The following is a 144,179-nucleotide window of genomic DNA, read 5'->3' on the forward strand; positions in this document are numbered from 1 at the left end:
TTCCAGTTTGAGGCCTTCACCATGGAAGAATGAAAGTATACTAGGGTAATGTCTTATGACAACATCTGTCTGTCTGTCTGTCTGTCTGTCTGTCTCTCTTTCTGTCTGTCCTTTACTCTGTCTATCCATCTATGTATATACTCATCCATCTCTCACTCACTCTATCTATCTATCTATCTATCTATCTATCTATCTATCTATCTATCTCTCTATCAATCATCTATCTATGTATCTTATGAGGCCACAGTCATCCTGATATCCAGACCACACAAAAATCTCTCAACAAATGCATGAGAGAGAATTTCAGACCAGTTTTCCATATATGAATATTTATATAAAATACTAAATAAAATACTGGGAATCAAAATTTATGAAGACATCAATAACATCATTTATCATCATCCAGTAGGTTTCACACAAAGGATGCAGGGATAGTACAACATAAGAAAATACAGTAGTATTATTCCCCATAGAAACAAACTGAAAGAAAAAGATAACATGGCCATGTCATCAGATGTTAAAAAAGTCATTTACACAATCTAGCACCTATTCATAAAAATAGTGCTGTAGAGACCAAGAAAGAAAAGCATATACTTAAACACAATAAAAGCAATATACAGTACGCTGATTACAAACATCAAATTAAATGGAGAGAAAAGTAAAGCAATTACACTAAAATCAGGGACAAGACAAGGCAGTCCACCAGGGCTGGAGATGGTTTAGTGGTTAAGAGCACTGACTGCTCTTCCAGAGGGCCTGAGTTCAAATCTCAGCAACCACATGGTGGCTCACAACCATCTGTATTAAGATCTGATGCCCTCTTCTGGTATGTCTGAAGAGAGCTACAGTGTACATACATATAATAAATAAATAAATCTTTAAAAAAAATCTCAAAAAAAAAAAAAAAAGCTGGGCAGTGGTGGCACACACCTTTAATCCTAGCACTTGGGAGTTAGAGGCAGGTGGATTTCTGACTTTGGGGCCAGCCTGGTCTATAGAGTGAGTTCCAGGACAGCCAGGGCTACATGAGAAACCCTGACTTGGAAAAGCAAAACAAACAAACAAACAAACAAAAAAATTGCCGAGTAGTATTCCATTGTGTAAATATACAACATTATCTGTATCCAGTCCTCCATTGAGGGATATCTGGGTTCTTTCCAGCTTCTGTGTATTATAAGTAAGTCTGCTCTGAACATAGTGGAGCATGTGTCCTGATTGCATGCTGGGGAATCCTCTGGGTATATGCCAACACCTGCTATCTCCTGAGTTTTTAACCTTAACCATTTTGTCTGGTGTGAGGTGAAATCTCAGAGTTGTTTTGATTTGCATTTCCCTAATGACTAATGATGTTGAACATTTCTTAAGGTTCTTCTCGGCCATCCGAATTTCTTCAGGTAAAATTTTCTTGTTTAGCTCTGTACCCGTTTTAAATAGGGTTATTTGGTTCCCTGGGGTCTAACTTCTTGAGTTCTTTGTATATATTGGATATTAGCCCTCTGTCTGATGGAGGGTTGGTGAATATCTTTTCTTAATTTTAAATTGTTGAGTCATAAATGTAACCCTAATGGTGAGCATGAATTTGTTGCTGTGCAGGAATAAAAGAATCAAGATAGAAATCTCATTCTTGCCATAATGGCCTCTAGTCCAGGATCAAACTGTATATTTAGACTTTACAGGTCACAGTTGTAGACTTCAAGTCTGAAGGAACACCATTTGCTTTTCACAGTGATGCATAGATCTGCTTCTTCACACAGGTTCAAAACAGTGCCTAGTTTTCTGGCCCAAGGCAGAGACTGACAAAGAGGAATGTGAACAGTACTGTCATCAGGGATAGAGATCAACAAGAGGGATGTGCAAAGGACTTCCATGAGGGATGTTCTTGCAAAGTAATGTCAGCAGGGTGGTCCTTCACTTCTCTTATCACCCATCCACACCTCCCCCCCTCAGTGCGTGTCTAGAAGCTATCGCTCCAGTTCAGGTTTCATGTGCTCATATTAGTCATCATCCCAATACCATCTTAATGTGAGCCGATATAATATGACCTACAAACAGAGAAGGAATTTCCATAGAAAGCATGAGGAAGGAATTTCCACAAGAGTCTAAGCTATTGTATCCCTAGGCTTAAAGAGCCTGTTGGGTAAATTCAGTGACTCCTTTGAATAAGTGAACATTTCTTGAAACACGATTCAAAGTGAGGCAGAGTCTCAATGGATAAAATGGGAGAGCATAGGGCTTCTGTCCTTACTACATAGTCCCTGCAAAATGAGGCCTCTCTATAAGGGATGTAGTATCATATAGATACCATGTAAATACAGACATGGCATCTTATTTGAAGCATCATATCTTAGTCAGGTTCCTGTTCTGGGACAATACATTCTGATCCAATCACCTTGAGGAGAAAGGACTTCTTTCCTCTTACAGCTCTCAGGTCCCAGTCCTTTACTGTGGGACATCAGTGAAGAAACTCAAGCAGGACCCTGGTGGGATGCACTGTAGAAAGTACCAGGGGTGAAGGCTATGGCGGCTTGTTCCTCGGAGCTTGCTATGACTATGATCTCATACAACCCAGGGCCTTTGCATATCGGTGTCCCTGCAGACAGGAATCTTGTACCACCCACAAATGTCATTAATCAAGAAAACGCTCTCCACAAACTTGCCTGCATATAATAGAAATTGACATTTTCTCAACAGAGTCTCTGATTCCCAGATAACTTTAGCCACATCTGTGTCAAGTTGATTAAACAATAACAAAATCAGCAGCAGCAGCAGTAACAACAACAACAGCAGCAGGAACAACAACAACAATAAAAATGTGGTCACATTCAACATATTTCAAGTGTTACTACTCCTGTTTTCTGAAGTCTGCTTCAGAACAGCTCCTTCTGTTGGAGGTCCCACATGGAAGCCAAGGTGCACATCTGTTCCAAATGTATAGGTGACCTAGGTCTGTCTGATGCATGTTCTCTGGTTGGTGGTTCAATATCCTTGAGCCCTTGTGTGACTAGGTTGGTTGATTCTGTAGGTTTTCTTCTTGTGTCCTTGAACTCTCTGACTCCTTCAATATTCCCTCTATTCTTCCACAAGATTCCCTGAACTTTGTCTAATATTTGTCTGTGGGTCTCTGCATCTGTTTTTGTCAGTGGCTGGGTGAAACCTCTCAAAGGATAGTTATTCTAGGATTCTATTTAGAGAATATCATTCATAATGTCAGGGCTCTTGAACTCATTGTAAATGGTGACACTTCCTGAACAGAACACCCATAGATCAGGCATTAAGACCAACACATTTGAAGTGTGACCTCAAGAAAGTAGAAATCCTCAGTAAGGCAAATACAGCATCAGTAGGTCAAAACAGTACCCTAAATAATGGCAAAAATATCTTCACCAACAGTACATTCAACAGAGGGTTGATATCAAAACAATGTAAATACCTCAAGAAATTAGACATCAAAAACCCAATACCCCATTTAAAATAAAAATGGAGCACAGAGTTCAACAAAGAATTTTCAACAGGAAAGCTCTAATTGCCAGGAAGTACTTAAGGAAATATCCTAGGAAAATGCAAATTGTAAGGAGTCTGAGATTCCTTCCTATACACATGAGCATGGCTAAGATAAAAACTGAAATGACAGCACATGCTGGTGAGGATTTGAGACAGAGACACAATCTTGAATTTCTAGTGAGTGTGTAAATTTGCACACCATATTTGGAAATCAAGCTGGGGGATTATCACAAATAATTCTACTTCAAGGCCCAGTTATACAATTCCTGGCCATAAACTCAAAACATGTTCTGCCATAGCACAAGGACACTTGCTCAATTTCATTCATAGCACCTTTATTCATAATAACCAGAAACAGTTAGCACACCACCTGTCTCTCACTGAAGAGTTGATTAGGAAAATCACGTACATTTATACCATGGAATACTAATCATATATTAAAATAAAGATTATAATGCAATTTTCAGGCAAAGAGATAGAACCCGAAAATATCCATTCTTAGTGAGGTCATTGTGACCCAGAAGAATATGCATCCTATGTACTCACTAATACATGGATATTACCCATAGACTACAGGAAAAGCATGCTACAATCCAAGCACTCAAAGAAACTAAGTAAGAATAGGGCCCTAGGTAAGATGATTGAATCTCACTAGGTAATGTAAATAGAATCTATATTACTAGTGGTGGATCAGAGGGAACGGTATGGGTGCTGGTATGGGACACAGGAACAGTTATGGAAATCAAGTGTGGTGGGAGGAGCTGTCTCCACAGGGCTGGGAGAGAGAAATACAGTCAATTTGGGGGCATCTCAGGTACATGCCAGACAGGATGGGGCAGGCTCCTGGGAGTATATGGGAGTGACCTTGGCTGGAAACTCAGGAGTTGGGGATAAGGAGACTGAAAGTAGCCACTTCCTGTAGTCAGGCAGGATTTCCAGTGGGGGGAAGGTAACTAACATGAACCCACCAACAAAACCTTCCATCTAAAATTTTTCCTGCCTACAATATGTGCAGGTATAAACCTGGAGCTGAGTTTGAAAGAATAGCCAAGTATAGACTGGAGAAACATGAGGATTAACCCATGTCAGAAAGCCAAACTCTGACACTCTTGATGATACTTGGTTGTGCTTAAGAACAGAATCCTAGCATAACTGACAGACAAGAATCTTCATCAAGCATCTGGTGGCACCAGAAGGATATGCACAGCAAAACATTAGGCAGAATTCAGAGAGAGTTGGGGAAAAGTCAAAAGGAGGATTGAGGGAGTCAGATGGTGTCACTTTACCACAAGGAGATCAAGAGAACCAAGTTTCCTGGACTCATTGGGGTTTATCAGAGACTGAACCACCCACCATCAAAGAGCATGCAAGGTCTAGACCCAGGCTCCCTGGAAGTATGGAGCAGATTCGAATCTTGGGCTTATTGCATGTCTCATAAAAACCAGACAGCAGGGTTTCTCTTATTCAACTTCATGGCCTTCCATGGGAAACTTTTCCCCTAGCTGGGCTTCCTTGTCTGGCCTCAGTGGGCACGGATGTATTTAGAGCTGATGTAAATTGGTGTGCCAGGGCATTGTGGAAACTGCTGGGGGTAGGGCATGTGTGCCGCTTCTTCTCTGGGGAGAATGGGAGCAGGAAATGATGGGGAAAGGGTCACAGGGTAGGTATGAGAAGAAAGCAACTTCAGGATGTGATCAGGTGGTAAAGCGAATACACAAATGATTTAATGAAAACCCAAAGAAATGATAGATAGGGAGCTAGCTATGTTTCACAGTTAAATGTTGCCTACTGCAAACTAAATAGAAACACATTCTATTTGAAATATGGTAGCAACATGTTTTCTTAAGCCTCATATTTACACTAAAAATCATTAAATATGCTAATTTTGATATACAGTAAAGTAATGAGGATTGTGAAGCTTTGTGGCTACTGTTAGTATATACTTATACCTGATAATTAACATATGTAAATTATTCAAACAATGTTGTTTCAGTCATCATGCTACATATAAAAATAGGTAAGTTTATATTTATTTTATTTTACTCTCTGCCCACTGCACATTTTTTTCTTTTTCCTCTCTTTTCTTTTCTTTTTTTAAAATTAGATGTATTCTTTATTTACATTTCTTTTTGGGGGAGGGCTTTGGATTTGTTTTTTTCAAGACAGGGTTTCTTTGTAGAGCCATGGCTGTCCTGGAATGCACTCTGAAGACCAGGCTGGCCAAGAACTCAGAAATCTGCCTGCCTCTGCCTCCCAGGTCCTGGGATTAAAGGTGTGCTCCATCATTGTCTGGCCTTTATTTACATTTCAAATGTTTTCTCCTTGCCTGGATCACCCCCTCCCAAAAGTCCCATTAGACCTCTTGCCTCCCCCTGTTCCCCAATCGAACCCCTCCTTTATCCTTGTCCTGATATTCCCCTACACTGCTGTATTGAGCCTTTCCAGGACCAGGGCCTTCTCCTTCATTCTCCTGGGGTTACAACACATTTTATGAAAAAATTATTTTCAGTAAAGGAAAAGCAATGTAAAGGGGATGGAGATATAACTGAGCATTTTAGAGTACTGGATTCTCTAACGAATACATCCGGTTCATTTGCCTGCTTATATGTTGCAGCTTCTGTGTCCTGTATCCCCAGTGCTCTTAACTGCTGAACCATACATTCAGTAAATATGAGGTAAACATGATCAAGGATCAGCTTGGCACATAGTCTACAGATAAGCCAACAAGACAGGAGCTAGACAGGTAAAAGGCTCTTACCACACAAGGATGCAGAGCTATGGACTCTTTACTTTGCATGTAGCCTAGGTTATAGATGGAAACTCTTTCATCTAGGCAGCCATAAAATTAGTGCTGGGGTTCAATACAGGAAAGGATCTCAGTATCCAAATGTGAGAATTAAAATAGTACAGTCCTAGACACTTGAAGGTTGTGAGCTGTATCACTCTTGATTATGAGAGTGCCTGCAACATGGAGAAGGCCAGTGACTCGTTAAGGTGAGCCCCAGTCTTAAGGACAGTTTCTTCACAACCTTAGAACTGGCAAGCCTGCCCCTGAGATTACTCACTAGGCACTTCTGGAAGAAAGTTACCAGATATTCACAGGTTGAGGATCAAGCCTAATTGTTGCCAGTGTCCTGTGATAGCCAAATTTCTGAAGAAAATGTTGGGAGAAGCCGTTCGCAGAAGTTCCACTGGATTCCAAGCCTATAGTCTGTGGCTTCTGCCTGTTAAATCCAATTGACAATCAAGGAAGTTAATGGTAGCTCACAGCTTTGGGCAGCAAACAGGTATTCTGAGTCACACAAGGTTCCTTCCAAGTTCCTACAGGTGTAGCTCAGGGGTGACAACAGAAAGTAATTGTGTGTGCAAGGAAGATGTGAGTGGCTAAATTCTAAGGTCACAACTGTGAAGCAGCTGCTACATATTCATTGGTGGTAGAGGGCAGAAAGCTACCAGAATAATATCTCAGAGCACCAGATCAGCAAAGGGGCTGGAGTATGTTGGCCAGAGAAAGAACAGGGCTTAGCAGCAGGATCGCATCCTCAGTCAAGTCCAGAGGAAACCCTCAAGGGCAGAAGTCACATAAACAAACAAACAAGAAACAAACCAAAACAAGAAAACCTGCCAGGCTCCCCAACCTCCTACTCTGACAATCATGCAACAGAAGGCCAAAGTCACCAGGACAGGGCTCCTAGCATTTTGGAGAAACCATGCAGACCAAACATAAGAATCTACTGTGCACCACCCTTCGTATGAACTTCTTCAAGGACACCCAGGACATGCTCCGCAGAGGGACACAGGTCAATCACAGAAAATCTCTCCAAATAAGCTTGCAGGAATATAATAGGATCTGGAATCTATTCCCTCCCACTGAGTACAAAACCTGGACCTGAACAAAGCCCCTTTCCCACCCTTGGGTGTTTTGGCAAAAGCCTACATTGTGTCTAAGGCTGGAAATTTATCAGGCTCAGTAAAAATGAGTCATTATCTTTATCTTTGACCAGAGGTACTTTTAACTCTTCCATTAAGAACTATAGTGCTGAGTAACTTATCAAGGTCAGTGGTAGCCCCTAGGCTCCATAATTCCCTGTGCATCAGTGCCATCCAGCTCAATGTCTCTTTTACCTTGGACCCAATTTACACTGAAATTCTTTCTTTCCAGGATGGATTTCTCCTTGCTTTTCCCAAGAGACATCCTTAGCTCTTTGGAGAAACCTGTTTTCTCTTGACCAACAGGATTAAAACCTTCACTGGATTTCATTCATGAAAACTAGGACAAGAGATTGAGCTGCCTATTTTCCACTGAGCTAAAATTATTGGTATTTGGTTGGGTGAGACAGAATCACATTATGTCGGCTAGGTTAGAGTCAGTTTGGAGCCATCCTTCTTCAGTCTCCTGAAGCTTTCACCACCCTCCTGGATCAGCTCTCAGGCTGTTCTGTACTTGAGAACTGTCTTGCTTCATTTGCATATTGGTGTACCAGCAGCAGAGCATGCGTGTAGATGGGGGAGGACTCAAAACTGCAGTGGTTTCTCTCCTTCCACCTGAGGGCCCCATTACTGAACTCAGCACTTACTTGGGCGGCAAGTGCTATTGCTCTTTGGGCCATCTCACTGGACCTTAAGCTCTCTGGAGTTTTTTCTTTTAGAATTGTGTTTTGGGTAATTTTTGCTTTGCTTGATTGCTTGTCTGGTTTTGGGTTGTTTGGTTGTTTGGTTATTTGGTTGGTTTTTGAAAGGGATGGTCTGTGTAACATGTCTCCTTCTTCCTGAACTCAGTCTGAACAACATGCTGACCTTGACCTTAGTCGTTCACCTGCTACTACCTCCCTAATGCTAGTTTTAACGATTGTACCTGTGCCATCTAGTAAACTACACTTTGTTTATGTGTTTCTTTGTTTTTTTGTTTTGGGGCAGGGTTTCATTGTTTAAGAGCCCTAGATGTCCCATAAGCTACTCTGTGGTCCAGTTTGGCCTCAACATCAAAGGTGCCCCTGCCTCTCTTGAGATTTAGGTCTGTGCTACCCTGCTCAGCTCTGGTTTAATTATAAGACAGATCCTCACTCCATAGGCTTTACTGGTTTTTGAATTATGTATTTAGATGAGGGTAGCCTTGAACTCACTGACCCAGTCAACCTTGGACTCCTGAGGGGATAGATTAAAGGTGTGTGCCACAAAGCCCAAGATAGAGCTGCTGTTTTAAGATGATTGATTTTATGGGTAGTTGTGCTTGTGTACAAATAGGAATGGATAACCCTCACGAGCCTGCTACCCTAGCAGGTCAGAATGGGGTTTCAGATTGGCTGGAACTGTAATCACAGATCATTTCAAGCCACCACATAGATGATAGGAATAGAAGATTGACAGGTGCTCACACTTTCTAAAGCAACCCTTCAGCCCACATCCCACTCTAGATTACATCTCCTTGAGGAAGGCTTTTTGGCTGATCCTAGTTGACTTACTCTCTGCTTCCTTGGGAGCCAAGGGCAACATCTCCCTCACACCCTCCTTTTTCTGTTTGCTTTCGTCCATTTAGGAAGCAGGCTTTGTAGAGATCACACAATACTACGGCTTACAATTTAGATGAACATGACCATGAACTGAGCATCCTATCTCAGGGATGTCCCAGCATCCTTGCTGCATGCCCGATCTTGTCTGCTGCAAAGAGAGTTGTAGGGAGAATTCCTGTATGTGGGGTAGCTCCAGACCATCTGAGTACTTGCAGAACCCTGGCTAGTTTAGTAATGGGGTCAAGCTATGCTCCGGCACCACCTCTAGAGTGGTTGATGCTGAAATGTATTGACGGAGCATCCACTTCATTCCTTGAGCTTCAATGTATATTCCTGTCTCTGACATAGCAATCTGTTCCAAATCCAGTGAAAAAGAATATCTTCCAATTATGTCGTGTCTCTCATCAAAAACCGATTAAACCCTTCCCTGATGCAAACTCTGGTCACATGAATAAAATCAAACAAGAAATAGTTATTCATAACAATAATCCTAGCCATAAGAAGGTTTCTGAGGCTGAAGGATTCCTAGAATTGGACCTCTAAAACAACCTTGGATTCAGAGCATGACATGGTCACTGGTACAACTTGAAAACTGAATAGATCTTATGCAAATGAAGGAATAAATGTACCCACATGGTGTTGTATGGTGTATTAACAAATGGAATGTTTTTTATTTATCCAAGAAACTTTTGGGTGTGTTTGTGTGTGTGAATGACGATGAGTGGGAAATTTGTTATCACAAGTCCTTCTGATTCAATGAGTGAAATGATTACAACTTTGATGTATAATTTAAAGGGTGGAGATTAGACCAGGAAATCCAATTCCGGTTTGGGTTTGAAGGGTGTGGCTACCATAGGTAGGGACAAGCAGAGATGTATATAAAGGCTTCCATGGAGCCACATATCACAGTCAGAAGCTTGCATCTTGGAAAACTCCCTGATTCGGCTGGGATTTGGCAACATATCTGCATTGCTCAACTGGTATGTAAACCATTTTTTTCCTTGGGTCATGCAGTTTGCTATAGAGAAATTTAGACTCCTTAAGAGGAACATGTTGAGGATCTTGGGTTTCATTGCAAATGAAATTTTAGCCTCATCACCAATAATATCCAATGATAGCTTGTGTATATATTCCTTTACTTTGCCTGATATAACTGTTTGAGACAAGGATTCTGTCTGTTGTTCCAACTCTCTTAGAGCTGGCCATGTGCCTCCAGGTAAGCTCCAAATCAGACAATCTGATGAAAATGCTCCCTCATGTTTCCCCTTCACCGTAATGGTCTTTTATTTTTATTTTTTTTTTTTTTTGTGAGATCCTGGATTACACTGTAGACCTGTAAGCCAGGTATCTTTGATATCCTTCCACATCATATAGCCGAAATGACACATGTGATTTACTCATGTGTATTTCCTTAGCTTTTCCATTGCCTCTTTTACACACAAGTTTGCTCTGTGGACATATTCTACTTCCCAGACACAGGTAAGATTCAATATTGTAGAAATGCACTGAAGTCATTCTGTTTTCTGGGAATTAATCTTGAACCATAACTCATGGATTTACATTGGTATGCTTGTTTCCTCGGTTTCTTTTTGTTTGCATAGGTTTGAGATATTTTATTTTGTTTTTGAGAAAGGGTCCTACATAAATTATTTTGATCTGACAATTATGTGAATATTTGCTTGATATAAAGACTTCCACATTATCATTGTGGGAGCCTATCTTTCCACTACCAGTTTAGGTTAAACAGGCAAATTGATTTCTCTGTTACTGTTAGAGCATTAGCTCAGAAGCTTAGTGGTTGATATAATGTTGAGGCAGTTGTATTAAGTTTGTCTTGAACATGTATTCCTTTCTGACTTCTTGGCAGGAGTCTTTTGTCTCGAGACTTTAGAAGATGAGTGTTTAGACCGCAGCCACACTCAAGAAGCTGGCAATTTAGTCTCTGGTGTGAGATGAGGCTTTGGCCATATACTATCTAAAGGATCTCCCCTCTGTACTCTTCCCAGCATTGTTCAAGGAGGCCTTCAGTGGCAGACAAACCAAGGTCATAAAGGCAATGTTGGCAGCCTGGCCTTTCCCCTGTCTCCCTGTGAGAGCATTGATGAAGACGCCTAAACTGGAAATGTTGCAAGCTGTGCTAGATGGAATAGACATGCGACTGACTAAAGGGTTTCACCCCAGGTGAGCAAAGGTCAAGTATTATCTAAGGGACCATGTGGGGTACACAGTAGAGATTGTGGGGTCATTGCGAATGGCTTCTGATGGGATCACCAGACAGTGATTCAGGAACCTTATAGCTATTGTGTGCTTGGACTAAGGATAGTTATCAGTGGATTAGGGCTTTGATCCAAGCAGCCTCACAGTAGAATGTGCCTATCTATCCGTGCCATTCCTAAAACCATTAATAATGGGACTAGTGAGAATTAATGAGTAACTTAAAGGAAGGAAAGTGGTCAGGGCCACACATACCGCTCAGAGAAAATTGTGCAGCATGCATGTGTGCACATTGCATTGTTGTTTAAAAAATATACAGCTTGGCAGGCTGAGGGGTATTTCACTATAGAGTCGCTTAGTGAAACCTTACTGACGGTTATTGCGGCTGCTGATACTTGACATGTGTTCACCCTCAGCAGGGGAAAACTTCAGGTTCTGGTCCGGAGAATGTACACCATGCCTTTTGGAACATATGGGCCAGTACAGAGGATGATAGCTGTTCTTCAGAGCCCTTGGATGAGAAGCCGGTAGTGAAGGTCCTTCCCAGATATGCAGGGAGGAGGCAGCTGAAGGTGGTAGCTGAGTTGTGCCACAGGCCACGCCTTGATGAAGCACACGCAGCCTTCTTGAAGTGGGCCCAGCAGAGAAAGGACTCCCTACATTTGTGTTGTGCAAAGATGAAGATCTGGGCTATGCCCATGGACTTTATCAGCAAGATCTTGAATATATTTCATCCAGAGCATATTGAGGAATTGGAACTGAACACTCAGTGGAATTTGTACAAGCTGGCCGAATTTGCTTCCTGCTTTGGGCAGATGAGAAATCTTTGCAAACTCTTCCTGGCACCCCTCTACAAGAACGTCTTCAAGATTGCCAATAAGACAGGAGACAGACAAGAGCAGTATATCCAGGAGTTCATATCTGTCTTCTCCAAATTCAATTGTCTCCAGCATCTCTCCATGAGTGGTGTCCATTTCCTCAAAGACCACATGAATTAGGTCCTCAGGTGAGCAAGGATGGAGGACTGGGTCAGCTAGCAGAGCAAATTTTCCTCTTCCATTTTAAAGATTAGTGGTCCAGGATGCCTGTCTATCAGTCACTGGAAACAAACATTTAGGGGCTCCTTAGAATATGTAAGTAATGTGTAGTGATTCCAAGTCTTAAAAGAGCATGCCTGAAGCAGAAGACAAAAGGGAGATAAGGAGTAAATCAGATATGGTCAGGAGGGCTTGAAATTCTTCTTAGAATCATAGGCAAACAATCCATCAAAAAGGGGACAAGAAGAGGTGAATTTACTTAGATCTTGAGGGACTCAGCAGCAATGTGAGAAGGTGAGCTGTCTGCTTAGATCTGTGGGCACAGCCTTCCCTCTCCCCCTACTTCTCCGTGAGTGAAATGCTTGACCCTCAGTAGGGCTGAGTGCATGAGACAAGAGGGAGTGTGGGCATCTGCATGATAGCATGAGTGACTGTGGAGAGGTCAGGGTGCAATGCAGCATTGACTGAGGCCACAGGTCATGTCCTTAGATCCTGTCAGGACTCTCCTGGCATGAAACTTCCTCCTTGTTATCCTGGGTTTTATAGGGTATAATGGTTTTCTGCTTGAGACTATGGCCAGCAGATCAAGTGTGGGTTTGACTTCACTAAGCTGATTCCAAAAGGAAGCATCTCAGATAATATCTGTGATCATTTGCTCACACTCAGCTTGGGGTCCCTGTTCCCTTCTAAGACATTGAAAAGCCCACCCCATGCTCTCCATCACCATTTGCCAGAATTAACCCTGTGGTCCCCTTCATCTCTCGGCACCTGATGATGCCACTGAGCTCCCTTTCTGTCACTCACTACCAACTTTCACAGTCAGACTTGGATTCTTTCTCCCACTGCCAGAGTGTCTTTCATCTAAAACACCTGGAAATGAGAGGTGTGGTTCTAACAGATTTGGATCTGATGCCTATGAAATGTCTCCTCCAAAAAGTGGCAGATACTCTAGAAACTCTGGATTTTCAGGGATGTAGGGTGAAGGACTCCCAGCTCATTGCCCTCCTACCTGCCCTCACACATTGCTCTCAGCTCACCAATTTGAACTTCTACAACAATTGCTTCTCCATGCCCATCCTGAAGGACCTTTTGGAGCACACAGCCAACTGGAACAAGATGAATGTGGAACAATAACCTGCCCCTCTGGAGTGCTATGATAGGTTGGCTCATGTCTCCAGAGCAAGAATTGCCCAACTTTGTCTGCAGCTCCTGGAAACTCTCAGGGCAATAAGGCAGCCCAAGAACATCTCCTTTGCTACAGATAATTGTCCTAAATGTGGTGAGCGCTGTGTCTATGGCCAAGGTTCGAGATTTTGTTTTTGCTGGCACTGAGCATGGATACAGGACTTCCTGATGTGAATAACGGACAGGACTGGGACAAATCTCTCATGAATGTTGGTCAGAGACTGTGACTTCAGACACTTTATACATGCTGGGAAACAAAAGACTGTACAAGAACTGAGATCCTGGAAGCTGAGCTTGGCATGGGAAACAATCTGTTGGACTGTGTGAACAGAGGACTTGTGGAGTCAGGATGACAACTTGGCTGTTTTGAGTGACTTCTGCCAGGACAGATTAAGAGAGGCTTTGTAATGGACTTGCCAACTTTTGTTCTGAACTGTAATGTCAAGTCAATAAACAGAACCAGGGTTCTTTTTTAGATGTCATTCCTGGTGTGTAACTAGCATAAAGTATCTACCTTTAATCATTCTGCAATAAATACCCTCTGGAGAGAGTCAAAATGAACACATGGATGCCAGACATGTAATGATTCAAAATCCTGGGTACATGGATAATGTTATAAGCTAAGGTGATTCACATATGGATCTCTAGGTTAGCATGTGCTAAAGAAGAATTCATAAGAACAACCTACATGTCTCTCACACTTCTTTTTTATTCCTTCCCATCCCTCCTCTCCCTGCCTGCTATTCAACTTCACAGGCCTTGTTGCTTTGAACCTTTGAACTTGCTCCATGCTTGCCCACAGCAAACTCCTTTCATGCTCTACAGACAGACAACCAATCAAAGAAGCCAAACCCCACGTATTAAAGGAGGTGACTCCTGTGTTAATAGTACATTTTGCTCGAAAAGAGGGCCAAAGTTTCGTTTCAGCACTTTTATCATCAGATGCCTCCAGCTGGAACTCAAGCTTCAGGTGGTAGGTCCATCTCTTCAGATATCTGTGGATCCTGGCTTTTACACATTATGCACAATACATATGCATATACACCAAAATGAAAAAGTCTTAAAAAGCCCTCCATTTCACAAATATTTCACAAAATGAACTAATTTATTAAACTGAAGTTGCTTGAGTTGTGTGTGTCTCCAATGATTTTCCCCTACAGCACACTGTGAAGAGAATATGTGAAGTTTCAGGTGTATTAATTGAGCTTAGTTGTTGAGCAGCAGCCTAGCTAGCATTGGGCTCCAGTGGTTCAATCTCCTTGAGCCCTTATGAGACTAGGTTGGTTGATTCTGTAGGTTTTCTTCTGGTGTCCGTGAACTCTCTGACTCCTTCAATATTCCCTCTAGTCTTCCACAAGATTCCCTGAACTTTGTCTAATATTTGTCTGTGGGCCTCTGCATCTGTTTTTGTCAGTGGCTGGGTGAAACGTCTCAAAAGATAGTTATTCTAGGATTCTATTTAGAGAATATCATTAATAATGTCAGGGCTCTTGAACTCATTGTAAAAGGTGACACTTCCTGAACAGAACACCCATAGATCAGGCACTAAGACCAACACTTTTCAAGTGTGACCTCAAGAAAGTAGAAATCCTCAGTAAGGCAAATACAGCATCAGTAGGTCAAAACAGTACCCTAAATAATGGCAAAAATATCTTCACCAGCTGTACATTCGACAGAGGGTTGATATCAAACAATGTAAATACCTCAAGAAATTAGACATCAAAAACTCAATACTCCATTTAAAATAAAAATGGAGTACAGAATTCAACAAAGAATTTTCAACAGGAAAGCTCTAATTGCCAGGATATACTTAAGGAAATATCCAACATTCCTAGGAAAATGCAAATTGTAAGGAGTCTGAGATTCCTTCCTATACACATGAGCATGGCTAGGATAAAAACTGAAATGAGCACACATGCAGGTGAGGATTTGGAGCAAGGGAGACTATCTTGCATTTCTGGTGAGTGTGTAAATTTGCACACCATATTTGGAAATCAAGCTGGGTGATTATCACAAATAATTCTACTTCAAGGCCCAGTTATACAATTCCTGGCCATAAACTCAAAACTTGTTCTGCCATAGCACAAGGACACTTGCTCAACTTCATTCATAGCACCTTTATTCATAATAACCAGAAACTGTTAGCAGACCACCTGTCTCTCACTGAAGAGTGGATAAGGAAAATCATGTACACTTCTGTCATGGAATACTAATCATATATTAAAAATAAGGATTATAATGCAATTTTCAGGCAAATAGATAGAACTCGAAAATATCCATTCTTAGTGAGGTCATTGTGACCCAGAAGAATGTGCATGCTATGTACTCACTAATACATGGATATTACCCATAGACTACAGGAAAAGCATGCTACAATCCAAACACTCAAAGAAACTAAGTAAGATTAGGGCCCTAGGTAAGATGATTGAATCTCACTAGGTAAGGTAAATAGAATCTATATTACTAGTGGTTGATCAGAGGGAACTGTATGGGTGCTGGTATGGGACAAAAAGAGAGGTATGGAAATCAAGTGTGTTGGGAGGAGCCGCCTCCACTGTGCTGGGAGAGAGAAATACAATCCATTTGGGGGCATCTCAGGTACAAGACAGACACACAGGATGGGGCAGGCTCCTGGGAGTATATGGGAGTGACCTTGGCTGGAAACTCAGGAGCTGGGGATAGGGAGACTGAAAGTGGCCACTTCCTGTAGTCAGGCAGGATTTCCAGTGGGGGGAAGGTAACACCAACCCACCAACAAAACCTTCCATCTAAAATTTTCCCTGCCTACAATATGTGCAGGTATAAACCTGGAGCTGAGTTTGAAAGAATAGCCAACTATAGACTGGAGAAACATGAGGATTAACCCATGTCAGAAAGCCAAACTCTGACACTCTTGATGATACTTGGTTGTGCTTAAGAACAGAATCCTAGCATAACTGTCATACAAGAATCTTCATCCAGCATCTGGTGGCACCAGAAGCATATGCACAGCAAAACATTAGGCAGAATTCAGAGAGAGTTGGGGAAAAGTCAAAAGGAGGATTGAGGGAGTCAGATGGTGTCAATTTACCACAAGGAGATCAAGAGAACCAAGTTTCCCGGACTCATTGGGGTTTATCAGAGACTGAACCACCCACCATCAAAGAGCATGCAAGGTCTAGACCTAGGCTCCCTGGACATATGGAGCAGATGCGAATCTTGGGCTTATTGCATGTCTCATAAAAACCAGACAGCAGGGTTTCTCTTATTCAACTTCATGGCCTTCCATGGGAAACTTTTCCCCTAGCTGGGCTTCCTTGTCTGGCCCCAGTGGGCACAGATGTATTTAGAGCTGATGTAAATTGGTGTGCCAGGGCATTGTGGAAACTGCAGGGGGTAGGGCCTGTGTGCCTCTTCTTCTCTGGGGAGAATGGGAGCAGGAAATGAGGGGGAAAGGGTCACAGGGTAGGTATGGGAAGAAAGCAACTTCAGGATGTGATCAGATGGTAAAGCGAATACACAAATGAATTAATGAAAACCCAAAGAAATGATAGATAGGGAGCTAGATATGTTTCACAGTTAAATGTTGCCTACTGCAAACTAAATAGAAACACATTCTATCTGATATATGGTAGCACCATGTTTTCTTAAGCCTCATATTTACACTAAAAATCATTAAATATGCTAATTTTGATATACAGTAAAGTAATGAGGATTGTGAAGCTTTGTGGCTACTGTTAGTATATACTTATACCTGATAATTAACATATGTAAATTATTCAAACAATGTTGTTTCAGTCAGACATCATGCTACATATATAAATAGCTAAGTTTATATTTATTTTATTTTACTCTCTGCCCACTGCACATTTTTTTTCTTTTTCCTCTCTTTTCGTTTCTTTTTTTTAAAATTAGATGCATTCTTTATTTACATTTCTTTTTGGGGGAGGGCTTTTGATTTGTTTTTTTCAAGACAGGGTTTCTTTGTAGAGCCATGGCTGTCCTGGAATGCACTCTGAAGACCAGGCTGGCCAAGAACTTAGAAATCTGCCTGCCTCTGCCTCCCAGGTCCTGGGATTAAAGGTGTGCTCCATCATTGTCTGGCCTTTATTGACATTTCAAATGTTTTCTCCTTGCCTGGATCACCCCCTCCCAAAAGTCCCATTAGACCTCTTCCCTCCCCCTGTTCCCCAATCGAAACCCTCCTTTATCCTTGTCCTGATATTCCCCTACACTGCTGTATTGAGCCTTTCCAGGACCAGGGCCTTCTCCTTCATTCTCCTTGGGTTACAAGACATTTTATGAAAAAATTATTTTCAGTAAAGGAAAAGCAATGTAAAGGGGATGGAGATATAACTGAGCATTTTAGAGTACTGGATTCTCTAACGAATACATCCGGTTCATTTGCCTGCTTATATGTTGCAGCTTCTGTGTCCTGTATCCCCAGTGCTCTTAACTGCTGAACCATACATTCAGTAAATATGAGGTAAACATGATCAAGGATCAGCTTGGCACATAGTCTACAGATAAGCCAACAAGACAGGAGCTAGACAGGTAAAAGGCTCTTACCACACAAGGATGCAGAGCTATGGACTCTTTACTTTGCATGTAGCCTAGGTTATAGATGGAAACTCTTTCATCTAGGCAGCCATAAAATTAGTGCTGGGGTTCAATACAGGAAAGGATCTCAGTATCCAAATGTGAGAAGTAATATAGTACAGTCCTAGACACTTGAAGGTTGTGAGCTGTATCACTCTTGATTATGAGAGCACCTGCAACATGGAGAAGGCCAGTGACTCCTTACGGTGAGCCCCAGTCTTAAGGACAGTTTCTTCACAACCTTAGAACTGGCAAGCCTGCCCCTGAGATTACTCACTAGGCACTTCTGGAAGAAAGTTACCAGATATTCACAGGTTGAGGATCAAGCCTAATTGTTGCCAGTGTCCTGTGGTAGCCAAATTTCTGAAGAAAATGTTGGGAGAAGCCGTTCTCAGAAGTTCCACTGGATTCCAAGCCTGTAGTCTGTGGCTTCTGCCTCTTAAATCCAATTGACAATCAAGGAAGTTAATGGTAGCTCACAGCTTTGGGCAGCAAACAGGTGTTCTGAGTCACACAAGGTTCCTTCCAAGTTCCTACAGGTGTAGCTCAGGGGTGACAACAGAAAGGAATTGTGTGTGCAAGGAAGATGTGAGTGGCTAAATTCTAAGGTCACAACTGTGAAGCAGCTGCTACATATTCATTGGTGGTAGAGGGCAGCAAGCTACCAGAATAATATCTCAGAGCACCAGATCAGCAAAGGGGCTGGAGTATGTTGGACAGAGAAAGAACAGGGCTTAGCAGCAGGATCGCATCCTCAGTCAAGTCCAGAGGAAACCCTCAAGGGCAGAAGTCACATAAACAAACAAACAAGAAACAAACCAAAACAAGAAAACCTGCCAGGCTCCCCAACCTCCTACTCTGACAATCATGCAACAGAAGGCCAAAGTCACCAGGACAGGGCTCCTAGCACTTTGGAGAAACTATGCAGACCAAACATAAGAATCTACTGTGCCCCACGCTTCGCATGAACTTCTTCAAGGACACCCAGGACATGCTCCGCAGAGGGACACAGGTCAATCACAGAAAATCTCTCCAAATAAGCTTGCAGGAATATAATAGGATCTGGAATATATTCCCTCCCACTGAGTACAAAGCCTGGACCTGAACAAAACCCCTTTCCCACCCTTGGGTGTTTTGGCAAAAGCCTACATTGTGTCTAAGGCTGGAAATTTATCAGGCTCAGTAAAAATGAGTCATTATCTTTATCTTTGACCAGAGGTACTTTTAACTCTTCCATTAAGAATATAGTGCTGAGTAACTTATCAAGGTCAGTGGTAGCCCCTAGGCTCCATAATTCCCTGTGCATCAGTGCCATCCAGCTCAATGTCTCTTTTACCTTGGACCCAATTTACACTGAAATTCTTTCTTTCCGGTATGGATTTCTCCATGCTTTTCCCAAGAGACATCCTTAGCTCTTTGGAGAAACCTGTTTTCTCTTGACCAATGGGATTAGAACCTTCACTGGGATTCATTCATGAAAACTAGGACAAGAGACTGAGCTGCCTATTTACCACTGAGCTACAATTATTGGTATTTGGTTGGGTGAGACAGAATCACATTATGTCGGCTAGGTTAGAGTCAGTTTGGAGCCATCCTTCTTCATTCTCCTGAAGCTTTCTCCACCTTCCTGGATCAGCTCTCATGCTGTTCTGTACTTGAGAACTGTCTTGCTTCATTTGTGTATTGGTGTACCAGGAGCAGAGCATGCGTGTAGATGGGGGAGGACTCAAAAGTGCAGTGGTTTCTCTCCTTCCACCTGAGGGCCCCATTACTGAACTCAGCACTTACTTGGGCGGCAAGTGCTATTGCTCTTTGGGCCATCTCACTGGACCTTAAGCTCTCTGGAGGATTTTCTTTTAGAATTGTGTTTTGGGTAATTTTTGCTTTGCTTGATTGCTTGTGTGGTTTTGAGTTGTTTGGTTGTTTGGTTATTTGGTTGGTTTTTGAGAGGGATGGTCTGTTTAGCATGTCTCCTTCTTCCTGAACTCAGTCTGAACAACATGCTGACCTTGACCTTAGTCGTTCACCTGCTACTACCTCCCTAATGCTAGTTTTAAGGATTGTACCTGCGCCATCTAGTAAACTACACTTTGTTTATGTGTTTCTTTGTTTTGTTGTTTGGGGGCAGGGTTTCATTGTTTAAGAGCCCTAGATGTCCCATAAGCTACTCTGTGGTCCAGTTTGGCCTCAACATCAAAGGTGCCCCTGCCTCTCTTGAGATTTAGGTCTGTGCTACCCTGCTCAGCTCTGGTTTAATTATAAGACAGATCCTCACTCCATAGGCTTTACTGGTTTTTGAATTATTTATTTAGATGAGGGTAGCCTTGAACTCACTGACCCAGTCAACCTTGGACTCCTGAGGAGATGGATTAAAGGTGTGTGCCACAAAACCCAAGATAGAGCTGCTGTTTTAAGATGATTGATTTTATGGGTAGTGGTGCTTGTGTACAAATAGGAATGGATAACCCTCACAGGCCTGCTGCCCTAGCAGGTCAGAATGGGGTTTCAGATTGGCTGGAACTGTAATCGCAGATCATTTCAAGCCACCACATAGATGATAGGAATAGAAGATTGACAGGTGCTCACAATTTCTAAAGCAACCCTTCAGCCCACGTCCCACTCTAGATTACATCTCCTTGAGGAAGGCTTTTTGGCTGATCCTAGTTGACTTACTCTCTGCTTCCTTGGGAGCCAAGGGCACCATCTCCCTCACACCCTCCTTTTTCTGTTTGCTTTCGTCCATTTAGGAAGCAGGCTTTGTAGAGATCACACAATACTACGGCTTACAATTTCGATGAACATGACCATGAACTGAGCATCCTATCTCAGGGATGTCCCAGCATCCTTGCTGCATGCCCCATCTTGTCTGCTGCAAAGAGAGTTGTAGGGAGAATTCCTGTATATGGGGTAGCTCCCGACCATCTGAGTACATGCAGAACCCTGGCTAGTATAGTAATGGGGTCAAGCTATGCTCCAGCACCACCTCTGGAGTGGTTGATGCTGAAATTTATTGACGGAGCATCCACTTCCTTCCTTGAGCTTCAATGTATATTCCTGTCTCTGACATAGCAATCTGTTCCAAATCCAGTGAAAAAGAATATCTTCCAATTATGTCGTGTCTCTCATCAAAAACCGATTAAACCCTTACCTGATGCAAACTCTGGTCACATGAATAAAATCAAACAAGAAATAGTTATTCATAACAATAATCCTAGCCATAAGAAGGTTTCTGAGGCTGAAGGATTCCTAGAATTGGACCTCTAAAACAACCTTGGATTCAGAGCATGACATGGTCACTGGTACAACTTGAAAACTGAATAGATCTTATGCAAATGAAGGAATAAATGTACCCACATGGTGTTGTATGGTGTATTAACAAATGGAATGTTTTTTATTTATCCAAGAAACTTTTGGGTGTGTTTGTGTGTGTGAATGACGATGAGTGGGAAATTTGTTATCACAAGTCCTTCTTATTCAATGAGTGAAATGATTACAACTTTGATGTATAATTTAAAGGGTGGAGATTAGACCAGGAAATCCAATTCCGGTTTGGCTTTGAAGGGTGTGGCTACAATAGGGAGGGGCAAGCAGAGATGTATATAAAGGCTTCCATGGAGCCGCATATCACAGTCAGAGGCTTGCATCTTGGAAAACTCCCTGATTCGGCTGGGATTTGGCAACATATCTGCATTGCTCAACTGGTATGTAAACCATTTTTTTTTCCTTGGGTCATGCAGTTTGATATAGAGAAATTCAGACTCCTTAAGAGGAACATGTTGAGGAGCTTGGGTTTCATTGCAAATGAGATTTTAGCCTCATCACCAATAATATCCCATGACAACTTGTGTATATATTCCATTACTTTGCCTGATATAACTGTTTGAGACAAGGATTCTGTATGTTGTTCCAACTCTCTTAGAGCTGGCCATGTGCCTCCAGGTAAGCTCCAAATCAGACAATCTGATGAAAATGCTCCCTCATGTTTCCCCTTCACTGTAATGGTCTTTATTTTTTTGTGAGGCCCTGGATTACACTGTAGACCTGTAAGCCAGGTATCTTTGATATCCTTCCACATCATATAGCTGAAATGACACATGTGATTTACTCATGTGTATTGCCTTAGCTTTTCCATTGCCTCTTTTACACACAAGTTTGCCCTGTGGACATATTCTACTTCACAGACACAGGTAAGATTCAATATTGTAGAAATGCACTGAAGTCATTCTGTTTTCTGGGAATTAATCTTGATCCATAACTCATGGATTTACATTGGTATGTTGGTTTCCTCGGTTTCTTTTTGTTTGCATAGGTTTGAGATATTTTATTTTGTTTTTGAGAAAGGGTCCTACATAAAATATTTTGATCTGACAATTATGTGAATATTTGCTTGATATAAAGACTTCCACATTACCATTGTGGGAGCCTCTCTTTCCACTACCAGTTTAGGTTAAACAGGCAAATTGATTTCTCTGTTACTGTTAGAGCATTATCTCAGAAGCTTAGTGGTTGATATAATGTTGAGGAAGTTGTATTAAGTTTGTCTTGAACGTGTATTCCTTTCTGACTTCTTGGCAGGAATCTTTTGACTCGAGACTTTAGAAGATGAGTATTCAGACCGCAGCCACACTCAAGAAGCTGGCAATTCAGTCTCTGGTGAGAGATGAGGCTTTGGCCATATCCGCTCTGGAGGATCTCCCCTCTGTACTCTTCCCAGCACTGTTCAAGGAGGCTTTCAGTGGCAGACAAACCAAGCTCATAAAGGCAATGTTGGCAGCCTGGCCTTTCCCCTGTCTCCCTGTGGGGGCATTGATGAAGTCGCCTACACTGGAAATGTTGCAAGCTGTGCTAGATGGAATAGACATGCGACTGACTAAAGGGTTTCACCCCAGTTGAGCAAAGGTCAAGTATTATATAAGAGACCATGTGGGGTACACAGTAGAGCTTGTGGGGTCATTGCGAATGGCTTCTGATGGGATCACCAGACAGTGATTCAGGAACCTTATAGCTATTGTGTGCTTGGACTAAGGACAGTTATCAGTGGATTAGGGCTTTGATCCAAGCAGCCTCACAGTAGAATGTGCCTATCTATCCGTGCCATTCCTAAAACCATTAATAATGGGACTAGGGAGAAATAATGAGTAACTTAGAGGAAGGAAAGTGGTCAGGGCCACACATGCCGCTCAGAGAAAATTGTGCAGCATGCATGTGTGCACATTGCACTGTTGTTTAAAAAATATACAGCTTGGCAGGCTGAGGGGTATTTCACTATAGAGTCACTTAGTGAAACCTTACTGAGGGTCATCGCGGCTGCTGATACTTGACATGTGCTCACCCTCAGCAGGGGAAAACTTCAGGTTCTGGACCTGAGGAATGTGCACCATGCCTTTTGGAACATATGGGCCGGTACAGAGGACGATAGCTGTTCTTCGGAGCCCTTGGATGAGAAGCCGGTAGTGAAGGTCCTTCCCAGATATGCAGTGAGGAGGCAGCTGAAGGTGGTAGCCGAGTTGTGCCTCAGGCCACGCCTTGATGAAGCACAAGCAGCCTTCTTGAAGTGGGCCCAGCAGAGAAAGGACTCCCTACATTTGTGTTGTGCAAAGATGAAGATCTGGGCTATGCCCATGGACTTTATCAGCAAGATCTTGAATATATTTCATCCAGAGCATATTGAGGAATTGGAACTGAACACTCAGTGGAATTTGTACAAGCTGGCCGAATTTGCTTCCTGCTTTGGGCAGATGAGAAATCTTTGCAAACTCTTCCTGGCACCCCTCTACTAGAACGTCTTCAAGATTGCCAATAGGACAGGAGACAGAGAAGAGCAGTATATCCAGGAGTTCATATCTGTCTTCTCCAAATTCAATTGTCTCCAGCATCTCTCCATGAGTGGTGTCCATTTCCTCAAAGACCACATGAATCAGGTCCTCAGGTGAGCAAGGATGGAGGACTGGGTCAGCTAGCAGAGCAAATTTTCCTCTTCCATTTTAAAGATTAGTGGTCCAGGATGCCTGTCTGTCAGTCACTGGGAACAAACATTTAGGGGCTCCTTAGAATATGTAAGTAATGTGTAGTGATTCCAAGTCTTAAATGAGCATGCCTGAAGCAGAGGATCAAAGGGAGATAAGGAGTAGGTCAGATATGGTCAGGAGGGCTTGAAATTCTTCTTGGAATCATAGGCAAACAATCCATCAAAAAGGGGACAGGAAGAGTTGAATGTACTTAGATCTTGAGGGACTCAGCAGCAATGTGAGAAGGTGAGCTGTCTGCTTAGATCTGTGGGCACAGCCTTCCCTCTCCCCCTACTTCTCCGTGAGTGAAATGCTTGACCCTCAGTAGGGCTGAGTGCATGAGACAAGAGGGAGTGTGGGCATCTGCATGATAGCATGAGTGACTGTGGAGAGGTCAGGGTGCAATGCAGCATTGACTGAGGCCACAGGTCATGTCCTTAGATCCTGTCAGGACTCTCCTGGCATGAAACTTCCTCCTTGTTATTCTGGGTTTTATAGGGTATAATGGTTTTCTGCTTGAGACTATGGCCAGCAGATCAAGTGTGGGTTTGACTTCACTAAGCTGATTCCAAAAGGAAGCATCTCAGATAATATCTGTGATCATTTGCTCACACTCAGCTTGGGGTCCCTGTTCCCTTCTAAGACATTGAAAAGCCCACCCCATGCTCTCCATCACCATTTGCCAGAACTAACCCTCTGGTCCCCTTCATCTCTAGGCACCTGATGACGCCACTGAGCTCCCTTTCTGTCACTCACTACCAACTTTCACAGTCAGACATGGATTCCTTCTCCCACTGCCAGAGTGTCTTTCAGCTAAAACATCTGGAAATGAGAGGTGTGGTTCTAACAGATTTGGATCTGATGCCTATGAAATGTCTCCTCCAAAAAGTGGCAGATACTCTAGAAACTCTGGATTTTCAGGGATGTAGGGTGAAGGACTCCCAGCTCATTGCCCTCCTACTTGCCCTCACACATTGCTCTCAGCTCACCAAGATCAACTTCTACAACAATTGCTTCTCCATGCCCATCCTGAAGGACCTTTTGGAGCACACAGTCAACTGGAGCAAGATGAATGTGGAACAATACTCTGCCCCTCTGGAGTGCTATGATAGGTTGGCTCATGTCTACAGAGTAAGATTTTCCCAACTGTGTCTGCAGCTACTGGAAACTCTCAGGGCAATAAGGCAGCCCAAGAACATCTCCTTTGCTACAGATAATTGTCCTAAATGTGGTGAGCGCTGTGTCTATGGCCAAGGTGCGAGATTTTGTTTTTGATGGCACTGAGCATGGATACAGGACTTCCTGATGTGAATAACGGACAGGACTGGGACACATCTCTCATGCCTGGTGGTCAGAGACTGTGACTTCAGACACTTTATACATGCTTGGAAACAAAAGACTGTACAAGAACTGAGATCCTGGAAGCTGAGCTTGGCATGGGAAACAATCTGTTGGACTGTGTGAACAGAGGACTTGTGGAGTCAGGATGACAACTTGGCTGTTTTGAGTGACTTCTGCCAGGAGAGATTAAGAGAGGCTTTGTAATGGACTTGCCAACTTTTGTTCTGAACTGTAATGTCAAGTCAATAAACAGAACCAGGGTTCTTTTTTTAGATGTCATTCCTGGTGTGTAACTAGCATAAAGTATCTACCTTTAATCATTCTGCAACAAATACCCTCTGGAGAGAGTCAAAATGAACACATGGATGCCAGACATGTAATGATTCAAAATCCTGGGTACATGGATAATGTTATAAGCTAAGGTGATTCACATATGGATCTCTAGGTTAGCATGTGCTAAAGAAGAATTCATAAGAACAACCTACATGTCTCTCACACTTCTTTTTTATTCCTTCCCATCCCTCCTCTCCCTGCCTGCTATTCAACTTCACAGGCCTTGTTGCTTTGAACCTTTGAACTTGCTCCATGCTTGCCCACAGCAAACTCCTTTCATGCTCTACAGACAGACAACCAATCAAAGAAGCCAAACCCCACGTATTAAAGGAGGTGACTCCTGTTTTAATAGTCCATTTTGCTCGAAAAGAGGGCCAAAGTTTCGTTTCAGCACTTTTATCATCAGATGCCTCCAGCTGGAACTCAAGCTTCAGGTGGTAGGTCCATCTCTTCAGATATCTGTGGATCCTGGCTTTTACACATTATGCACAATACATATGCATATACACCAAAATGAAAAAGTCTTAAAAAGCCCTCCATTTCACAAATATTTCACAAAATGAACTAATTTATTAAACTGAAGTTGCTTGAGTTGTGTGTGTCTCCAATGATTTTCCCCTACAGCACACTGTGAAGAGAATATGTGAAGTTTCAGGTGTATTAATTGAGCTTAGTTGTTGAGCAGCAGCCTAGCTAGCATTGGGCTCCAGTGGTTCAATCTCCTTGAGCCCTTATGAGACTAGGTTGGTTGATTCTGTAGGTTTTCTTCTGGTGTCCGTGAACTCTCTGACTCCTTCAATATTCCCTCTAGTCTTCCACAAGATTCCCTGAACTTTGTCTAATATTTGTCTGTGGGCCTCTGCATCTGTTTTTGTCAGTGGCTGGGTGAAACGTCTCAAAAGATAGTTATTCTAGGATTCTATTTAGAGAATATCATTAATAATGTCAGGGCTCTTGAACTCATTGTAAAAGGTGACACTTCCTGAACAGAACACCCATAGATCAGGCACTAAGACCAACACTTTTCAAGTGTGACCTCAAGAAAGTAGAAATCCTCAGTAAGGCAAATACAGCATCAGTAGGTCAAAACAGTACCCTAAATAATGGCAAAAATATCTTCACCAGCTGTACATTCGACAGAGGGTTGATATCAAACAATGTAAATACCTCAAGAAATTAGACATCAAAAACCCAATACTCCATTTAAAATAAAAATGGAGTACAGAATTCAACAAAGAATTTTCAACAGGAAAGCTCTAATTGCCAGGATATACTTAAGGAAATATCCAACATTCCTAGGAAAATGCAAATTGTAAGGAGTCTGAGATTCCTTCCTATACACATGAGCATGGCTAGGATAAAAACTGAAATGAGCGCACATGCAGGTGAGGATTTGGAGCAAGGGAGACTATCTTGCATTTCTGGTGAGTGTGTAAATTTGCACACCATATTTGGAAATCAAGCTGGGTGATTATCACAAATAATTCTACTTCAAGGCCCAGTTATACAATTCCTGGCCATAAACTCAAAACTTGTTCTGCCGTAGCACAAGGACACTTGCTCAACTTCATTCATAGCACCTTTATTCATAATAACCAGAAACTGTTAGCAGACCACCTGTCTCTCACTGAAGAGTGGATAAGGAAAATCATGTACACTTCTGTCATGGAATACTAATCATATATTAAAAATAGGGATTATAATGCAATTTTCAGGCAAATAGATAGAACTCGAAAATATCCATTCTTAGTGAGGTCATTGTGACCCAGAAGAATGTGCATGCTATGTACTCACTAATACATGGATATTACCCATAGACTACAGGAAAAACATGCTACAATCCAAACACTCAAAGAAACTAAGTAAGATTAGGGCCCTAGGGAAGATGATTGAATCTCACTAGGTAAGGTAAATAGAATGTATATTACTAGTGGTTGATCAGAGAGACCTGTATGGGTGCTGGTATTGGACACAAAGAGAGGTATGGAAATCAAGTGTGTTGGGAGGAGCCGCCTCCACTGTGCTGGGAGAGAGAAATACAATCCATTTGGGGGCATCTCAGGTACAAGACAGACACACAGGATGGGGCAGGCTCCTGGGAGTATATGGGAGTGACCTTGGCTGGAAACTCAGGAGCTGGCAATAGGGAGACTGAAAGTGGCCACTTCCTGTAGTCAGGCAGGATTTCCAGTGGGGGGAAGGTAACAGCAACCCACCAACAAAACCTTCCATCTAAAATTTTCCCTGCCTACAATATGTGCAGGTATAAACCTGGAGCTGAGTTTGAAAGAATAGCCAACTATAGACTGGAGAAACATGAGGATTAACCCATGTCAGAAAGCCAAACTCTGACACTCTTGATACTTGGTTGTGCTTAAGAACAGAATCCTAGCATAACTGTCATACAAGAATCTTCATCCAGCACCTGGTGGCATCAGAAGGATTTGCGCAGCAAAACATTAGGCAGAATTCAGAGAGAGTTGGGGAAAAGTCAAAAGGAGGATTGAGGGAGTCAGATGGTGTCAATTTACCACAAGGAGATCAAGAGAACCAAGTTTCCCGGACTGATTGGGGTTTATCAGAGACTGAACCACCCACCATCAAAGAGCATGCAAGGTCTAGACCTAGGCTCCCTGGACATATGGAGCAGATGCGAATCTTGGGCTTATTGCATGTCTCATAAAAACCAGACAGCAGGGTTTCTCTTATTCAACTTCATGGCCTTCCATGGGAAACTTTTCCCCTAGCTGGGCTTCCTTGTCTGGCCCCAGTGGGCACAGATGTATTTAGAGCTGATGTAAATTGGTGTGCCAGGGCATTGTGGAAACTGCTGGGGGTAGGGCCTGTGTGCCTCTTCTTCTCTGGGGAGAATGGGAGCAGGAAATGAGGGGGAAAGGGTCACAGGGTAGGTATGGGAAGAAAGCAACTTCAGGATGTGATCAGATGGTAAAGCGAATACACAAATGAATTAATGAAAACCAAAAGAAATGATAGATAGGGAGCTAGATATGTTTCACAGTTAAATGCTGCCTACTGCAAACTAAATAGAAACACATTCTATCTGATATATGGTAGCACCATGTTTTCTTAAGCCTCATATTTACACTAAAAATCATTAAATATGCTAATTTTGATATACAGTAAAGTAATGAGGATTGTGAAGCTTTGTGGCTACTGTTAGTATATACTTATACCTGATAATTAACATATGTAAATTATTCAAACAATGTTGTTTCAGTCAGACATCATGCTACATATATAAATAGCTAAGTTTATATTTATTTTATTTTACTCTCTGCCCACTGCACATTTTTTTTCTTTTTCCTCTCTTTTCGTTTCTTTTTTTTAAAATTAGATGCATTCTTTATTTACATTTCTTTTTGGGGGAGGGCTTTGGATTTGTTTTTTTCAAGACAGGGTTTCTTTGTAGAGCCATGGTTGTCCTGGAATGCACTCTGAAGACCAGGCTGGCCAAGAACTCAGAAATCTGCCTGCCTCTGCCTCCCAGGTCCTGGGATTAAAGGTGTGCTCCATCATTGTCTGGCCTTTATTGACATTTCAAATGTTTTCTCCTTGCCTGGATCACCCCCTCCCAAAAGTCCCATTAGACCTCTTCCCTCCCCCTGTTCCCCAATCGAACCCCTCCTTTATCCTTGTCCTGATATTCCCCTACACTGCTGTATTGAGCCTTTCCAGGACCAGGGCCTTCTCCTTCATTCTCCTTGGGTTACAAGACATTTTATGAAAAAATTATTTTCAGTAAAGGAAAAGCAATGTAAAGGGGATGGAGATATAACTGAGCATTTTAGAGTACTGGATTCTCTAACAAATACATCCGGTTCATTTGCCTGCTTATATGTTGCAGCTTCTGTGTCCTGTATCCCCAGTGCTCTTAACTGCTGAACCATACATTCAGTAAATATGAGGTAAACATGATCAAGGATCAGCTTGGCACATAGTCTACAGATAAGCCAACAAGACAGGAGCTAGACAGGTAAAAGGCTCTTACCACACAAGGATGCAGAGCTATGGACTCTTTACTTTGCATGTAGCCTAGGTTATAGATGGAAACTCTTTCATCTAGGCAGCCATAAAATTAGTGCTGGGGTTCAATACAGGAAAGGATCTCAGTATCCAAATGTGAGAAGTAATATAGTACAGTCCTAGACACTTGAAGGTTGTGAGCTGTATCACTCTTGATTATGAGAGCACCTGCAACATGGAGAAGGCCAGTGACTCCTTACGGTGAGCCCCAGTCTTAAGGACAGTTTCTTCACAACCTTAGAACTGGCAAGCCTGCCCCTGAGATTACTCACTAGGCACTTCTGGAAGAAAGTTACCAGATATTCACAGGTTGAGGATCAAGCCTAATTGTTGCCAGTGTCCTGTGGTAGCCAAATTTCTGAAGAAAATGTTGGGAGAAGCCGTTCTCAGAAGTTCCACTGGATTCCAAGCCTGTAGTCTGTGGCTTCTGCCTGTTAAATCCAATTGACAATCAAGGAAGTTAATGGTAGCTCACAGCTTTGGGCAGCAAACAGGTGTTCTGAGTCACACAAGGTTCCTTCCAAGTTCCTACAGGTGTAGCTCAGGGGTGACAACAGAAAGGAATTGTGTGTGCAAGGAAGATGTGAGTGGCTAAATTCTAAGGTCACAACTGTGAAGCAGCTGCTACACATTCATTGGTGGTAGAGGGCAGCAAGCTACCAGAATAATATCTCAGAGCACCAGATCAGCAAAGGGGCTGGAGTATGTTGGACAGAGAAAGAACAGGGCTTAGCAGCAGGATCGCATCCTCAGTCAAGTCCAGAGGAAACCCTCAAGGGCAGAAGTCACATAAACAAACAAACAAGAAACAAACCAAAACAAGAAAACCTGCCAGGCTCCCCAACCTCCTACTCTGACAATCATGCAACAGAAGGCCAAAGTCACCAGGACAGGGCTCCTAGCACTTTGGAGAAACTATGCAGACCAAACATAAGAATCTACTGTGCCCCACCCTTCGCATGAACTTCTTCAAGGACACCCAGGACATGCTCCGCAGAGGGACACAGGTCAATCACAGAAAATCTCTCCAAATAAGCTTGCAGGAATATAATAGGATCTGGAATATATTCCCTCCCACTGAGTACAAAGCCTGGACCTGAACAAAGCCCCTTTCCCACCCTTGGGTGTTTTGGCAAAAGCCTACATTGTGTCTAAGGCTGGAAATTTATCAGGCGCAGTAAAAATGAGTCATTATCTTTATCTTTGACCAGAGGTACTTTTAACTCTTTCATTAAGAACTATAGTGCTGAGTAACTTATCAAGCTCAGTGGTAGCCCCTAGGCTCCATAATTCCCTGTGCATCAGTGCCATCCAGCTCAATGTCTCTTTTACCTTGGACCCAATTTACACTGAAATTCTTTCTTTCCAGTATGGATTTCTCCTTGCTTTTCCCAAGAGACATCCTTAGCTCTTTGGAGAAACCTGTTTTCTCTTGACCAACGGGATAAGAACCTTCACTGGGTTTCATTCATGAAAACTAGGACAAGAGACTGAGCTGCCTATTTACCACTGAGCTACAATTATTGGTATTTGGTTGGGTGAGACAGAATCCCATTATGTCGGCTAGGTTAGAGTCAGTTTGGAGCCATCCTTCTTCAGTCTCCTGAAGCTTTCACCACCTTCCTGGATCAGCTCTCATGCTGTTCTGTACTTGAGAACTGTCTTGCTTCATTTGTGTATTGGTGTACCAGGAGCAGAGCATGCGTGTAGATGGGGGAGGACTCAAAAGTGCAGTGGTTTCTCTCCTTCCACCTGAGGGCCCCATTACTGAACTCAGCACTTACTTGGGCGGCAAGTGCTATTGCTCTTTGGGCCATCTCACTGGACCTTAAGCTCTCTGGAGGATTTTCTTTTAGAATTGTGTTTTGGGTAATTTTTGCTTTGCTTGATTGCTAGTCTGGTTTTGAGTTGTTTGGTTGTTTGGTTATTTGGTTGGTTTTTGAAAGGGATGGTCTGTTTAGCATGTCTCCTTCTTCCTGAACTCAGTCTGAACAACATGCTGACCTTGACCTTAGTCGTTCACCTGCTACTACCTCCCTAATGCTAGTTTTAAGGATTGTACCTGCGCCATCTAATAAACTACACTTTCTTTATGTGTTTCTTTGTTTTGTTGTTTTGGGGCAGGGTTTCATTGTTTAAGAGCCCTAGATGTCCCATAAGCTACTCTGTGGTCCAGTTTGGCCTCAACATCAAAGGTGCCCCTGCCTCTCTTGAGATTTAGGTCTGTGCTACCCTGCTCAGCTCTGGTTTAATTATAAGACAGATCCTCACTCCATAGGCTTTACTGGTTTTTGAATTATTTATTTAGATGAGGGTAGCCTTGAACTCACTGACCCAGTCAACCTTGGACTCCTGAGGGGATGGATTAAAGGTGTGTGCCACAAAACCCAAGATAGAGCTGCTGTTTTAAGATGATTGATTTTATGGGGAGTGGTGCTTGTGTACAAATAGGAATGGATAACCCTCACAGGCCTGCTGCCCTAGCAGGTCAGAATGGGGTTTCAGATTGGCTGGAACTGTAATCGCAGATCATTTCAAGCCACCACATAGATGATAGGAATAGAAGATTGACAGGTGCTCACAATTTCTAAAGCAACCCTTCAGCCCACGTCCCACTCTAGATTACATCTCCTTGAGGAAGGCTTTTTGGCTGATCCTAGTTGACTTACTCTCTGCTTCCTTGGGAGCCAAGGGCACCATCTCCCTCACACCCTCCTTTTTCTGTTTGCTTTCGTCCATTGAGGAAGCAGGCTTTGTAGAGATCACACAATACTATGGCTTACAATTTAGATGAACATGACCATGAACTGAGCATCCTATCTAACGGATGTCCCAGCATCCTTGCTGCATGCCCCATCTTGTCTGCTGCAAAGAGAGTTGTAGGGAGAATTCCTGTATGTGGGGTAGCTCCCGACCATCTGAGTACATGCAGAACCCTGGCTAGTATAGTAATGGGGTTAAGCTATGCTCCGGCACCACCTCTGGAGTGGTTGATGCTGAAATTTATTGACGGAGCATCCACTTCATTCCTTGAGCTTCAATGTATATTCCTGTCTCTGACATAGCAATCTGTTCCAAATCCAGTGAAAAAGAATATCTTCCAATTATGTCGTGTCTCTCATCAAAAACCAATTAAACCCTTACCTGATGCAAACTATGGTCACATGAATAAAATCAAACAAGAAATAGTTATTCATAACAATAATCCTAGCCATAAGAAGGTTTCTGAGGCTGAAGGATTCCTAGAATTGGACCTCTAAAACAACCTTGGATTCAGAGCATGACATGGTCAATGGTACAACTTGAAAACTGAATAGATCTTATGCAAATGAAGGAATAAATGTACCCACATGGTGTTGTATGGTGTATTAACAAATGGAATGTTTTTTATTTATCCAAGAAACTTTTGGGTGTGTTTGTGTGTGTGAATGACGATGAGTGGGAAATTTGTTATCACAAGTCCTTCTTATTCAATGAGTGAAATGATTACAACTTTGATGTATAATTTAAAGGGTGGAGATTAGACCAGGAAATCCAATTCCGGTTTGGCTTTGAAGGGTGTGGCTACAATAGGGAGGGGCAAGCAGAGATGTATATAAAGGCTTCCATGGAGCCACATACCACAGTCAGAGGCTTGCATCTTGGAAAACTCCCTGATTCGGCTGGGATTTGGCAACATACCTGCATTGCTCAACTGGTATGTAAACCATTTTTTTTCCTTGGGTCATGCAGTTTGATATAGAGAAATTCAGACTCCTTAAGAGGAACATGTTGAGGAGCTTGGGTTTCATTGCAAATGAGATTTTAGCCTCATCACCAATAATATCCCATGACAGCTTGTGTATATATTCCATTACTTTGCCTGATATAACTGTTTGAGACAAGGATTCTGTATGTTGTTCCAACTCTCTTAGAGCTGGCCTTGTGCCTCCAGGTAAGCTCCAAATGAGACAATCTGATGAAAATGCTCCCTCATGTTTCCCCTTCACTGTAATGGTCTTTATTTTTTTGTGAGGCCCTGGATTACACTGTAGACCTGTAAGCCAGGTATCTTTGATATCCTTCCACATCATATAGCTGAAATGACACATGTGATTTACTCATGTGTATTGCCTTAGCTTTTCCATTGCCTCTTTTACACACAAGTTTGCCCTGTGGACATATTCTACTTCACAGACACAGGTAAGATTCAATATTGTAGAAATGCACTGAAGTCATTCTGTTTTCTGGGAATTAATCTTGATCCATAACTCATGGATTTACATTGGTATGTTGGTTTCCTCGGTTTCTTTTTGTTTGCATAGGTTTGAGATATTTTATTTTGTTTTTGAGAAAGGGTCCTACATAAAATATTTTGATCTGACAATTATGTGAATATTTGCTTGATATAAAGACTTCCACATTACCATTGTGGGAGCCTCTCTTTCCACTACCAGTTTAGGTTAAACAGGCAAATTGATTTCTCTGTTACTGTTAGAGCATTATCTCAGAAGCTTAGTGGTTGATATAATGTTGAGGAAGTTGTATTAAGTTTGTCTTGAACGTGTATTCCTTTCTGACTTCTTGGCAGGAGTCTTTTGACTCGAGACTTTAGAAGATGAGTATTCAGACCGCAGCCACACTCAAGAAGCTGGCAATTCAGTCTCTGGTGAGAGATGAGGCTTTGGCCATATCCTCTCTGGAGGATCTCCCCTCTGTACTCTTCCCAGCACTGTTCAAGGAGGCTTTCAGTGGCAGACAAACCAAGCTCATAAAGGCAATGTTGGCAGCCTGACCTTTCCCCTGTCTCCCTGTGGGGGCATTGATGAAGTCGCCTACACTGGAAATGTTGCAAGCTGTGCTAGATGGAATAGACATGCGACTGACTAAAGGGTTTCACCCCAGGTGAGCAAAGGTCAAGTATTATATAAGAGACCATGTGGGGTACACAGTAGAGCTTGTGGGGTCATTGCGAATGGCTTCTGATGGGATCACCAGACAGTGATTCAGGAACCTTATAGCTATTGTGTGCTTGGACTAAGGACAGTTATCAGTGGATTAGGGCTTTGATCCAAGCAGCCTCACAGTAGAATGTGCCTATCTATCCCTGCCATTCCTAAAACCATTAATAATGGGACTAGGGAGAAATAATGAGTAACTTAGAGGAAGGAAAGTGGTCAGGGCCATACATGCTGCTCAGAGAAAATTGTGCAGCATGCATGTGTGCACATTGCACTGTTGTTTAAAAAATATACAGCTTGGCAGGCTGAGGGGTATTTCACTATAGAGTCACTTAGTGAAACCTTACTGAGGGTCATCGCGGCTGCTGATACTTGACATGTGCTCACCCTCAGCAGGGGAAAACTTCAGGTTCTGGACCTGAGGAATGTGCACCATGCCTTTTGGAACATATGGGCCGGTACAGAGGACGATAGCTGTTCTTCGGAACCCTTGGATGAGAAGCCGGTAGTGAAGGTCCTTCCCAGATATGCAGTGAGGAGGCAGCTGAATGTGGTAGCCGAGTTGTGCCTCAGGCCACGCCTTGATGAAGCACAAGCAGCCTTCTTGAAGTGGGCCCAGCAGAGAAAGGACTCCCTACATTTGTGTTGTGCAAAGATGAAGATCTGGGCTATGCCCATGGACTTTATCAGCAAGATCTTGAATATATTTCATCCAGAGCATATAGAGGAATTCTAACTGAACACTCAGTCGAATTTGTACAAGCTGGCCGAATTTGCTTCCTGCTTTGGGCAGATGAGAAATCTTTGCAAACTCTTCCTGGCACCCCTCTACAAGAACGTCTTCAAGATTGCCAATAGGACAGGAGACAGAGAAGAGCAGTATATCCAGGAGTTCATATCTGTCTTCTCCAAATTCAATTGTCTCCAGCATCTCTCCATGAGTGGTGTCCATTTCCTCAAAGACCACATGAATCAGGTCCTCAGGTAAGCAAGGATGGAGGACTGGGTCAGCTAGCAGAGCAAATTTTCCTCTTCCATTTTAAAGATTAGTGGTCCAGGATGCCTGTCTGTCAGTCACTGGGAACAAACATTTAGGGTCTCCTTAGAATATGTAAGTAATGTGTAGTGATTCCAAGTCTTAAATGAGCATGCCTGAAGCAGAGGACCAAAGGGAGATAAGGAGTAGGTCAGATATGGTCAGGAGGGCTTGAAATTCTTCTTGGAATCATAGGCAAACAATCCATCAAAAAGGGGACAGGAAGAGTTGAATGTACTTAGATCTTGAGGGACTCAGCAGCAATGTGAGAAGGTGAGCTGTCTGCTTAGATCTGTGGGCACAGCCTTCCCTCTCCCCCTACTTCTCCGTGAGTGAAATGCTTGACCCTCAGTAGGGCTGAGTGCATGAGACAAGAGGGAGTGTGGGCATCTGCATGATAGCATGAGTGACTGTGGAGAGGTCAGGGTGCAATGCAGCATTGACTGAGGCCCCAGGTCATGTCCTTAGATCCTGCAGGACTCTCCTGGCATGAAACTTCCTCCTTGTTATCCTGGGTTTTATAGGGTATAATGGTTTTCTGCTTGAGACTATGGCCAGCAGATCAAGTGTGGGTTTGACTTCACTAAGCTGATTCCAAAAGGAAGCATCTCAGATAATATCTGTGATCATTTGCTCACACTCAGCTTGGGGTCCCTGTTCCCTTCTTAGACATTGAAAAGCCCACCCCATGCTCTCCATCACCATTTGCCAGAACTAACCCTCTGGTCCCCTTCATCTCTAGGCACCTGATGACGCCACTGAGCTCCCTTTCTGTCACTCACTACCAACTTTCACAGTCAGACTTGGATTCCTTCTCCCACTGCCAGAGTGTCTTTCAGCTAAAACATCTGGAAATGAGAGGTGTGGTTCTAACAGATTTGGATCTGATGCCTATGAAATGTCTCCTCCAAAAAGTGGCAGATACTCTAGAAACTCTGGATTTTCAGGGATGTAGGGTGAAGGACTCCCAGCTCATTGCCCTCCTACCTGCCCTCACACATTGCTCTCAGCTCACCAAGATCAACTTCTACAACAATTGCTTCTCCATGCCCATCCTGAAGGACCTTTTGGAGCACACAGTCAACTGGAGCAAGATGAATGTGGAACAATACTCTGCCCCTCTGGAGTGCTATGATAGGTTGGCTCATGTCTCCAGAGTAAGATTTGCCCAACTTTGTCTGCAGCTCCTGGAAACTCTCAGGGTAATAAGGCAGCCCAAGAACATCTCCTTTGCTACAGATAATTGTCCTAAATGTGGTGAGCGCTGTGTCTATGGCCAAGGTGCGAGATTTTGTTTTTGCTGGCACTGAGCATGGATACAGGACTTCCTGATGTGAATAACGGACAGGACTGGGACACATCTCTCATGCCTGGTGGTCAGAGACTGTGACTTCAGACACTTTATACATGCTTGGAAACAAAAGACTGTACAAGAACTGAGATCCTGGAAGCTGAGCTTGGCATGGGAAACAATCTGTTGGACTGTGTGAACAGAGGACTTGTGGAGTCAGGATGACAACTTGGCTGTTTTGAGTGACTTCTGCCAGGAGAGATTAAGAGAGGCTTTGTAATGGACTTGCCAACTTTTGTTCTGAACTGTAATGTCAAGTCAATAAACAGAACCAGGGTTCTTTTTTTAGATGTCATTCCTGGTGTGTAACTAGCATAAAGTATCTACCTTTAATCTTTCTGCAACCAATACCCTCTGGAGAGAGTCAAAATGAACACATGGATGCCAGACATGTAATGATTCAAAATCCTGGGTACATGGATAATGTTATAAGCTAAGGTGATTCACATATGGATCTCTAGGTTAGCATGTGCTAAAGAAGAATTCATAAGAACAACCTACATGTCTCTCACACTTCTTTTTTATTCCTTCCCATCCCTCCTCTCCCTGCCTGCTATTCAACTTCACAGGCCTTGTTGCTTTGAACCTTTGAACTTGCTCCATGCTTGCCCACAGCAAACTCCTTTCATGCTCTACAGACAGACAACCAATCAAAGAAGCCAAACCCCACGTATTAAAGGAGGTGACTCCTGTGTTAATAGTACATTTTGCTCGAAAAGAGGGCCAAAGTTTGGTTTCAGCACTTTTATCATCAGATGCCTCCAGCTGGAACTCAAGCTTCAGGTGGTAGGTCCATCTCTTCAGATATCTGTGGATCCTGGCTTTTACACATTATGCACAATACATATGCATATACACCAAAATGAAAAAGTCTTAAAAAGCCCTCCATTTCACAAATATTTCACAAAATGAACTAATTTATTAAACTGAAGTTGCTTGAGTTGTGTGTGTCTCCAATGATTTTCCCCTGCAGCACACTGTGAAGGGAATATGTGAAGTTTCAGGTGTATTAATTGAGCTTAGTTGTTAAGCAGCAGCCTAGCTAGTGTTGGGCTCCAGTGGTTCAATCTCCTTGAGCCCTTATGAGACTAGGTTGGTTGATTCTGTAGGTTTTCTTCTGGTGTCCGTGAACTCCCTGACTCCTTCAATATTCCCTCTAGTCTTCCACAAGATTCCTTGAACTTTGTCTAATATTTGTCTGTGGGCCTCTGCATCTGTTTTTGTCAGTGGCTGGGTGAAACGTCTCAAAAGATAGTTATTCTAGGATTCTATTTAGAGAATATCATTAATAATGTCAGGGCTCTTGAACTCATTGTAAAAGGTGACACTTCCTGAACAGAACACCCATAGATCAGGCACTAAGACCAACACTTTTCAAGTGTGACCTCAAGAAATTAGAAATCCTCAGCAAGGCAAATACAGCATCAGTAGGTCAAAACAGTACCCTAAATAATGGCAAAAATATCTTCACCAGCTGTACATTCGACAGAGGGTTGATATCAAACAATGTAAATACCTCAAGAAATTAGACATCAAAAACCCAATACTCCATTTAAAATAAAAATGGAGTACAGAATTCAACAAAGAATTTTCAACAGGAAAGCTCTAATTGCCAGGATATACTTAAGGAAATATCCAACGTTCCTAGGAAAATGCAAATTGTAAGGAGTCTGAGATTCCTTCCTATACACATGAGCATGGCTAGGATAAAAACGGAAATGAGCGCACATGCACGTGAGGATTTGGAGCAAGGGAGACAATCTTGCATTTCTGGTGAGTGTGTAAATTTGCACACCATATTTGGAAATCAAGCTGGGTGATTATCACAAATAATTCTACTTCAAGGCCCAGTTATACAATTCCTGGCCATAAACTCAAAACTTGTTCTGCCATAGCACAAGGACACTTGCTCAACTTCATTCATAGCACCTTTATTCATAATAACCAGAAACTGTTAGCACACCACCTGTCTCTCACTGAAGAGTGGATAAGGAAAATCATGTACACTTCTGTCATGGAATACTAATCATATATTAAAAATAAGGATTATAATGCAATTTTCAGGCAAATAGATAGAACTCGAAAATATCCATTCTTAGTGAGGTCATTGTGACCCAGAAGAATGTGCATTCTATGTACTCACTAATACATGGATATTACCCATAGACTACAGGAAAAGCATGCTACAATCCAAACACTCAAAGAAAGTAAGTAAGATTAGGGCCCTAGGTAAGATGATTGAATCTCACTAGGTAAGGTAAATAGAATGTATATTACTAGTGGTTGATCAGAGGGAACTGTATGGGTGCTGGTATGGGACACAAAGAGAGGTATGGAAATCAAGTGTGTTGGGAGGATCCGCCTCCACTGTGCTGGGAGAGAGAAATACAATCCATTTGGGGGCATCTCAGGTACAAGACAGACACACAGGATGGGGCAGGCTCCTGGGAGTATATGGGAGTGACCTTGGCTGGAATCTCAGGAGCTAGGGATAGGGAGACTGAAAGTGGCCACTTCCTGTAGTCAGGCAGGATTTCCAGTGGGGGGAAGGTAACACCAACCCACCAACAAAACCTTCCATCTAAAATTTTCCCTGCCTACAATATGTGCAGGTATAAACCTGGAGCTGAGTTTGAAAGAATAGCCAACTATAGACTGGAGAAACATGAGGATTAACCCATGTCAGAAAGCCAAACTCTGACACTCTTGATGATACTTGGTTGTGCTTAAGAACAGAATCCTAGCATAACTGTCATACAAGAATCTTCGTCCAGCATCTGGTGGCACCAGAAGGATATGCACAGCAAAACATTAGGCAGAATTCAGAGAGAGTTGGGGAAAAGTCAAAAGGAGGATTGAGGGAGTCAGATGGTGTCAATTTACCACAAGGAGATCAAGAGAACCAAGTTTCCTGGACTCACTGGGGTTTATCAGAGACTGAACCACCCACCATCAAAGAGCATGCAAGGTCTAGACCTAGGCTCCCTGGACATATGGAGCAGATGCGAATCTTGGGCTTATTGCATGTCTCATAAAAACCAGACAGCAGGGTTTCTCTTATTCAACTTCATGTACTTCCATGGGAAACTTTTCCCCTAGCTGGTCTTCCTTGTCTGGCCCCAGTGGGCACGGATATATTTAGAGCTGATGTAAATTGGTGTGCCATGGCATTGTGGAAACTGCTGGGGGTAGGGCATGTGTGCCTCTTCTTCTCTGGGGAGAATGGGAGCAGGAAATGAGGGGGAAAGAGTCACAAGGTAGGTATGGGAAGAAAGCAACTTCAGGATGTGATCAGGTGGTAAAGCGAATACACAAATGAATTAATGAAAACCCAAAGAAATGATAGATAGGGAGCTAGATATGTTTCACAGTTAAATGTTGCCTACTGCAAACTAAATAGAAACACATTCTATCTGAAATATGGTAGCAACATGTTTTCTTAAGCCTCATATTTACACTAAAAATCATTAAATTTGCTAATTTAATATACATTAATGTAATGAGGATTGTGAAGCTTTGTGGCTACTGTTAGTATATACTTATACCTGATAATTAACATATGTAAATTATTCAAACAATGTTGTTTCAGTCAGACATCATGCTACATATATAAATAGCTAAGTTTATATTTATTTTATTTTACTCTCTGCCCACTGCACATTTTTTCTTTTTCCTCTCTTTTCTTTTCTTTTTTTAAAATTAGATGTATTCTTTATTTACATTTCTTTTTGGGGGAGGGCTTTGGATTTGTTTTTTTCAAGACAGGGTTTCTTTGTAGAGCCATGGCTGTCCTGGAATGCAATCTGAAGACCAGGCTGGCCAAGAACTCAGAAATCTGCCTGCCTCTGCCTCCCAGGTCCTGGGATTAAAGGTGTGCTCAATCATTGTCTGGCCTTTATTTACATTTCAAATGTTTTCTCCTTGCCTGGATCACCCCCTCCCAAAAGTCCCATTAGACCTCTTCCCTCCCACTGTTCCCCAATCGAACTCCTCCTTTATCCTTGTCCTGATATTCCCCTACACTGCTGTATTGAGCCTTTCCAGGACCAGGGCCTTCTCCTTCATTCTCCCTGTGTTACAAGACATTTTATGAAAAAATTATTTTCAGTAAAGTAAAAGCAATGTAAAGGGGATGGAGATATAACTGAGCATTTTAGAGTACTGGATTCTCTAACGAATACATCCGGTTCATTTGCCTGCTTATATGTTGCAGCTTCTGTGTCCTGTATTCCCACTGCTCTTAACTGCTGAACCATACATTCAGTAAATATGAGGTAAACATGATCAAGGATCAGCTTGGCACATAGTCTACAGATAAGCCAACAAGACAGGAGCTAGACAGGTAAAAGGCTCTTACCACACAAGGATGCAGAGGTATGGACTCTTTACTTTGCATGTAGCCTAGGTTACAGATGGAAACTCTTTTATCTAGGCAGCCATAAAATTAGTGCTGGGGTTCAATACAGGAAAGGATCTCAGTATCCAAATGTGAGAAGTAATATAGTAGAGTCCTAGAAACTTGAAGGTTGTGAGCTGTATCACTCTTGATTATAAGAGCACCTGCAACATGGAGAAGGCCAGTGACTCCTTAAGGTGAGCCCCAGTCTTAAGGACAGTTTCTTCACAACCTTAGACCTGGCAAGCCTGCCCCTGAGATTACTCACTAGGTACTTCTGGAAGAAAGTTACCAGATATTCACAGGTTGAGGATCAAGCCTAATTGTTGCCAGTGTCCCGTGATAGCCAAATTTCTGAAGAAAATGTTGGGAGAAGCCGTTCTCAGAAGTTCCACTGGATTCCAAGCCTGTAGTCTGTGGCTTCTGCCTCTTAAATCCAATTGACAATCAAGGAAGTTAATGGTAGCTCACAGCTTTGGGCAGCAAACAGGTGTTCTGAGTCACACAATGTTCCTTCCAGGTTCCTACAGGTGTAGCTCAGGGGTGACAACAGAAAGGAATTGTGTGTGCAAGGAAGATGTGAGTGGCTATATTCTAAGGTCACAACTGTGAAGCAGCTGCTACACATTCATTGGTGCTAGAGGGCAGCAAGCTACCAGAATAATATCTCAGAGCACCAGATCAGCCAAGGGGCTGGAGTATGTTGGCCAGAGAAAGAACAGGGCTTAGCAGCAGGATCGCATCCTCAGTCAAGTCCAGAGGAAACCCTCAAGGGCAGAAGTCACATAAAGGAACAAACAAGAAACAAACCAAAACAAGAAAACCTGCCTGGCTCCCCAACCTCCTACTCTGACAATCATGCAACAGAAGGCCAAAGTCACCAGGACAGGGCTCCTAGCACTTTGGAGAAACTATGCAGACCAAACATAAGAATCTACTGTGCCCCACCCTTTGCATGAACTTCTTCAAGGACACCCAGGACATGCTCCGCAGAGGGACACAGGTCAATCACAGAAAATCTCTCCAAATAAGCTTGCAGGAATATAATAGGAACTGGAATCTATTCCCTCCCACTGAGTACAAAGCCTGGACCTGAACAAAACCCCTTTCCCAACCCTGGGTGTTTTGGCAAAAGCCTACATTGTGTCTAAGGCTGGAAATTTATCAGGCTCAGTAAAAATGAGTCATTATCTTTATCTTTGACCAGAGGTACTTTTAACTCTTCCATTAAGAACTATAGTGCTGAGTAACTTATCAAGGTCAGTGGTAGCCCCTAGGCTCCATAATTCCCTGTGCATCAGTGCCATCCAGCTCAATGTCTCTTTTACCTTGGACCCAATTTACACTGAAATTCTTTCTTTCCGGTATGGATTTCTCCTTGCTTTTCCCAAGAGACATCCTTAGCTCTTTGGAGAAACCTGTTTTCTCTTGACCAACGGGATTAGAACCTTCACTGGGATTCATTCATGAAAACTAGGACAAGAGACTGAGCTGCCTATTTACCACTGAGCTACAATTATTGGTATTTGGTTGGGTGAGACAGAATCACATTATGTCGGCTAGGTTAGAGTCAGTTTGGAGCCATCCTTCTTCAGTCTCCTGAAGCTTTCACCACCTTCCTGGATCAGCTCTCATGCTGTTCTGTACTTGAGAACTGTCTTGCTTCATTTGTGTATTGGTGTACCAGGAGCAGAGCATGCGTGTAGATGGGGGAGGACTCAAAAGTGCAGTGGTTTCTCTCCTTCCACCTGAGGGCCCCATTACTGAACTCAGCACTTACTTGGGCGGCAAGTGCTATTGCTCTTTGGGCCATCTCACTGGACCTTAAGCTCTCTGGAGGATTTTCTTTTAGAATTGTGTTTTGGGTAATTTTTGCTTTGCTTGATTGCTAGTCTGGTTTTGAGTTGTTTGGTTGTTTGGTTATTTGGTTGGTTTTTGAAAGGGATGGTCTGTTTAGCATGTCTCCTTCTTCCTGAACTCAGTCTGAACAACATGCTGACCTTGACCTTAGTCGTTCACCTGCTACTACCTCCCTAATGCTAGTTTTAAGGATTGTACCTGCGCCATCTAGTAAACTACACTTTCTTTATGTGTTTCTTTGTTTTGTTGTTTTGGGGCAGGGTTTCATTGTTTAAGAGCCCTAGATGTCCCATAAGCTACTCTGTGGTCCAGTTTGGCCTCAACATCAAAGGTGCCCCTGCCTCTCTTGAGATTTAGGTCTGTGCTACCCTGCTCAGCTCTGGTTTAATTATAAGACAGATCCTCACTCCATAGGCTTTACTGGTTTTTGAATTATTTATTTAGATGAGGGTAGCCTTGAACTCACTGACCCAGTCAACCTTGGACTCCTGAGGGGATGGATTAAAGGTGTGTGCCACAAAACCCAAGATAGAGCTGCTGTTTTAAGATGATTGATTTTATGGGTAGTGGTGCTTGTGTACAAATAGGAATGGATAACCCTCACAGGCCTGCTGCCCTAGCAGGTCAGAATGAGGTTTCAGGTTGGCTGGAACTGTAATCACAGATCATTTCAAGCCACCACATAGATGATAGGAATAGAAGATTGACAGGTGCTCACACTTTCTAAAGCAACCCTTCAGCCCACGTCCCACTCTAGATTACATCTCCTTGAGGAAGGTTTTTTGGCTGATCCTAGTTGACTTACTCTCTGCTTCCTTGGGAGTCAAGGGCACCATATCCCTCACACCCTCCTTTTTCTGTTTGCTTTCGTCCATTTAGGAAGCAGGCTTTGTAGAGATCACACAATACTACGGCTTACAATTTAGATGAACATGACCATGAACTGAGCATCCTATCTCAGGGATGTCCCAGCATCCTTGCTGCATGCCCCATCTTGTCTGCTGCAAAGAGAGTTGTAGGGAGAATTCCTGTATGTGGGGTAGCTCCCGACCATCTGAGTACATGCAGAACCCTGGCTAGTATAGTAATGGGGTCAAGCTATGCTCCGGCACCACCTCTAGAGTGGTTGATGCTGAAATTTATTGACCGATCATCCACTTCATTCCTTGAGCTTCAATGTATAATCCTGTCTCTGATATAGCAATCTGTTCCAAATCCAGTGAAAAAGAATATCTTCCAATTATGTTGTGTCTCTCATCAAAAACCGATTAAACCCTTCCCTGATGCAAACTCTGGTCACATGAATAAAATCAAACAAGAAATAGTTATTCATAACAATAATCCTAGCCATAAGAAGGTTTCTGAGGCTGAAGGATTCCTAGAATTGGACCTCTAAAACAACCTTGGATTCAGAGCATGACATGGTCACTGGTACAACTTGAAAACTGAATAGATCTTATGCAAATGAAGGAATAAATGTACCCACATGGTGTTGTATGGTGTATTAACAAATGGAATGTTTTTTATTTATCCAAGAAACTTTTGGGTGTGTTTGTGTGTGTGAATGACGATGAGTGGGAAATTTGTTATCACAAGTCCTTCTTATTCAATGAGTGAAATGATTACAACTTTGATGTATAATTTAAAGGGTGGAGATTAGACCAGGAAATCCAATTCCGGTTTGGCTTTGAAGGGTGTGGCTACAATAGGGAGGGGCAAGCAGAGATGTATATAAAGGCTTCCATGGAGCCACATATCACAGTCAGAGGCTTGCATCTTGGAAAACTCCCTGATTCGGCTGGGATTTGGCAACATATCTGCATTGCTCAACTGGTATGTAAACCATTTTTTTTCCTTGGGTCATGCAGTTTGATATAGAGAAATTCAGACTCCTTAATAGGAACATGTTGAGGAGCTTGGGTTCCATTGCAAATGAGATTTTAGCCTCATCACCAATAATATCCCATGATAGCTTGTGTATATATTCCATTACTTTGCCTGATATAACTGTTTGAGACAAGGATTCTGTATGTTGTTCCAACTCTCTTAGAGCTGGCCATGTGCCTCCAGGTAAGCTCCAAATCAGACAATCTGATGAAAATGCTCCCTCAAGTTTCCCCTTCACTGTAATGGTCTTTATTTTTTTGTGAGGCCCTGGATTACACTGTAGACCTGTAAGCCAGGTATCTTTGATATCCTTCCACATCATATAGCTGAAATGACACATATGATTTACTCATGTGTATTGCCTTAGCTTTTCCATTGCCTCTTTTACACACAAGTTTTCCCTGTGGACATATTCTACTTCCCAGACACAGGTAAGATTCAATATTGTAGAAATGCACTGAAGTCATTCTGTTTTCTGGGAATTAATCTTGATCCATAACTCATGGATTTACATTGGTATGTTGGTTTCCTCGGTTTCTTTTTGTTTGTATAGGTTTCAGATATTTTATTTTGTTTTTGAGAAAGGGTCCTACATAAAATATTTTGATCTGACAATTATGTGAATATTTGCTTGATATAAAGACTTCCACATTACCATTGTGGGAGCCTCTCTTTCCACTACCAGTTTAGGTTAAACAGGCAAATTGATTTCTCTGTTACTGTTAGAGCATTAGCTCAGAAGCTTAGTGGTTGATATAATGTTGAGGAAGTTGTATTAAGTTTGTCTTGAACGTGTATTCCTTTCTGACTTCTTGGCAGGAGTCTTTTGACTCGAGACTTTAGAAGATGAGTATTCAGACCGCAGCCAAACTCAAGAAGCTGGCAATTCAGTCTCTGGTGAGAGATGAGGCTTTGGCCATATCCGCTCTGGAGGATTTCCCCTCTGTACTCTTCCCAGCACTGTTCAAGGAGGCTATCAGTGGCAGACAAACCAAGCTCATAAAGGCAATGTTGGCAGCCTGGTCTTTCCCCTGTCTCCCTGTGGGGGCTTTGATGAAGTCGCCTACACTGGAAATGTTGCAAGCTGTGCTAGATGGAATAGACATGCGACTGACTAAAGGGTTTCACCCCAGGTGAGCAAAGGTAAAGTATTATATAAGAGACCATGTGGGGTACACAGTAGAGCTTGTGGGGTCATTGCGAATGGCTTCTGATGGGATCACCAGACAGTGATTCAGGAACCTTATAGCTATTGTGTGCTTGGACTAAGGACAGTTATCAGTGGATTAGGGCTTTGATCCAAGCAGCCTCACAGTAGAATGTGCCTATCTATCCCTGCCATTCCTAAAACCATTAATAATGGGACTATGGAGAAATAATGAGTAACTTAGAGGCAGGAAAGTGGTCAGGGCCACACATGCCGCTCAGAGAAAATTGTGCAGCATGCATGTGTGCACATTGCACTGTTGTTTAAAAAATATACAGCTTGGCAGGCTGAGGGGTATTTCACTATAGAGTCACTTAGTGAAACCTTACTGAGGGTCATCGCGGCTGCTGATACTTGCCATGTGTTCACCCTCAGCAGGGGAAAACTTCAGGTTCTGGACCTGAGGAATGTGCACCATGCCTTTTGGAACATATGGGCCGGTACAGAGGACGATAGCTGTTCTTCGGAGCCCTTGGATGAGAAGCCGGTAGTGAAGGTCCTTCCCAGATATGTAGTGCGGAGGCAGCTGAAGGTGGTAGCCGAATTGTGCCTCAGGCCACGCCTTGATGAAGCACAAGCAGCCTTCTTGAAGTGGGCCCAGCAGAGAAAGGACTCCCTACATTTGTGTTGTGCAAAGATGAAGATCTGGGCTATGCCCATGGACTTTATCAGCAAGATCTTGAATGTATTTCATCCAGAGCATATAGAGGAATTGGAACTGAACACTCAGTGGAATTTGTACAAGCTGGCCGAATTTGCTTCCTGCTTTGGGCAGATGAGAAATCTTTGCAAACTCTTCCTGGCACCCCTCTACAAGAACGTCTTCAAGATTGCCAATAGGACAGGAGAGAGAGAAGAGCAGTATATCCAGGAGTTCATATCTGTCTTCTCCAAATTCAATTGTCTCCAGCATCTCTCCATGAGTGGTGTCCATTTCCTCAAAGACCACATGAATCAGGTCCTCAGGTGAGCAAGGATGGAGGACTGGGTCAGCTAGCAGAGCAAATTTTCCTCTTCCATTTTAAAGATTAGTGGGCTAGGATGCCTGTCTGTCAGTCACTGGGAACAAACATTTAGGGGCTCCTTAGAATATGTAAGTAATGTGTAGTGATTCCAAGTCTTAAATGAGCATGCCTGAAGCAGAGGACCAAAGGGAGATAAGGAGTAGGTCAGATATGGTCAGGAGGGCTTGAAATTCTTCTTGGAATACTAGGCAAACAATCCATCAAAAAGGGGACAGGAAGAGTTGAATGTACTTAGATCTTGAGGGACTCAGCAGCAATGTGAGAAGGTGAGCTGTCTGCTTAGATCTGTGGGCACAGCCTTCCCTCTCCCCCTACTACTCCGTGAGTGAAATGCTTGACCCTCAGTAGGGCTGAGTGCATAAGACAAGAGGGAGTGTGGACATCTGAATGATAGCATGAGTGACTGTGGAGAGGTCAGGGTGCAATGCAGCATTGACTGAGGCCACAGGTCATGTCCTTAGATCCTGTCAGGACTCTCCTGGCATGAAACTTCCTCCTTGGTATCCTGGGTTTTATAGGATATAGTGGTTTTCTGCTTGAGACTATGGCCAGCAGATCAAGTGTGGGTTTGACTTCACTAAGCTGATTCCAAAAGGAAGCATCTCAGATAATATCTGTGATCATTTGCTCACACTCAGCTTGGGGTCCCTGTTCCCTTCTAAGACATTGAAAAGCCCACCCCATGCTCTCCATCACCATTTGCCAGAACTAACCCTCTGGTCCCCTTCATCTCTAGGCACCTGATGACGCCACTGAGCTCCCTTTCTGTCACTCACTACCAACTTTCACAGTCAAACTTGGATTCCTTCTCCCACTGCCAGAGGGTCTTTCAGCTAAAACATCTGGAAATGAGAGGTGTGGTTCTAACAGATTTGGATCTGATGCCTATGAAATGTCTCCTCCAAAAAGTGGCAGATACTCTAGAAACTATGGATTTTCAGGGATGTAGGGTGAAGGACTCCCAGCTCATTGCCCTCCTACCTGCCCTCACACATTGCTCTCAGCTCACCAAGATCAACTTCTACAACAATTGCTTCTCCATGCCCATCCTGAAGGACCTTTTGGAGCACACAGTCAACTGGAGCAAGATGAATGTGGAACAATACTCTGCCCCTCTGGAGTGCTATGATAGGTTGGCTCATGTCTCCAGAGTAAGATTTGCCCAACTTTGTCTGCAGCTCCTGGAAACTCTCAGGGCAATAAGGCAGCCCAAGAACATCTCCTTTGCTACAGATAATTGTCCTAAATGTGGTGAGCGCTGTGTCTATGGCCAAGGTGCGAGATTTTGTTTTTGCTGGCATTGAGCATGGATACAGGACTTCCTGATGTGAATAACAGACAGGACTGGGACACATCTCTCATGCATGGTGGTCAGAGACTGTGACTTCAGACACTTTATACATGCTTGGAAACAAAAGACTGTACAAGAACTGAGATCCTGGAAGCTGAGCTTGGCATGGGAAACAATCTGTTGGACTGTGTGAACAGAGGACTTGTGGAGTCAGGATGACAACTTGGCTGTTTTGAGTGACTTCTGCCAGGACAGATTAAGAGAGGCTATGTAATGGACTTGCCAACTTTTGTTCTGAACTGTAATGTCAAGTCAATAAACAGAACCAGGGTTCTTTTTTTAGATGTCATTCCTGGTGTGTAACTAGCATAAAGTATCTACCTTTAATCATTCTGCAACAAATACCCTCTGGAGAGAGTCAAAATGAACACATGGATTCCAGACATGTAATGATTCAAAATCCTGGGTACATGGATAATGTTATAAGCTAAGGTGATTCACATATGGATCTCTAGGTTAGCATGTGCTAAAGAAGAATTCATAAGAACAATCTACATGTCTCTCACACTTCTTTTTTATTCCTTCCCATCCCTCCTCTCCCTGCCTGCTATTCAACTTCACAGGCCTTGTTGCTTTGAACATTTGAACTTGCTCCATGCTTGCCCACAGCAAACTCCTTTCATGCTCTACAGACAGACAACCAATCAAAGAAGCCAAACCCCACTTATTAAAGGAGGTGACTCCTGTTTTAATAGTACATTTTGCTCGAAAAGAGGGCCAAAGTTTGGTTTCAGCACTTTTATCATCAGATGCCTCCAGCTGGAACTCAAGCTTCAGGTAGTAGGTCCATCTCTTCAGATATCTGTGGATCCTGGCTTTTACACATTATGCACAATACATATGCATATACACCAAAATGAAAAAGTCTTAAAAAGCCTTCCATTTCACAAATATTTCACAAAATGAACTAATTTATTAAACTGAAGTTGCTTGAGTTGTGTGTGTCTCCAATGATTTTCCCCTACAGCACACTGTGAAGAGAATATGTGAAGTTTCAGGTGTATTAATTGAGCTTAGTTGTTGAGCAGCAACCTAGCTAGTGTTGGGCTCCAGTGGTTCAATCTCCTTGAGCCCTTATGAGACTAGGTTGGTTGATTCTGTAGGTTTTCTTCTGGTGTCTGTGAACTCTCTGACTCCTTCAATATTCCCTCTAGTCTTCCACAAGATTCCCTGAACTTTGTCTAATATTTGTCTGTGGGCCTCTGCATCTGTTTTTGTCAGTGGCTGGGTGAAACGTCTCAAAAGATAGTTATTCTAGGATTCTATTTAGAGAATATCATTAATAATGTCAGGGCTCTTGAACTCATTGTAAAAGGTGACACTTCCTGAACAGAACACCCATAGATCACGCACTAAGACCAACACTTTTCAAGTGTGACCTCAAGAAAGTAGAAATCCTCAGTAAGGCAAATACAGCATCAGTAGGTCAAAACAGTACCCTAAATAATGGCAAAAATATCTTCACCAGCTGTACATTCGACAGAGGGTTGATATCAAACAATGTAAATACCTCAAGAAATTAGACATCAAAAACCCAATACTCCATTTAAAATAAAAATGGAGTACAGAATTCAACAAAGAATTTTCAACAGGAAAACTCTAATTGCCAGGATATACTTAAGGAAATATCCAACGTTACTAGGAAAATGCAAATTGTATGGAGTCTGAGATTCCTTCCTATACACATGAGCATGGCTAGGATAAAAACTGAAATGAGCGCACATGCAGGTGAGGATTTGGAGCAAGGGAGACTATCTTGCATTTCTGGTGAGTGTGTAAATTTGCACACCATATTTGGAAATCAAGCTGGGTGATTATCACAAATAATTCTACTTCAAGGCCCAGTTATACAATTCCTGGCCATAAACTCAAAACTTGTTCTGTCATAGCACAAGGACACTTGCTCAACTTCATTCATAGCACCTTTATTCATAATAACCAGAAACTGTAAGCACACCACCTGTCTCTCACTGAAGAGTGGATAAGGAAAATCATGTACACTTCTGTCATGGAATACTAATCATATATTAAAAATAAGGATTATAATGCAATTTTCAGGCAAATAGATAGAACTCAAAAAATATCCATTCTTAGTGAGGTCATTGTGACCCAGAAGAATGTGCATGCTATGTACTCACTAATACATGGATATTACCCATAGACTAATGGAAAAGCATGCTACAATCCAAACACTCAAAGAAAGTAAGTAAGATTAGGGCCCTAGGTAAGAGGATTGAATCTCACTAGGTAAGGTAAATAGAATCTATATTACTAGTGGTTGATCAGAGGGAACTGTATGGGTGCTGGTATGGGACACAAAGAGAGGTATGGAAATCAAGTGTGTTGGGAGGAGCCGCCTCCACTGTGCTGGGAGAGAGAAATACAATCCATTTGGGGGCATCTCAGGTACAAGACAGACACACAGGATGGGGCAGGCTCCTGGGAGTATATGGGAGTGACCTTGGCTGGAAACTCAGGAGCTGGGGATAGGGAGACTGAAAGTGGCCACTTCCTGTAGTCAGGCAGGATTTCCAGTGGGGGGAAGGTAACAGCAACCCACCAACAAAACCTTCCATCTAAAATTTTCCCTGCCTACAATATGTGCAGGTATAAACCATGGTGCTGAGTTTGAAAGAATAGCCAACTATAGACTGGAGAAACATGAGGATTAACCCATGTCAGAAAGCCAAACTCTGACACTCTTGATGATACTTGGTTGTGCTTAAGAACAGAATCCTAGCATAACTGTCATACAAGAATCTTCATCCAGCACCTGGTGGCATCAGAAGGATATGCGCAGCAAAACATTAGGCAGAATTCAGAGAGAGTTGGGGAAAAGTCAAAAGGAGGATTGAGGGAGTCAGATGGTGTCAATTTACCACAAGGAGATCAAGAGAACCAAGTTTCCCGGACTCATTGGGGTTTATCAGAGACTGAACCACCCACCATCAAAGAGCATGCAAGGTCTAGACCTTGGCTCCCTGGACATATGGAGGAGATGCGAATCTTGGGCTTATTGCATGTCTCATAAAAACCAGACAGCAGGGTTTCTCTTATTCAACTTCATGGCCTTCCATGGGAAACTTTTCCCCTAGCTGGGCTTCCTTGTCTGGCCCCAGTGGGCACAGATGTATTTAGAGCTGATGTAAATTGGTGTGCCAGGGCATTGTGGAAACTGCTGGGGGTAGGGCCTGTGTGCGTCTTCTTCTCTGGGGAGAATGGGAGCAGGAAATGAGGGGGAAAGCGTCACAGGGTAGGTATGGGAAGAAAGCAACTTCAGGATGTGATCAGATGGTAAAGCGAATACACAAATGAATTAATGAAAACCCAAAGAAATGATAGATAGGGAGCTAGATATGTTTCACAGTTAAATGTTGCCTAATGCAAACTAAATAGAAACACATTCTATCTTATATATGGTAGCACCATGTTTTCTTAAGCCTCATATTTACACTAAAAATCATTAAATATGCTAATATTGATATACAGTAAAGTAATGAGGATTGTGAAGCTTTGTGGCTACTGTTAGTATATACTTATACCTGATAATTAACATATGTTAATTATTCAAACAATGTTGTTTCAGTCACACATCATGCTACATATATAAATAGCTAAGTTTATATTTATTTTATTTTACTCTCTGCCCACTGCACATTTTTTTCTTTTTCCTCTCTTTTCTTTTCTTTTTTTAAAATTAGATGTATTCTTTATTTACATTTCTTTTTGGGGGAGGGCTTTGGATTTGTTTTTTTCAAGACAGGGTTTCTTTGTAGAGCCATGGCTGTCCTGGAATGCACTCTGAAGACCAGGCTGGCCAAGAACTCAGAAATCTGCCTGCCTCTGCCTCCCAGGTCCTGGGATTAAAGGTGTGCTCCATCATTGTCTGGCCTTTATTTACATTTCAAATGTTTTCTCCTTGCCTGGATCACCCCCTCCCAAATGTCCCATTAGACCTCTTCCCTCCCCCTGTTCCCCAATCGAACGCCTCCTTTATCCTTGTCCTGATATTCCCCTACACTGCTGTATTGAGCCTTTCCAGGACCAGGGCCTTCTCCTTCATTCTCCTTGTGTTACAAGACATTTTATGAAAAAATTATTTTCCATAAAGTAAAAGCAATGTAAAGGGGATGGATATATAACTGAGCATTTTAGAGTGCTGGATTCTCTAACGAATACATCCGGTTCATTTGCCTGCTTATATGTAGCAGCTTCTGTGTCCTGTATTCCCAGTGCTCTTAACTGCTGAACCATACATTCAGTAAATATGAGGTAAACATGATCAAGGATCAGCTTGGCACATAGTCTACAGATAAGCCAACAAGACAGGAGCTAGACAGGTAAAAGGCTCTTACCACACAAGGATGCAGAGGTATGGACTCTTTACTTTGCATGTAGCCTAGGTTATAGATGGAAACTCTTTTATCTAGGCAGCCATAAAATTAGTGCTGGGGTTCAATACAGGAAAGGATCTCAGTATCCAAATGTGAGAAGTAATATAATACAGTCCTAGAAACTTGAAGGTTGTGAGCTGTATCACTCTTGATTATGAGAGCACCTGCAACACGGAGAAGGCCAGTGACTCATTAAGGTAAGCCCCAGTCTTAAGGACAGTTTCTTCACAACCTTAGAACTGGCAAGCCTGCCCCTGAGATTACTCAGTAGGCACTTCTGGAAGAAAGTTACCAGATATTCACAGGTTGAGGATCAAGCCTAATGGTTGCCAGTGTCCTGTGATAGCCAAATTTCTGAAGAAAATGTTGGGAGAAGCCGTTCTCAGAAGTTCCACTGGATTCCAAGCCTGTAGTCTGTGGCTTCTGCCTGTTAAATCCAATTGACAATCAAGGAAGTTAATGGTAGCTCACAGCTTTGGGCAGCAAACAGGTGTTCTGAGTCACACAATGTTCCTTCCAAGTTCCTACAGGTGTAGCTCAGGGGTGACAACAGAAAGGAATTGTGTGTGCAAGGAAGATGTGAGTGGCTATATTCTAAGGTCACAACTGTGAAGCAGCTGCTACACATTCATTGGTGCTAGAGGGCAGCAAGCTACCAGAATAATATCTCAGAGCACCAGATCAGCAAACGGGCTGGAGTATGTTGGCCAGAGAAAGAACAGGGCTTAGCAGCAGGATCACATCCTCAGGCAAGTCCAGAGGAAACCCTCAAGGGCAGAAGTCACATAAACAAACAAACAAGAAACAAACCAAAACAAGAAAACCTGCCAGGCTCCCCAACCTCCTACTCTGACAATCATGCAACAGAAGGTCAAAGTCACCAGGACAGGGCTCCTAGCACTTTGGAGAAACCATGCAGACTAAACATAAGAATCTACTGTGCCCCACCCTTTGCATGAACTTCTTCAAGGACACCCAGGACATGCTCCGCAGAGGGACACAGGTCAATCACCGAAAATCGCTCCAAATAAGCTTGCAGGAATATAATAGGATCTGGAATCTATTCCCTCCCACTGAGTACAAAGCCTGGACCTGAACAAAGCCCCTTTCCCACCCTTGGGTGTTTTGGCAAAAGCCTACATTGTGTCTAAGCCTGGAAATTTATCAGGCTCAGTAAAAATGAGTCATTATCTTTATCTTTGACAAGAGGTACTTTTAACTCTTCCATTAAGAACTATAGTGCTGAGTAACTTATCAAGGTCAGTGGTAGCCCCTAGGCTCCATAATTCCCTGTGCATCAGTGCCATCCAGCTCAATGTCTCTTTTACCTTGGACCCAATTTACACTGAAATTCTTTCTTTCCGGTATGGATTTCTCCTTGCTTTTCCCAAGAGACATCCTTAGCTCTTTGGAGAAACCTGTTTTCTCTTGACCAACGGGATTAGTACCTTCACTGGGTTTCATTCATGAAAACTAGGACCAGAGACTGAGCTGCCTATTTACCACTGAGCTACAATTATTGGTATTTGGTTGGGAGAGACAGAATCACATTGTGTCGGCTAGGTAGAGTCAGTTTGGAGCCATCCTTCTTCAGTCTCCTGACGCTTTATTTCACCACCTTCCTGGATCAGCTCTCATGCTGTTCTGTACTTGATAACTGTCTTGCTACATTTGTGTATTGGTGTACCAGCAGCAGAGCATGCGTGTAGATGGGGGAGGACTCAAAACTGCAGTGGTTTCTCTCCTTCCACCCGAGGGCCCCATTACTGAACTCAGCACTTATTGGGCGGCAAGTGCTATTGCTCTTTGGGCCATCTCACTGGACCTTAAGCTCTCTGGAGGATTTTCTTTTAGAATTGTGTTTTGGGTAATTTTCGCTTTGCTTGATTGCTTGTCTGGTTTTGGGTTGTTTGGTTGTTTGGTTATTTGGTTGGTTTTTGAAACGGATGGTCTGTTTAACATGTCTCTTTCTTCCTGAACTCAGTCTGAACAACATGCTGACCTTGACCTTAGTCGTTCACCTGCTACTACCTCCCTAATGCTAGTTTTAAGGATTGTACCTGCGCCATCTAGTAAACTACACTTTGTTTATGTGTTTCTTTGTTTGGTTGTTTTGGGGCAGGGTTTCATTGTTTAAGAGCCCTAGATGTCCCATAAGCTACTCTGTGGTCCAGTTTGGCCTCAACATCAAAGGTGCCCCTGCCTCTCTTGAGATTTAGGACTGTGCTACCCTGCTCAACTCTGGTTTAATTATAAGACAGATCCTCACTCCATAGGCTTTACTGGTTTTTGAATTATTTATTTAGATGAGGGTAGCCTTGAACTCACTGACCCAGTCAACCTTGGACTCCTGAGGGGATGGATTAAAGGTGTGTGCCACAAAACCCAAGATAGAGCTGCTTTTTTAAGATGATTGATTTTATGGGGAGTGGTGCTTGTGTACAAATAGGAATGGATAACCCTCACAGGCCTGCTGCCCTAGCAGGTCAGAATGAGGTTTCAGGTTGGCTGGAACTGTAATCACAGATCATTTCAAGCCACCACATAGATGATAGGAATAGAAGATTGACAGGTGCTCACACTTTCTAAAGCAACCCTTCAGCCCACGTCCCACTCTAGATTACATCTCCTTGAGGAAGGTTTTTTGGCTGATCCTAGTTGACTTACTCTCTGCATCCTTGGGAGCCAAGGGCACCATCTCCCTCACACCCTCCTTTTTCCTTTTGCTTTCGTCCATTTAGGAAGCAGGCTTTGTAGAGATCACACAATACTACAGCTTACAATTTAGATGAACATGACCATGAACTGAGCATCTTATCTCAGGGATGTCCCAGCATCCTTGCTGCATGCCCCATCTTGTCTGCTGCAAAGAGAGTTGTAGTTAGAATTCCTGTATGTGGGTTAGCTCCCGACCATCTGAGTACATGCAGAACCCTGGCTAGTATAGTAATGGGGTCAAGCTATGCTCCGGCACCACCTCTAGAGTGGTTGATGCTGAAATTTATTGACCGAGCATCCACTTCATTCCTTGAGCTTCAATGTATAGTCCTGTCTCTGATATAGCAATCTGTTCCAAATCCAGTGAAAAAGAATATCTTCCAATTATGTCGTGTCTCTCATCAAAAACCAATTAAACCCTTACCTGATGCAAACTCTGGTCACATGAATAAAAGCAAACAACAAATAGTTATTCATAACAATAATCCTAGCCATAAGAAGGTTTCTGAGGCTGAAGGATTCCTAGAATTGGACCTCTAAAACAACCTTGGATTCAGAGCATGACATGGTCACTGGTACAACTTGAAAACTGAATAGATCTTATGCAAATGAAGGAATAAATGTACCCACATGGTGTTGTATGGTGTATTAACAAATGGAATGTTTTTTATTTATCCAAGAAACTTTTGGGTGTGTTTGTGTGTGTGAATGACGATGAGTGGGAAATTTGTTATCACAAGTCCTTCTGATTCAATGAGTGAAATGATTACAACTTTGATGTATAATTTAAAGGGTGGAGATTAAACCGGGAAATCCAATTCCGGTTTGGGTTTGAAGGGTGTGGCTACAATAGGGAGGGGCAAGCAGAGATGTATATAAAGGCTTCCATGGAGCCACATATCACAGTCAGAGGCTTGCATCTTAGAAAACTCCCTGATTCGGCTGGGATTTGGCAATATATCTGCATTGCTCAACTGGTATGTAAACCATTTTTTTTCCTTGGGTCATGCAGTTTGATATAGAGAAATTCAGACTCGTTAGGAGGAACCTGTTGAGGATCTTGGGTTTCATTGCAAATGAAATTTTAGCCTCATCACCAATAATATCCCATGATAGCTTGTGTATATATCCCATTACTTTGCCTGATATAACTGTTTGAGACAAGGATTCTGTATGCTGTTCCAACTCTCTTTGAGCTGGCCATGTGCCTCCAGGTAAGCTACAAATCAGACAATCTGATTAAAATGCTCCTTCATGTTTCCCCTTCACTGTAATGGTCTTTATTTTTTTGTGAGACCCTGGATTACACTGTAGACCTGTAAGCCAGGTACCTTTGATATCCTTCCACATCATATAGGTGAAATGACACATGTGATTTACTCATGTGTTTTGCCTTAGCTTTTCCATTGCCTCTTTTACACACAAGTTTGCTCTGTGGACATATTCTACTTCCCAGACACAGGTAAGATTCAATCTTGTAGAAATGCACTGAAGTCATTCTGTTTTCTGGGAATTAATCTTGATCCATAACTCATGGATTTACATTGGTATGTTTGTTTCCTCGGTTTCTTTTTGTTTGCATAGGTTTGAGATATTTTATTTTGTTTTTGAGAAAGGGTCCTACATAAAATATTTTGATCTGACAATTATGTGAATATTTGCTTGATATAAAGACTTCCACATTATCATTGTGGGAGCCTCTCTTTCCACTACCAGTTTAGGTTAAACAGGCAAATTGATTTCTCTGTTACTGTTAGAGCATTAGCTCAGAAGCTTAGTGGTTGATATAATGTTGAGGAAGTTGAATTAAGTTTGTCTTGAACGTGTATTCCGTTCTGACTTCTTGGCAGGAGTCTTTTGACTCGAGACTTTAGAAGATGAGTATTCAGACCGCAGCCACACTCAAGAAGCTGGCAATTCAGTCTCTGGTGAGAGATGAGGCTTTGGCCATATCCTCTCTGGAGGATCTCCCCTCTGTACTCTTCCCAGCACTGTTCAAGGAGGCTTTCAGTGGCAGACAAAACAAGCTCATAAAGGCAATGTTGGCAGCCTGGCCTTTCCCCTGTCTCCCTGTGGGGGCATTGATGAAGACGTCTCAACTGGAAATGTTGCAAGCTGTGCTAGATGGAATAGACATGAGACTGACTAAAGGGTTTCACCCCAGGTGAGCAAAGGTCAAGTATTATATAAGAGACCATGTGGGGTACACAGTAGAGATTGTGGGGTCATTGCGAATGGCTTCTGATGGGATCACCAGACAGTGATTCAGGAACCTCATAGTTATTGTGTGCTTGGACTAAGGACAGTTATCAGTGGATTAGGGCTTTGATCCAAGCAGCCTCACAGTAGAATGTGCCTATCTATCCCTGCCATTCCTAAAACCATTAATAACGGGAATAGGGAGAAATAATGAGTAACTTAGAGGAAGGAAAGTGGTCAGGGCCACACATGCAGCTCAGAGAAAATTGTGCAGCATGCATGTGTGCACATTGCACTGTTGTTTAAAAAATATACAGCTTGGCAGGCTGAGGGGTATTTCACTATAGAGTCACTTAGTGAAACCTTACTGGGGGTCATCGCGGCTGCTGATACTTGACATGTGTTCACCCTCAGCAGGGGAAAACTTCAGGTTCTGGACCTGAGGAATGTGCACCATGCCTTTTGGAACATATGGGCTGGTACAGAGGACGATAGCTGTTCTTCAGAGCCCTTGGATGAGAAGCCAGTAGTGAAGGTCCTTCCCAGATATGCAGTGAGGAGGCAGCTGAAGGTGGTAGCTGAGTTGTGCCTCAGGCCACGCCTTGATGAAGCACAAGCAGCCTTCTTGAAGTGGGCCCAGCAGAGAAAGGACTCCCTACATTTGTGTTGTGCAAAGATGAAGATCTGGGCTATGCCCATGGACTTTATCAGCAAGATCTTGAATATATTTCATCCAGAGCATATTGAGGAATTGGAACTGAACACTCAGTGGAATTTGTACAAGCTGGCCGAATTTACTTCCTGCTTTGGGCAGATGAGAAATCTTTGCAAACTCTTCCTGGCACCCCTCTACAAGAACGTCTTCAAGATTGCCAATAGGACAGGAGACAGAGAAGAGCAGTATATCCAGGAGTTCATATCTGTCTTCTCCAAATTCAATTGTCTCCAGCATCTCTCCATGAGTGGTGTCCATTTCCTCAAAGACCACATGAATCAGGTCCTCAGATGAGCAAGGATGGAGGACTGGGTCAGCTAGCAGAGCAAATTTTCCTCTTCCATTTTAAATATTAGTGGTCCAGGGTGCCTGTCTGTCAGTCACTGGGAACAAACATTTAGGGGCTCCTTAGAATATGTAAGTAATGTGTAGTGAATCCAAGTCTTAAATGAGCATTCTTGAAGCAGAGGACAAAAGGGACATAAGGAGTAGGTCAGATATGGTCAGGAGGACTGGAAATTCTTCTTGGAATCATAGGCAAACAATCCATCAAAAAGGGGACAGGAAGGGTTGAATGTACTTAGATCTTGAGGGACTCAGCAGCAATGTGAGAAGGTGAGCTGTCTGCTTAGATCTTTGGGCACAGCCTTCCCTCTCCCCCTACTTCTCCGTGAGTGAAATGCTTGACCCTCAGTAGGGCTGAGTGCATGAGACAAGAGGGAGTGTGGGCATCTGCATGATAGCATGAGTGACTGTGGAGAGGTCAGGGTGCAATGCAGCATTGACTGAGGCCACAGGTCATGTCCTTAGATCCTGTCAGGACTCTCCTGGCATGAAACTTCCTCCTTGTTATCCTGGGTTTTATAGGGTATAATGGTTTTCTGCTTGAGACTATGGCCAGCAGATCAAGTGTGGGTTTGACTTCACTAAGCTGATTCCAAAAGGAAGCATCTCAGATAATATCTGTGATCATTTGCTCACACTCAGCTTGGGGTCCCTGTTCCCTTCTAAGACATTGAAAAGCCCACCCCATGCTCTCCATCACCATTTGCCAGAACTAACCCTCTGGTCCCCTTCATCTCTAGGCACCTGATGACGCCACTGAGCTCCCTTTCTGTCACTCACTACCAACTTTCACAGTCAGACTTGGATTCCTTCTCCCACTGCCAGAGTGTCTTTCAGCTAAAACATCTGGAAATGAGAGGTGTGGTTCTAACAGATTTGGATCTGATGCCTATGAAATGTCTCCTCCAAAAAGTGGCAGATACTCTAGAAACTATGGATTTTCAGGGATGTAGGATGAAGGACTCCCAGCTCATTGCCCTCTTACCTGCCCTCACACATTGCTCTCAGCTCACCAAGATCAACTTCTACAACAATTGCTTCTCCATGCCCATCCTGAAGGACCTTTTGGAGCACACAGTCAACTGGAGCAAGATGAATGTGGAACAATACCCTGCCCCTCTGGAGTGCTATGATAGGTTGGCTCATGTCTCCAGAGTAAGATTTGCCCAACTTTGTCTGCAGCTCCTGGAAACTCTCAGGGCAATAAGGCAGACCAAGAACATCTCCTTTGCTACAGATAATTGTCCTAAATGTGGTGAGTGCTGTGTCTATGGCCAAGGTGCGAGATTTTGTTTTTGCTGGCACTGAGCATGGATACAGGACTTCCTGATGTAAATAACGGACAGGACTGGGACACATCTCTCATGCATGGTGGTCAGAGACTGTGACTTCAGACACTTTATACATGCTTGGAAACAAAAGACTGTACAAGAACTGAGATCCTGGAAGCTGAGCTTGGCATGGGAAACAATCTGTTGGACTGTGTGAACAGAGGACTTGTGGAGTCAGGATGACAACTTGGCTGTTTTGAGTGACTTCTGCCAGGACAGATTAAGAGATGCTTTGTAATGGACTTGCCAACTTTTGTTCTGAACTGTAATGTCATGTCAATAAACAGAACCACGCTTCTTTTTTTAGATGTCATTCCTGGTGTGTAACTAGCATAAAGTATCTACCTTTAATCATTCTGCAACAAATACCCTCTGGAGAGGGTCAAAATGAACACATGGATGCCAGACATGTAATGATTCAAAATCCTGGGTACATGGATAATGTTATAAGCTAAGGTGATTCACATATGGATCTCTAGGTTAGCATGTGCTGAAGAAGAATTCATAAGAACAGCCTACATGTCTCTCACACTTCTTTTTTATTCCTTCCCATCCCTCCTCTCCCTGCCTGCTATTCAACTTCACAGGCCTTGTTGCTTTGAACCTTTGAACTTGCTCCATGCTTGCCCACAGCAAACTCCTTTCATGCTCTACAGACAGACAACCAATCAAAGAAGCCAAACCCCACGTATTAAAGGAGGTGACTCCTGTTTTAATAGTACATTTTGCTAGAAAAGAGGGCCAAAGTTTGGTTTCAGCACTTTTATCATCAGATGCCTCCAGCTGGAACTCAAGCTTCAGGTGGTAGGTCCATCTCTTCAGATATCTGTGGATCCTGGCTTTTACACATTATGCACAATACACATGCATATACACCAAAATGAAAAGTCTTAAAAAGCCCTCCATTTCACAAATATTTCACAAAATGAACTAATTTATTAAACTGAGGTTGCTTGAGTTGTGTGTGTCTCCAATGATTTTCCCCTACAGCACACTGTGAAGAGAATATGTGAAGTTTCAGGTGTATTAATTGAGCTTAGTTTTTGAGCAGCAGCCAGCTAGTGTTGGGCTCCAATGGTTCAATCTCCTTGAGACCTTATGAGACTAGGTTGGTTGATTCTGTAGGTTTTCTTCTGGTGTCCGTGAACTCTCTGACTCCTTCAATATTCCCTCTAGTCTTCCACAAGATTCCCTGAACTTTGTCTAATATTTGTCTGTGGGTCTCTGCATCTGTTTTGGTCAGTGGCTGGGTGAAACCTCTCAAAAGATAGTTATTCTAGGATTCTATTTAGAGAATATCATTAATAATGTCAGGGCTCTTGAACTCATTGTAAAAGGTGACACTTCCTGAACAGAACACCCATAGATCAGGCACTAAGACCAAAACATTTCAAGTGTGACCTCAAGAAAGTAGAAATCCTAAGTAAGGCAAATACAGCTTCAGTAGGTCAAAACAGTACCCTAAATAATGGCAAAAATATCTTCACCAGCTGTACATTCGACAGAGGGTTGATATCAATCAATGTAAATACCTCAAGAAATTAGACATCAATAACCCAATACTCCATTTAAAAAAAAAATGGAGTACAGAATTCAACAAAGAATTTTCAACAGGAAAGCTCTAATTGCCAGGATATACTTAAGGAAATATCCAACATTCCTAGGAAAATGCAAATTGTAAGGAGTCTGAGATTCCTTTCTATACACATGAGCATGGCTAGGATAAAAACTGAAATGAGCGCACTTGCAGGTGAGGATTTGGAGCAAGGGAGACAATCTTGCATTTCTGGTGAGTGTGTAAATTTGCACACCATATTTGGAAATCATGCTGGGTGATTATCACAAATAATTTTACTTCAAGGCCCAGTTATACAATTCCTGGCCATAAACTCAAAACTTCTTCTGCCATAGCACAAGAACACTTGCTCAACTTCATTCATAGCACCTTTATTCATAATAATCAGAAAATGTTAGCACACCACCTGTCTCTCACTGAAGAGTGGATAAGGAAAATCATGTACATTTCTGTCATGGAATACTAATCATATATTAAAAATAAGGATTATAATGCAATTTTCAGGAAAATAGATAGAACTCGAAAATATCAATTCTTAGTGAGGTCATTGTGACCCAGAAGAATGTGCATGCTATGTACTCACTAATACATGGATATTAGCCATAGAATAATGGAAAAGCATGCTACAATCCAAACACTCAAAGAAACTAAGTAAGATTAGGGCCCTAGGTAAGATGAATGAATCTCACTAGGTAAGGTAAATAGAATGTATATTACTAGTGGTTGATCAGAGGGAACTGTATGGGTGCTGGTATGGGACACAAAGAGAGGTATGGAAATCAAGTGTGTTGGGAGGAGCCGCCTCCACTGTGCTGGGAGAGAGAAATACAATCCATTTGGGGGCATCTCAGGTACAAGACAGACACACAGGATGGGGCAGGCTCCTGGGAGTATATGGGAGTGACCTTGGCTGGAAACTCAGGAGCTGGGGATAGGGAGATTGAAAGTGGCCACTTCCTGTAGTCAGGCATGATTTCCAGTGGGGGGAAGGTAACAGCAACCCACCAACAAAACCTTCCATCTAAAATTTTCCCTGCCTACAATATGTGCAGGTATAAACCTGGAGCTGAGTTTGAAAGAATAGCCAACTATAGACTGGAGAAACATGAGGATTAACCCAAGTCAGAAAGCCAAACTCTGACACTCTTGATGATACTTGGTTGTGCTTAAGAACAGAATCCTAGCATAACTGTCATACAAGAATCTTCATCCAGCATCTGTTGGCACCAGAAGGATATGCACAGCAAAACATTAGGCAGAATTCAGAGAGAGTTGGGGAAAAGTCAAAAGGAGGATTGAGGGAGTCAGATGGTGTCAATTTACCACAAGGAGATCAAGAGAACCAAGTTTCCTGAACTCATTGGGGTTTATCAGAGACTGAACCACCCACCATCAAAGAGCATGCAAGGTCTAGACCTAGGCTCCCTGGACATATGGAGCAGATGCGAATCTTGGGCTTATTGCATGTCTCATAAAAACCAGACAGCAGGGTTTCTCTTATTCAACTTCATGTACTTCCATGGGAAACTTTTCCCCTAGCTGGGCTTCCTTGTCTGGCCCCAGTGGGCACGGATATATTTAGAGCTGATGTAAATTGGTGTGCCAGGGCATTGTGGAAACTGCTGGGGGTAGGGCATGTGTGCCTCTTCTTCTCTGGGGAGAATGGGAGCAGGAAATGAGGGGGGAAGAGTCACAGGGTAGGTATGGGAAGAAAGCAACTTCAGGATGTGATCAGGTGGTAAAGCGAATACACAAATGAATTAATGAAAACCCAAAGAAATGATAGATAGGGAGCTAGATATATTTCACAGTTAAATGTTGCCTACTGCAAACTAAATATAAACACATTCTATCTGAAATATGGTAGCAACATGTTTTCTTAAGCCTCATATTTACACTAAAAATCATTAAATATGGTAATTTTGATATACATTAATGTAATGAGGATTGTGAAGCTTTGTGGCTACTGTTAGTATATACTTATACCTGATAATTAACATATGTAAATTATTCAAACAATGTTGTTTCAGTCAGACATCATGCTACATATATAAATAGTTAAGTTTATATTTATTTTATTTTACTCTGCCCACTGCACATTTTTTTCTTTTTCCTCTCTTTTCTTTTCTTTTTTTAAAATTAGATGTATTCTTTATTTACATTTCTTTTTGGGGGAGGGCTTTGGATTTGTTTTTTTCAAGACAGGGTTTCTTTGTAGAGCCATGGCTGTCCTGGAATGCACTCTGAAGACCAGGCTGGCCAAGAACTCAGAAATCTGCCTGCCTCTGCCTCCCAGGTCCTGGGATTAAAGGTGTGCTCCATCATTGTCTGGCCTTTATTTACATTTCAAATGTTTTCTCCTTGCCTGGATCACCCCCTCCCAAAAGTCCCATTAGACCTCTTCCCTCCCCCTGTTCCCCAATCGAACGCCTCCTTTATCCTTGTCCTGATATTCCCCTACACTGCTGTATTGAGCCTTTCCAGGACCAGGGCCTTCTCCTTCATTCTCCTTGTGTTACAAGACATTTTATGAAAAAATTATTTTCAGTAAAGGAAAAGCAATGTAAAGGGGATGGAGATATAACTGAGCATTTTAGAGTACTGGATTCTCTAACGAATACATCCGGTTCATTTGCCTGCTTATATGTTGCAGCTTCTGTGTCCTGTATTCCCACTGCTCTTAACTGCTGAACCATACATTCAGTAAATATGAGGTAAACATGATCAAGGATCAGCTTGGCACATAGTCTACAGATAAGCCAACAAGACAGGAGCTAGACAGGTAAAAGGCTCTTACCACACAAGGATGCAGAGGTATGGACTCTTTACTTTGCATGTAGCCTAGGTTATAGATGGAAACTCTTTTATCAAGGCAGCCATAAAATTAGTGCTGGGGTTCAATACTGGAAAGGATCTCAGTATCCAAATGTGAGAAGAAATATAGTAGAGTCCTAGAAACTTGAAGGTTGTGAGCTGTATCACTCTTGATTATGAGAGCACCTGCAACATGGAGAAGGCCAGTGACTCGTTAAGGTGAGCCCCAGTCTTAAGGACAGTTTCTTCACAACCTTAGAACTGGCAAGCCTGCCCCTGAGATTACTCAGTAGGCACTTCTGGAAGAAAGTTACCAGATATTCACAGGTTGAGGAGCAAGCCTAATTGTTGCCAGTGTCCTGTGATAGCCAAATTTCTGAAGAAAATGTTGGGAGAAGCCGTTCTCAGAAGTTCCACTGGATTCCAAGCCTGTAGTCTGTGGCTTCTGCCTGTTAAATCCAATTGACAATCAAGGAAGTTAATGGTAGCTCACAGCTTTGGGCAGCAAACAGGTGTTCTGAGTCACACAATGTTCCTTCCAAGTTCCTACAGGTGTAGCTCAGGGGTGACAACAGAAAGGAATTGTGTGTGCAAGGAAGATGTGAGTGGCTATATTCTAAGGTCACAACTGTGAAGCAGCTGCTACACATTCATTGGTGCTAGAGGGCAGCAAGCTACCAGAATAATATCTCAGAGCACCAGATCAACAAAGGGGCTGGAGTATGTTGGCCAGAGAAAGAACAGGGCTTAGCAGCAGGATCACATCCTCAGGCAAGTCCAGAGGAAACCCTCAAGGGCAGAAGTCACATAAACAAACAAACAAGAAACAAACCAAAACAAGAAAACCTGCCAGGCTCCCCAACCTCCTACTCTGACAATCATGCAACAGAAGGCCAAAGTCACCAGGACAGGGCTCCTAGCACTTTGGAGAAACCATGCAGACTAAACATAAGAATCTACTGTGCCCCACCCTTTGCATGAACTTCTTCAAGGACACCCAGGACATGCTCCGCAGAGGGACACAGGTCAATCACCGAAAATCGCTCCAAATAAGCTTGCAGGAATATAATAGGATCTGGAATCTATTCCCTCCCACTGAGTACAAAGCCTGGACCTGAACAAAGCCCCTTTCCCACCCTTGGGTGTTTTGGCAAAAGCCTACATTGTGTCTAAGGCTGGAAATTTATCAGGCTCAGTAAAAATGAGTCATTATCTTTATCTTTGACCAGAGGTACTTTTAACTCTTCCATTAAGAACTATAGTGCTGAGTAACTTATCAAGGTCAGTGGTAGCCCCTAGGCTCCATAATTCCCTGTGCATCAGTGCCATCCAGCTCAATGTCTCTTTTACCTTGGACCCAATTTACACTGAAATTCTTTCTTTCCAGTATGGATTTCTCCTTGCTTTTCCCAAGAGACATCCTCAGCTCTTTGGAGAAACCTGTTTTCTCTTGACCAACGGGATTAGAACCTTCACTGGGTTTCATTCATGAAAACTAGGTCGAGAGACTGAGCTGCCAATTTATCACTGAGCTACAATTATTGGTATTTGGTTGGGAGAGACAGAATCACATTGTGTAGGCTAGGTAGAGTCAGTTTGGAGCCATCCTTCTTCAGTCTCCTGAAGCTTTATTTCACCACCTTCCTGGATCAGCTCTCATGCTGTTCTGTACTTGATAACTGTCTTGCTACATTTGTATATTGGTGTACCAGCAGCAGAGCATGCGTGTAGATGGGGGAGGACTCAAAACTGCAGTGGTTTCTCTCCTTCCTCCCGAGGGCCCCATTACTGAACTCAGCACTTACTTGGGCGTCAAGTGCTATTGCTCTTTGGGCCATCTCACTGGACCTTAAGCTCTCTGGAGGATTTTCTTTTAGAATTGTGTTTTGGGTAATTTTTGCTTTGCTTGATTGCTTGTCTGGTTTTGGGTTGTTTGGTTGTTTGGTTATTTGGTTGGTTTTTGAAACGGATGGTCTGTTTAACATGTCTCTTTCTTCCTGAACTCAGTCTGAACAACATGCTGACCTTGACCTTAGTCGTTCACCTGCTACTACCTCCCTAATGCTAGTTGTAAGGATTGTACCTGCGCCATCTAGTAAACTACACTTTGTTTATGTGTTTCTTTGTTTTGTTGTTTTGGGGCAGGGTTTCATTGTTTAAGAGCCCTAGATGTCCCATAAGCTACTCTGTGGTCCAGTTTGGCCTCAACATCAAAGGTGCCCCTGCCTCTCTTGAGATTTAGGTCTGTGCTACCCTGCTCAGCTCTGGTTTAATTATAAGACAGATCCTCACTCCATAGGCTTTACTGGTTTTTGAATTATTTATTTAGATGAGGGTAGCCTTGAACTCACTGACCCAGTCAACCTTGGACTCCTGAGGGGATGGATTAAAGGTGTGTGCCACAAAACCCAAGATAGAGCTGCTGTTTTAAGATGATTGATTTTATGGGGAGTGGTGCTTGTGTACAAATAGGAATGGATAACCCTCACAGGCCTGCTGCCCTAGCAAGTCAGAATGAGGTTTCATGTTGGCTGGAACTGTAATCACAGATCATTTCAAGCCACCACATAGATGATAGGAATATAAGATTGACAGGTGCTCACACTTTCTAAAGCAACCCTTCAGCCCACGACCCACTCTATATTACATCTCCTTGAGGAAGGTTTTTTGGCTGATCCTAGTTGACTTACTCTCTGCTTCCTTGGGAGCCAAGGGCACCATCTCCCTCACACCCTCCTTTTTCCTTTTGCTTTCGTCCATTTAGGAAGCAGGCTTTGTAGAGATCACACAATACTACGGCTTACAATTTAGATGAACATGACCATGAACTGAGCATCCTATCTCAGGGATGTCCCAGCATCCTTGCTGCATGCCCCATCTTGTCTGCTGCAAAGAGTGTTGTAGGTAGAATTCCTGTATGTGGGGTAGCTCCCGACCATCTGAGTACATGCAGAACCCTGGCTAGTATAGTAATGGGGTCAAGCTATGCTCCGGCACCACCTCTAGAGTGGTTGATGCTGAAATTTATTGACCGAGCATCCACTTCATTCCTTGAGCTTCAATGTATAGTCCTGTCTCTGATATAGCAATCTGTTCCAAATCCAGTGAAAAAGAATATCTTCCAATTATGTCGTGTCTCTCATCAAAAACCGATTAAACCCTTACCTGATGCAAACTCTGGTCACATGAATAAAATCAAACAAGAAATAGTTATTCATAACAATAATCCTAGCCATAAGAAGGTTTCTGAGGCTGAAGGATTCCTAGAATTGGACCTCTAAAACAACCTTGGATTCAGAGCATGACATGGTCACTGGTACAACTTGAAAACTGAATAGATCTTATGCAAATGAAGGAATATATGTACCCACATGGTGTTGTATGGTGTATTAACAAATGGAATGTTTTTTATTTATCCAAGAAACTTTTGGGTGTGTTTGTGTGTGTGAATGACGATGAGTGGGAAATTTGTTATCACAAGTCCTTCTTATTCAATGAGTGAAATGATTACAACTTTGATGTATAATTTAAAGGGTGGAGATTAGACCAGGAAATCCAATTCCGGTTTGGGTTTGAAGGGTGTGGCTACAATAGGGAGGGGCAAGCAGAGATGTATATAAAGGCTTCCATGGAGCCACATATTACAGTCAGAGGCTTGCATCTTAGAAAACTCCCTGATTCGGCTGGGATTTGGCAACATATCTGCATTGCTCAACTGGTATGTAAACCATTTTTTTTTCCTTGGGTCATGCAGTTTGATATAGAGAAATTCAGACTCCTTAGGAGGAACCTGTTGAGGATCTTGGGTTTCATTGCAAATGAAATTTTAGCCTCATCACCAATAATATCCCATGATAGCTTGTGTATATATTCCATTACTTTGCCTGATATAACTGTTTGAGACAAGGATTCTGTATGTTGTTCCAACTCTCTTTGAGCTGGCCATGTGCCTCCAGGTAAGCTCCAAATCAGACAATCTGATTAAAATGCTCCTTCATGTTTCCCCTTCACTGTAATGGTCTTTATTTTTTTGTGAGACCCTGGATTACACTGTAGACCTGTAAGCCAGGTACCTTTGATATCCTTCCACATCATATAGGTGAAATGACACATGTGATTTACACATGTGTTTTGCCTTAGCTTTTCCATTGCCTCTTTTACACACAAGTTTGCTCTGTGGACATATTCTACTTCCCAGACACAGGTAAGATTCAATCTTGTAGAAATGCACTGAAGTCATTCTGTTTTCTGGGAATTAATCTTGATCCATAACTCATGGATTTACATTGGTATGTTTGTTTCCTCGGTTTCTTTTTGTTTGCATAGGTTTGAGATATTTTATTTTGTTTTTGAGAAAGGGTCCTACATAAAATATTTTGATCTGACAATTATGTGAATATTTGCTTGATATAAAGACTTCCACATTATCATTGTGGGAGCCTCTCTTTCCACTACCAGTTTAGGTTAAACAGGCAAATTGATTTCTCTGTTACTGTTAGAGCATTAGCTCAGAAGCTTAGTGGTTGATATAATGTTGAGGAAGTTGAATTAAGTTTGTCTTGAACGTGTATTCCGTTCTGACTTCTTGGCAGGAGTCTTTTGACTCGAGACTTTAGAAGATGAGTATTCAGACCGCAGCCACACTCAAGAAGCTGGCAATTCAGTCTCTGGTGAGAGATGAGGCTTTGGCCATATCCTCTCTGGAGGATCTCCCCTCTGTACTCTTCCCAGCACTGTTCAAGGAGGCTTTCAGTGGCAGACAAAACAAGCTCATAAAGGCAATGTTGGCAGCCTGGCCTTTCCCCTGTCTCCCTGTGGGGGCATTGATGAAGACGTCTCAACTGGAAATGTTGCAAGCTGTGCTAGATGGAATAGACATGAGACTGACTAAAGGGTTTCACCCCAGGTGAGCAAAGGTCAAGTATTATATAAGAGACCATGTGGGGTACACAGTAGAGATTGTGGGGTCATTGCGAATGGCTTCTGATGGGATCACCAGACACTGATTCAGGAACCTCATAGTTATTGTGTGCTTGGACTAAGGACAGTTATCAGTGGATTAGGGCTTTGATCCAAGCAGCCTCACAGTAGAATGTGCCTATCTATCCCTGCCATTCCTAAAACTATTAATAACGGGAATAGGGAGAAATAATGAGTAACTTAGAGGAAGGAAAGTGGTCAGGGCCACACATGCAGCTCAGAGAAAATTGTGCAGCATGCATGTGTGCACATTGCACTGTTGTTTAAAAAATATACAGCTTGGCAGGCTGAGGGGTATTTCACTATAGAGTCACTTAGTGAAACCTTACTGAGGGTCATCGCGGCTGCTGATACTTGACATGTGTTCACCCTCAGCAGGGGAAAACTTCAGGTTCTGGACCTGAGGAATGTGCACCATGCCTTTTGGAACATATGGGCTGGTACAGAGGACGATAGCTGTTCTTCAGAGCCCTTGGATGAGAAGCCAGTAGTGAAGGTCCTTCCCAGATATGCAGTGAGGAGGCAGCTGAAGGTGGTAGCTGAGTTGTGCCTCAGGCCACACCTTGATGAAGCACAAGCAGCCTTCTTAAAGTGGGCCCAGCAGAGAAAGGACTCCCTACATTTGTGTTGTGCAAAGATGAAGATCTGGGCTATGCCCATGGACTTTATCAGCAAGATCTTGAATATATTTCATCCAGAGCATATTGAGGAATTGGAACTGAACACTCAGTGGAATTTGTACAAGCTGGCCGAATTTGCTTCCTGCTTTGGGCAGATGAGAAATCTTTGCAAACTCTTCCTGGCACCCCTCTACAAGAACGTCTTCAAGATTGCGAATAGGACAGGAGACAGAGAAGAGCAGTATATCCAGGAGTTCATATCTGTCTTCTCCAAATTCAATTGTCTCCAGCATCTCTCCATGAGTGGTGTCCATTTCCTCAAAGACCACATGAATCAGGTCCTCAGGTGAGCAAGGATGGAGGACTGGGTCAGCTAGCAAAGCAAATTTTCCTCTTCCATTTTAAATATTAGTGGTCCAGGGTGCCTGTCTGTCAGTCACTGGGAACAAACATTTAGGGGCTCCTTAGAATATGTAAGTAATGTGTAGTGATTCCAAGTCTTAAATGAGCATTCCTGAAGCAGAGGACAAAAGGGACATAAGGAGTAGGTCAGATATGGTCAGGAGTGCTGGAAATTCTTCTTGGAATCATAGGCAAACAATCCATCAAAAAGGGGACAGGAAGAGTTGAATGTACTTAGATCTTGAGGGACTCAGCAGCAATGTGAGAAGGTGAGCTGTCTGCTTAGATCTGTGGGCACAGCCTTCCCTCTCCCCCTACTTCTCCGTGAGTGAAATGCTTGACCCTCAGTAGGGCTGTGTGCATGAGACAAGAGGGAGTGTGGGCATCTGCATGATAGCATGAGTGACTGTGGAGAGGTCAGGGTGCAATGCAGCATTGACTGAGGCCACAGGTCATGTCCTTAGATCCTGTCAGGACTCTCCTGGCATGAAACTTCCTCTTTGTTATCCTGGGTTTTATAGGGTATAATGGTTTTCTGCTTGAGACTATGGCCAGCAGATCAAGTGTGGATTTGACTTCACTAAGCTGATTCCAAAAGGAAGCATCTCAGATAATATCTGTGATCATTTGCTCACACTCAGCTTGGGGTCCCTGTTCCCTTCTAAGACAATGAAAAGCCCACCCCATGCTCTCCATCACCATTTGCCAGACCTAACCCTCTGGTCCTCTTCATCTCTAGGCACCTGATGACGCCACTGAGCTCCCTTTCTCTCACTCACTACCAACTTTCACAGTCAGACTTGGATTCCTTCTCCCACTGCCAGAGTGTCTTTCAGCTAAAACATCTGGAAATGAGAGGTGTGGTTCTAACAGATTTGGATCTGATGCCTATGAAATGTCTCCTCCAAAAAGTGGCAGATACTCTAGAAACTATGGATTTTCAGGGATGTAGGATGAAGGACTCCCAGCTCATTGCCCTCCTACCTGCCCTCACACATTGCTCTCAGCTCACCAAGATCAACTTCTACAACAATTGCTTCTCCATGCCCATCCTGAAGGACCTTTTGGAGCACACAGTCAAGTGGAGCAAGATGAATGTGGAACAATACCCTGCCCCTCTGGAGTGCTATGATAGGTTGGCTCATGTCTCCAGAGTAAGATTTGCCCAACTTTGTCTGCAGCTCCTGGAAACTCTCAGGGCAATAAGGCAGCCCAAGAACATCTCCTTTGCTACAGATAATTGTCCTAAATGTGGTGAGCGCTGTGTCTATGGCCAAGGTGCGAGATTTTGTTTTTGCTGGCACTGAGCATGGATACAGGACTTCCTGATGTGAATAACGGACAGGACTGGGACACATCTCTCATGCATGGTGGTCAGAGACTGTGACTTCAGACACTTTATACATGCTTGGAAACAAAAGACTGTACAAGAACTGAGATCCTGGAAGCTGAGCTTGGCATGGGAAACAATCTGTTGGACTGTGTGAAGAGAGGACTTGTTGAGTCAGGATGACAACTTGGCTGTTTTGAGTGACTTCTGCCAGGACAGATTAAGAGATGCTTTGTAATGGACTTGCCAACTTTTGTTCTGAACTGTAATGTCATGTCAATAAACAGAACCACGCTTCTTTTTTTAGATGTCATTCCTGGTGTGTAACTAGCATAAAGTATCTACCTTTAATCATTCTGCAACAAATACCCTCTGGAGAGGGTCAAAATGAACACATGGATGCCAGACATGTAATGATTCAAAATCCTGGGTACATGGATAATGTTATAAGCTAAGGTGATTCACATATGGATCTCTAGGTTAGCATGTGCTGAAGAAGAATTCATAAGAACAACCTACATGTCTCTCACACTTCTTTTTTATTCCTTCCCATCCCTCCTCTCCCTGCCTGCTATTCAACTTCACAGGCCTTGTTGCTTTGAACCTTTGAACTTGCACCATGCTTGCCCACAGCAAACTCCTTTCATGCTCTACAGACAGACAACCAATCAAAGAAGCCAAACCCCACGTATTAAAGGAGGTGACTCCTGTTTTAATAGTACATTTTGCTAGAAAAGAGGGCCAAAGTTTGGTTTCAGCACTTTTATCATCAGATACCTCCAGCTGGAACTCAAGCTTCAGGTGGTAGGTCCATCTCTTCAGATATCTGTGGATCCTGGCTTTTACATATTATGCACAATACATATGCATATACACCAAAATGGAAAAATCTTAAAAAGCCCTCCATTTCACAAATATTTCACAAAATGAACTAATTTATTAAACTGAAGTTGCTTGAGTTGTGTGTGTCTCCAATGATTTTAGCCTACAGCACACTGTGAAGAGAATATGTGAAGTTTCAGGTGTATTAATTGAGCTTAGTTGTTGAGCAGCATCCAGCTAGTGTTGGGCTCCAGTGGTTCAATCTCCTTGAGCCCTTATGAGACTAGGTTGGTTGATTCTGTAGGTTTTCTTCTGGTGTCCGTGAACTCTCTGACTCCTTCAATATTCCCTCTAGTCTTCCACAAGATTCCCTGAACTTTGTCTAATATTTGTCTGTGGGTCTCTGCATCTGTTTTGGTCAGTGGCTGGGTGAAACCTCTCCAAAGATAGTTATTCTAGGATTCTATTTAGAGAATATCATTAATAATGTCAGGGCTCTTGAACTCATTGTAAAAGGTGACACTTCCTGAACACAACACCCATAGATCAAGCACTAAGACCAAAACTTTTCAAGTGTGACCTCAAGAAAGTAGAAATACTCAGTAAGGCAAATACAGCATCAGTAGGTCAAAACAGTACCCTAAATAATGGCAAAAATATCTTCACCAGCTGTACATTCGACAGAGGGTTGATATCAAACAATGTAAATACCTCAAGAAATTAGACATCAAAAACCCAATACTCCATTTAAAAAAAAAATGGAGTACAGAATTCAACAAAGAATTTTCAACAGGAAAGCTCTAATTGCCAGGATATACTTAAGGAAATATCCAACATTCCTAGGAAAATGCAAATTGTAAGGAGTCTGAGATTCCTTCCTATACACATGAGCATGGCTAGGATAAAAACTGAAATGAGCGCACATGCAGGTAAGGATTTGGAGCAAGGGAGACAATCTTGCATTTCTGGTGAGTGTGTAAATTTGCACACCATATTTGGAAATCATACTGGGTGATTATCACAAATAATTTTACTTCAAGGCCCAGTTATACAATTCCTGGCCATAAACTCAAAACTTCTTCTGCCATAGCACAAGAACACTTGCTCAACTTCATTCATAGCACCTTTATTCATAATAATCAGAAAATGTTAGCACACCACCTGTCTCTCACTGAAGAGTGGATAAGGAAAATCATGTACATTTCTGTCATGGAATACTAATCATATATTAAAAATAATTATTATAATGCAATTTTCAGGCAAATAGATAGAACTCGAAAATATCCATTCTTAGTGAGGTCATTGTGACCCAGAAGAATGTGCATGCTATGTACTCACTAATACATGGATATTAGCCATAGACTAATGGAAAAGCATGCTACAATCCAAACACTCAAAGAAACTAAGTAAGATTAGGGCCCTAGGTAAGATGATTGAATCTCACTAGGTAAGGTAAATAGAATGTATATTACTAGTGGTTGATCAGAGGGAACTGTATGGGTGCTGGTATGGGACACAAAGAGAGGTATGGAAATCAAGTGTGTTGGGAGGAGCCGCCTCCACTGTGCTGGGAGAGAGAAATACAATCCATTTGGGGGCATCTCAGGTACAAGACAGACACACAGGATGGGGCAGGCTCCTGGGAGTATATGGGAGTGACCTTGGCTGGAAACTCAGGAGCTGGGGATAGGGAGACTGAAAGTGGCCACTTCCTGTAGTCAGGCAAGATTTCCAGTGGGGGGAAGGTAACACCAACCCACCAACAAAACCTTCCATCTAAAATTTTCCCTGCCTACAATATGTGCAGGTATAAACCTGGAGTTGAGTTTGAAAGAATAGCCAACTATAGACTGGAGAAACATGAGGATTAACCCATGTCAGAAAGCCAAACTCTGACACTCTTGATGATACTTGGTTGTGCTTAAGAACAGAATCCTAGCATAACTGTCATACAAGAATCTTCGTCCAGCATCTGGTGGCACCAGAAGGATATGCACAGCAAAACATTAGGCAGAATTCAGAGAGAGTTGGGGAAAAGTCAAAAGGAGGATTGAGGGAGTCAGATGGTGTCAATTTACCACAAGGAGATCAAGAGAACCAAGTTTCCTGGACTCACTGGGGTTTATCAGAGACTGAACCACCCACCATCAAAGAGCATGCAAGGTCTAGACCTAGGCTCCCTGGACATATGGAGCAGATGCGAATCTTGGGCTTATTGCATGTCTCATAAAAACCAGACAGCAGGGTTTCTCTTATTCAACTTCATGTACTTCCGTGGGAAACTTTTCCCCTAGCTGGGCTTCCTTGTCTGGCCCCAGTGGGCACGGATATATTTAGAGCTGATGTAAATTGGTGTGCCAGGGCACTGTGGAAACTGCTGGGGGTAGGGCATGTGTGCCTCTTCTTCTCTGGAGAGAATGGGAGCAGGAAATGAGGGTGAAAGGGTCACAGGGTAGGTATGGAAAGAAAGCAACTTCAGGATGTGATCAGGTGGTAAAGCGAATACACAAATGAATTAATGAAAACCCAAAGAAATGATAGATAGGGAGCTAGATATGTTTCACAGTTAAATGTTGCCTACTGCAAACTAAATAGAAACACATTCTATCTGAAATATGGTAGCAACATGTTTTCTTAAGCCTCTTATTTACACTAAAAATCATTAAATATGCTAATTGTGATATACAGTAAAGTAATGAGGATTGTGAAGCTTTGTGGCTACTGTTATTATATACTTATACCTGATAATTAACATATGTAAATTATTCAAACAATGTTGTTTCAGACATCATGCTACATATACAAATAGCTAAGGTTATATTTATTTTATTTTACTCTCTGCCCACTGCACATTTTTTCTTTTTCATCTCTTTTCTTTTCTTTTTTTAAAATTACATGTATTCTTTATTTACATTTCTTTTTGGGGATGGGCTTGGATTTGTTTTTTTCAAGACAGGGTTTCTTTGTAGAGCCATGGCTGTCCTGGAATGCACTCTGAAGACCAGGCTGGCCAAGAAATCAGAAATCTGCCTGCCTCTGCCTCCCAGGTCCTGGGATTAAAGGTGTGCTCCATCATTGTCTGGCCTTTATTTACATTTCAAATATTTTCTCCTTGCCTGGATCACCCCCTCCCAAAAGTCCCATTAGACCTCTTCCCTCCCCCTGTTCCCCAATCGTACCCCTCTTTTTCCTCTTCCTGATATTTCCCTACACTGGTGTATTGAGCCTTTCCAGGACCAGGGCCTTCTCCTTCATTCTCCTTGGGTTACAACTCATTTTATGAAAAAATTATTTTCAGTAAAGGAAAAGAAATGTAAAGGGGATGGAGATATAACTGAGCATTTTAGAGTACTGGATTCTCTAACGAATACATCCGGTTCATTTGCCTGCTTATATGTTGCAGCTTCTGTGTCCTGTATCCCCAGTGCTCTTAACTGCTGAACAATACATTCAGTAAATATGAGGTAAACATGATCAAGGATCAGCTTGGCACATAGTCTACAGATAAGCCAACAAGACAGGAGCTAGACAGGTAAAAGGCTCTTACCACACAAGGATGCAGAGGTATGGACTCTTTACTTTGCATGTAGCCTAGGTTATAGATGGAAACTCTTTTATCTAGGCAGCCATAAAATTAGTGCTGGGGTTCAATACAGGAAAGGATCTCAGTATCCAAATGTGAGAAGTAATATAGTACAGTCCTAGAACTTGAAGGTTGTGAGCGGTATCACTCTTGATTATGAGAGCACCTGCAACATGGAGAAGGCCAGTGACTCTTTAAGGTGAACCCCAGTCTTAAGGACAGTTTCTTCACAACCTTAGAACTGGCAAGCCTGCCCCTGAGATTACTCACTAGGCACATCTGGAAGAAAGATACCAGATATTCACAGGTTGAGGATCAAGCATATTTGTTGCCAGTGTCCTGTGATAGCCAAATTTCTGGAGAAAATGATGGGAGAAGCCTTTCTCAGAAGTTCCACTGGATTCCAAGCCTATAGTCTGTGGCTTCTTCCTGTTAAATCCAATTGACAATCAAGGAAGATAATGGCAGCTCAAAGCTGTGGGCAGCAAACAGGTGTTCTGAGTCACACAATGTTCCTTCCAAGTTCCTACAGGTGTAGCTCAGGGGTGACAACAGAATGGAATTGTGTGTGCAAGGAAGATGTGAGTGGCTAAATTCTAAGGTCACAACTGTGAAGCAGCTGCTACACATTCATTGGTGCTAGAGGGCAGCAAGCTACCAGAATAATATCTCAGAGCACCAGATCAGCAAAGCGGCTGGAGTATGTTGGCCAGAGAAAGAACAGGGCTTAGCAGCAGGATCGCATCCTCAGTCAAGTCCAGAGGAAACCCTCAAGGGCAGAAGTCACATAAACAAACAAACAAGAAACAAACCAAAACAAGAAAACCTGCCAGGCTCCCCAACCTCCTACTCTGAAAATCATGCAACAGAAGGTCGAAGTCACCAGGACAGGGCTCCTAGCACTTTGGAGAAACCATGCAGACCAAACATAAGAATCTACTGTGCCCCAGTCTTTGCATGAACTTCTTCAAGGACACCCAGGACATGCTCCGCAGAGGGACACAGGTCAATCACAGAAAATCTCTCCAAATAGGCTTGCGGGAATATAATAGGATCTGGAATATATTCCCTCCCACTGAGTACAAAGCCTGGACCTGAACAAAGCCCCTTTCCCACCCTTGGGTGTTTTGGCAAAAGCCTACATTGTGTCTAAGGCTGGAAATTTATCAGGCTCAGTAAAAATGAGTCATTATCTTTATCTTTGACCAGAGGTACTTTTAACTCTTCCATTAAGAACTATAGTGCTGAGTAACTTATCAAGCTCAGTGGTAGCCCCTAGGCTCCATAATTCCCTGGGCATCAGTGCCATCCAGCTCAATGTCTCTTTTACCTTGGACCCAATTTACACTGAAATTCTTTCTTTCCAGTATGGATTTCTCCTTGCTTTTCCCAAGAGACATCCTTAGCTCTTTGGAGAAACCTGTTTTCTCTTGACCAACGGGATTAGAACCTTCACTGGGTTTCATTCATGAAAACTAGGACAAGAGACTGAGCTGCCTATTTACCACTGAGCTACAATTATTGGTATTTGGTTGGGTGAGACAGAATCACATTATGTCGGCTAGGTTAGAGTCAGTTTGGAGCCATCCTTCTTCAGTCTCCTGAAGCTTTCTTTCACCACCTTCCTGGATCAGCTCTCATGCTGTTCTGTACTTGATAACTGTCTTGCTTCATTTGCGTATTGGTGTACCAGCAGCAGAGCATGCGTGTAGATGGGGGAGGACTCAAAACTGCAGTGGTTTCTCTCCTTCCACCCGAGGGCCCCATTACTGAACTCAGCACTTACTTGGGCGGCAAGTGCTATTGCTCTTTGGGCCATCTCACTGGACCTTAAGCTCTCTGGAGGATTTTCTTTTAGAATTGTGTTTTGGGTAATTTTTGCTTTGCTTGATTGCTTGTCTGGTTTTGGGTTGTTTGGTGGTTTGGTTATTTGGTTGGTTTTTGAAAGTGATGGTCTGTTTAACATGTCTCCTTCTTCCTGAACTCAGTCTGAACAACATGCTGACCTTGACCTTAGTCGTTCACCTGCTACTACCTCCCTAATGCTAGTTTTAAGAATTGTACCTGCGCCATCTAGTAAACTACACTTTGTTTATGTGTTTCTTTGTTTTGTTGTTTTGGGGCAGGGTTTCATTGTTTAAGAGCCCTAGATGTCCCATAAGCTACTCTGTGGTCCAGTTTGGCCTCAACATCAAAGGTGCCCCTGCCTCTCTTGAGATTTAGGTCTGTGCTACCCTGCTCAGCTCTGGTTTAATTATAAGACAGATCCTCACTCCATAGGCTTTACTGGTTTTTGAATTATTTATTTAGATGAGGGTAGCCTTGAACTCACTGACCCAGTCAACCTTGGACTCCTGAGGGGATGGATTAAAGGTGTGTGCCACAAAACCCAAGATAGAGCTGCTGTTTTAAGATGATTGATTTTATGGGGAGTGGTGCTTGTGTACAAATAGGAATGGATAACCCTCACAGGCCTGCTGCCTTATCAGGTCAGAATGAGGTTTCAGGTTGGCTGGAACTGTAATCACAGATCATTTCAAGCCACCACATAGATGATAGGAATATAAGATTGACAGGTGCTCACACTTTCTAAAGCAACCCTTCAGCCCACGACCCACTCTAGATTACATCTCCTTGAGGAAGGTTTTTTTGCTGATCCTAGTTGACTTACTCTCTGCTTTCTTGGGAGCCAAGGGCACTATCTCCCTCACACCCTCTTTTTTCTGTTTGCTTTCGTCCATTTAGGAAGCAGGCTTTGTAGAGATCACACAATACTACGGCTTACAATTTAGATGAACATGACCATGAACTGAGCATCCTATCTCAGGGATGTCCCAGCATCCTTGCTGCATGCCCCATCTTGTCTGCTGCAAAGAGAGTTGTAGGTAGAATTCCTGTATGTGGGGTAGCTCCCGACCATCTGAGTACATGCAGAACCCTGGCTAGTATAGTAATGGGGTCAAGCTATGCTCTGGCACCATCTCTAGAGTGGTTGATGCTGAAATTTATTGACCGAGCATCCACTTCATTCCTTGAGCTTCAATGTATAGTCCTGTCTCTGATATAGCAATCTGTTCCAAATCCAGTGAAAAAGAATATCTTCCAATTATGTCGTGTCTCTCATCAAAAACCAATTAAACCCTTACCTGATGCAAACTCTGGTTACATGAATAAAATCAAACAAGAAATAGTTATTCATAACAATAATCCTAGCCATAAGAAGGTTTCTGAGGCTGAAGGATTCCTAGAATTGGACCTCTAAAACAACCTTGGATTCAGAGCATGACATGGTCACTGGTACAAGTTGAAAACTGAATAGATCTTATGCAAATGAAGGAATAAATGTACTCACATGGTTTTGTATGGTGTATTAACAAATGGAATGTTTTTTATTTATCCAAGAAACTTTTGGGTGTGTTTGTGTGTGTGAATGACGATGAGTGGGAAATTTGTTATCACAAGTCCTTCTGATTCAATGAGTGAAATGATTACAACTTTGATCTATAATTTAAAGGGTGGAGATTAAACCAGGAAATCCAATTCCGGTTTGGGTTTGAAGGGTGTGGCTACAATAGGGAGGGGCAAGCAGAGATGTATATAAAGGCTTCCATGGAGCCACATATCACAGTCAGAAGCTTGCATCTTAGAAAACTCCCTGATTCGGCTGGGATTTGGCAACCTATCTGCATTTCTCAACTGGTATGTAAACCATTTTTTTTCCTTGGGTCAAGCAGTTTGATATAGAGAAATTCAGACTCCTTAGGAGGAACCTGTTGAGGATCTTGGGTTTCATTGCAAATGAAATTTTAGCCTCATCACCAATAATATCCCATGATAGCTTGTGTATATATTCCATTACTTTGCCTGATTTAACTGTTTGAGACAAGGATTCTGTATGTTGTTCCAACTCTCTTTGAGCTGGCCATCTGCCTCCAGGTAAGCTCCAAATCAGACAATCTGATTAAAATGCTCCTTCATGTTTCCCCTTCACTGTAATGGTCTTTATTTTTTTGTGAGACCCTGGATTATACTGTAGACCTGTAAGCCAGGTACCTTTGATATCCTTCCACATCATATAGGTGAAATGACACATGTGATTTACACATGTGTTTTGCCTTAGCTTTTCCATTGCCTCTTTTACACACAAGTTTGCTCTGTGGACATATTCTATTTCCCAGACACAGGTAAGATTCAATCTTGTAGAAATGCACTGAAGTCATTCTGTTTTCTGGGAATTAATCTTGATCCATAACTCATGGATTTACATTGGTATGTTTGTTTCCTCGGTTTCTTTTTGTTTGCATAGGTTTGAGATATTTTATTTTGTTTTTGAGAAAGGGTCCTACATAAAATATTTTGATCTGACAATTATGTGAATATTTGCTTGATATAAAGACTTCCACATTATCATTGTGGGAGCCTCTCTTTCCACTACCAGTTTAGGTTAAACAGGCAAATTGATTTCTCTGTTACTGTTAGAGCATTAGCTCAGAAGCTTAGTGGTTGATATAATGTTGAGGAAGTTGAATTAAGTTTGTCTTGAACGTGTATTCCTTTCTGACTTCTTGGCAGGAGTCTTTTGATTCGAGACTTTAGAAGATGAGTATTCAGACCGCAGCCACACTCAAGAAGCTGGCAATTCAGTCTCTGGTGAGAGATGAGGCTTTGGCCATATCCTCTCTGGAGGATCTCCCCTCTGTACTCTTCCCAGCACTGTTCAAGGAGGCTTTCAGTGGCAGACAAACCAAGCTCATAAAGGCAATGTTGGCAGCCTGGCCTTTCCCCTGTCTCCCTGTGGGGGCATTGATGAAGACGCCTAAACTGGAAATGTTGCAAGCTGTGCTAGATGGAATAGACATGCGACTGACTAAAGGGTTTCACCCCAGTTGAGCAAAAGTCAAGTATTATATAAGAGACCATGTGGGGTACACAGTAGAGATTGTGGGGTCATTGCGAATGGCTTCTGATGGGATCACCAGACAGTGATTCAGGAACCTCATAGCTATTGTGTGCTTGGACTAAGGACAGTTATCAGTGAATTAGGGCTTTGATCCAAGCAGCCTCACAGTAGAATGTGCCTATCTATCCCTGCCATTCCTAAAACCATTAATAACGGGAATAGGGAGAAATAATGAGTAACTTAGAGGAAGGAAAGTGGTCAGGGCCACACATGCAGCTCAGAGAAAATTGTGCAGCATGCATGTGTGCACATTGCACTGTTGTTTAAAAAATATACAGCTTGGCAGGCTGAGGGCTATTTCACTATAGAGTCACTTAGTGAAACCTTACTGAGGGTCATCGCGGCTGCTGATACTTGACATGTGTTCACCCTCAGCAGGGGAAAACTTCAGGTTCTGGAACTGAGGAATGAGCACCATGCCTTTTGGAACATATGGGCTGGTACAGAGGACGATAGCTGTTCTTCAGAGCCCTTGGATGAGAAGCCAGTAGTGAAGGTCCTTCCCAGATATGCAGTGAGGAGGCAGCTGAAGGTGGTAGCTGAGTTGTGCCTCAGGCCACGCCTTGATGAAGCACAAGCAGCCTTCTTGAAGTGGGCCCAGCAGAGAAAGGACTCCCTACATTTGTGTTGTGCAAAGATGAAGATCTGGGCTATGCCCATGGACTTTATCAGCAAGATCTTGAATATATTTCATCCAGAGCATATTGAGGAATTGGAACTGAACACTCATTGGAATTTGTACAAGCTGGCCGAATTTGCTTCCTGCTTTGGGCAGATGAGAAATCTTTGCAAACTCTTCCTGGCACCCCTCTACAAGAACGTCTTCAAGATTGCCAATAGGACAGGAGACAGAGAAGAGCAGTATATCCAGGAGTTCATATCTGTCTTCTCCAAATTCAATTGTCTCCAGCATCTCTCCATGAGTGGTGTCCATTTCCTCAAAGACCACATGAATCAGGTCCTCAGGTGAGCAAGGATGGAGGACTGGGTCAGCTAGCAGAGCAAATTTTCCTCTTCCATTTTAAAGATTAGTGGTCCAGGGTGCCTGTATGTCAGTCACTGGGAACAAACATTTAGGGGCTCCTTAGAATATGTAAGTAATGTGTAGTGATTCCAAGTCTTAAATGAGCATTCCTGAAGCAGAGGACAAAAGGGACATAAGGAGTAGGTTAGATATGGTCAGGAGGACTGGAAATTCTTCTTGGAATCATAGGCTAACAATCCATCAAAAGGGTGACAGGAAGAGTTGAATGTACTTAGATCGTGAAGGACTCAGCAGCAATGTGAGAAGGTGAGCTGTCTGCTTAGATCTGTGGGCACAGCCTTCCCTCTCCCCCTACTTCTCCGTGAGTGAAATGCTTGACCCTCAGTAGGGCTGAGTGCATGAGACAAGAGGGAGTGTGGGCATCTGCATGATAGCATGAGTGACTGTGGAGAGGTCAGGGTGCAATGCAGCATTGACTGAGGCCACAGGTCATGTCCTTAGATCCTGTCAGGACTCTCCTGGCATGAAACTTCCTCCTTGTTATCCTGGGTTTTATAGGGTATAATGGTTTTCTGCTTGAGACTATGGCCAGCAGATCAAGTGTGGGTTTGACTTCACTAAGCTGATTCCAAAAGGAAGCATCTCAGATAATATCTGTGATCATTTGCTCACACTCAGCTTGGGGTCCCTGTTCCCTTCTAAGACATTAAAAAGCCCACCCCATGCTCTCCATCACCATTTGCCAGAACTAACCCTCTGGTCCCCTTCATCTCTAGGCACCTGATGACGCCACTGAGCTCCCTTTCTGTCACTCACTACCAACTTTCACAGTCAGACTTGGATTCCTTCTCCCACTGCCAGAGTGTCTTTCAGCTAAAACATCTGGAAATGAGAGGTGTGGTTCTAACAGATTTGGATCTGATGCCTATGAAATGTCTCCTCCAAAAGGTGGCAGATACTCTAGAAACTCTGGATTTTCAGGGATGTAGGGTGAAGGACTCCCAGCTCATTGCCCTCCTACCTGCCCTCACACATTGCTCTCAGCTCACCAAGATCAACTTCTACAACAATTGCTTCTCCATGCCCATCCTGAAGGACCTTTTGGAGCACACAGTCAACTGGAGCAAGATGAATGTGGAACAATACCCTGCCCCTCTGGAGTGCTATGATAGGTTGGCTCATGTCTCCAGAGTAAGATTTGCCCAACTTTGTCTGCAGCTCCTGGAAACTCTCAGGGCAATAAGGCAGCCCAAGAACATCTCCTTTGCTACAGATAATTGTCCTAAATGTGGTGAGCGCTGTGTCTATGGCCAAGGTGCGAGATTTTGTTTTTGCTGGCACTGAGCATGGATACAGGACTTCCTGATGTGAATAACGGACAGGACTGGGACACATCTCTCATGCATGGTGGTCAGAGACTGTGACTTCAGACACTTTATACATGCTTGGAAACAAAAGACTGTACAAGAACTGAGATCCTGGAAGCTGAGCTTGGCATGGGAAACAATCTTTTGGACTGTGTGAACAGAGGACTTGTGAAGTCAGGATGACAACTTGGCTCTTTTGAGTGACTTCTGCCAGGACAGATTAAGAGATGCTTTGTAATGGACTTGCCAACTTTTGTTCTGAACTGTAATGTCATGTCAATAAACAGAACCACGCTTCTTTTTTTAGATGTCATTCCTGGTGTGTAACTAGCATAAAGTATCTACCTTTAATCATTCTGCAACAAATACCCTCTGGAGAGGGTCAAAATGAACACATGGATGCCAGACATGTAATGATTCAAAATCCTGGGTACATGGATAATGTTATAAGCTAAGGTGATTCACATATGGATCTCTAGGTTAGCATGTGCTGAAGAAGAATTCATAAGAACAACCTACATGTCTCTCACACTTCTTTTTTATTCCTTCCCATCCCTCCTCTCCCTGCCTGCTATTCAACTTCACAGGCCTTGTTGCTTTGAACCTTTGAACTTGCACCATGCTTGCCCACAGCAAACTCCTTTCATGCTCTACAGACAGACAACCAATCAAAGAAGCCAAACCCCACGTATTAAAGGAGGTGACTCCTGTTTTAATAGTACATTTTGCTAGAAAAGAGGGCCAAAGTTTGGTTTCAGCACTTTTATCATCAGATGCCTCCAGCTGGAACTCAAGCTTCAGGTGGTAGGTCCCTCTCTTCAGATATCTGTGGATCCTGGCTTTTACACATTATGCACAATACATATGCATATACACCAAAATGAAAAAGTGTTAAAAAGCCCTCCATTTCACAAATATTTCACAAAATGAACTAATTTATTAAACTGAAGTTGCTTGAGTTGTGTGTGTCTCCAATGATTTTCCCCTACAGCACACTGTGAAGAGAATATGTGAAGTTTCAGGTGTATTAATTGAGCTTAGTTGTTGAGCAGCAGCCAGCTAGTGTTGGGCTCCAATGGTTCAATCTCCTTGAGCCCTTATGAGACTAGGTTGGTTGATTCTGTAGGTTTTCTTCTGGTGTCCGTGAACTCTCTGACTCCTTCAATATTCCCTCTAGTCTTCCAAAGATTCCCTGAACTTTGTCTAATATTTGTCTGTGGTTCTCTGCATCTGTTTTGCTCAGTGGCTGGGTGAAACCTCTCCAAAGATAGTTATTCTAGGATTCTATTTAGAGAATATCATTAATAATGTCAGGGCTCTTGAACTCATTGTAAAAGGTGACACTTCCTGAACAGAACACCCATAGATCAGGCACTAAGACCAAAACTTTTCAAGTGTGACCTCAAGAAAGGAGAAATACTCAGTAAGGCAAATACAGCATCAGTAGGTCAAAACAGTACCCTAAATAATGGCAAAAATATCTTCACCAGCTGTACATTCGACAGAGGGTTGATATCAAACAATGTAAATACCTCAAGAAATTAGACATCAAAAACCCAATACTCCATTTAAAAAAAATGGAGTACAGAATTCAACAAGAATTTTCAACAGGAAAGCTCTAATTGCCAGGATATACTTAAGGAAATATCCAACATTCCTAGGAAAATGCAAATTGTAAGGAGTCTGAGATTCCTTCCTATACACATGAGCATGGCTAGGATAAAAACTGAAATGAGCGCACATGCAGGTGAGGATTTGGAGCAAGGGAGACAATCTTGCATTTCTGGTGAGTGTGTAAATTTGCACACCATATTTGGAAATCATATGGGTGATTATCACAAATAATTTTACTTCAAGGCCCAGTTATACAATTCCTGGCCATAAACTCAAAACTTCTTCTGCCATAGCACAAGAACACTTGCTCAACTTCATTCATAGCACCTTTATTCATAATAATCAGAAAATGTTAGCACACCACCTGTCTCTCACTGAAGAGTGGATAAGGAAAATCATGTACATTTCTGTCATGGAATACTAATCATATATTAAAAATAATTATTATAATGCAATTTTCAGGCAAATAGATAGAACTCGAAAATATCCATTCTTAGTGAGGTCATTGTGACCCAGAAGAATGTGCATGCTATGTACTCACTAATACATGGATATTAGCCATAGACTAATGGAAAAGCATGCTACAATCCAAACACTCAAAGAAACTAAGTAAGATTAGGGCCCTAGGTAAGATGATTGAATCTCACTAGGTAAGGTAAATAGAATGTATATTACTAGTGGTTGATCAGAGGGAACTGTATGGGTGCTGGTATGGGACACAAAGAGAGGTATGGAAATCAAGTGTGTTGGGAGGAGCCGCCTCCACTGTGCTGGGAGAGAGAAATACAATCCATTTGGGGGCATCTCAGGTACAAGACAGACACACAGGATGGGGCAGGCTCCTGGGAGTATATGGGAGTGACCTTGGCTGGAAACTCAGGAGCTGGGGATAGGGAGACTGAAAGTGGCCACTTCCTGTAGTCAGGCAGGATTTCCAGTGGGGGGAAGGTAACACCAACCCACCAACAAAACCTTCCATCTAAAATTTTCCCTGCCTACAATATGTGCAGGTATAAACCTGGAGCTGAGTTTGAAAGAATAGCCAACTATAGACTGGAGAAACATGAGGATTAACCCATGTCAGAAAGCCAAACTCTGACACTCTTGATGATACTTGGTTGTGCTTAAGAACAGAATCCTAGCATAACTGTCATACAAGAATCTTCGTCCAGCATCTGGTGGCACCAGAAGGATATGCACAGCAAAACATTAGGCAGAATTCAGAGAGAGTTGGGGAAAAGTCAAAAGGAGGATTGAGGGAGTCAGATGGTGTCAATTTACCACAAGGAGATCAAGAGAACCAAGTTTCCTGGACTCACTGGGGTTTATCAGAGACTGAACCACCCACCATCAAAGAGCATGCAAGGTCTAGACCTAGGCTCCCTGGACATATGGAGCAGATGCGAATCTTGGGCTTATTGCATGTCTCATAAAAACCAGACAGCAAGGTTTCTCTTATTCAACTTCATGTACTTCCATGGGAAACTTTTCCCCTAGCTGGGCTTCCTTGTCTGGCCCCAGTGGGCACGGATATATTTAGAGCTGATGTAAATTGGTGTGCCAGGGCACTGTGGAAACTGCTGGGGGTAGGGCATGTGTGCCTCTTCTTCTCTGGAGAGAATGGGAGCAGGAAATGAGGGGGAAAGGGTCACAGGGTAGGTATGGAAAGAAAGCAACTTCAGGATGTGATCAGGTGGTAAAGCGAATACACAAATGAATTAATGAAAACCCAAAGAAATGATAGATAGGGAGCTAGATATGTTTCACAGTTAAATGTTGCCTACTGCAAACTAAATAGAAACACATTCTATCTGAAATATGGTAGCAACATGTTTTCTTAAGCCTCTTATTTACACTAAAAATCATTAAATATGCTAATTGTGATATACAGTAAAGTAATGAGGATTGTGAAGCTTTGTGGCTACTGTTATTATATACTTATACCTGATAATTAACATATGTAAATTATTCAAACAATGTTGTTTCAGACATCATGCTACATATACAAATAGCTAAGGTTATATTTATTTTATTTTACTCTCTGCCCACTGCACATTTTTTCTTTTTCATCTCTTTTCTTTTCTTTTTTTAAAATTACATGTATTCTTTATTTACATTTCTTTTTGGGGATGGGCTTGGATTTGTTTTTTTCAAGACAGGGTTTCTTTGTAGAGCCATGGCTGTCCTGGAATGCACTCTGAAGACCAGGCTGGCCAAGAAATCAGAAATCTGCCTGCCTCTGCCTCCCAGGTCCTGGGATTAAAGGTGTGCTCCATCATTGTCTGGCCTTTATTTACATTTCAAATATTTTCTCCTTGCCTGGATCACCCCCTCCCAAAAGTCCCATTAGACCTCTTCCCTCCCCCTGTTCCCCAATCGTACCCCTCTTTTTCCTCTTCCTGATATTTCCCTACACTGGTGTATTGAGCCTTTCCAGGACCAGGGCCTTCTCCTTCATTCTCCTTGGGTTACAACTCATTTTATGAAAAAATTATTTTCAGTAAAGGAAAAGAAATGTAAAGGGGATGGAGATATAACTGAGCATTTTAGAGTACTGGATTCTCTAACGAATACATCCGGTTCATTTGCCTGCTTATATGTTGCAGCTTCTGTGTCCTGTATCCCCAGTGCTCTTAACTGCTGAACAATACATTCAGTAAATATGAGGTAAACATGATCAAGGATCAGCTTGGCACATAGTCTACAGATAAGCCAACAAGACAGGAGCTAGACAGGTAAAAGGCTCTTACCACACAAGGATGCAGAGGTATGGACTCTTTACTTTGCATGTAGCCTAGGTTAGAGATGGAAACTCTTTTATCTAGGCAGCCATAAAATTAGTGCTGGGGTTCAATACAGGAAAGGATCTCAGTATCCAAATGTGAGAAGTAATATAGTACAGTCCTAGAAACTTGAAGGTTGTGAGCGGTATCACTCTTGATTATGAGAGCACCTGCAACATGGAGAAGGCCAGTGACTCTTTAAGGTGAACCCCAGTCTTAAGGACAGTTTCTTCACAACCTTAGAACTGGCAAGCCTGCCCCTGAGATTACTCACTAGGCACATCTGGAAGAAAGATACCAGATATTCACAGGTTGAGGATCAAGCATATTTGTTGCCAGTGTCCTGTGATAGCCAAATTTCTGGAGAAAATGATGGGAGAAGCCTTTCTCAGAAGTTCCACTGGATTCCAAGCCTATAGTCTGTGGCTTCTTCCTGTTAAATCCAATTGACAATCAAGGAAGATAATGGCAGCTCAAAGCGGTGGGCAGCAAACAGGTGTTCTGAGTCACACAATGTTCCTTCCAAGTTCCTACAGGTGTAGCTCAGGGGTGACAACAGAATGGAATTGTGTGTGCAAGGAAGATGTGAGTGGCTAAATTCTAAGGTCACAACTGTGAAGCAGCTGCTACACATTCATTGGTGGTAGAGGGCAGCAAGCTACCAGAATAATATCTCAGAGCACCAGATCAGCAAAGCGGCTGGAGTATGTTGGCCAGAGAAAGAACAGGGCTTAGCAGCAGGATCGCATCCTCAGTCAAGTCCAGAGGAAACCCTCAAGGGCAGAAGTCACATAAACAAACAAACAAGAAACAAACCAAAACAAGAAAACCTGCCAGGCTCCCCAACCTCCTACTCTGAAAATCATGCAACAGAAGGTCAAAGTCACCAGGACAGGGCTCCTAGCACTTTGGAGAAACCATGCAGACCAAACATAAGAATCTACTGTGCCCCACTCTTTGCATGGACTTCTTCAAGGACACCCAGGATATGCTCCGCAGAGGGACACAGGTCAATCACAGAAAATCTCTCCAAATAGGCTTGCGGGAATATAATAGGATCTGGAATATATTCCCTCCCACTGAGTACAAAGCCTGGACCTGAACAAAGCCCCTTTCCCACCCTTGGGTGTTTTGGCAAAAGCCTACATTGTGTCTAAGGCTGGAAATTTATCAGGCTCAGTAAAAATGAGTCATTATCTTTATCTTTGACCAGAGGTACTTTTAACTCTTCCATTAAGAACTATAGTGCTGAGTAACTTATCAAGCTCAGTGGTAGCCCCTAGGCTCCATAATTCCCTGGGCATCAGTGCCATCCAGCTCAATGTCTCTTTTACCTTGGACCCAATTTACACTGAAATTCTTTCTTTCCAGTATGGATTTCTCCTTGCTTTTCCCAAGAGACATCCTTAGCTCTTTGGAGAAACCTGTTTTCTCTTGACCAACGGGATTAGAACCTTCACTGGGTTTCATTCATGAAAACTAGGACAAGAGACTGAGCTGCCTATTTACCACTGAGCTACAATTATTGGTATTTGGTTGGGTGAGACAGAATCACATTATGTCGGCTAGGTTAGAGTCAGTTTGGAGCCATCCTTCTTCAGTCTCCTGAAGCTTTCTTTCACCACCTTCCTGGATCAGCTCTCATGCTGTTCTGTACTTGATAACTGTCTTGCTTCATTTGCGTATTGGTGTACCAGCAGCAGAGCATGCGTGTAGATGGGGGAGGACTCAAAACTGCAGTGGTTTCTCTCCTTCCACCCGAGGGCCCCATTACTGAACTCAGCACTTACTTGGGCGGCAAGTGCTATTGCTCTTTGGGCCATCTCACTGGACCTTAAGCTCTCTGGAGGATTTTCTTTTAGAATTGTGTTTTGGGTAATTTTTGCTTTGCTTGATTGCTTGTCTGGTTTTGGGTTGTTTGGTTGTTTGGTTATTTGGTTGGTTTTTGAAAGTGATGGTCTGTTTAACATGTCTCCTTCTTCCTGAACTCAGTCAGAACAACATGCTGACCTTGACCTTAGTCGTTCACCTGCTACTACCTCCCTAATGCTAGTTGTAAGGATTGTACCTGCGCCATCTAGTAAACTACACTTTGTTTATGTGTTTCTTTGTTTTGTTGTTTTGGGGCAGGGTTTCATTGTTTAAGAGCCCTAGATGTGCCATAAGCTACTCTGTGGTCCAGTTTGGCCTCAACATCAAAGGTGCCCCTGCCTCTCTTGAGATTTAGGTCTGTGCTACCCTGCTCAGCTCTGGTTTAATTATAAGACAGATCCTCACTCCATAGGCTTTACTGGTTTTTAAATTATTTATTTAGATGAGGGTAGCCTTGAACTCACTGACCCAGTCAACCTTGGACTCCTGAGGGGATGGATTAAAGGTGTGTGCCACAAAACCCAAGATAGAGCTGCTGTTTTAAGATGATTGATTTTATGGGGAGTGGTGCTTGTGTACAAATAGGAATGGATAACCCTCACAGGCCTGCTGCCTTAGCAGGTCAGAATGAGGTTTCAGGTTGGCTGGAACTGTAATCACAGATCATTTCAAGCCACCACATAGATGATAGGAATATAAGATTGACAGGTGCTCACACTTTCTAAAGCAACCCTTCAGCCCACGACCCACTCTAGATTACATCTCCTTGAGGAAGGTTTTTTGGCTGATCCTAGTTGACTTACTCTCTGCTTCCTTGGGAGCCAAGGGCACCATCTCCCTCACACCCTCCTTTTTCTGTTTGCTTTCGTCCATTTAGGAAGCAGGCTTTGTAGAGATCACACAATACTACGGCTTACAATTTAGATGAACATGACCATGAACTGAGCATCCTATCTCAGGGATGTCCCAGCATCCTTGCTGCATGCCCCATCTTGTCTGCTGCAAAGAGAATTGTAGGTAGAATTCCTGTATGTGGGGTAGCTCCCGACCATCTGAGTACATGCAGAACCCTGGCTAGTATAGTAATGGGGTCAAGCTATGCTCCGGCACCATCTCTAGAGGGGTTGATGCTGAAATTTATTGACCGAGCATCCACTTCATTCCTTGAGCTTCAATGTATAGTCCTGTCTCTGATATAGCAATCTGTTCCAAATCCAGTGAAAAAGAATATCTTCCAATTATGTCGTGTCTCTCATCAAAAACCGATTAAACCCTTACCTGATGCAAACTCTGGTCACATGAATAAAATCATACAAGAAATAGTTATTCATAACAAGAATCCTAGCCATAAGAAGTTTTCTGAGGCTGAAGGATTCCTAGAATTGGACCTCTAAAACAACCTTGGATTCAGAGCATGACATGGTCACTGGTACAACTTGAAAACTGAATAGATCTTATGCAAATGAAGGAATAAATGTACCCACATGGTGTTGTATGGTGTATTAACAAATGGAATGTTTTTTATTTATCCAAGAAACTTTTGGGTGTGTTTGTGTGTGTGAATGACGATGAGTGGGAAATTTGTTATCACAAGTCCTTCTGATTCAATGAGTGAAATGATTACAACTTTGATCTTTAATTTAAAGGGTAGAGATTAGACCAGGAAATACAATTCCGGTTTGGGTTTGAAGGGTGTGGCTACAATAGGGAGGGGCAAGCAGAGATGTATATAAAGGCTTCCATGGAGCCACATATCACAGTCAGAGGCTTGCATCTTGGAAAACTCCCTGATTCGGCTGGGATTTGGCAACATATCTGCATTGCTCAACTGGTATGTAAACCATTTTTTCCCTTGGGTCATGCAGTTTGATATAGAGAAATTCAGACTCCTTAAGAGGAACATGTTGAGGATCTTGGGTTTCATTGCAAATGAAATTTTAGCCTCATCACCAATAATATCCCATGATAGCTTGTGTATATATTCCATTACTTTGCCTGTTATAACTGTTTGAGACAAGGATTCTGTATGCTGTGCCTACTCTCTTAGAGCTGGCCATGTGCCTCCAGGTAATCTCCAAATCAGACAATCTGATTAAAATTCTCCCTCATGTTTCCCCTTCACTGTAATGGTCTTTATTTTTTTTTTTTGTGAGACCCTGGATTACACTGTAGACCTGTAAGCCAGGTATCTTTGATATCCTTCCACATCATATAGCTGAAATGACACATGTGATTTACTCATGTGTATTGCCTTAGCTTTTCCATTGCCTCTTTTACACACATGTTTGCTCTGTGGACATATTCTACTTCCCAGACACAGGTAAGATTCAATATTGTAGAAATGCACTGAAGTCATTCTGTTTTCTGGGAATTAATCTTGATCCATAACTCATGGATTTACATTGGTATGTTTGTTTCCTCGGTTTCTTTTTATTTGCATAGGTTTGAGATATTTTATTTTGTTTTTGAGAAAGGGTCCTACATAAAATATTTTGATCTGACAATTATGTGAATATTTGCTTGATATAAAGACTTCCACAATATCGTTGTGGGAGCCTCTCTTTCCACTACCAGTTTAGGTTAAACAGGCAAATTGATTTCTCTGTTACTGTTAGAGCATTAGCTCAGAAGCTTAGTGGTTGATATAATGTTGAGGAAATTGTATTAAGTTTGTCTTGAACGTGTATTCCTTTCTGACTTCTTGGCAGGAGTCTTTTGACTCGAGACTTTAGAAGATGAGTATTCAGACCGCAGCCACACACAAGAAGCTGGCAATTCAGTCTCTGGTGAGAGATGAGGCTTTGGCCATATCCTCTCTGGAGGATCTCCCCTCTGTACTCTTCCCAGCACTGTTCAAGGAGGCTTTCAGTGGCAGACAAACCAAGCTCATAAAGGCAATGTTGGCAGCCTGGCCTTTCCCCTGTCTCCCTGTGGGGGCATTGATGAAGACGCCTAAACTGGAAATGTTGCAAGCTGTGCTAGATGGAATAGACATGCGACTGACTAAAGGGTTTCACCCCAGGTGAGCAAAGGTCAAGTATTATATAAGAGACCATGTGGGGTACACAGTAGAGATTGTGGGGTCATTGCGAATGGCTTCTGATGGGATCACCAGACACTGATTCAGGAACCTTATAGCTATTGTGTGCTTGGACTAAGGACAGTTATCAGTGGATTAGGGCTTTGATCCAAGCAGCCTCACAGTAGAATGTGCCTATCTATCCCTGCCATTCCTAAAACCATTAATAATGGGACTGGGGAGAAATAATGAGTAACTTAGAGGTAGGAAAGTGGTCAGGGCCACACATGCAGCTCAGAGAAAATTGTGCAGCATGCATGTGTGCACATTGCACTGTTGTTTAAAAAATATACAGCTTGGCAGGCTGAGGGGTATTTCACTATAGAGTCACTTAGTGAAACCTTACTGAGGGTCATTGCGGCTGCTGATACTTGACATGTGTTCACCCTCAGCAGGGGAAAACTTCAGGTTCTGGAACTGAGGAATGTGCACCATGCCTTTTGGAACATATGGGCTGGTACAGAGGACGATAGCTGTTCTTCAGAGCCCTTGGATGAGAAGACAGTAGTGAAGGTTGTTCCCAGATATGCATTGAGGAGGCAGCTGAAGGTGGTAACTGAGTTGTGCCTCAGGCCACGCCTTGATGAAGCACAAGCAGCCTTCTTGAAGTGGGCCCAGCAGAGAAATGACTCCCTACATTTGTGTTGTGCAAAGATGAAGATCTGGGCTATGCCCATGGACTTTATCAGCAAGATCTTGAATATATTTCATCCAGAGCATATTGAGGAATTGGAACTGAACACTCAGTGGAATTTGTACAAGCTGGCCGAATTTGCTTCCTGCTTTGGGCAGATGAGAAATCTTTGCAAACTCTTCCTGGCACCCCTCTACAAGAACGTCTTCAAGATTGCCAATAGGACAGGAGACAGAGAAGAGCAGTATATCCAGGAGTTCATATCTGTCTTCTCCAAATTCAATTGTCTCCAGCATCTCTCCATGAGTGGTGTCCATTTCCTCAAAGACCACATGAATCAGGTCCTCAGGTGAACAAGGATGGAGGACTGGGTCAGCTAGCAGAGCAAATTTTCCTCTTCCATTTTAAAGATTAGTGGTCCAGGATGCCTGTCTCTCAGTCACTGGGAACAAACATTTAGGGGCTCCTTAGAATATGTAAGTAATGTGTAGTGATTCCAAGTCTTAAATGAGCATGCCTGAAACAGAGGACAAAAGGGAGATACGGAGTAGGTCAGATATGGTAAGGAGGGCTTGAAATTCTTCTTGGAATCCTAGGCAAACAATCCATCATAAAGGGGACAGGAAGAGTTGAATGTACTTAGATCTTGAGGGACTCAGCAGCAATGTGAGAAGGTGAGCTGTCTGCTTAGATCTATGGGCACAGCCTTCCCTCTCCCCCTACTTCTCCGTGAGTGAAATGCTTGACCCTCAGTAGGGCTGAGTGCATGAGACAAGAGGGAGTGTGGGCATCTGCATGATAGCATGAGTGACTGTGGAGAGGTCAGGGTGCAATGCAGCATTGACTGAGGCCACAGGTCATGTCCTTAGATCCTGTCAGGACTCTCCTGGCATGAAACTTCCTCCTTGTTATCCTGGGTTTTATAGGGTATAATGGTTTTCTGCTTGAGACTATGGCCAGCAGATCACGTGTGGGTTTGACTTCACTAAGCTGATTCCAAAAAGAAGCATCTCAGATAATATCTTTGATCATTTGCTCACACTCAGCTTGGGGTCCCTGTACCCTTCTAAGACATTGAAAAGCCCACCCCATGCTCTCCATCACCATTTGCCAGAACTAACCCTCTGGTCCCCTTCATCTCTAGGCACCTGATGACGCCTCTGAGCTCCCTTTCTGTCACTCACTACCAACTTTCATAGTCAGACTTGGATTCCTTCTCCCATTGCCAGAGTGTCTTTCAGCTAAAACATCTGGAAATGAGAGGTGTGGTTCTGACAGATTTGGATCTGATGCCTATGAAATGTCTCCTCCAAAAGGTGGCAGATACTCTAGAAACTCTGGATTTTCAGGGATGTAGGGTGAAGGACTCCCAGCTCATTGCCCTCCTACCTGCCCTCACACATTGCTCTCAGCTCACCAAGATCAACTTCTACAACAATTGCTTCTCCATGCCCATCCTGAAGGACCTTTTGGAGCACACAGTCAACTGGAGCAAGATGAATGTGGAACAATACCCTGCCCCTCTGGAGTGCTATGATAGGTTGGCTCATGTCTCCAGAGTAAGATTTGCCCAACATTGTCTGCAGCTCCTGGAAACTCTCAGGGCAATAAGGCAGCCCAAGAATATCTCCTTTGCTACAGATAATTGTCCTAAATGTGGTGAGCGCGGTCTCTATGGCCAAGGTGTGAGATTTTGTTTTTGCTGGCACTGAGCATGGATACAGGACTTCCTGATGTGAATAACGGACAGGACTGGGACACATCTCTCATGCATAATGGTCAGAGACTGTGACTTCAGACACTTTATACATGCTTGGAAACAAAAGACTGTACAAGAACTGAGATCCTGGAAGCTGAGCTTGGCATGGGAAACAATCTGTTGGACTGTGTGAACAGAGGACTTGTGGAGTCAGGATGATAACTTGGCTGTTTTGAGTGACTTCTGCCAGGACAGATTAAGAGATGCTTTGTAATGGACTTGCCAACTTTTGTTCTGAACTGTAATGTCAAGTCAATAAACAGAACCAGGGTTCTTTTTTTAGATGTCATTCCTGGTTTGTAACTAGCATAAAGTATCTACCTTTAATCATTCTGCAACAAATACCCTCTGGAGAGAGTCAAAATGAACACATGGATGCCAGACATGTAATGATTCAAAATCCTGGGTACATGGATAATGTTATAAGCTAAGGTGATTCACATATGGATCTCTAGGTTAGCATGTGCTAAAGAAGAATTCATAAGAACAACCTACATGTCTCTCACACTTCTTTTTTATTCCTTCCCATCCCTCCTCTCCCTGCCTGCTATTCAACTTCACAGGCCTTGTTGCTTTGAACCTTTGAACTTGCTCCCTGCTTGCCCACAGCAAACTCCTTTCATGCTCTACAGACAGACAACCAATCAAAGAAGCCAAACCCCAGGTATTAAAGGAGGTGACTCCTGTTTTAATAGTACATTTTGCTAGAAAAGAGGGCCAAAGTTTGGTTTCAGCACTTTTATCATCAGATGCCTCCAGCTGGAACTCAAGCTTCAGGTGGTAGGTCCATCTCTTCAGATATCTGTGGATCCTGGCTTTTACACATTATGCACAATACATATGCATATACACCAAAATGAAAAAGTCTTAAAAAGCCCTCCATTTCACAAATATTTCACAAAATGAACTAATTTATTAAACAGAACTTGCTTGAGTTGTGTGTGTCTCCAATGATCTTCCCCTACAGCACACTGTGAAGACAATATGTGAAGTTTCACGTGTATTAATTGAGCTTAGTTGTTGAGCAGCAGCCTAGCTAGTGTTCGGCTCCAGTGGTTCAATCTCCTTGAGCCCTTATGAGACTAGGTTGGCTGATTCTGTAGGTTTTCTTCTGGTGTCCGTGAACTCTCTGACTCCTTCAATATTCCCTCTAGTCTTCCACAAGATTCCCTGAACTTTGTCTAATATTTGTCTGTGGGTCTCTGCATCTGTTTTTGTCAGTGGCTGGGTGAAACCTCTCCAAAGATAGTTATTCTAGGATTCTATTTAGAGAATATCATTAATAATGTCAGGGCTCTTGAACTCATTGTAAAAGGTGACACTTCCTGAACAGAACACCCATAGATCAGGCACTAAGACCAAAACTTTTCAAGTGTGACCTCAAGAAAGTAGAAATACTCAGTAAGGCAAATACAGCATCAGTAGGTCAAAACAGTACCCTAAATAATGGCAAAAATATCTTCACCAGCTGTACATTCGACAGAGGGTTGATATCAAACAATGTAAATACCTCAAGAAATTAGACATCAAAAACCCAATACTCCATTTAAAATAAAAATGGAGTACAGAATTCAACAAAGAATTTTCAACAGGAAAGCTCTAATTGCCAGGATATACTTAAGGAAATATCCAACATTCCTAGGAAAATGCAAATTGTAAAGAGTCTGAGATTCCTTCCTATGCACATGAGCATGGCTAGGATAAAAACTGAAATGAGCGCACATGCAGGTGAGGATTTGGAGCAAGGGAGACAATCTTGCATTTCTGGTGAGTGTGTAAATTTGCACACCATATTTGGAAATCAAGCTGGGTGATTATCACAAATAATTCTACTTCAAGGCCCAGTTATACAATTCCTGGCCATAAACTCAAAACTTGTTCTGCCATAGCACAAGGACACTTGCTCAACTTCATTCATAGCACCTTTATTCATAATAACCAGAAACTGTTAGCACACCACCTGTCTCTCACTGAAGAGTGGATAAGGAAAATCATGTACATTTCTGTCATGGAATACTAATCATATATTAAAAATAAGTATTATAATGCAATTTTCAGGCAAATAGATAGAACTCGAAAATATCCATTCTTAGTGAGGTCATTGTGACCCAGAAGAATGTGCATGCTATGTACTCACTAATACATGGATAGTACCCATAGACTACAGGAAAAGCATGCTACAATCCAAACACTCAAAGAAACTAAGTAAGATTAGGGCCCTAGGTAAGATGATTGAATCTCACTAGGTAAGGTAAATAGAATGTATATTACTAGTGGTTGATCAGAGGGAACTGTATGGGTGCTGGTATGGGACACAAAGAGAGGTATGGAAATCAAGTGTGTTGGGAGGAGCCGCCTCCACTGTGCTGGGAGAGAGAAATACAATCCATTTGGAGGCATCTCAGGTACAAGACAGACACACAGGATGGGGCAGGCTCCTGGGAGTATATGGGAGTGACCTTGGCTGGAAACTCAGGAGCTGGGGATAGGGAGACTGAAAGTGGCCACTTCCTGTAGTCAGGTGTAGGGTTCCATAGCTGCCTGCAGCTATTATGAAGTGGGTTTCTGGAACAGAAGCTGAGGAATAAATAGGGAAGAGGGGCGAAAAGAAGTGCGGCTAAGACAATGTTCACTGATCAAAGCCGGAAACTTTAATGGCGCCAGACCTTTTAACAGTTTGGGGAAACCCTTCCCCCCAGACTCCTGGCTGAGTTCCGGTGGAAGTTGTCTAGCTTCTCTTGGAGGTCCTCGTCTTGACTGCTCAGGCAGCTGGGTGGGTCACCTGCTTAATTCAGGAATTCCTAGACCTGGAGGAACAATGAACTTAACCTTTACTTCAAGCGCTCCACCCCAGGTGGAGAAGGATCCTGGCTAACTGGGAGAAGTTAACCTTGACCAAAGTCAAACTCTGACCAAGTGCAAGACTGCCCCAATATGGCTCTGTACATGTCCTCCTTTTTTTTATTAATTTGAAAATGAGGAGGTAGAAAACAAGTGGATAAATATCCTTCATAAGAAGGCGGGCCTTAACCAGGAGGGGAAGCATTGACCATAATTCCTCTTAAATATTGTATAACGTCTTTTTCAGAGGAGGGGTAATAGGCTCCCTTATTATTTTAAGGACAGCCTCTCGACGTTAACCCCTATGCAATTAGGTGTACTTCCTGGGGACTCAGAAGCAGAAATTCACCTCCCCATGCAGCAGTGCTTTGCCTCGCACGTCTCACTGGTACCCATGTTTGTTCATAAACAAACACACATAGATCTGAGTTCTATGTGGCTCCCTCTTTGGAGATCCACTTGTGTAAGTTTTGAAGCCAGGGGGGTCTTCAAGTGTCTTTAACAGACATGCAATCTCTCCATCCAGGTGAGCCTGGGTGTAGACAGCCAGTCTGCTTAACAGACAAGGTCAAGAGTTAAAGGTGGAATAGGATTAACTTGTCCCTGAAGTATCCAATTCAGTTGCAAATTAACAACTTTAAGGACCCAAAGCTTGGCCTCTGAGGTGGGAGAGGTAGCCTTGTGTATAAAGAAATAAGCTGTTACTTCTCAGGAAAAGTGGAGACTATATGTTAAATTAACACAGCTGGCTGAAGATTGTTAGCCATCTTCAAAATTGGAATCTTCAATATTGGAATTATTTCTAGACCAGTCTATGGTTGAGTCAGCTGAACACAATAAGGAGAAGAGTCATTTTAACTCTTCTTTAGATTAATTTTTCCTAAGCTAGCTTAACAGTCTCCATGTTCTGTCCCACAAAGTCTAAAAGCTTGAAGCTAGGCAATTTATCTAACCTGGGACCTTTGACAATTGAGGTAAGTCAAGAATATATACCCAATATAGCTCCTATGTTACCATGGTCTGGGCATTCAGCAAGCACACAGTCAGCATATCTTCTGCAGCATTCTGTGGAAAAAACATAGGGGACATGCCTTCCCCAATATTAAATCAGGATCATGGCATATGTTAATAAGTGAATTCCTTCATTTCACCTAGACATCAATATGTCTAATTACAAGATGTCATATACATTTAGCAAGGAGTTTCTTGGCATCCAAATTTTAAAATTTTCTTAAAAACATGCAAGCATAATTTAAATTATATGCACAGGGACACAATTTCCCCTCTCTTCTCTCTTCCAAGAAGATATTGTTTTATTAATTTGAGTTGGAACACAAAGTATAAACCATAACATAGGCAATAACTATGTAATTATATAAAATAAACATAGCATTTTTAGTTGCTTTTTCTGTTAGAGCAGTTGCAACTAGACAGCCTAAAAATGAATCATTAGTCACATGCACATATTTTTTAATCTTCTAAATTAGAAATGAGTATCATTTATCTGTAATAACTAAGTCCTCTAGGATTAACACCATTACATGGTAGAGGTAGAAATTGAGGACATCAAGAACAAATCTTTATAATTTGATGTGCACAAATATAAAATTATTTCAAATACCTAAAGGACAGTCATTTAGAGAACATATCCTTTGTTCTTAGAAATTTGAATCACATTTGCATAAACTGTAGAAATTAAGAATTAGCAGTATTAAAAATGGACCAATTTTAAGCAATTATAAACCATGAGCTATATATATCTACTATTATTAAAAGCTTGACCTTTAACATCTTAAAAATAGCTGCTATAGCACCCAATTCAGGTATCTGTGTTGAAGCAGGGAGAAGCAAAGGAATAAACATGTGATCTGATAGTACAAATTATCTTTTGGATAACAATTATTAATTTTGCCTAAAAATGCTTGCCATGTAATAGATCAACCATTAATAATAAATTTGATTGTTGCTTGAAGCAAGGAACAAATGTTTCCTACCTTGAAAACAGAGGTTTAAGACCTTCTGTGGCAAGCTTAAAATGAGGTAAATATGATAAAGCCAATTAATATATCTTAACAACCTTTGAAAGCCATTTACCTAAAAATTCTAAAAGTCCATAGGAGCAAGGGCCTGTAACAAACATTCTATGAACATTATACACTGAAAATTTTAAGATCTTAACTTCTAGTATTGAAACAGAGACAAAACACATTTTTTTTATTTATCTGCCCTAGGATCCACCTTTAGTCCTTGGCAAGGACTAGATCTGAGCATTTTATCTAAGACCAGACCCAAACCTGTGTTTTGAGGATTAAACAAAAGAAACCTGTAATTCCATGGTCAAAGGAACCTACTTGATATCAAATACATTTCCACAGAGATCTCCTTTTTAATCTTGGAGGGTTAAATTTTGCTCCTACCATTGTAGCCTATAAACTTGTGGAAAAGTGGCAATGGGCCTCTAAAACCCATAGCTGCATCACTCTCAAAATTATCTTAATTACAAAATGTTAAGAATTATGAGCCTGTAAACTGAAATCTGCAGCCAATGACACACTGATTTTTATTGTAACTCAATGTTTTCTTGTAATATTAGAGCACAATTGTAATTTTGGAAGCAAATCCCAATTTTAAAACAATCTATTTTCTTTAAAATCAATGGCAAACACATATTTACAGCACAAGGTTTGTCTGCCAGTTCTTATGTTCAAGTGTATGACAGTGTAACTTATTAAAGAGACATTATTTTAAATCTTAATCTTCATTAAGTCCAATCTCCAGGCCAAGATTCACATGAAACACCATGCCAATTTAGGAGCATCTTAAAGGCCTGTATTTCCTGGATTGCATCATGCCACGTGTTGTTTAAAAATGGCGACTACCCTAAACTACCAGCTTTAACCGTCATGCCACGTGTTGTTTAAAAATGGCGACTACCCTAAACTACCAGCTTTAACCTAACTTTTGTTAATAACACTATACCTTTTAAATAATAACCAATTAATTTATAACTCTTTAGTCAAGAAATGTAAAGCCTTATACCATTAAAACCAATTAGAAACAAGTATAAAGCGACTACATGAATTTCACAAGCCAAACCAAAGTCTTCCCAAATCTTGAGGTTTCTGGGCTTTTAAGAGCGGCTTTTTCCCCAGCCATGCTTGCCTCTTGAGTGAGCTGCGCTGTCGCGGTGTGGCTTTGAATCAATCCCCACACAAACTGTGGCTGGCTCAAGAGGTTACCAGCAGATGAAATCTTTACCAATTTTTCTTTTTAACATGAAAGAGTCATTCACACAAAAACACAGAGAGGGCATAAACATACACATAGACAAACAGTCGGTGCACCGGGACAAACACGGAAAGATACACAGAAAGTTAAGCGCACTTGTTAAGCAATTACATCCATTTTTCTCTTCAAACAGCGCTTAGAGGCTGTGGACATATGCCTATTTTTTAAAAAAACCCTTTCTTTTCGCCGAAATCAGCTCTTACGAGCTTTGGGCAAATGCCTACCAAATTCCTTCCCCATATTTCCCTATCTTTTCAACCCAAGCAGCCACTGTGCCGGGCCTACACAGTTTGCTTGAAAAACCGTATCCCTTCTGCACTCACAACGATAGACACGATATTCACTAGCGCTAGTTTTGACCTCTATGTTGCTTACCGTGCGGATAACCATTCGTTTTCACCTTTTCTGCGAAGCTTCGCTGGATAGGGTTACCTCAGGAAATTCTCCCGTACCAGGTTGCCCCACGTTGGGCGCCAATTATGTAGGGTTCCAGAGCTGCCTGCAGCTATTACGAAGTGGGTTTCTGGAACAGAAGCTGAGGAATAAATAGGGAAGAGGGGCGAAAAGAAGTGCGGCTAAGACAATGTTCACTGATCAAAGCCGGAAACTTTAATGGCGCCAGACCTTTTAACAGTTTGGGCAAACCCTTCCCCCCAGACTCCAGGCTGAGTTCCGGTGGAAGTTGTCTAGCTTCTCTTGGAGGTCCTCGTCTTGACTGCTCCGGCAGCTGGGTGGATCACCTGCTTAATTCAGGAATTCCTAGAACTGGAGGAACAATGAACTTAACCTTTACTTCGAGCACTCCACCCTGGGTGGAGAAGGATCCTGGCTAACTGGGAGAAGTTAACCTTGACCAAAGTCAAACTCTGACCAAGTGCAAGACTGCCCCAATATGGCTCTGTACAGTCAGGCAGGATTTCCAGTGGGGGGAAGGTAACACCAACCCACCAACAAAACCTTCCATCTAAAATTTGCCCTGCCTACAATATGTGCAGGTATAAACCTGGAGCTGAGTTTGAAAGAATAGCCAACTATAGACTGGAGAAACATGAGGATTAACCCATGTCAGAAAGCCAAACTCTAACACTCTTGATGATATTTGGTTGTGCTTAAGAACAGAATCCTAGCATAACTATCATACAAGAATCTTCATCCAGCATCTGGTGGCACCAGAAGGATTTGCACAGCAAAACATTAGGCAGAATTCAGAGAGAGTTGGGGAAAAGTCAAAAGGAGGATTGAGGGAGTCAGATGGTGTCAATTTACCAAAAGGAGATCAAGAGAACCAAGTTTCCTGGACTCATTGGGGTTTATCAGAGACTGAACCACCCACCATCAAAGAGCATGCAAGGTCTAGACCTAGGCTCCCTGGACATATGGAGCAGATGCGAATCTTGGGCTTATTGCATGTCTCATAAAAACCAGACAGCAGGGTTTCTCTTATTCAACTTCATGGCCTTCCATGGGAAACTTTTCCCCTAGCTGGGCTTCCTTGTCTGGCCCCAGTGGGCACGGATGTATTTAGAGCTGATGTAAATTGGTGTGCCAGGGCATTGTGGAAACTGCTGGGGGTAGGGCATGTGTGCCTCTTCTTCTCTGGGGAGAATGGGAGCAGGAAATGAGGGGGAAAGGGTCACAGGGTAGGTATGGGAAGAAAGCAACTTCAGGATCTGACCAGGTGGTAAAGCGAATACACAAATGAATTAATGAAAACCCAAAGAAATGATAGATAGGGAGCTAGATATGTTTCACAGTTAAATGTTGCCTACTGCAAACTAAATAGAAACACATTCTATCTGAAATATGGTAGCAACATGTTTTCTTAAGCCTCATATTTACACTAAAAATCATTAAATATGCTAATTTTGATATACAGTAAAGTAATGAGGATTGTGAAGCTTTGTGGCTACTGTTAGTATATACTTATACCTGATAATTAACATATGTAAATTATTCAAACAATGTTGTTTCAGTCAGACATCATGCTACATATATAAATAGCTAAGTTTATATTTATTTTATTTTACTCTCTGCCCACTGCACATTTTTTTCTTTTTCCTCTCTTTTCTTTTCTTTTTTTAAAATTAGATGTATTCTTTATTTACATTTCTTTTTGGGGGAGGGCTTTGGATTTGTTTTTTTCAAGACAGGGTTTCTTTGTAGAGCCATGGCTGTCCTGGAATGCACTCTGAAGACCAGGCTGGCCAAGAACTCAGAAATCTGCCTGCCTCTGCCTCCCAGGTCCAGGGATTAAAGGTGTGCTCCATCATTGTCTGGCCTTTATTTACATTTCAAATGTTTTCTCCTTGCCTGGATCACCCCCTCCCAAAAGTCCCATTAGACCTCTTCCCTCCCCCTGTTCCCCAATCGAAGCCCTCCTTTATCCTTGTCCTGATATTCCCCTACACTGCTGTATTGAGACTTTCCAGGACCAGGGCCTTCTCCTTCATTCTCCTTGGGTTACAACACATTTTATGAAAGAATTATTTTCAGTAAAGGAAAAGCAATGTAAAGGGGATGGAGATATAACTGAGCATTTTAGATTACTGGATTCTCTAACGAATACATCCGGTTCATTTGCCTGCTTATATGTTGCAGCTTCTGTGTCCTGTATCCCCAGTGCTCTTAACTGCTGAACCATACATTCAGTAAATATGAGGTAAACATGATCAAGGATCAGCTTGGCACATAGTCTACAGATAAGCCAACAAGACAGGAGCTAGACAGGTAAAAGGCTCTTACCACACAAGGATGCAGAGGTATGGACTCTTTACTTTGCATCTAGCCTAGTTATAGATGGAAACTCTTTCATCTAGGCAGCCATAAAATTAGTGCTGGGGCTCAATACAGGAAAGGATCTCAGTATCCAAATGTGAGAAGTAATATAGTACAGTCCTAGAAACTTGAAGGTTGTGAGCTGTATCACTCTCGATTATGAGAGCACCTGCAACATGGAGAAGGCCAGTGACTCCTTAAGGTGAGCCCCAGTCTTAAGGACAGTTTCTTCACAACCTTAGAACTGGCAAGCCTGCCCCTGAGATTACTCACTAGGCACTTCTGGAAGAAAGTTACCAGATATTCACAGGTTGAGGATCAAGCCTAATGGTTGCCAGTGTCCTGTGATAGCCAAATTTCTGAAGAAAATGTTGGGAGAAGCCGTTCTCAGAAGTTCCACTGGATTCCAAGCCTGTAGTCTGTGGCTTCTGCCTGTTAAATCCAATTGACAATCAAGGAAGTTAATGGTAGCTCACAGCTTTGGGCAGCAAACAGGTGTTCTGAGTCACACAATGTTCCTTCCAAGTTCCTACAGGTGTAGCTCAGGGGTGACAACAGAAAGGAATTGTGTGTGCAAGGAAGATGTGAGTGGCTAAATTCTAAGGTCACAACTGTGAAGCAGCTGCTACACATTCATTGGTGGTAGAGGGCATCAAGCTACCAGAATAATATCTCAGAGCACCAGATCAGCAAAGGGGCTGGAGTATGTTGGCCAGAGAAAGAACAGGGCTTAGCAGCAGGATCGCATCCTCAGTCAAGTCCAGAGGAAACCCTCAAGGGCAGAAGTCACATAAACAACCAAACAAGAAACAAACCAAAACAAGAAAACCTGCCAGGCTTCCCAAACTCCTACTCTGACAATCATGCAACAGAAGGCCAAAGTCACCAGGACAGGGCTCCTAGCACTTTGGAGAAACTATGCAGACCAAACATAAGAATCTACTGTGCCCCACCCTTCGCATGAACTTCTTCAAGGACACCCAGGATATGCTCCGCAGAGGGACACAGGTCAATCACAGAAAATCTCTCCAAATAAGCTTGCAGGAATATAATAGGATCTGGAATCTATTCCCTCCCACTGAGTACAAAGCCTGGACCTGAACAAAGCCCCTTTCACATCCTTGGGTGTTTTGGCAAAAGCCTACATTGTGTCTAAGCCTGGAAATGTATCAGGCTCAGTAAAAATGAGTCATTATCTTTATCTTTGACCAGAGGTACTTTTAACTCTTCCATTAAGAACTATAGAGCTGAGTAACTTATCAAGGTCAGTGGTAGCCCCTAGGCTCCATAATTCCCTGTGCATCAGTGCCATCCAGCTCAATGTCTCTTTTACCTTGGACCCAATTTAAACTGAAATTCTTTCTTTCCAGTATGGATTTCTCCTTGCTTTTCCCAAGAGACATCCTTAGCTCTTTGGAGAAACCTGTTTTCTCTTGACCAACGGGATTAGAACCTTCACTGGGTTTCATTCATGAAAACTAGGACAAGAGACTGCGCTGCCTATTTACCACTGAGCTACAATTATTGGAATTTGGTTGGGTGAGACAGAATCACATTATGTCGGCTAGGTTAGAGTCAGTTTGGAGCCATCCTTCTTCAGTCTCCTGAAGCTTTCTTTCACCACCTTCCTGGATCAGCTCTCATGCTGTTCTGTACTTGATAACTGTCTTGCTTCATTTGCGTATTGGTGTACCAGCAGCAGAGCATGCGTGTAGATGGGGGAGGACTCAAAACTGCAGTGGTTTCTCTCCTTCCACCCGAGGGCCCCATTACTGAACTCAGCACTTACTTGGGCGGCAAGTGCTATTGCTCTTTGGGCCTTCTCACTGGACCTTAAGCTCTCTGGAGGATTTTCTTTTAGAGTTGTGCTTTGGGTAATTTTTGCTTTGCTTGATTGCTTGTCTGCTTTTGGGTTGTTTGGTTGTTTGGTTATTTGGTTGGTTTTTGAAAGGGATGGTCTGTTTAACATGTCTCCTTCTTCCTGAACTCAGTCTGAACAACATGCTGACCTTGACCTTAGTCGTTCACCTGCTACTACCTCCCTAATGCTAGTTGTAAGGATTGTACCTGCGCCATCTAGTAAACTACACTTTGTTTATGTGTTTCTTTGTTTTGTTGTTTTGGGGCAGGGTTTCATTGTTTAAGAGCCCTAGATGTCCCATAAGCTACTCTGTGGTCCAGTTTGGCCTCAACATCAAAGGTGCCCCTGCCTCTCTTGAGATTTAGGTCTGTGCTACCCTGCTCAGCTCTGGTTTAATTATAAGACAGATCCTCACTCCATAGGCTTTACTGGCTTTTGAATTATTTATTTAGATGAGGGTAGCCTTGAACTCACTGACCCAGTCAACCTTGGACTCCTGGGGGGATGGATTAAAGGTGTGTGCCACAAAACCCAAGATAGAGCTGCTGTTTTAAGATGATTGATTTTATGGGTAGTGGTGCTTGTGTACAAATAGGAATGGATAACCCTCACAGGCCTGCTGCCCTAGCAGGTCAGAATGGGGTTTCAGATTGGCTGGAACTGTAATCACAGATCATTTCAAGCCACCACATAGATGATAGGAATAGAAGATTGACAGGTGCTCACACATTCTAAAGCAACCCATCAGCCCACATCCCACTCTAGATTACATCTCCTTGAGGAAGGCTTTTTGGCTGATCCTAGTTGACTTACTCTCTGCTTCCTTGGGAGACAAGGGTACCATCTCCCTCACACCCTCCTTTTTCTGTTTGCTTTCATCCATTTAGGAAGCAGGCTTGGAGAGATCACACAATACTACGGCTTACAATTTAGATGAACATGACCATGAACTGAGCATCCTATCTCAGGGATGTCCCAGCATCCTTGCTGCATGCCCCATCTTGTCTGCTGCAAAGAGAGTTTTAGGGAGAATTCCTGTAGGTGGGGTAGCTCCCGACCATCTGAGTTCATGCAGAACCCTGGCTAGTATAGTAATGGGGTCAAGCTATGCTCCGGCACCACCTCTAGAGTGGTTGATGCTGAAATTTATTGACCGAGCATCCCGTTCATTCCTTGAGCTTCAATGTATATTCCTGTCTCTGACATAGCAATCTGTTCCAAGTCCAGTGAAAAAGAATATCTTCCAATTATGTCGTGTCTCTCATCAAAAACCGATTAAACCCTTACCTGATGCAAACTCTGGTCACATGAATAAAATCAAACAAGAAGTAGTTATTCATAACAAGAATCCTAGCCATAAGAAGGTTTCTGAGGCTGAAGGATTCCTAGAATTGGACCTCTAAAACAACCTTGGATTCAGAGCATGACATGGTCACTGGTACAACTTGAAAACTGAATAGATCTTATGCAAATGAAGGAATAAATGTACCCACATGGTGTTGTATGGTGTATTAACAAATGGAATGTTTTTTATTTATCCAAAAACTTTTGGGTGTGTTTGTGTGTGTGAATGACGATGAGTGGGAAATTTGTTATCACAAGTCCTTCTGATTCAATGAGTGAAATGATTACAACTTTGATCTTTAATTTAAAGGGTGGAGATTAGACCAGGAAATCCAATTCCGGTTTGGGTTTGAAGGGTGTGGCTACAATAGGGAGGGTCAAGAAGAGATGTATATAAAGGCTTCCATGGAGCCACATATCACAGTCAGAGGCTTGCATCTTGGAAAACTCCCTGATTCGGCTGGGATTTGGCAACATATCTGCATTGCTCAACTGGTATGTAAACCATTTTTTCCCCTTGGGTCATGCAGTTTGATATAGAGAAATTCAGACTCCTTAAGAGGAACATGTTGAGGATCTTGGGTTTCATTGCAAATGAAATTTTAGCCTCATCACCAATAATATCCCATGATAGCTTGTGTATACATTCCATTACTTTGCCTGATATAACTGTTTGAGACAAGGATTCTGTATGCTGTTCCAACTCTCTTAGAGCTGGCCATGTGCCTCCAGGTAAGCTCCAAATCAGACAATCTGATGAAAATGCTCCCTCATGTTTCCCCTTCACTGTAATGGTCTTTATTTTTTTGTGAGACCCTGGATTACACTGTAGACCTGTATGCCAGGTATCTTTGATATCCTTCCACATCATATAGCTGAAATGATACATGTGATTTACTCATGTGTATTGCCTTAGCTTTTCAATTGCCTCTTTTACACACACGTTTGCTCTGTGTTCATATTCTACTTCCCAGACACAGGTAAGATTCAATATTGTAGAAATGCACTGAAGTCATTCTGTTTTCTGGGAATTAATCTTGATCCATAACTCATGGATTTACATTGGTATGTTTGTTTGCTCAGTTTCTTTTTGTTTGCATAGGTTTGAGATATTTTATTTTGTTTTTGAGAAAGCGTCCTACATAAAATATTTTGATCTGACAATTATGTGAATATTTGCTTGATATAAAGACTTCCACATTATCATTGTGGGAGCCTCTCTTTCCACTACCAGTTTAGGTTAAACAGGCAAATTGATTTCTCTGTTACTGTAGAGCATTAGCTCAGAAGCTTAGTGGTTGATATAATGTTGAGGAAGTTGTATTAAGTTTGTCTTGAACGTGTATTCCTTTCTGACTTCTTGGCAGGAGTCTTTTGACTCGAGACTTTAGAAGATGAGTATTCAGACCGCAGCTACACTCAAGAAGCTGGCAATTCAGTCTCTGGTGAGAGATGAGGCTTTGGCCATATCCTCTTGGAGGATCTCCCCTCTGTACTCTTCCCAGCACTGTTCAAGGAGGCTTTCAGTGGCAGACAAACCAAGCTCATAAAGGCAATGTTGGCAGCCTGGCCTTTCCCCTGTCTCCCTGTGGGGGCATTGATGAAGACGCCTAAACTGGAAATGTTGCAAGCTGTGCTACATGGAATAGACATGCGACTGACTAAAGGGTTTCACCCCAGGTGAGCAAAGGTCAAGTATTACATAAGAGACCATGTGGGGTACACAGTAGATATTGAGGGGTCATTGCGAATGTCTTCTGATGGGATCACCAGACAGTGATTCAGGAACCTTATAGCTATTGTGTGCTTGGACTAATTACAGTTATCAGTGGATTAGGGCTCTGATCCAAGCAACCTCATAGTAGAATGTGCCTATCTATCCCTGCCATTCCTAAAACCATTAATAATGGGACTAGGAAGAAATAATGAGTTACTTAGAGGAAGGAAAGTGGTCAGGGCCACACATGCAGCTCAGAGAAAATTGTGCAGCATGCATGTGTGCACACTGCACTGTTGTTTAAAAAATATACAGCTTGGCAGGCTGAGGGCTATTTCACTATAGAGTCACTTAGTGAAACCTTACTGAGGGTCATCGCAGCTGCTGATACTTGACATGTGTTCACCCTCAGCAGGGGAAAACTTCAGGTTCTGGACCTGAGGCATGTGCACCATGCCTTTTGGAACATATGGGCTGGTACTGAGGACGATAGCTGTTCTTCAGAGCCCTTGGATGAGAAGCCAGTAGTGAAGGTCCTTCCCAGATATGCAGTGAGGAGGCAGCTGAAGGTGGTAGCTGAGTTGTGCCTCAGGCCACGCCTTGATGAAGCACAAGCAGCCTTCTTGAAGTGGGCCCAGCAGAGAAAGGACTCCCTACATTTGTGTTGTGCAAAGATGAAGATCTGGGCTATGCCCATGGACTTTATCAGCAAGATCATGAATATATTTCATCCAGAGCATATTGAGGAATTGGAACTGAACACTCAGTGGAATTTGTACAAGCTGGCCGAATTTGCTTCCTGCTTTGGGCAGATGAGAAATCTTTGCAAACTCTTCCTGGCACCCCTCTACAAGAACGTTTTCAAGATTGCCAATAGGACAGGAGACAGAGAAGAGCAGTGTATCCAGGAGTTCATATCTGTCTTCTCCAAATTCAATTGTCTCCAGCATCTCTCCATGAGTGGTGTCCATTTCCTCAAAGACCACATGAATCAGGTCCTCAGGTGAGCAAGATGGAGGACTGGGTCAGCTAGCAGACCAGTTTTCCTCTTCCATTTTAAAGATTAGTGGTCCAGGATGCCTGTCTCTCAGTCACTGGGAACAAACATTTAGGGGCTCCTTAGAATATGTAAGTAATGTGTAGTGATTCCAAGTCTTAAATGAGCATGCCTGAAGCAGAGGACAAAAGGGAGATAAGGAGTAGGTCAGATATGGTCAGGAGGGCTTGAAATTCTTCTTGGTATCCTAGGCAAACAATCCATCAAAAAGGGGACAGGAAGAGTTGAATGTACTTAGATATTGAGGGACTCAGCAGCAATGTGAGAAGGTGAGCTGTCTGCTTAGATCTGTGGGCACAGCCTTCCCTCTCCCCGAACTTCTCCGCGAGTGAAATGCTTGACCCTCAGTAGGGCTGAGTGCATGAGACAAGAGGGAGTGTGGGCATCTGCATGATAGCATGAGTGACTGTGGAGAGGTCAGGGTGCAATGCAGCATTGACTGAGGCCACAGGTCATGTCCTTAGATCCTGTCAGGACTCTCCTGGAATGAAGCTTACTCCTTGTTTTCCTGGGTTTTATAGGGTATAATGGCTTTCTGCTTGAGACTATGGCCAGCAGATCAAGTGTGGGTTTGACTTCACTATGCTGATTCCAAAAGGAAGAATCTCAGATAATATCTGTGATCATTTGCTAACACTCAGCTTGGGGTCCCTGTTCCCTTCTAAGACATTGAAAAGCCTACCCCATGCTCTCCATCACCATTTGCCAGAACTAACCCTCTGGTCCCCTTCATCTCTAGGCACCTGATGACGCCACTGAGCTCCCTTTCTGTCACTCACTTCCAACTTTCACAGTCAGACTTGGATTCCTTCTCCCACTGCCAGAGTGTCTTTCAGCTAAAACATCTGGAAATGAGAGGTGTGGTTCTAACAGATTTGGATCTGATGCCTATGAAATGTCTCCTCCAAAAAGTGGCAAATACTCTAGAGACTCTGGATTTTCAGGGATGTAGGGTGAAGGACTCCCAGCTCATTGCCCTCCTACCTGCCCTCACACATTGCTCTCAGCTCACCAAGATCAACTTCTACAACAATTGCTTCTCCATGCCCATCCTGAAGGACCTTTTGGAGCACACAGTCAACTGGAACAAGATGAATGTGGAATAATACCCTGCCCCTCTGGAGTGCTATGATAGGTTGGCTCATGTCTCCAGAGTAAGATTTGCCCAACTTTGTCTGCAGCTCCTGGAAACTCTCAGGGCAATAAGGCAGCCCAAGAACATCTCCTTTGCTACAGATAATTGTCCTAAATATGGTGAGCGGGGTGTCTATGCCCAAGGTGCGAGATTTTGTTTTTGCTGGCACTGAGCATGGATACAGGACTTCCTGATGTGAATAAAGGACAGGACTGGGACACATCTCTCATGCATGGTGTTCAGAGACTGTGACTTCAGACACTTTATACATGCTTGGAAACAAAAAACTGTACAAGAACTGAGATCCTGGAAGCTGAGCTTGGCATGGGAAAAAATCTGTTGGACTGTGTGAACAGAGGACTTGTGGAGTCAGGATGACAACTTGGCTGTTTTGAGTGACTTCTGCCAGGACAGATTAAGAGATGCTTTGTAATGGACTTGCCAACTTTTGTTCTGAACTGTAATGTCAAGTCAATAAACAGAACCAGGGTTCTTTTTTTAGATGTCATTCCTGGTGTGTAACTAGCATAAAGTATCTACCTTTAATCATTCTGCAACAAATACCCTCTGGAGAGAGTCAAAATGAACACATGGATGCCAGACATGTAATGATTCAAAATCCTGTGTACATGGATAATGTTATAAGCTAAGGTGATTCACATATGGATCTCTAGGTTAGCATGTGCTAAAGAAGAATTCATAAGAACAACCTACATGTCTCTCACACTTCTTTTTTATTCCTTCCCATCCCTCCTCTCCCTGCCTGCTATTCAACTTCACAGGCCTTGTTGCTTTGAACCTTTGAACTTGCTCCATGCTTGCCCACAGCAAACTCCTTTCATGCTCTACAGACAGACAACCAATCAAAGAAGCCAAACCACACGTATTAAAGGAGGTGACTCCTGTTTTAATAGTACATTTTGCTAGAAAAGAGAGCCAAAGTTTGGTTTCAGCACTTTTATCATCAGATGCCTCCAGCTGGAACTCAAGCTTTAGGTGGTAGGTCCATCTCTTCAGATATCTGTGGATCCTGGCTTTTACACATTATGCACAATACATATGCATATACACCAAAATGAAAAAGTCTTAAAAAGCCCTCCATTTCACAAATATTTCACAAAATGTACTACTTTATTAAACTGAAGTTGCTTGAGTTGTGTGTGTCTCCAATGATTTTCCCCTGCAGCACACTGTGAAGAGAATATGTGAAGTTTCAGGTGTATTAATTGAGCTTAGTTGTTGAGCAGCAGCCTAGTTTGTGTTGGGCTCCATTTTGATGACTGTATCAAGGATGTGTGAAAGAATACTAGGAGTTTATCCTAGGAAAATATTTGTATGTTTGTCTATTTGTCTGTCAGTCCTATTCAAAAGGGTGCTTAGAGCCCTTAGTAGTGTACAATTGTTCTATATAGTACTATTGTCTCTAAAGAAACTGAAACACACACATACACACAAAAGCATACAATCAAACAACCACAAACACAAGAACACACCAAATAAATGAAAACAATAAATTTTGAAATCAAAATTTGACGAAAATCAAAAAGATAGATAAACCCTTAGCCAGACTAACCAGAGTGCACAAAGCCACTACCCATATTATGTGAGAACGTTTTCAGAGCCTTAAGATACAATAGGAATGAAACACAAATCATTTCCATACAGTTTAGTTTCTTTTGCCTCACAGTAGGACAATTGATCCATGTTTGGTATACAAATGTAGGTGCAAGTGTTGAAGAAGGCCTCACAGGTAGTAATCAGGGTTAGAAGTCAAACCCAGAATCTGTTTTATACCCAAGAGACAGTAGCTTTCCTTTAACAGCTCTTAAGATAACACAGTTAGTCTACATGATCCCTAGTAAGTCCTGTGATACTTGCTCTGATGAAATAACCTGAAAGAAGCAGTTTAACTGGTAAAAGGTCTTCTTTGTCTCAAAATTCAAGGGAATACTATTCATTACAGCAAGAAAGTGAGTGGCAAGAGGGAGAAGCAACTTGTCAGGATGGTGGCACAGGTAGAGAGTAGATGGTAGGCCAGGCACTGTCTTTCATATTCAGCTTGAAACCCAGTATATGGGATAACCTCAACATCTCCACATTCAGAGGAGGGCCTAATGTCTCTTTACAACACCATCAGATATGTTTCCTTAATGTATCTACATCACACCAAGGTAACAAACTTAGCTCTTATATAAATGTTTCTTTTGCTGTTATTGTTGTTTCATTGTTTTGGTTTTCTATGCAGTAACTCTGGGGAGCATTGGCTGTCCTGGAACTCTGCAAACCAGGTAATCCTAGAAACCTCCAAGTCTGATGAAGTTGGAGGAAAGGCACTTAATATATCCATGGATTTGATCTCTTGGAGATCTAGCAAGATAGAGAATGTAATCCTCATGGGTGAGAAAAAATATTACACTTTGTAGTATTCCAGTATTCAAACCACCACACATGCAAAATCTAGAAAGTCATTCTACTGAATTCCCATAGAATTCATTCTGAGGCAATTAGAGCCTGTCTAGTTGACAATCTGTTTTGCTAAAACCTTACACCTCCTCCCGATGTCAATCAAAACATCTACTGGTCTACTTCTGGTGTTTGTTTGGTGTGATGGTTAAAAGTGTTGATGGGATTTATAATCTCTGAGGAACTCACCTGACACTGTTTCCTGAAACCTGTGTCTGAACTTTAAAGTTAACTCACTTGAATGGGAGTCGCACAATCTAATGGAATGGACTCCAGGACTGAAGAAAAAAGAGAAATCAAGCTGAGTCACACATTCATTTTCTCTGCTTCCTATTTTGATGCACTGTGGCCAGGCCTCTCTCATTCTTTCATTCCTTTCCCACAATAATGTACTGGAGAGCATCACAAGAACAGTTAGCTAAAGAAACCCCTATCTCTCTTAAATTTTTTCATGTTAATGCTCTGATGACAGCAGTTGTTAAGGATCAGAGCCTGAAGTTTGATAGACATAATAACTTGATGGGGTCCTTCTTTCCCAATAGGCCAATCAAACAAGTTATCCATAAGATTAGGAAAAATGAGTTGACTTAGGATTTGGTGGACAGGTACCCAGAACAACAGTTCTAGTAATATCCATGATTGTCTAGGTAGAAATGCCAAAAGGGAGCACTGACTCCTAATCTCCTGGGAGAACAATCTTGCCTGAGAGCCTTATGAGAAAGGGTGATCAAAACTCAAGTGCAGACACAAATCTCATCTGGTGAAGAGATTTTAGAATCTGATAGTGAAATTTTAATGAGTTTAAAATGAATTTTATCTATTTTCCATAATCTTCTTTTTTATTTTTTGTTTTCTTTTTAATATTTTTATTTTCTATATTCTTTGTTTACATTCCAAATGATTTCTGCTTTCCTGGATCCCCCCTCCCCATATGTCCCATAAACCTTCTCTCCATCTATTCTCCAATCACCTCCATCCTTTTTTCTCTGTCCTTATATTCCCCTCCAATGCTAGACCAATCCTTTCCAGGATCAGGACCTTTTCCATACTTCTTCATGGGAGTCATTTGTTATGTGATTTGTGCCTTGGTTATTGAGGGCTTATGGGCAAATTAATATCCACTTATCAGAGATTGCTTTCCTGTGTATTCTTTTGTGACTGAGTTACCTCACTTAGGATGATATTTACCAGATCAAACCATTTGCCTAAAAATTTTGTGAATTCATTGTTTCTAATTGCTGAGTAGTATTCCATTGTGTAAATATACCACAATTTCTGTATCCATTCCTCCTTTGAGGGGCATCTGGGTTCTTTCCAGCTTCTGGCTATTATAAATAAGGCTACTATGAACATAATGGAGCATGTGTCTTTATTGCATGATGGGGAATCCTCTGGGTATATGCCCAGGAGGGGTATAGCACTTCCTCCGGAAGTGTCATGTCCAGTTTTCTGAGGATCCACCAGACTGATTTCCAAAGTGGTTGTACCATCTTACAACCCCAACAGCAGTGGAGGAGTGATCCTCTTTCTCCACATCCTCGCCAATACCTGCTGTCTCCTGAGTTTTTGACCTTAGCCATTCTGACTGGTGTAAGGTGAAATCTCAGGGTTGTTGTGATCTGCATTTCCCTAATGACTAATGATGTTGAGCACTTCTTAAGGTGCCTCTCGGCCATCCGTATTTCTTCAGGTGAAAATTCTTTGTTTAGATCTGTACCCCATTTTTAATAGGTTTATTTGGTTCCCTGGGGTCTAACGTTTTGAGTTCTTTGTATATATTGGATTTTAGCCCTCTATCAGATGTAAGGATGGTGAATATCCTTTCCAGATTTGATGGTTGCGGTTTTGTCCTTTTAACAGTGTACTTTTCCTTACAGAAACTTTGTAATTTTATGAGGTCCCATTTGTCAATTCTTGATCTTAGAGCTTAAGCTATTAGTGATCTGTTCAGGAACTTTTCACCCTTGCCCATGTCCTCTAGGGTCTTCCCCATTTCCTTTTCTATTAGTTTCAGTGTGTCTGGTTTTACATGGAGGTCCTTAATTTACCTGGAGTAAAGTTTAGTACATGGAGATAAGAATGGATCAATTTGCATTCTTCCGCATGTTGACCTCCAATTAAACCAGCACCATTTGTTGAAAAGGCTATCTTTTTTCCACCGAATGTTTTTGGCTCCTTTTCGAAGATCAAGTGACAACAGGTGTGTGGGTTCATTTCTAGATCTTCAATTCTATTCCATTGTTCCACTTGTCTGTCACTGTGCCAATACAATGCAGTTTTTAACACTGTTGCTCTGCAGTATTGCTTGAAGTCAGAGATACTGATTCCCCCAGAATTTCTTTTGTTGTTGAGAATAGTTTTAGCTATCCTGGGTTTTTTATTATTCCAGATGATTTTGAGAATTGCTTTTTCTAACTCTGTGAAGAACTGAGTTGGGATTTTGATGGGGATTGCATTGAATCTGTAGATTGCTTTTGGCAAGATGGCCATTTTAACTATATTAATCCTGCCGATCCATGAGCATGGCAGACCTTTCCATTTTCTGAGGTCTACTTCGATTTCCTTCTTCAGAGACCTGAAGTTCTTGTCATATAGATCTTTCACTTGATTGGTTAGAGTCACAACAAGATACTTTATATTGTTTATGGCTATTGTGAAGGGTGTCATTTCCCTAACTTCTTTCTCGGCCTGCTTATCATTTGAGTATAGGAAGGCAACTCTTTGCTTGAGTTGATTTTATAACCATCCAGTTTGCTGAAGTTGTTTATCAGCTGTAGCAGTTCTCTGGTGTAGGTTTTCGGGCCACTTAAGTAGACTATCATGTCATCTGCAAATAGAGATAATTTGACTTCTTCCTTTCCAATTTGTATCCCCTTGATCTCTTTATGTTGTCTAATTGCTCTAGCTAGAACTTCAAGTACTATATTGAAAAGATATGGAGAGAGAGGACAGCCTTGTCTAGTCCCTGATTTTAGTGGGATTGCTTCAAGTTTCTCTCTGTTTAGTTTGATGTTGGCTACTGGTTTGCTGTATATTGCTTTAACAATGTTTAGGTATGGGCCTTGAATTCCTGTTCTTTCCAAGACTTTTAGCATGAAAGGATGCTGAATTTTGTCAAATGATTTTTCTGCATCTAATGAGATTATCATATGGTTTTTTTTCTTTGAGTTTGTTTATGTAGTGGATAGCATTGATGGATTTCCTTATATTGAACCATCCCTGCATCCCTGGGATCAAGCCTACTTGATCATGGTGGATAATCATTTTGATGTGTTCTTGGATTAGGTTGCCAAGAATTTTATTAAGTATTTTTGCGTCAATATTCATAAGAGAAATTGGCCTGAAGTTCTCTTTCTTTGTTGGATCTTTGGGTGGTTTTGGTATCAGCGTAATGGAGGCTTCATAGAACTAGTTGGGTAGAGTTCCTTCTGTTTCTATTTTGTGGAATAGTTTGTATAGTATTGGTGTTAGGTCTTCAATGAAGGTCTGATAGAATTCTGCACTGAAGCCATCTGGTCCCGTGCTTTTTTTGGTTGGGAGACTTTCTGTGACATTTTTTATTTCTTCTGGTGTTATGAGACTGTTTAGTTGATCTATTTGATCCTGATTGAGTTTTGGTGTCGGATATCTGTCTACAAAACTATCCATTTTCTCCAGATTCTCCAGTTGTGTTGAGTATAGGCTTTTGTAGTAGGATCTAATGATTGTTTGAATTTCCTCAGTTTCTGTTTTTATATCTCCCTTTTCATTTCTAAGTTTGTTAATCTGGATATTGTCACTGCTTTCATTGTGTCATGAGGTCTGTCTTGTGACCAATTATATGGTCGATTTTGGAGTAGGTACCAGGAGGTGCTGAGAAAAAAGTATATTCTTTTGCTTTAGAATAGAATGTTTTATATATATATATATATATATATATATATGTTAAATCTAATTCGTCCAAAGCTTTGATTAGTTTCATTGTGTCCCTGTTCAGTTCTGTTTTCCTGATAAGTCCATTGAGGAAAGTGCAGTGTTGAAGTCACCCACAATTACTATGTTAGGTGTAATGTATGCTTTGAGCTTTAATAAAGTTTCTTTTATGAATGAGGGTGTTCTTGCATTTGGAGCATAGATGTTCAGGATTGAGAGTTCTTCTTGTTGTATTTTTCCTTTGACCATCAAGAAATGTCCCTCAGAGTCTCTTTTGATGACTTTGGGTTGAAAGTCAATTTTATCTGATATTAGAATGGCTAGTCCAGCTTTTTTCCTGAGGCCATTTGCTTGTAAAATTGTCTTCCACACTTTTACTCTAAGGTAGTGTTTGTCTTTGACCCTGAGGTGTGTTTCCTGTATGCAGCAAAATATTTCTGTTTACGTATCCAGTCAGTTAGTCTATGTTTTTTTTATTGGGGCATTGAGTCCATTGATGTTAAGAGATATTAAGGAATAGTGATGATTATTTCCTGTCATTTTTGATGTTATTTTTTTAAATTTGATTGGCTAACTTCTTTAGGGTTTGATGAGAGAGGGTTACTATCTTGCTTTTTCCAGGGTGAAGTTTCCCTCCTTGTATTTGTGTTTCCCTCCTATTATCCTTTGTAGGGCTGGGTTTGTGGATAGATATTGGGCAAACTTGGTTTTGTCATGGAATATCTTAGTTTCTCCATCTATGGTGATTGAGAGGCTTGCTGGGTATAGTAGTTTTGGCTGGCATTTGTGTTCTCTTAGAGTCTGCATGAGATCTGAACAAGATCTTCTAGCTTTCATAGTCTCAGATGGAAAGTCTGCTGTGATTCTGATAGGTCTTCCTTTATATGTTACTTGGCCTTTTCTCTTACTGCCTTTAATATTCTTTGTTTGTATAGTACATTTGGTGTTTTGATTATTATGTGATGGGAGGTATTTCTGTTCTGGTCCAGTCTGTTTGGAGTTTTGTAGGCTTCTTGTATATTCATGGGCATCTCTCTCTTTAGGTTACATAGTTTTCTTCCATAATTTTATTGAAGATATTTGCTGGCCCTTTAAGTTGTAAATATTCACTCTCATCTATGCCTATAATCCTTAGGTTTGGTCTTCTCATTATGTCCTGGATTTCCTGGATATTTTGGGTTACAAGCTTTTTGCATTTTGCATTTTCTTTAACTGTTGAGTCCATGTTTTCTATGGTATCTTCAGCATCTGAGATTCTTTCTTCTATCTCTTTTGTTCTGTTGTTGATATTTGCATCTATGTCCCCTGATTTCTTCCCAAGGTTTTTTATCTCCAAAGTCGTCTCCCTTTGAGTTTTCTTAGTTGTTTCTACTTCTGATTCTAGATCCTGAATGGTTTTGCTTAGCTCCTTCACTTGCTTGCTTGTGTTTTCCTGTAATTCTTTAAAAGATTTTTGTGTTTCCTCTTTCATGACCTCAGCCTGTTGACCAAGTTCTCCTATATTTCTTTAAGTGATTTTTGTGTTTTCTTCTTTTTGGCTTTTATATTCTCCTGAATTTCTTTCAATGATTTTTGTGTTTCCCTTGTAAGGGCTTCTAACTTTTGATCCATTTTCTCCTGAATTTCTTTAAATATGTCCTTCATGTGTTCCTGTACCAGCATCATGACCAGTGATTTTAAATCCAAATCTTCTTTTACTGGTGTGATGGGGTATCCAGGACATGCTGTTAAAGGAGAATTGGGTTCAGATGCTGCCATATTGCCTTGATTTCTGTTAGTGACGTTCCTGCGTTTGCCTTTTGCCATCTATTTCTCACTGGTGTTAGTTGGTCTTGTCAATGCTGGACTCACCAGTGCAAGCTGCTTCTTCCCAGGTGGCCTCTGGTGCACACCTGACCTCCTGCACTTCCTGAGGACAGGGTGCTGTGGCCCAGGCTGTTCAGATTCGGAAGGAGACACCTGAAGGCTCCCGTAGGGGCCTGCTGGACTCACCAGAGCGCATTGACTCCTCCCAGCCAGCCTCCAGGATGCTCCTCTTGCCTCTTGCAGGACCTGGAGATGTGGCATTGCAGCCCAGGCTGTTCTGGATCCCGAAGCAGAGATCTGAAGGCTCCCACCAGAGGCCTCAGGACTGGAACCTAAGCTCCGGGTGCAAACCAGGTCTCTTGAAATTCCTGGAGACTGAGTGCTGTGGCCCAGACTGTTCAGATCCTGAAGTAGACATCTGAAGGCTCCCACAGGGGCCTGCTGGACTCACCAGAGCACACTGACTCCTCCCAGCTGGCCTCCCAGGTGCCCCTCTGACCTCTTGCAGGACCTAGAGACGTGGAATTGCAGCCCAGGCTGTTCTGGATATGGAAGCTGAGATCTGAGGGCTCCTGCCAGAGGCCTCAGGACTGGAACCTAAGCTCCGTGCTAGAGCAAGCTGTGCGCTCCCAGTTTGCTTCCCTTTTTTGTTTTTCTATATTCATTGTTTACATTCCAAATGCTTTCTCCTTTCCCAGTTTCCCTCTCCCATATGTCCCATTAGTCCTATTCTCTCCAACCATCACCCAAACACCCACTCCCTTTTCTCTGTACTGGTACTCCCCTACAATGCTGGATCAAGCCTTTCCAGGATCAGTGTCCTCTCCTGTACAGAGCCATATAGGGGAGTCATACCATATGGTAGGAACTTGACATTAGGCAAGGACAATCCCTGGCTTCTGGCAGGAATCTTACTTTAGGACAGTAGGGAATTAGGTTACAGCAGGAAATTTTATCCTAGGGTGGAGAAGCTTAGAGTGAAGGTTAAGCTCATTGTTCCTCCAGGGTAATAAATTCCTAAATCAAGCAGGTGACCCACCCAGCTCCAGAGCAGTCCAGACAAGGACAACCAGGAGAAGCTAGACAACTTCCACAGGAAGTCAGCCTAGAGTGTGGGGGGGGCAGGCGGGGGCTTGCCGAAACTGTTAAAAGATCTGACCCCCATTAATATTGGGGCCTTAATCAGTAAAATATTGTCCTGGCCTTCTTTCTTTTCGCCCCTTCCCCATCTATCCCTCAGCTTCTGTTCCAGCAACCCAGTTCTTAATATCTGCAGGCAGCTATGGAGTACAACACTCTCCTTCCTTCTTCATGGGAATCATTTGTTATGCTAACTGTGTCTTCAGTATTCAGAGCTTCTGGGCTAATTAATATCCACTTCTCAGTGATTGCATTCCATGTGCGTTCTTTTGTGATTGGGTTACCTCACTTAGGATGATATTTTCCAGTTCCAAACATTTGCCTAAAAATTTCATGAATTCATTGTTTTTAATTGCTGTGTAATATTCCATTGTGTAAATATACCACAATATCTGTATCCAGTACTCCATTGAGGAATATCTGGGTTCTTTCCAGCTTCTGGCTACTATAAATAAGGCTGCAATGAACATGGTGGATTTTTGGTTGGGAGACTTTCTGTGACCTTTTTTATTTCTTCTGGTGTTATGGGACTGTTTAGTTGATCTATTTGATCATGATTGAGTTTGGTGTCGGATATCTGTCTACGAAACTATCCATTTTCTCCAGATTCTCCAGTTGTGTTGAGTATAGGCTTTTGTAGTAGGATCTAATGATTGTTTGAATTTCCTCAGTTTCTGTTTCTATATCTCCCTTTTCATTTCTAAGTTTGTTAATCTGGATACTGTCTCTGTGCCCTTTGGTTAGTCTGGCTAAGGGTTTATCTATCTTGTTGATTTTCTCAAAGAACCAGCTCCTGGTTTTGTTGATTCTTTGTATGGTTCTCTTTGTTTCTACTTGATTGATTTCAGCCCTGAGTTTGATGATTTCCTGCCTTCTACTACTCCTGGGTGAAATAGCTTCTTTTTGTTCCGGGGTTTTCAGGTGTGTCATTAAGCTGTTAGGGTATGCTCTCTCCATTTTCTTTTTGGAGGCACTCGGGGCTATGAGTTTTCCTCTTAGCACTGCTTTCATTGTGTCCCATAGATTTGGGTATGTTGTATCTTAATTTGAATTAAGTTCTAAAAAGTCTTTAATTTCTTTCTTTATTTCTTCCTTGACCAAGGTATCATTGAGTAGAATATTGTTCAGTTTCCACGTGTATGTGGGTTTTCTGTTGTATTTGTTGCTATTGAAGACCACTTTTACTCCATAGTGATGTGATAGGGGGCATGGTATTAGGTTGATCTTCTTATATTTGTTGAGGTCTGTCTTGTGACCAATTATATGGTCGATTTTGGAGAAGGTACCATGAGGTGCTGAGAAAAAGGTATATTATTTTGCTTTAGGATAGAATGTTATATATATATATATATATATATATATATATACATACATATATATATATCTGTTAAATCTAATTCATCCAAAGCTTCAATTAGTTTCATTGTGTCCCTGTTCAGTTTCTGTTTTCCTGATCGGTCCATTGAGGAAAGTGCAGTGTTGAAGTCACCCACAATTATTGTGTTAGGTGCAATGTGTGCTTTGAGCTTTAATAAAGTTTCTTTTATGAATGAGGGTGCCCTTGCATTTGGAGCATAGATGTTCAGGATTGAGAGTTCTTCTTGTATATTTCCTTTGACCAGCAAGAAGTGTCCCTCAGAGTCTCTTTTGATGACTTTGGGTTGAAAGTCAATTTTATCTGATATTAGAATGGCTACTCCAGCTTGTTTCCTGAGACCATTTGCTTGTAAATTTTTCTTCCAGCCTTTTACTCTAAGGTAGTTTTTGTCTTTGACCCTGAGGTGTGTTTCCTGTATGCAGCAAAATGTAGGGTCCTGTTTACGTATACAGTCAAGTCTATGTCTTTTTATTGGTGCATTGAGTCCATTGATGTTAAGGGATATTAAGGAATAGTGATTATTACTTCCTGTCATTTTTGATGTTATTTTTAAATTTGATTGGTTAACTTCTTTTTGGTTTGATGAGAGAGGGTTACTATCTTGCTTTTTCCAGGGTGAAGTTTCCCTCCTTGTATTTGTGTTTCCCTCCTATTATCCTTTGTAGGGCTGGGTTTGTGGATAGATATTGGGTAAACTTGGTTTTGTCATGGAATATCTTAGTTTCTCCATCTATGGTGATTGAGAGGTTTGCTGGGTATAGTAGTTTTGGCTGGCATTTGTGTTCTCTTAGAGTCTGCATGAGATCTGACCAAGATCTTCTAGCTTTCATAGTCACAGGTGGAAAGTCTGCTGTGATTCTGATAGGTCTTCCTTTATATGTTACTTGGCCTTTTTCTCTTACTGCCTTTAATATTCTTTCTTTGTATAGTACATTTGGTGTTTTGATTATTATGTGATGGGAGGTATTTCTGTTCTGGTCAAGTCTGTTTGGAGTTCTGTAGGCTTCTTGTATATTCATGGGCATCTCTCTCTTTAGGTTACATAGTTTTCTTCCATAATTTTATTGAAGATATTTGATGGCCCTTTAAGTTGTAAATATTCACTCTCATCTATGCCTATAATCCTTAGGTTTGGTCTTCTCATTATGTCCTGGATTTCCTGGATATTTTGGGTTACAAGCTTTTTGCATTTGGCATTTTCCTTAACTGTTGAGTCCATGTTTTCTATGGTATCTTCAGCATCTTCAGATATTCTTTCTTCTATCTCTTGTATTCTGTTGTTGATATTTTCATCTATGTCCCCGGATTTCTTCCCAAGGTTTTCTATCTCCAAAGTTGTCTCCCTTTGAGTTTTCTTAGTTGTTTCTACTTCTGATTTTAGATCCTGGATGATTTTGCTTAGCTCCTTCACTTGCTTGTTTGTGCTTTCCTGTAATTCTTTAAAAGATTTTTGTGTTTCCTCTTTCATGACCTCAGCCTGTTGACCAGAGTTTTCCTGTATTTCTTTAAGTGATTTGGCTTTTATATTCTCCTGAGTTTCTTTAAATGATTTTTGTGTTTCTCTTGTAAGTCTTCTAACTTTTGAACCATTTTCTCCTGGATTTCTTTAAGTATGTCCTTCATGTGTTCCTGTACCAGCATCATGACCAGTGATTTTATTTTTTTAATTTATTGATATATTTATTTACATTTCAAATGATTTCCCCTTTTCTGGACCCCCACTAAGTGAAAGTCCCATCAGTCCCCTTCCCTCGCCCTGTTTTCCCACCCAACCCTTCCCACTTCCCTGTTCTGATTTTGCTCTATACTGCTTCACTGAGTCTTTCCAGAACAAGGGGCCACTCCTCCGTTCTTCTTGTACCTCATTTGATGTGTGGATTATGTTTTGGGTATTCCAGTTCTCTAGGTTAATATCCACTTATTAGTGAGTGCATACCATGATTCATCTTTTGAGTCTGGGTTACCTCAATTAGTATGATGTTCTCCAGCTCCATCCATTTGCCTAAGAATTTCATGAATTCATTGTTTCTAATGGCTGAATAGTACTCCATTGTGTATATATACCACATTTTTTTGCATCCACTCTTCTGTTGAGGGATACCTAGGTTCTTTCCAACTTCTAGAAATTATAAATAGGACTGCTGTGAACATAGTGGAACATGTATTCTTATTACATGCTGGGGAATCTTTTGGGTATATGCGAGGAGTGGTATAGCAGGATCTTCTGAAAGTGAGGTGCCCAGTTTTCAGAGGAACCGCCAGAATGATTTCCAGAGTGGTTGTACCAATTTGCAACCCCACCAGCAGAGGAGGAGTGTTCCTCTTTCTCCACATCCTCGCCAACACCTGCTATCTCCTGAATTTTTAATCTTAGCCATTCTGGCTGGTGTAAGGTGAAATCTCAGGGTTATTTTGATTTGCATTTCCCTAATGACTAATGAAGTTGAGCATTTTTTAAGATGTTTCTCCGACATCCGAAGTTCTTCAGGTGAGAATTCTTTGTTTAACTCTGTATCCCATTTTTTAGTAGGGATCTTTGGTTTTCTGGAGTCTAACTTCTTGAGTTCTTTATATATACATTGGATATTAGCCCTCTATCTGATGTAGGATTGGTGAAGATCTTTTCCCAATTTGTTGGTTGCCGATTTGTCCTTTTGATGGTGTCCTTTGCCTTACAGAAACTTTGTAATTTTATGAGGTCCCATTTGTCAATTATTGATCTTAGAGCATATGATATTGGTCTTCTGTTCAGAAACTTTCTCCCTGTACCAATGTCCTCAAGGGTCTTCCCCAGTTTCTTTTCTATTAGCTTCAGAGTGGCTGGCTTTATGTGGAGGTCCTTGATTCATTTGGATTTGAGCTTAGTACAAGGAGACAAGGATGGATCAATTCGCATTCTTCTGCATGCTGACCTCCAGTTGAACCAGCACCATTTGTTGAAAAGGCTATCTTTTTTCCATTGGATGTTTTCAACCCCTTTGTCGAGGATCAAGTGGCCATAGGTGTGTGGGTTCATTTCTGGATCTTCAATCCTGTTCCATTGATCTGTCTGAATGACACTGTACCAATACCATGCAGTTTTTAACACTATTGCTCTGTAGTATTGCTTGAGGTCAGGGATACTGATTCCCCCAGAATTTCTTTTGTTGCTGAGAATAGTTTTACCTATCCTGGGTTTTTTGTTATTCCAGATGAATTTGAGAATTGCTCTTTCTAACTCTGTGAAGAATTGAGGTGGGATTTTGATGGGTATTGCATTGAATCTGTATATTGCTTTTGGCAAAATGGCCATTTTAACTATATTGATTCTGCCGATCCATGAGCATGGGAGGTTTTCCCATTTTTTGAGGTCTTCTTCCATTCCCTTCTTCAGAGTCTTGAAGTTCTTGTCATACAGATCTTTCACATGTTTGGTAAGAGTAACCCCAAGGTACTTTATACTGTTTGTGGCTATTGTGAAGGGGGTCATTTCACTAATTTCTTTCTCAGCCTGCTTATCCTTTGAGTATAGGAAGGCCACTGATTTGCTTGAGTTGATTTTATAATCTGCTACTTTGCTGAAGTTGTTTATCAGCTGTAGGAGTTCTCTAGTGGAGGTTTTTGAGTCACTTAGGTAGACTATCATGTCATTTGCAAATAATGATAGTTTGACTTCTTCCTTTCCAATTTGTATCCCTTTGACCTCCTTATGTTGTCTAATTGCCCGAGCTAGTACCTCAAGTACAATATTGAAAAGATAAGGAGAAAGGGGGCAGCCCTGTCTAGTCCCTGATTTTAGTGGGATTACTTCAAGTTTCTCTCCATTTAGTTTGATGCTGGCTACCGGTTTGCTATATATTGCTTTTACTATGTTTAGGTATGGGCCTTGAATTCCTGTTCTTTCCAAGACTTTAAGCATGAAAGGATGCTGAATTTTGTCAAATGCTTTTTCAGCATCCAATGAAATGACCATGTGGTTTTTTTCTTTGAGTTTGTTTATGTAGTGGATTGCAATGATGGATTTCTGTATATTGAACCAACCCTGCATCCCTGGGATAAAGCCTACTTGATCATGATGGATGATCGTTTTGATGTGTTCTTGGATTCGGTTGACAAGAATTGTATTGAGTATTTTTGCATCGATGTTCATAAGGGAGATTGGTCTGAAGTTTTCTTTCTTTGTTGGATCTTTGTATGGTTTTGGTATCAGCATAATTGTGGCTTCTTAGAATGAATTGGGTAGGGTTCCTTCTGTTTCTATTTTGTGGAATAGTTTGAAGAATATTGGTGTTAGGTCTTCTTTGAAGGTCTGATAGAATTCTGCACTGAAACCATCTGGTCCTGTGCTTTTTTGGTTGGAAGACTTTCTATGATCCCTTCTATTTCTTTAGAGGTTATGGGACTGTTTAGATGATCTATTTGGTCCTGATTTAATTTTGGTATTTGCTATCTGTCTATTGACCATTTCCTCCAGATTCTCCAGTTGTGTTGAGTATAGGGTTTTGTAGTAGGATCTGATGATTTTTTGGATTTCCTCAGTTTCTGTTGTAATATCTCCCTTTTCATTTCTAATTTTGTTAACTTGGATACTTTCTCTGTGCCCTTTGGTCAGTCTGGCTAAGGGTTTATCTATCTTGTTGATTTTCTCAAAGAACCAGCTCCTGGACTCATTGATTCTTTGTATGGTTCTCTTTGTTTCCACTTGATTGATTTCAGCCCTGAGTTTGATGATTTCCTGTCTTCTACTTCTCCTGGGTGAAATAGCTTCGTTTTTTTCCAGGGCTTTCAGGTGTGTCATTAAGCTGCTAGTATATGCTCTCTCCATTTTCTTTTTGGAGGCACTCAGGGCTATGTGTTTTCCTCTTAGCATTGCTTTCATTGTGTCCCAAAGATTTGGGTATGTTGTGCCTTCATTTTCATTAAATTCTAAAAAGTCTCTGATTTATTTCTTTATTTCTTCTTTGGCCAAGGTGTCATTGAGTAGAGTATTGTTCAGCCTCCATGTGTATGTGGGATGTCTATTGTTTTTGTTGCTATTGAAAACCACTCTTACACCATAGTGATCTGATAGGAGGCATGGGATTAGTTCAATTTTCTTTTATTTGTTGAGGTCTGTTTTGTGACCAATTATATGGTTGATTTTGGAGAAGGTACCAGGAGGTGCTGAGAAAAAGGTATATTCTTATGCTTAAGGGTGAAATGTTCTATAAATATCAGTGAAATCCAATTGTTCCAAAGCTTCAATTAGTTTTACTGTGTCCCTGCTTAGTTTCTGTTTTCCTGATCGGTCCATTGAGGAGAGTGGAGTGTTGAAGTCCCCCACAATTATTGTGTTAGGTGCAATGTGTGCTTTGAGCTTTAGTAAAGTTTCTTTTACGAATGAGGGTGCCCTTCCATTTGGAGCATAGATGTTCAGAATTGAAAGTTCTTCTTGGTGGATTTTTCCTTTGACCAGCAAGAAGGGTCCCTCAGTGTCTCTTTTGATGACTTTAGGTTGAAAGTCAATTTTATCTGATATTAGAATGGCTACTCCAGCTCGTTTCCAAAGACCATTGGCTTGTAAAATTGTCTTCCAGCCTTTTACTCTAAGGTAGTTTTTCTCTTTGACATTTAGGTGTATTTCCTGTATGCAGCAAAATGTAGGGTCCTGTTTACGTATACAGTCTGTTAGCCTATGTCTTTTTATTGGGGAATTGAGTCCATTGATGTTAAGAGATATTAAGGAATAGAGATTATTACTTCCTGTCATTTTTTATGTTATTTTTATATTTGAGTGATTATCTTCTTTTGGGTTTGATAAAGAAAGGTTACTATCTTACTTTTTCCAGGGTGTAGTTTCCCTCCTTGTATTGGCGTTTTCCTCCTATTATTCTTTGTAGAGCTGGGTTTGTGGAAAGATAATGTGTAAATTTGGTTTTGTCATGGAATGTCTTGTTTTCTCCATCTATTGTGATTGAGAGTTTTGCTGGGTATAGTAGTCTTGGCTGACATTTGTGTTCTCTTAGAGTCTGCATGAGATCTGCCCAGGATCTTCTAGCTTTCATGGTCTCTGGTGAGAAGTCTGGTGTGATTCTGATAGGTCTTCCTTTATATGTTACTTGGCCTTTTTCTCTTACTGCCTTTAATATTCTTTCTTTGTTTAGTGCATTTGGGGTTTTAATTATTATGTGGCGAGAGGTATTTCTGCTCAGATCCAGTCTGTTTGGAGTTCTGTAGGCTTCTTGTATATTCATAGGCAACTCTCTCTTTAATTTGGGAAAGTTTTCCTCCATAATTTTGTTAAAGATATTTGCTGGCCCTTTCAGTTGTAAATCTTCACTCTCATCTATACCTATAATCCTTAGGTTTGGTCTTCTCATTGTATCCTGGATTTCCTGGATGTTCTGGGATACAAGCTTTTTGCGTTTTGCATTTTCTTTGACTGTTGAGTCAATGGTTTCTATGGTATCTTCGGCATCTGAAATTCTTTCTTCCATCTCTTCTATTCTGTTGTTTATATTTGCATCTATGGCCCCTGATTTCTTCTCAAGGTTTTCTATCTCCAAAGTTGTCTCCCTTTGTGATTTCTTAGTTGTTTCTACTTCTGTTTTTAGATCCAGGATGGTTTTGCTCAGTTCCATCATTTGTTTGTTTGTGTTTTCCTGTAATTCTTTAAAAGATTTTTGTGTTTCCTCTTTCATGACTTTTGCCTCTTGACTCAAGTTCACCGGCATTTCTTTAAGTTTTTGGGTTCTTTTTGTTTTGTTTTGTTTTGTTTTGTTTGCGTTTCTTCTTTATTGACTTCTATCTCTTGAGCCTTATTCTCCTGCATTTCTTTAAGTGATTTTTCTATTTCCATTATACGGGTTTCTAGCTTATTCATGTTCCCCTGTATTTCTTTAAGAGATTCATTTATGTCCTTTTTGTGTTCTTCTAGCAGCATCATGATCAGTGATTTTAAATCCAAATCTTGTTTCTCTGGTGTGTTGGCATAACCAGGACTTGCTGATGTTGGAGAGTTTGGTTCAGATGCTGCCATATTGCCAAGATTTCTGTTAGTAGCGTTCCTGTGTTTGCCCTTTGCCATCTTGTTCTCTGGAGTTAGTTGGTCTTGTCCCTGGCTGGTGTTTGGGCCTCCTGAGGGGCTCTGGGGCTATTACTGCAACACTATAAGGCTGGGTTTCCCCTGTAGCAGATTGCTGATGTGCTGTCCTCCTCTTGGTGCCCTTGCAGCTCTAGTGTGCTTTGCCCCAGATTGTGTCTGTGAACCAGATGGAGCCCATTTTTACCTTCAGGGATTGCTGATGGTGTATGCTGCTGGGACATTTTCCTCGTGCTGATCACTCTGCTGGGCAGCCTATCTCCAAACCGTGTGGGTGCACACAAGGCTAGCCTGGCTGCTCAGGCCCTGGGTCCAGGTAAAAGCCTGGGAGGCCAAGGTCTGAGCAAAGTTCTCCTTGGGCTATGACTGTTAATTGGGTCTGTCAGGTGGCCAGGATTGCAGGAGTGTGTGCTCATGCTCCCTGAAAGTGCCAGGAGAGTCTCCTGGGATAACAACCTCCTGGGCGGGTTGAAACACAGATGGCCCACTAAGCTGCCCAGTTCTTGGGGTCAGTCCGGGGCCTGTTGGGGCCTAGACCCCTGCTTTGTTAGCCTCAGGCTATGCCTGTTACCAGCTTTGCCTGCTAGAGCTCTCTGGCGTCCTGTAGGCAAAATGGCGGCGCATGCGCCAGCCAGGGCAAAAAAAAAACCTCCTGGCTGGGTTGGAACCCCGATGGCCCCCAGAACAGCCCAGGGCCTGGGTGCAGGCCAACGTCCATCGGGTTTAGACACCCGCAATGTTGGCCTCGGGTTATGTTTGTGTACCTCAGTCTGTCTGATCTCTCTGGAGTCTGAAACCAAGATGGAGGTGAGTCTCTCCTGACTGACAGGAGGCAGAGTTCTGAAGTGGCTTCTGTGCGGTAAAAGGCACAGCCGGGCTGCAAGCAGCTGCGGATTTATGGTGCCTATAACCAGTGATTTTAAATCCAAATCTTCTTTTACTGGTGTGATGGTGTATCCAGTACATGCTGTTAAAGGAAAATTGGGGTCAGATGCTGCCATATTGCCTTGATTTCTGTTAGTGACGTTCCTGTGTTTGCCTTTTACCATCTAGTTCTCACTTGTATTAGTTGGTCTTGTCAATGCTGGACTCACCAGTGCAAGCTGCCTCTTCCCACGTGGCCTCTGGTGCACACCTGACCTCTTGCACTGCCTGAGGACAGGGAGCTGTGGCCCAGGCTGTTCAGATCCAGAAGCAGACACCTGAAGGCTCCCGCAGGGGCCTGCTGGACTCACCAGAACACACTGACTCCTCCCAGCCAGCCTCCCGGATGCCGTCTTGCCTATTGCAGAACCTGGAGATGTGGCGTTGTAGCCCAGGCTGTTCTGGATCCTGAAGCGGAGATCTGAAGTCTCCCACCAGAGGCTTCAGGACTGGAACCTAAGCTCCGTGCTGGAGCAAGCTGTGCGCTCCCAGTCTGCTTCCCTTTTTTGTTTTTCTATATTCATTGTTTACATCCCAAATGTGTTCCCCTTTCCCAGTTTTCCCAGTTTCCCTCTCCCCATATGTCCCATTAGTCCTATTCTCTCCACCCATTATCCAATCACCCCTCACTTTTCTCTGTACTGGTACTCCCCTACAATGCTGGATCAAGCCTTTCCAAGATCAGTGCCCTCTCCTGTACAGATCCATATAGAGGAGCCGCACCATATGGTAGGAACTTGACATTAGGCAAGGACAATCCCTGGCTTCTGGCAGGAATCTTATGTTAGGACAGTAGGGAATTAGGTTACAGCAGGAACTTTATCCTAGGGTGGAGAAGCTTAGAGTGAAGGTTAAGCTCATTGTTCCTCCAGGGTTATGAATTCCTGAATCAAGCAAGTGACCCACCCAGCTCCAAAGCAGGCGAGACAAGGACTTCCAGGAGAAGCTAGATGACTTCCACGGGAACTCAGCCTAGAGTCTGGGGGCAAGGGCTTGCCGAAACTGTTAAAAGATCTGATCGCCATTAATGTTGGGGCCTCAATCAGTAAAATATTGTCCTGGCCTTCTTTCTTTTCGCCCCTTCCCCATCTATCCCTCAGCTTCTGTTCCAGCAACCCAGTTCTTAATATCTGCAGGCAGCTATGGAATACAACACTCTCCTTCCTTCTTCATGGGAATCATTTGTTATGCTAATTGTGTCTTCAGTATTCAGAGCTTCTGGGCTAATTAATATCCACTTCTCAGTGGTTGAATTCCATGTGCATTCTTTTGTGATTGGGTTACCTCACTTAGGATGATATTTTCCAGTTCCAAACATTTGCCTAAAAATTTCATGAATTCATTGTTTTTAATTGCTGTGTAGTATTCCATTGTGTAAATATACCACAATATCTGTATCCAGTCCTCCATTGAGGAACATCTGGGTTCTTTCCAGCTTCTGGATATTATAAATAAGGCTGCAATGAACATGGTGGAGCATGTGTCCTTAGTGCATGCTAGGGAATCCACTGTTTATATGCCCAGCTGTGGTATAGCTGTGTCCTCAGGAAGTGCCATTCCCAGTTGTCAGAGGAGACATCACAGTGATTTCCAGCATTATTGTACCATCTTACAATCCTACTAGCTGTGAAGTAGTGTTCCTCTTTCTCTGCATCATTGCCAACACCTGCAGCCTCCTGAAATTTTAACCTTAGCCATTCTGACTCGTGTGAGGTGAAATATCAGGGTTGCTTTGATTTGCATTTCCCTAATGACCAATGATGTTGAACATTTCTTAAGGTACTTTTTGGCCATCCTAATTTCTTCAGGTAAAAATTCCTTATTTAGCTCTGTACCCCATTTTTAGTAGGGTTATTTGGTTCCCTGGGGTCTAACTTCTTGAGTTCTTTGTATATATTGGATATTAGCTCTCTGTCTGATGGAGGGTTAGTGAAGATCTTTTCCCAGTTTTTTGGTTGCCATTTTGTCCTTTTGATGGTGTCCTTTGCCTTACAGAAGCTTTGTAATCTTATGAAGTCCCATTTGTCAATTCTTGATCTTAGAGCATAAGCTATGGGTGTTCAGTTTAGGAACTTTTCCCCTGTGCCCATGTCCTCAAGGGTCTTCTCCAGTTTCTTTTCTATTGTTTTCAATGTGTCTTGTTTCATGTGGAGGTCCTTGATCCACTTGGAGTTGAGTGTAGTACAAGGAGATAAGAATGGATCAATTTGCATTCTTCTCCATGCTGACCTCCAATTCAACCAGCACCAATTGTTGAAAAGGCTATCTTTTTTTCCACTGGATGTTTTCCACTCCTTTGTCAAAGATCAAGTGACCATAGATGTGTGGGTTTATTTCTGGGTCTTGAACCTTATTCCATTGGTCCACTTGCCAGTCACTGTACCAATTATTGTCCATTTTCTTAAGCCCATCTATTAAGTAAGTGGTTCTCAATTTCTGAAGGAGGACTCCTTTTGAGTATCATATTAGATATCCTGTATATCAGACATTTATATTACAGCTCACAACCCAAGCAAATTACAGTTAAAAACTAACAATGAAATAACTTTGTAGTGGGGGTCCACACAACAATTGGAAGTGCATTGAAAGGTAGCAATATTAAGAAATTTGAGACCCATTTTCATCCTTGCCTTGATAGTCATAGGGAAGAAGATTCTGTCTTGAGAGCCCAGGTCAGGAAGGTGAGAAGAGTGTCTGTGCTACAGTCTGCATCACAGCTCTGGGAAAGATGAAGAGCATGAGATACACCAGATTCTGGGACTGAAATAGGTCACAGAAATTGAAATCATAGGGAAGGAAAATGATTGTTCAATAACACAACTTGGTTATACTTAGGGTATTGTTGTATTCCGTTGCTGCCTGCAGCTATTATGAACTGGGTTGCTGGAACAGAAACTGAGGGATAGATGGGGAAGCGGCGAAAAGAAAGAAGGCCAGGACAATATTTTACTAATCTAGGACAAAACTTTAATGGCGGTCGGACATTTTAACAATTTGGCCAAGGCCTTCCCCCCAGACTGCAGGCTGACTTCCCGTGGAAGTTGTCTAGCTTCTCCTGGAGGTCCTTGTCTTGACTGCTCTGGCAGCTGGGTGGGTCACCTGCTTAATTCAGGAATTCATAGACCTGGAGGAAACATGAGCTTAAACTTCACTCTGAGCTTCTCCACCCTAGGATAAAAATTCCTGCTGTAACCTACTTCCCTATTTTGCCCTAAAGTCAGATTCCTGCCTGAAGCCAGTGATTGTCCTTGGCCAATGTCAAGTTCCTACCATGTGGTATAAGTCCCCAATATGGCTCACTACATCCCTTCCCTTTTTGATTAGTTAAAAATGAGGAGGTAGAAAACAAGTGGATAAACATCCTTCATAAGAAGGCGGGCCTTAAGCAGGAGGGGAAGCATTGAACTCAATTCCTCTTAAATATTGCATAACGTCTTTTTTAAAGGAGAGGTAATAGACTCCCTTATTATTTTAAGGACAGCCTCTCGATGTTAACCCCTATGCAATTAGGTGTACTTCCTGGGGACTCAAAAGCAGAAATTCACCTCCCCATGTGGTGCCTTCCCTTGCACCTCTCACTGGTACCTATGTTTGTTCATAAACAAACACACATAGATCTGAGTTCTATGTGGCTCCCTTTTTGGAGATCAACTTGTGTAAGTTTTGAAGCCAGGGGGTCTGCAAGTGTCTTCAACAGACTTGCAATCCTTCCATCCAGGTGAGCCTGGGTGGAGACACCCAGTCTGCTTAACAAACAAGGTCAAGAGTTAAAGGTGGGACAGGATTAACTTGTCCCAGAAGTATCCAATTCAGTTGCAAATTAGCAATTTAAAGGACACAAAGCCTGGACTCTGGGGTGGAAGAGGTAACCTGTGTGTAACAAGAGATAAGCTGTTACTTCTCAGGAAAAGTGGAGACTGTATTTTAAATTAACACAGCTGGCTGAACATTGCTAGCCATCTTCAAAATTGAAATCTCCAATATTGGATTTATTTCTAGACCAGTCTATGGTTGAGTCAGATGATCACATTAAAGGAAAGAAAAGAGTCATTATAACTTCTCTTTAGATTATATTATTCTAAGCTAGCTTAATAGTCTCTATATTCTGTCCCACAAAGTCTAAAAGCTTGAAGCAAGGCAATTTATCTAACCTGGGACATTTGACAATTAAAGTAAGTCAAGAACATATACCCAATATAGATCTTATGTTACCATTGTCCGGGAATTCAGCAAGCACACAGTCAGCATATCTTCAGTATGCCACACCAATGACTTTGGCAGCTAGCATGCTTCTGCAGCATTCTGTGGAAAAAAACATAGGGGGACTTGCCTTCTTCCCCAATATTAAATCCAGATCATGGCATATGTCAATAATTGAATTCCTTCATTTCACCTAGACATCAGTATGCCTAATTACAGGATGTCATATACACTAAGCAAGGAGTTCCTTGGCATTCAAATTTTAAAATTTTTCTTAAAAATATGCAAGCATAATTTGACTGATATGCATGGGGACACAATTTCCCTTCTCTTCTCTCTTCTAAGAAGATATTATTTTATTAATTTAAATTGTAACACAACGTATATACCATAACATGGGCAATAACTATGAAATTATAGAAAATAAACGTAGCATTTTAGTTGCTTTTTCTTTTAGAGCAGTTGCAAATAGAAAGCCCAAAATTGAATCATTAGTCACATGCACATATTTTAATCTTTTATATCAGAAATATGAGTATCATTTATCTATAATAATTAAGTAAGTCCTCTAGGATTAACACCATTATGTGGTAGAGGTAGAAATTGAGGACATCAAGAACAAATCTTTATAATTTGTTGTGCACAAAATACAAAATTATTTTTAAGCCATTACCCTTTTGATGATATGGATAATATGCTTGTACATCCGATTGTTTCTATACAGCCTGTCTGGGATAGAAATTTTATGTGCCTTGCCTTAAGGGGTCTTGTCCAGGCACATTTTTAATGATTAATTATATAAGTATATTGTAGCTGTCTCTCTAGCCTTTGGGTTAGCTTTCAAATACCTAAAGTACAGTCATTTAGAGAACATATCCTTTGAATTTTGAATTACATTTGCATAAACAATCATAAAAATTAAGAATTAGCACTATTAAAAAGGAAATGATTTTAAGCAATTAAACAATGAGCTGTATATATATCATGCCAATGATATCTCATACCAAAATCAACTATACTCAAAATCTGTCCCTCTTCATAATCTTTGACACATTATGAACAGGCATTCTGGAGCTGTGGAACTTCACAATCGATTCTGATCTTTCATTATGGAATTTATTCCAGTGCAATTATCCACCACCACAACTGAAAATCTCAAAACAGAATGAGAATGAGAATCACTATCAGTTGTATACACTCTTTACTATTCATGCCAATTTGCTTCATTCAGTTCTTCTTCCTTCCCTAGTATTTAGTCCTTTTGTCCTCTTTTCTACTGATTATACTGCAACTACTTGAATACTCATGTTCATATTTGGACAGATCCCACATATGAGAGAGAATATATGATTTTCTTTCTTTCTGATACTGGGTGACTTTCTTATTGTTAGTCATCCTATGTCTCTTCATTTTCTTCAAATTTTATAATTTTGTTCTTCTTTACAGCCAAATAGTGTTACATTTTATGTATATATCAACCTTCCATTATTTTTGCATCTGTTGATGAACACGGAGTTGGAATGAAATTCAGTGCTATAGTGAACAGAATAGCATTAAACATTGGGATGTGCAGTACCTCTGTAGTAGAGTATGGAATCCTCTGTGCACATCCCCAGAAGTGAAATAGCAAGGTCATGTACTATTGCTAGTTTTAGTTCTTTTTGAGGCATCTCTAGATGCTCTCCCATAATCATTGTTTAGTTTGCAGTGCAGCCAACAGTGCCTAAAGCTCCATTCTCTCTATACCTTACCAACATTTCTTGTCAGTGATTTTGATTATAGCCATTCTGTTTGGGTGTGGTACTTTCTCAGTCATGTTATGTGGATTTCCCTGGTCGCCTGGCATATTTGACACATTGGTAAATAATTATTTCTGCTTTCTGTTCTTTTACTAATTTTGTTTACATTGATCTAGTTTCATGTGGATCAGTGTTTTGCCTGCGTGTATGTCTGTTTGTGTGTTCCAGACCAGCTGGTACTGGAGGGACAATCATGACATCCATGTGGGAGAATGGAATTGGGCCCAGTCCTCTGAAAGAGCAGCCAGAGTGTCATGCCCACCCTCGCCAGCAAGGAGGACGCAACACCAGGGAATTTCTTCCTTCTTATGGTTTTTTCGGGAAACCTTGAATTAAGCTTATTTCTTCTTTTGGCAGCCCCGGGCTCTCTCCCAGCCTGACCTTATATAGCCTACTCAGCCCCGTCTGCCAAGGGAGATAGCCAGCCGTTTCATCATTGGTGAACTAAGTAAGTTCTTCATTAGCATGTAAGTGTGATAAGGAATACAGCACACTGCACACGTACTAAAGTAATTTACTACCAGGGAGCTGCATGTGACCAGCGCCATCTTGTAATAGAGATGAACAAAAGGTGGTTTACTACATATCACCCTTTTTTGTTTTAATAGAAGCCACCCCACTTCAGGGCTAATCGGGTCACTGGTATCCTCCTGACCAATGACCCCTGACTTAGGTCATCTCTGCGACGACTTGGTGGTGCCCGTCAGATGGTTACCCTGTTGCTCACTGGGCCCCATGTCATAGGTTGATCCAAGCGCCGAGAAGTTGCCCGTCTTTGGGTATCATTGGATTCCAGACAGTATAGTATGTACAGTACTATATGCTCAGTGTACCCTGGAGCGAAGGTTTCTAAGATATTAGATAGGCCAGCCACACAGAGACGTCTTCCTGAGCGTCCATAGCTGCAAGAGCCTGATAAACTACGGCTCTATGAACTGCATGATCTCGTGTAATACGGTAATAGCACCAAAGGCAGACGAAAGCTGTTAAGCACATAAGGGCGGCTATAGCTAACAACCCAGCCCATTCTTTGAACCAAGAAAAAGCACTGGAGATCCACAGGTCAGGTCCTCCGTGGTGATTGTCTTCAAGTCTGTGGCGTTAAGCGATGCTATCTGAAATACAAGCTGTTTGCTTAATAATTCTCCCTCAAGAAACCAATTTCCTTTAAGGAATTCACTGATATTGTACTGACTTTCTTTTAGAACTGTCCTTCACCTGGAGGGGGTTAATACACAATCCTAGGGTATGTTTAACGCAAGATACCTGCACCATTGTTACAAGTGCATCAATTTGTTCTTGTAGAATATCTACTCTCTGATTCAAAAGTCGTATTCCAGCTTCTAAATGGGAATTATATTGATTTTGAGTCTGTAAGGATCGCGCAGACCACTCAACTATACTATTCACTACCTCTGCAGTCTGCACTTGAGATGCCATGGCAACTGCAGCAGTAGCAGCGGCTGCTGCAGATATAGTAATGGCTGTAATAATGGCAGCAGTAATACCAAAATCTCTCTTGACATGGAACAATTGTCCTACAGGAAAAGTGTCTGAGTCTTCTATAACTGGAATGGGCACAAACATGGGTAGGTGAACTACCAAGGCAGTATCATTGCCGCCATCCCAACATTCCGATAGATAGCATAGTGTATGAGTACTGTTACAATCTAGGCGATCACCAGACACATCGGTACTAATAGGGAAGAAAAAGGGTGGTTTGAGGCAAACTGGGGCAGAGGAATAACTTATGTTTTGAAAAAGTGAGTTTATGGTTATGAAAAGAAGTCTGACTGCCCTTCTTTTAATGTTCCTAACAGCAGATATATTATAAAGGAAAAATTCTTCTCCCTTAATGTGAGCAAGAGGAGCTAGTGAGGTAAAAGCATTTTGGTAAATTGACAAGATCCAATCATACAATGGCCATGCATTCTCCTCTCCCGTTTGTTCCCCCTTTTTTATTTTTAAACATGCTATCAGGTGAGAGTATTTAAGGCTGTCAGCCAGGCCTGGGGGAACTGTCCAGCTTTAATAGCTGTGAGTGCCTGCACTATCATTGCGGCCTGTCTCTGTTGGACAAACCTCATCTTATAGATACACCACAGGCAAGCAAATGCTATTAAAATCATGAGAACAGCAAGGACTCTAAGTCCTGCCCACTCCAGATGATACACCGCCGAGCTGATCCATGATGACAGTCCTTTATCCAAAGACATATCCACTGGAGTGAAATTCATGGTCACGATAGTCATATGTAGTTGGTCCATCAGGGTGTCAAATTCACTAGTCCGATTTCCTAAAAGATACTTAGACATTTGTTTAGACAAATTCGTAGTTCTTGTAAAAATTTTCATACTGAATGTTGGTAATACATAAACTGGAATATTTTCATTGACATCCCAAATGGGCTAGCTGCCACAAGGTCTCAATTTGTTCTTGTACTAAATCAATTCTTTGGTTTATAGCCATTAAGCCTCCTTTCAATTGACCATGAAGGCTCGATTGCACATCACAGGCATGAGCAATGCTAGATGACAGATTATTTAGGGCATGAGCCATCAGTTAATGTATTATCTCCAAATTCGAAGCATAGGCTACCAGACAAGGTCAGATTTCTATTTTCACCTATTTTAGCTATTTCTTTATCTAAACGTAAATAGGGAATATCAAAAGTTTTGTTAGCACTAAAAAGACTGGGAAACAATTTGGCATCATGGCGTATCAGCATGGGTTTGGGAAACACGGAGAGTATTCCCCATCTCTGCTCCTGCTGAGGATCAGTAGCAACAATAGGATCTTTATTTTTGTTGCACTTCTGGATCAATCTCTCAGGAATCCACACTGGGTCTTGTCGATCCTGAGGAAGCACGCAAACAGAACACTTCACCCATGCTAAAACTGGGTCTGGGCCATTCCACAGACCAGTAAGCACAACTTTCCATTTTACATAGCCCTTCAATGAGCTATCATAATATTGATGTCGATCAGCGGCAGAGCGGCCATCATGATCCAAATTTTAAAAAATTTAAAGTGAAGAGAGCTAATAAGAGTCGCTCCTTTGGTGTTCTGCCATTTCCTATTCCCTCTTTTTGTTTCATTAAGCATTCCTTCAAGGTGCGGTGGGCACGCTCAATAATGTCCTGACCTCGGGGATTATAGGGAAGGCTATTATTTAACTGTACATTCATTTGTTTGCAGAAAGACTGGAATGACTGAGCAGTATAAGCTGGACCGTTATCTGTTTTTAACTGACAAGGCTGCCCCCAGGCAGCCCATGCGTCAAGGCAATGTGCAATCACATTGCGAGCCTTTTCTCCACTCATGGCAGTAGCATGAATAATGCCAGAGCATGTATCCACAGAGACATGAACATACTTTAAGGTTCTAAACATAGATCTATGAGTCACATCTATCTGTCGTAATTATAGCGGCAATAGGCCCTTTGGATTAACTCCTAGACCCGGGGGATGGTGAAAAACTATACATAGTTGGCACTCCAGTACGATCTGTCATGTATCTGCATGGGAAAGATGGAATTTTTGTTGTGATGTCCTAGCTGAAACATGAAATTGTTGATGAAATTTTCGTGCAGCTTCCAGGGATGAGGCCAGGAAGGCATGTTCCATTCTGGTGTATCGATCAACAAGGTTATTGCTCTTACTCCGCGGGCCTGGCAGACCAGAATGGGCTCTAATATGTTGTATAACAATTTTTGAATCCCTGGACCAGATAATTTTCTGTAATTCCTTCATAAGATGACTCACCGTACCTAACAGCATTCACCACATAAGATGAATCCGAAAGTAAATTAAATGGAAAGGAGCATTTTTTGAAAACTTCTAACACAATTTGCAACTCAACCACCCGTGGGGAGCCAGGCTGATATTGGCACAAAACAGGCTCATTACGCTCGATCTTATAAGCTCCATAGCCTGTTTTTGATCCATCTGTAAATATATTGGGGGCACCTGGCAAGGGTGCTTGTGCAGTTACTTTTGGAAACACCACAGGATGTTCTTTAAAAAATGAAAGCAAAGGATGTCTGGGATAATGATTATCTATTAATCCATCAAAACAGCAGCGCAATATGACCCAGTCATCAATCGTCCCACACAAAACCTGCACCTGAGAGGCAGTATAGGGAACGATCAGTGATGTAGGCATTGTTGTATCTCTAGAAGGGCCAATTTAGCAACCGCAGTAGGGTAATGCTCAATAGATTTTGCTGGTGAGGCTCTAGGTTGCACCCACAACAGGGGACCTTCCTGCCATAGCAGGCCTGTAGGCAGCAAAAAGGTAGACAAAATGCATAAAGCAATGTTCTCTCCTTCTTTGTAGCGAATACTGTGTCTTGCAACCCTTGTTCTACTCTTTTGAGGGCTACTCTAGTCTCCTGTGTTAATATTCGGGGTGAATCCAAGGCAGAATTTTAATGCCTTTATAATTTCTATATAGCCGTATTAACATTTTATAGATCTAAGTTTGAAACTTTATTTTTAATCACATCTGAGTGAATCTGTTAAAAATGTTATTTTGGCCAGAACTCTCTATGTGAAGCCTGTAAGATAAGGCCAGACCTACACCCATCAATCTTGCAAGGAGTAGCCTGTAACCAGACCCCATTGTATGAAGGTCAAATAACAAAAGGAACCTGTAATATCAAAGCATAACTACAATTTTTGAAAGCAAAACCCAGATTTAAACAATTTTTTTGCCTTAAAAATAATAGCAAACACATTATTTTCATATTGCAAAATTTGTCTATCAGCTTGTGTGTTTGAGTGTATGACAGTGTAATTTATTGAAGAGACATTACTTTAAGTCTTATTTTTTATAAGACTGAGTTCTAGGATAAGAATCACATAAAACATTATGTCAATTTAGAAATACCTTAGAGACATGTTTTTCTTGGCTTCTGTCATGCCACATGTTGCTTAAGATAGCTGTAACGATAAATTGTCAGTTTTAAACTTACCTTTTGTTATCATCATTATATTTTTTAAATCATGTCCAATAACTTATGAGCCAATACTCTAGAGTCAAGGCATATAAAACATTTATACCTTTAAGACCAATTAGAAGTAAAGATGAAGTGATTACACAAATCTCATTAATTTAAACCAAATACATATATATTTTTCAAGCTGTAATTTCAGGGAAATAAAGCACCTTGAACCCAACCATCACCATGGTAGAAATTTTTCCAGGAGAATTAACCATTGAGTTTGAGGCTGCTGGCCTCTTAAAAAGTAGCTTTTTCTCCAGCTGTGTTTAACTCATAGTTAAGAATGTGAAGCACCCTCAATCATCTTCTTCTGTGTAAATTGCAGATTGGCAGGACTGCCAGTAGATAACGCCATTTTTTTACCATTTTATTTTTTCTTTTCAACATATAACATAAACACAACAATCATTCAGCCACTCAAACAATATACAACATGAATTGAGACACATATAGACAAGTTTGGTGCACCAAAGATAGGCAACAGACAGAAATGGAACTTGATGTCCCAAAAAGATCCAAATACCTTAACCAGAACTAAGAATATCTCCATTAGGATTCAGATAGAAAATAGGACGTCTCCCATTTTCTTCTCTTTCTTGGAGAGTTTTGAAATTAGCTTTTAACCATTATTATTATTATAATTATTATTATTATTATTATACTTTTTGATGCCATGTCCTGTACATGGAAAAACTGCTTTTCAGAAACCTGCTTTTTCTCTTGTTTAAGAGTTAACTTCTTATCTTCTTTTTCTTCTGGGAGTTCTGCCAGAAAAGGGAGGAAAGACATAGTGGCAACCACTGATAGTTATTCTATAGTGTCCTGCTTTTTTACCCATATTAGGTTCATAAAAAGAGAAAGAGGTTTAAAAAATGTAAGGAAGGGGGTGCCTAGGCGAACACACAGACACGGTATCCTGGCCATGACCATGTGGAGAGAGGTAGGAGGGGAGGAGAGCCTAGGAATTTCTTTGTAATTTAAGACTTACACTCTGCCTGAGTGTTTGTTTTTTTTTTTTTACTTTTGATTTCTCTAGCCGTTTTAACTGTCTCTGACTTTTAAAGAATAAACTCTTCCCCAGAGAATTTAGCTCAGGTAAGCTGCATAAATTCCTCAGGTGTGAGCCAGCTCTCAGTGGAGCTCCTTTAAGAGGGCTATTAAAGCAAGTTCTTGCTCCCTGCGGGAGCCCTGGAATGGTTTCACCCGGAGAGAGGGGCCAGTGCGGACCTGCCCCCATACTTCTGGGCAAAAGGAATGCCCAGAAAGTACGGGGGGGGTACAGGGGGTGCACACCAGTGAAACACCCTCCTGGTAAGGAAGCAGGGCTGGCAGAGCAGAGTGGAAATCTGACACCTTGACTTTTGTTCTTAAGTCTCCTTCTTCTTTTATGACCGCCCATCTCTAAACTGGCTCATGGGAGCCTGAATCTCTCATTCACTCTCAGAATCTTCCATCTCTAAGATAGCTCATTGAAGAGCCAGAAAAATTGGATGTGACCTGGAAGTCCCCATCCCAATAAGTTTCTTTATCACTGCTATTGTGTAATTAGTGGCAGAATCTGAAGCTACTCCCCCAAATGACCACGCAGGCTAGCAGAAAGCACACTGCTTTAAAAACAGGGTCGTGAACTTTCTTGTAATTCTCACTTAAATGCGGAGTTTGTTTTTAGTTCATTACTATGCAAATTCTCTTTCCTTTTGTTCCACCAAGCACTTCCCCCCCCCCTGCCTTAATCTGCAGGGCGGGGCTAACTAGCCACACTCTCAGTTGTCTGTACTTCAGACCGGAGACTCCGTGGCCTCTTTTACAGATTAATTTTTCTTTTATAACTTAAAACTTGCCCCAAATACCGGGAACTTCATAGCCTCTTAATACTGAGAGCTGTCTTGTCCCATTCATTACCGGGATCTTAATACCTCCCATATTCCGGGAATTTTTTAATTTAATTAACCCCACTTACCGGGAACTTACCAGTGCACTACTCCCAACCATAAAAACGTTCTGAACACTCTGTACCGTACAGGCCACCAAAAATGTCACGCCCACCCTCACCAGAAAGGAGGATGCAACACCGGGGAGTTTCTTCCTTCTTATGGTTTATTCAGGAAACCTTGAATTAAGCTTCTTTCTTCTTTTGGCGGCCCCGGGCTCTCTCCCAGCCTGACCTTATATAGCCTACTCAGCCCTGTCTGCCAAGGGAGATAGCCAGTCGTTTCCTCATTGGTGAACTAAGTAAGTTCTTCATTAGCATGAAAGTGTGATAAGGAATACAGCACACTGTGCATGTACTGAAGTAATTTACTACCAGGGAGCTGCATGTGGCCAGTGCCATCTTGTAATAGAGATGAACAAAAGGTGGCTTACTACACCAGAGGTCTTAACCACTGAGTGGTCTCTCCAAGAGTCGCCCAATTCTATTTTGAATTACAACCCATCTCTAGAGGCATACTTCCTCCATCAGGGCCATAGCTCCCACTCAGTGCCACAAACTTGAGAGCGGGTATTCAGATCTGCCCCAAGCTGTTGACTAATCTCTTTAATAAATTGTAGACTGTGCTAAGTAAATGTTTCTCTTTCTTGTAACCCATCTTCCTTCGTCTTCTAGAGTATAAAACACGTGGACCAGAAACTTCCTCTATGAGGGCAATTGATTTCTTGCTGTTGGTCTTACAGAGGCTCATCTATTCTTCCATCATTAGATCTGACAACTGTGCAGTAGATATCTCTAAACAGGCCACATTCCTCAACTTAGTCATGTTCCTTTATGAATCTGCCCCTCTGGTGTTCT

General features: G+C 42.1%; 6 protein-coding genes across 6 annotated transcripts; all 6 read left to right on the forward strand.

Annotated features, from left to right (window-relative positions):
• Positions 1 to 22,627: 22,627 nt before the first annotated feature.
• Positions 22,628 to 55,955, forward strand: LOC127696295 (PRAME family member 12-like). The gene is given in 7 exon segments (XM_052198864.1): positions 22,628 to 22,913; positions 23,179 to 23,182; positions 23,367 to 23,954; positions 24,750 to 25,275; positions 35,101 to 35,300; positions 46,804 to 47,019; positions 55,940 to 55,955. Coding segments are annotated over 7 exon segments (1,836 nt in total).
• Positions 55,956 to 57,793: 1,838 nt separating this feature from the next.
• LOC127696296 (PRAME family member 8-like) lies at positions 57,794 to 60,483 on the forward strand. The gene is made up of 3 exons (XM_052198865.1): positions 57,794 to 58,080; positions 58,530 to 59,123; positions 59,919 to 60,483. Exons 1-3 carry the CDS (start codon positions 57,794 to 57,796, stop codon positions 60,481 to 60,483), a joined length of 1,446 nt encoding a protein of 481 aa, XP_052054825.1.
• Positions 60,484 to 69,515: 9,032 nt separating this feature from the next.
• Positions 69,516 to 72,205, forward strand: LOC127696432 (PRAME family member 8-like). The gene is made up of 3 exons (XM_052199179.1): positions 69,516 to 69,802; positions 70,252 to 70,842; positions 71,638 to 72,205. The coding sequence occupies exons 1-3, from the start codon at positions 69,516 to 69,518 to the stop codon at positions 72,203 to 72,205; spliced, it is 1,446 nt and encodes a 481-aa protein (XP_052055139.1).
• Positions 72,206 to 81,232: 9,027 nt separating this feature from the next.
• Positions 81,233 to 83,922, forward strand: LOC127696297 (PRAME family member 8-like). Its single transcript, XM_052198866.1, is given in 3 exon segments — positions 81,233 to 81,534; positions 81,969 to 82,559; positions 83,355 to 83,922. Coding segments are annotated over 3 exon segments (1,461 nt in total).
• A 9,027-nt stretch (positions 83,923 to 92,949) lies between these two features.
• Positions 92,950 to 95,639, forward strand: LOC127696299 (PRAME family member 8-like). The gene is given in 3 exon segments (XM_052198867.1): positions 92,950 to 93,236; positions 93,686 to 94,276; positions 95,072 to 95,639. Coding segments are annotated over 3 exon segments (1,446 nt in total).
• Positions 95,640 to 109,189: 13,550 nt separating this feature from the next.
• On the forward strand, positions 109,190 to 111,675 carry LOC127696300 (PRAME family member 12-like). Its single transcript, XM_052198868.1, is given in 4 exon segments — positions 109,190 to 109,262; positions 109,265 to 109,475; positions 109,928 to 110,515; positions 111,309 to 111,675. Coding segments are annotated over 4 exon segments (1,239 nt in total).
• Positions 111,676 to 144,179: the final 32,504 nt, after the last annotated feature.

This window comes from Apodemus sylvaticus, chromosome 11 (genome assembly GCF_947179515.1).
Source record: "Apodemus sylvaticus chromosome 11, mApoSyl1.1, whole genome shotgun sequence".
NCBI classification, from domain to species: Eukaryota; Metazoa; Chordata; class Mammalia; order Rodentia; family Muridae; genus Apodemus; species Apodemus sylvaticus.

Excerpts from the sequence above, each read along its gene's own strand:
- LOC127696296 (XM_052198865.1), top strand. The coding sequence starts at position 57,794 with ATGAGTATTCAGACCGCAGCCACACTCAAGAAGCTGGCAATTCAGTCT. Across the intron at positions 58,081-58,529 it reads ACTAAAGGGTTTCACCCCAG|CAGGGGAAAACTTCAGGTTC; the intron begins GTGAGCAAAGGT and ends GTTCACCCTCAG. Across the intron at positions 59,124-59,918 it reads ATGAATCAGGTCCTCAGATG|CCTGATGACGCCACTGAGCT; the intron begins AGCAAGGATGGA and ends CATCTCTAGGCA.
- LOC127696432 (XM_052199179.1), top strand. The coding sequence starts at position 69,516 with ATGAGTATTCAGACCGCAGCCACACTCAAGAAGCTGGCAATTCAGTCT. Across the intron at positions 69,803-70,251 it reads ACTAAAGGGTTTCACCCCAG|CAGGGGAAAACTTCAGGTTC; the intron begins GTGAGCAAAGGT and ends GTTCACCCTCAG. Across the intron at positions 70,843-71,637 it reads CACATGAATCAGGTCCTCAG|GCACCTGATGACGCCACTGA; the intron begins GTGAGCAAGGAT and ends CTTCATCTCTAG.